This window comes from Cololabis saira, chromosome 2, assembly GCF_033807715.1.
Source record: "Cololabis saira isolate AMF1-May2022 chromosome 2, fColSai1.1, whole genome shotgun sequence".
Lineage (NCBI taxonomy): Eukaryota > Metazoa > Chordata > Actinopteri > Beloniformes > Belonidae > Cololabis > Cololabis saira.
This window is the reverse complement of record NC_084588.1, coordinates 52,779,052-52,910,066: the sequence shown is the minus strand read 5'-3', so window position 1 is coordinate 52,910,066 and position 131,015 is coordinate 52,779,052. Positions and strand designations below refer to the sequence as shown.

Here is a 131,015-nt window from a genome sequence, read left to right as displayed (position 1 = left end):
TTTCACTTGAAATAAGTAGAAAAATCTGCCAGTGAGACAAGATTGAAAAAATCTTGTTCCACATGCAGATTTTTCTACTTATTTTAAGTGAAAATCTACTTGAAACAGTTGAAAATTGTTGTTTTTTCCAGTGATGAGTCTTGTTTTAAGTGTAATGAGATTTTTTTTTACTAAAAATGAGACATTTTAACTAGAAATAAGACAAATATTCTTGTTAAGATTGTGAGTTTTTGCAGTGATCCATTTTACTTATCCTGTGAAGGACAGAGTCATATTGATAAGTTCAGAAAAGTGTTTTTTATTGTTGTGTTTTGATGTATTTGATGTAAGCCCAGTGGATATTTAAAGCTTACAGAAGGCTGCATTTAACTGCTGCTATGTCATTCCTGCAGTATTTCTGCAGCTGTTTTGGTCACTGCTATTATTTGTAATATATTATATTATTTGTAATCAGCACAAATTATCTGTCCCCATATGATAAAATCCACCATCCCCCCGGATTGTTTTTTACAACTCTTGTTCTGTGTATGATGCTGTGTGAGAGGAGCAGACGGTAAACACAACCATCCATATTGGAGCCCCTGACCATTTTGATTCTCCCTGTAATTACAGGGGTCTTTCATCACTTCCCAGAGCAGAGTACAGAGTTCATTATCTGAACGCCACACATTACCTCAGCTCTGGCAGACGGACTCGGCATCCATCGCAATCCAACAATTAGCAGTGAGATTAAGAAAGGAAACTGCACATTAGAAGTTGAAGTGAATATCAGTGGCCACCCAAGAGACAGAATACAGTGAATCACCCTGTAACAAGCGCTCACTGTACCAGCTTGACCCCACTGTGCCAGAGAATGTTGTGCCTGTCCACACGCATTTGTTAAGGCCCCGCTGAAGTCCTCATGAAAGCGGCCGGCGGGCCCACCTACCTCAACTGTCCCGGTGGAATCCATTCTGGCGCTGCACTCATGTGGAAATAAGCCTGTTTACCAGCACAGGGTCACACATGCTAATGAGCGTCTGTTTGTTTTCCACCGTGCTCAGGCAGGAGGAAGGGAATTCAGAGGGAAAATAATAGATGATATGTAGACATCAACCTAGGTGGCTTTGCAGCACTAATTATGAAAAACTTAGCTCACAGTATCAGCGGAAGTGGAATCAGAGGAGGAAATGTGCTCAGGCGTTAGCACGTTGGTGGAGATGATCACAGAGATAAATGTTTGTCTGATCAACACTCAGATAAGGTGTGATACGGCCAAAAAGTATGGTCACCATTCAGGTAATCAGATCCAATACACCCCCTACTTTTCTTCACTAGCACTAAAAAAAAGGGACAGATTTTAGGGGTGTGCAAACAAGGGTACCTCACGATTCGATTGGATTTCGATTATTGGAGCTTCGATTCTTCGATTCTTCGATTATAACGATTGTCGATTCGATTATTGGTGCCACGATTCTTCAATTATTGTGATTTTTAAGGCTTTTTTCCATACAAGATTGATTTTGTCTTCATCTGTGGCTACATTTGTAAATAAATAGCCAATCAATTAACTCAGTTCCTCTAACAACACTCATTAAGTAAATAACAAGGTTTTTTCAAAGACACAAAATAATGTATTTTATGACCATGTAAACATTTGCTCTTTGACTTCCTTAACTTTGACCAGGGAAAGCTGCACTTGCATGAGAGCGCCCTCTATTGGTGGAAAACACTGAAAACGATCAAGCCCTGGATTTAATGAGTTCATTAATTCAAGTAAACTAGATATGTACTTAGTGTAAACATATCACATATTTCAAGTGAACAATAAGAAATGTGCATTCTTGAAAATGAAATGATTCAGCAGCTTATTCAGTCTGGAATCTGGATAGGAGAACTTTTTTTAAATTAATCGATTCCAAATCGTCACGTGACGCATCGCGATGCATCGACACATCGATGAATTGCACCCACCTCTAACAGATTTTAGGGCACTTGAAATCTTCCCAGGTTTCTGTTCCAATACTCCCACTACTTCTACTTTCAGCACCACCCCTAAAATCAGGAAGCTGAGAGCCAAAAGCAGTTTTAATTTCAGCTGTAGCGCTGTTAATATGCCACTTTATTACGTTTTAATATTTTTTCAGGAGTAAAAGTAACCGTTAAGATCCCCAACCTGGGCTCAGTTTATCCAAATAACGCCTGTTAAGAAATTTGACCCGATGTTTTCGAAGATGAGAAGAGCTGCCGGCTCGGAGCAGCAGCAGCTGTTACCATGGTAACAGCAGCAGCAGCCGGAGAACAGACGTGATCGCCAGGTCGACCTGCACCGTCGTCCCGGGGGAGAAACCTGCAGCTCTGTGGAGAATTACCGCTGGCTGAAATAAATCATTTAGGAAGATAAATGTTGGTTTAATAGATGAAATCTAACAGTTGTAGCTACGCCTGTTAAGAAATTTGCTCCGAAAATTTCTGGATTTCTGTCTGCCGGCTCCGGAGCTGATTTATGGTTCCACGTTAAATCCGAGGCCGGTTTTAGGCGGGGCAGAGGTGGGCTGTGCCCACCCAAACGTGCATCCTGCCCACCCAATCAAAGTTATGGGGATCCTTTATTTTTTTATAATTAAATTTTTTTATAAATATAAAAAAATATCACAGAATATCTGTACCGTTTCTGATTGGGTGGGCACTGCGCATCATTTTTAGACACAACAATGAACGCATACCGCAAAAGTTGTGTCTCGGCGGAGGGACCCGGCGTCAGCAGACAGAGCACACACTGAAGGCTGATTTATGGTTCCGCGTTACACCAACGCAGAATGGTGTTTTTTTCTGTTTTACTCCCTAACCCACTTCCTTTCCCCCCAAGTGGTCCTTGTCTCTTGCCAGGCCGTTGTTGTAAATAAGATCTTGTTATTAATGACCTGCCTGGTTAAATAAAAGGCCAATAACTGAATGAATATCAAATAATGATAGAATTGTTTTTTTTTCTCTTTATCGTATAATGTTTACAATGTCTAATGCAATTCATGTCATGGGTAGTGTATTTTGATGGATCAAGTACTCAACATCCCATATTATCCATTTTACATTGTGCAAGAAATGATGCAAACTTTGAAAATCGACTGTGCGCATGCGCAGAACCACAAAGTAGCATTTCTCGGCAGGTAGTAAGGATTGGCAGAACACCCAAGCCCGGGTAAATGCAGAGGGAAGTGTCAGGAAGGGCAATTGGGTTAGCATACTGTGGAGAAGATAGATGACCTGATATGATGATAGTGTGGGAATTGCAGAAAAATGCAGAGACAATTTCCCATTCAAAAAACGTGTGTTGTTTATTAGTAAACTTCAGAACACTGAAACACAAAATGGAGCTGTCCAGCAGCTAGAACCGCATGGAGCTCAACGTCATGACCACATTTAAAGGGGCCTCATCCCTGAACCATACTAGTTGCATGAAGGACAATATACTGCATTTAATAATGAACGGTGTGTGGGACCACACTTGATGAATAAGGTGAATTATGTCCGTAACATTCACTACAATAGCATAGTTTACTATGCATTTCGGGGGTTTGACCCCCCCAAAAATTTTTCGCAGCATTGCCCACCCTACATTTCAGTTTGCCCACCTTAGTGGGCCTCGCTAAATCCGGCCCTGGTTAAATCGACGCAGAGCCTACGGCGTAGGGTACGTAGCCTACGGCGTAACCTAACAGCCTTTTTTCTGGAGTGATCTTCGTGAACAACGAGCAAAAAAGTGATTATATACATTCACTGAGTGAATATTATGAAAGTAAAATATATATTTCTCACTAACTCTATTTCTAACTACCCTATTTTCTGGACTATAAGCCGCACCTGTATATAAGCCGCATCCTCTCTATTTTAAAAAAAACAATAAAAAAAAGATATACAAGCCGCACCTGTATATAAGCCGCATCCGCTCTATTTAAAAAAAAAAAGATATTTAGCCGCAGATATTTCTGTTGTTAGATTAGATATTTACTACATGTACAGAAGGATTCTGAACTGTAAATGATGTACATGTTTGTACCTAAATAGATCTTTCCTAACAGTGTCTTTTAACACGGCAGCAACTTTGCTGATTAAAACGGGACAGAACCAAGAGAAAATAACCGGTATTTATTTATCTATTTATCTGTTTGAAATCTGCTTCTACTTCTATCTGCTAAAGAAGAAGTAGTGTATTCTTCTTTGCATTTATTTTGTCTTAGTTTTGATTCTAATTCCAGTTAGCACTCCCCCTAGCAGTGGAAGAAAAATCCACAGAATAGCTGCACCTTTGTATAAGCCGCATGGTTCAAAACCTATGAAAAAAGTAGGCTTATAGTCCAGAAAATACGGTAACTCAAAATATTGATTTTATTTCACTAAAAAATAAGAAATGTCTGCCATGTTTTCTTTTTTATTCAGTCCGCAAATGACGACGAAAAGCATTCTGGGAAATGTTTCTGTCCCTAGATCAGCTAGTGAGGATCGGAAATCCCTACATCCGTAGGGACAGATTCAGCCACTACACTAGTTTTCTCCACCACCACTAGGTGGAAAGAGGAATTGGGAACCACTACCCTCACGGGAACGCCCAACATTTAGGGGTAGTGAAAACGAGGGGTAGGGGGGGGATTGGGACGGGGCCTTACTCCTCACTTTTACAGATACATGCAATGGTTCCTAAGTGTTGACATTGACATCCTAGAAGTGCTTCAGCAAACTAAACACCTGGTAGTTCAACGTAAGGACCTGCAGGGATGATGTGAGCATTTGCTGTGTAGCACTAAAACAGAAGGACGCATTAGTGGAACAAAAGACTGTAATTTGTCATTTACTCGACTCCATGTAACACTGCACCTTACATTTGACGCAGCAATCAGGAATATTGGGATTAAAGTGGTAGTGATTTAACTTTTAAAGGAAAATGTGCTGCTGTTGAAGGAGAACGGAGCTTGTGACGTAAATAAAACCCCTCTCATCACCCGGAGAACAGCATCGTGTCAATGAAGCACGGTGGTGGCAGCATCATACTGTGGAGATGTTCAGAACTGAAAGAACGGTAAACAGTGTTAAATAAAGGTATATTATCAAAGAAATCCTTTTTTTCTGTCTCCCAGAGGACTAAAAATGGAAACATAGAGAGAGATCCAGCTGATCCAGTTCTACACGACAATAGTCCCGTCTGTTCTCTGCCCCTCCATCACCAGAGGTGTCAAGTAATGAAGTACAAATACTTTGTTACCTTACTTAAGAATACATCTAGGTTATCTATACTTCACTGGAGTAATTATTTTTCAGACGACTTTTTACTTTTACTCCTTACATTTTCACACAATTATCTGTACTTTTTACTCCTTACATTTTAAAAACAGCCTCGTTACTCTATTTCATTTGGGCCTTTAATAAAAACTATCCAGTTAAATTGCTCCATCCGGATAGAGTGAATTTGGTTGTGGTTGTTTCAGATGTTCTTGTCCAGTTTTGTTCTTACATCCGTTCCCTCAGATTCCTGCAACTAAACTTGGATGTACATTCCAATAAAGGTTAGGATAAATGATAACATGCCTCTGAAGTTTTACTTTTTGCACCATTACAATACTTATAGGCAACTAGTCATCATATCTGCTGCTCTCTGAAACACATGTTAATGCTCAATAGTACACATATATGCTTCTTTAATATATTTATATTAACACATGTTAATGCTCAATAGTACACATATATGCTTCTTTAATATATTTATATTAACACATGTTAATGCTCAATAGTACACATATATGCTTCTTTAATATATATACATTATACTAAGATACATTCATTTTCAATGGCTTTTGTTCTTAATGGCTTTTTTCCCCCTTACATTACTTTTACTTTTATACTTTAAGTAGTTTTAAAACCAGTACTTTTATACTTTTACTTGAGTAAAAAACTTGAGTTGATACTTCAACTTCTACAGGAGTATTTTTAAACTCTAGTATCTATACTTCTACCTGAGTAATGAATGTGAATACTGAAGACACCTCTGTCCATCACTGTCTGGTTTGGATCCGTCACCAAACAGGAGAAGAACAGACTGCAACGGACAATAAGGTCTGCAGAGAAAACCCTTGTTGTCAGCCTGCCCTCCGTCCAGGACCTGAACCTGTCCAGAGTCAGGAAACATCCAGGAAACATCTCTGCAGACGCATCACTCCCTGGTCACTACCTTTCTGAACTTCTCCCCTCTGGGCGGCGCTGCAGAACTCTGTACGGCAAAACAACCAGACACGAGAGCTGCTTCTTCCCTCAGGCTGTGTCTGTGTTAAACAGCTACAAACCTGACTCAAATTAAAACTCTTGAACACAGATATTCATGTGTACAGGACTGTCTCAGAAAATTAGAATATTGTGATAAAGTTCTTTATTTTCTGTAATGCAATTAAAAAAACAAAGATGTCATACATTCTGGATCATTACAAATCAACTGAAATATTGCAAGCCTTTTATTATTTTAATATTGCTGATCATGCCTATTTGAGTTATTTAATTCTTAGTTATTTCACAATAATTATTGTAAAATTAGTATTTCAATAGTTATTTTACAGTCATATAATCAAGGCAATACCCAAATCAATATTGAATCGAATCAAATGGTGATAATCGATTCTGAATCTTAAGAATCGGAATCAAATCAATTCTTGACATTTTAATCAATACCCAGCTCTAATCTTGATATATTAAATCATTAACATAGCAACGAATACCTAATATGGCAGGTTTAGATTAAAGAAGTCCTGGAAAGTTTTACGTATCACGTAAAATAGGTTAGTATCCGTCCTTTTTATTTTCTAAATACCTCCGCTATATATGGAGTTGTGATAAGCTGCCACATTGAGTAGTGGCGTATAACCTTTCACAGGACTAAAAAGGTGAAATTAGATTTTAAATGAGTTTGATTAAGATTTAGTTCTTTTGTCCCTTCCTCTAAAGTCTTGGGATGGATTATTTGTTAAGGAGGTCATAATCTGGTAAAGGCCGAAGTGTATGTTGAACAGATTAAAATAAAAGTTACAAAGTTTTTGTGGTTAGACTAATCCTACTAATTGACTAAAATTGGGTTGTATTATGAACGTGACTGGTGAAAATCACAATTTGTTATTGAATCAGGGTCAGTGGTTTTTGATAAAATGTTAAGTGCTGTGGTCAAAAATACTAACACATAAAGTGTCTTTTTTTGGCTCTCGTGTTTAGATTTGAGATCTTTTGTTACACAGCGCCCCCACTAAATAGAGGTTACAGTTACGTGAGATCAGTTACGTGACATCATAGCTGTGAGTTTTCAAGGCAGTGTGAAGCCGCCACAAAGGTACAAAGAGTTCAGTAATTGCGTGGAGCCTCAGTTGATGGTGCATTAGTCACAAAGACTGCAAAATTATATAATGTGGAAAAAACTCAACTTGCCACGACATGGGAACCAACAAGAGCGGTGAAGACCACCACTCATGACGGCTGGGGACTGAGATATATGCTGGAAAATCCAATCCAATCCAATATCAATCCAAAATTTGCAAATATTTACAATTATTATTTATATTTATTATATTTAATACATCCAGCTGACTTGTAATACCAGTTCTGACACACTGGGAGCATCATATGACCCAAGATTATGAAGGACAAAACAACAAATAAATATAAAAATAAATAAATACACAGAGACTCGAATGGATTTTTGATCATAAAGTATTTGCACTTGCTGACTATTTGGAGAAAGCGTGGGATAGGCGAAGAAAAATAACATATGTAAAAATATCCATTCTGGTTTTTGATTTATTTATTTTGTTTTTCTGGTGTACATTGTGCAGCTCTTAATTAAGTGCGTGTGATATTGTGTATTGATGATTTTCTGTTTCTGGTGTCTTATAATCCTGTAAGGCAGTGTCTGAGAGATCTCTGGGGGGGGGCGCGGAAGTTTGTCTGCTAATTATGCAGTTGTAAAAATTATATTTGCGAATGAGTCATTTATAAGACATTGTTAGGAATAATTTATGAATGTCTTGAATATTTTTTGTGTTTTTTATACACTGGTGACAAACACAGGAAATGATTTCATTCCTTATTATTATATCATTACTGAACATTTAACCTACTTCAACAGGTTGTTAAAGGAAAAATGTAAAAAAAATGTTTTTCAGAAAAATTTTGATGTCCTTTTACGTTCTTTTGTGCGTATTTTATACATTGGTGACATTGGAGAAAAAAAAAGTTATATATATAAAGAGTAAACCAAAGAGAAATGTATCAAAAAAACATAATTAATGTTCATTTTTTCAATTAAAAACTATTTTGGTGCTAGTACGTATGGGTCGGGGGCCTGGTTGGTCTTAGACACAAGTAGGGGGGACAAGGAAAAAAGTTTGGGAACCGCTTGTGTTCATTCATTCATTCATTCATTCATTCATTCATACACTTATAAATGTATGAATGCATAAAGAAATATATAAATAAATAAACATGTTTTTCTCATGAAAAAGGCTCATTATTATTTTTTTTATTGTATTTTAGTCCTTCATACAAAATGGCAACCCAGAATAAATAAATGACTGTACGAAATAAAAAAAGAAATTCACTTACCTGTTTTTACAATAATATTTTAAACGATTACGTGCAGGTAGTAGGTCCTTTATGTAGGTTTTAGAGAGATTTAGTTGTTTTTTTTAATAGGGAGATTGGCTGAACGCTGACCATTTTTATGTTGCAGATATTAATTAATCTGTATTTTTATTCTGTCACTTAAAATATTAAATTTTATACTTTTAAATGTTTTTATATGATCATTTTTATCTTGTACTCTTATTTGTTGATATTTTATCTTTTTATTTTTCATATGCCTACGACTCGTGCATTTTTACCTTTTTATATTCATATATTCAATTTTTATATTCCTTTTTATATTATCGTATCTTAGTAGATACTTAGTAGAGGAATTTGGAACTGAATTTTGTCAGGGTTATGTTTTATATCACCACACTTAAATATTTGTGTTTTTTGTTTTATTTGCTGTTATTGTTTCTTATTTGTACTGTTACTGTAAAGCACCTTGAGCTGCGACTTTCGTATGAAAGGTGCTATATAAATAAAGTGTATTATTATTATTATTATTATTATTATTATTATTATTATTATTATTATTATTATTATTATTACTATTGCTATAATAATAATAATAATAATAATAATAATAATAATAATAATAATAATAATAATAATAATAATAAAATAATAATAATCATTATTATTATTATTATTATTATTATTATTATTATTATTATTATTATTATTATTATTATTATTATTATTATTATTATTATTATTATTATTATTCAATTATAGGAACTTATAGGAAAAGAAACAAACTTACTTCAAAAACGTTACCCGGAACTAATATTTCTTAACGTTTGTTCGAGATCGACTCCTAACTGAGGAGACGCAACCGGAACCTCTTCCTATTTACACGCCATTTATCCCTGGAGCTAGCGACGTCAAAACAAACCGAGATTAAAGTTATTTCTCGGTGTAGTTTGATAGCTACAACCAAAACCAGACATGATTAAAGCGATATTGATCTTTAACAACCACGGGAAGCCGCGGCTGATCAGGTTCTATCAGTATTTTGTAAGTATTTGGGGGATTTGTCAGTTTGTTTTGGTTCAGTTTATGTCTAATTATAATTATTACCACCACAAAACCGTTAATGAAACTCTATTTATACTCTATTTTATAGAGATATTTATGTAGTTTATATAGTGTATATTTATATAGATGTATAAAATAGTTGTATTTTCTAGATATTGATATAACATTTATGTAATATTTATATTGTCTATATACTTATATATGGATAATTATATAATAATAGGCATGTTTACGGAGTACTTATATATATTATATTTATATAGATATTGTGTAGATATAATAATAGCAATAATGTAAATCCATAGTGTTATAAAGGGGTAGGAACTAGGAAAAAGTGTAAACTTCTTCCTACTCCTTTTTTTTCGAACATATGTTTATATGAAGATGTAAATGTTTATCTTTTTTTATTATTATTATTTTTACTTTCATTTTATATACATGTTCGAAATAAAAAAATTCAAATTAAAAAAAAATCAAACTCTATTAGTTTGCATTTACAAGAGGAATCACACCTTATTGATCAGGTCAGCTGTCATGGAGGAGAACAAACCCAGTTCATCTTTTGTATTGATTTTCTTTATAGTTTTACTTTTCTTCAACCAGGTGTGACTTACAAGAGTTTTAAAAGTGTAATTAACTCACGAAGAGCAGCTTAATCAAGGCTGGGAGGCGGTTTACTTAAAAAAACACGTCCCTTTAATTCTTTGTTATGATTCGTTTCAACAATCAATTTGTGGGTTAGTTGTCCTTTAATAATAATTATAATGATCTAACTTACTATACTGTATTACAATTATTTAAAATGTATATAATTATCGATTTTTGATCATCGTTGCTTCGTAACCCATGAAATGGACAGCCATTGATTGTTGAGTTGATTAGATTAGTTACATACAACACTAGACAACTGTTTTGTTGTTGCTGTTTGGTTGTTTTTCTTGTGTAAGGCCTCCATGAATGGAAACTTATAAAAAAAGTGTATTTTCTCTGTGATATGGTATAAAAGTGGAGCTGCTCTCTGTGACATAGGTGATGTTTTTAATGATCAGGAAAATGACAGTAGATTAGTCCAATGATCTGGATCGACAGACTGCTGATCATCAGCTGTTGCTAGATGAACATTTTCCAAAAAACTCTTTTTTCCAAGTCATTTAATTCAATTCAATTTTATTTATATAGCCGTCTAATGCAACAAAAGTTGTCTCTAGACGCTTTCCAGAGACCCAGAACATGAACATAAACATAAACATAAACCCCTGAGCAATTATTACATAAACAATGGCAGGTAAAAATCCTTAAGCCAAATAGTGGCAAGAAAAACTCCCCTTTAGGAGGAAAGAAATCTGGACCAGGACCAGGCTCATAAGGGGGGACCCTCCTGCCGAAGGCCATTTACTACATCAATCCATCCCCTTACTATAATGAATAAATGAATTCATGAATTAATTAACAATTAATTTTAATTTACAAACAAGAACAACCCGATTCCGAGACAGTTTTTATCCAACACCTGTAACAGAACTCAATCTACTATTGTGTGCATGTGTAGGCTATTTTTATATCTCTCACTCACAGTTGCTCTGTCAGTATGGAAGCACAGTTTGTATGTCGTGTAACCTGGAGATGAGTCTGAGCTGTCTGATGTTGAAACATTCGTGCTACATTTTGTCCTACCAGAGAAAAAAAACAAAAACAGGAGAGGTTGCAAGTCCCCCTTGTCACGTCGCCACAGTTTAAAGACACTGGTATAATGTCAGACACGGTGTGAGATATGATACGGGCTGCTGTCTCACCTCACTGCAGATGCTCTGGGCATCTTTGACACATGTCACGTGTCTCTGATGTGAGGTATTTTCAAACATTTTCAAGCATGCTCAACTTTGCCATCAACCCAAGCAAAAACAAAAGCATGCATGAATGTTTATCAGTGTTTTCTTGCAATCTACTTGAATTACAGGCTGCTTGTTCTGATATTTGTCTGTTTAGTCAGACTTTGGTGTCTGAGGTGGTTAACGGGGTTGTAATCTGTTCTTCCCTGCAGGCAGAGGACATGCAGCAGCAGATCATTCGGGAGACTTTCCATTTGGTATCTAAGAGAGACGACAATGTCTGCAACTTTTTGGAGGGTGGAAGGCAAGTAGTGTTTTCCCTTGTTCTGGTTGTATGTGGAAAACCAAGCAAATATTTAACCCTTCCTTCAGGCCATTCTTGGGCATTTTTGGCATTTTTCGTTTTTTCTTTTTTTATTGACTTATGTTTTTATTAAATTATTCTTAAATGTCTATTTTACACTTGTGACACTTTAAAAAAAAGTAATCTGACACCATGCTACTTTTTGACGTATCCAAGACACATCACCAGTAGGGATGGGCGGTATGGACTAAAAAATGTATCACGATAATTTCTGGCATTTATCCTGATAACGATAAAAAAAATACCAATACAAAAACGTCATCAACGGGAATTTTTCTTTCTTTCTTTCTTTCTTTCTTTCTTTCTTTCTTTCTTTCTTTCTTTCTTTCTTTCTTTCTTTCTTTCTTTCTTTCTTTCTTTCTTTCTTTCTTTCTTTCTTTCTTTCTTTCTTTCTTTCTTTCTTTCTTTCTTTCTTTCTTTCTTTCAGGCTCATTTCCTTCCTTCCTTCCTTCCTTCCTTCCTTCCTTCCTTCCTTCCTTCCTTTCTTCCTTCCTTCCTTCCTTCCTTCCTTCCTTCCTTCCTTCCTTCCTTCCTTCCTTCCTTCCTTCCTTCCTTCCTTCCTTCCTTCCTTCCTTCCTTCCTTCCTTCCTTCCTTCCTTCCTTCCTTCCTTCACGTACGTTGTGCGTGGATTTAACACAGAACCATAAATCAGTTTTATACAAAAACATCAACGGGAATTTATCGTTTTTACCGTGAGATACAAATTCTTACCGTGGGGAATTTTTCTTACGGTTTATCGTGAACAGTAAAATATCACCCATTCCTAATCACCAGCACTGCCACCCATTGCTCATATATATAAAAAAAAACTCTCTTTTTCCATCTATACTAGTATTCCAACTGACATTTTAAGACTTAAAGTTTAGAAAATGATTGAATATTTGGTAGATTTGATCAGAGCTGAAGTGGCTTGAGAGATTAATGCAGAAACATTATTGATCTACGTTTTAATATACAGCAGTTTTTTCATGCTGGTGTATTTTTCACTTGAGGGTCCCTGGAGGATAGTGAATTAGAAGAATGCATAAGAGTTAACATAGGAAGTGTCCGTTATTTAGGTTGTAGGTTGTATAATGCTGTAAATTCCTGAGATTTATTTTTTAATTTAACAAAATTTGACGTCACTAAAAAACAACTACAGGACTGTCTCAGAAAATTAGAATATTGTGATTTTCTGTAATGCAATTACAAAAACAAAAATGTCGTACATTCTGGATTCATTAAAAAATCAACTGAAATATTGCAAGCCTTTTATTATTTTAATATTGCTGATCATGGCTTACAGCTTAAGAAAACTCAAATATCCTATCTCAAAAAATTAGAATATTCTGGGAATCTTAATCTTAAACTGTTTTTAATTGCATTACAGAAAATAAAGAACTTTATCACAATATTCTAATTTTTTGAGACAGTCCTGTAAACCAGCAACTCTGTTCAGATGCAGTGATGTATTTACACCACCAGAGGGAGACAAACACAGACGGCTCACCCACTTCTCTTAACTATTTTACACTTGTTTGTTTATTTATTTATTTTTAATTTTATTTAGCCTTTATTTAACCAGGCTAGTCGGTTGAGAACAGTTCGACCAACTAGATATACCGTTTATTGTTCTGCAGCATTAATATATTCCTGAATTATCTTTTAACTATATTAAGCCGAGCTGACCACATTTGGTGCTTGAATTGCTGATGGTTCTGTACAACGTGCATAATCTAAACCTTGCCAAGGAGTCTTCTGTATATAATTAATAAGGCAACACATATCCAACTAATATGAATCCTTTATTTTTATTACAGAAAAGAGCACTTTTTAGTTATTTACAACACACCTACAGATTATTTTTTGAATCAAGATTACTGAACCTTGATGATTTGGTTAAAGTTACAGACACTCACAATCATGTAACAGCTAAATATAAATTATTACCAGAAAACTTACAATACATGTTTACTTTCAGTTCAAACAATGAAGATAGTCGTAGAAAATGTAATTTTAAACATCTATTTGCCTGATCAACTTTAAAGCAGATGAGCATTTCAATTGTTGGAATTAAGTTATGGAATTCATTACATTAGGATTTAAAGGGCTGTAGTAGGGCTGGGTGATATGGACCAAAAGTCATATCTCGATATTTTCTAGCTAAATGTTGATACTCGATATATATCTCGATATTTCTTCTGTGCCATAATTGGGGTTTCCCCCAAAGCATTATAGCATAGAATCTCTGTTAGCATCTCTGTTAGCATCTCTGTTAGCATCTCTGTTAGCTTCATTTTTTTCTGAGGCAAACCCTTAAAAAAACAGTCAGTTTTAATACAAAGCCTTGTGCCAAATGTCACACAGGTTCCTTTATTAACAGAGGTCTGCACAATATCAACATGTGCAGACCTCTGCACATGTTGATATTGTGCAGACCTCTTTCAACAAATGAAATAAAAATAAACTGCCTGCATATATAGAATAAAAATGCTTCTTGAATAAAATAAAACAAATATCCCTTTCCTGCATAACAATTAAATTAAAATACACTGTGCAATTAATACAATGTAGACAGTAACAGGCAGACTTTTCCACTGAGGTTGACAGTTGTGCAAATAACAAAACATTTGTGCAAATCTCAAATAAAACATTCAAGTCAATTTGTCACAAAATAAGCTATATCAAAATCATTAAAAAAAAAAAAAAAAAAAAAAAAAAAAATTAAATCGATATAAACGATATTGTCTCATACCATATCGTGTTTGAAAATATATCGATATATATTAAAATCTCGATATATCGCCCAGCCCTAGGCTGTATAAACATATTTCAGTTTAAAAATAAATTTAAAGAGAAAAAAATAGCAATGTATGGATGAAATAGTCTAAATTTATAATATATGCGTATGGAGACAGACAATCTATCTTTGATTTTCTTGTTTTTCTTTTCTTGTGATATTAACTAAGTAATTGTGCAGAAATCTGTTATTATTGTTCAACTTAGTTTTGAGGGAGGGGCAGGTTTAATAAGATAATAAATTAATAAGATTAATAAGATTTTCTTCTTCCTGCTCCTTTCTGGTTATGGAATAAGCTTTTGATTGTGTTGTCATTTTACTTGTTTGTTTCTTTTGTTTGCATATTTCCATGATTGGAATAAATAAAAATGAAATGAAATGAAATTAAAGAATAAAAATAACTATTGTTGGGGTCAGTAGATTCATATAAATACCTGATGTATGTATGATACACATGATAAACATTTAGTTACACTGCAAATTCAGGTAAACTAGAATGTTCTATTATTAAATATTTCATGCTTTGCAGAGATTCACTTATTTCTTTTTAAACTACTTTCAGTCTCATTGGTGGATCCGACTACAAGCTGATTTACCGGCACTACGCCACCCTGTACTTCGTCTTCTGTGTGGACTCGTCTGAGAGTGAGCTCGGCATCCTGGACCTGATCCAGGTCAGCTGCTGCTTCTCTCCCATGTATTTTAGTACCTAATGTGTTAATTTTTAAGCACAATCACATGTCATTTCCTCCTCTCCTCCTGGCTGCTTCTCAAAAATAGAAACTCAAGCTTCTCCAAAAGCTGATTGATCTGTTTTTGGAGACCGATATGTTTGACCTTTAACCTCACTGCTAGATGTTTTTAATGATGTTTGATCTGCTGGATAAATGATTTTAATTTAGTGATCTGTGACCAGAGGTGTCAAGTAACGAAGTACAAATACTTTGTTACCTTACTTAAGTAGAAATTTTGGTTATCTATACTTCACTGGAGTAATTATTTTTCAGACGACTTTTTACTTTTACTCCTTAGATTTTCACGCAATTATCTGTATTTTTTACTCCTTACATTTTAAAAACAGCCTTGTTACTCTATTTCATTTGGGCCTTTAAAAAAACTATCCAGTTAAATTAAGATAGAGTGAATTTGGTTGTGGTTGGATGAGAAATATAAACATAATACCATTCCGACACCCTATTGGTTTGTACGTGTCTGCTCTCTGAAACACATGTTAATGCTCAATAGTACACATATATGCTTCTTTAATATATTTACATTATACTAAGATACATTCATTTTCAATGGCTTTTGTCCTTAATGGCTTTTTCCCCCCTTACATTACTTTTACTTTTATACTTTAAGTAGTTTTGAAACCAGTACTTTTATACTTTTACTTGAGTAAAAAACTTGAGTTGATACTTCAACTTCTACAGGAGTATTTTTAAACTCTAGTATCTATACTTCTACCTGAGGAATGAATGTGAATACTGAAGACACCTGTCTGTGATGATGTTAGTCTGGGTAAAACGGGGAGTTTGAGTAGTAATTTTATCGTGTTTTCCAGCCTGACCAGACCGTGCTCTGTCTTGCAGGTGTTTGTGGAAACGCTGGACAAATGCTTTGAAAACGTCTGTGAACTTGACCTCATATTCCACATGGACAAGGTGAGTGGGGGTCGCTGTGAGGGCCGTCTCCACGTTGTTGCTTCATATAGCTCAGGGGTCGGCACCCCAAAATGTTTTAGAGACATATTGGACCAAAAACACAAAAAACTAATATGTCTGGAGCCGCAAAAAATGAAAAGTCTTGTATCAGCCTTAGAATGAAGACAACACACGCTGCATGTTTCTATATTAGTTAGAACTGGGGGAGATTTTTTTTTTCATTATGCACTTTGAGAAAAAAGTCGAAATTTCGAGAAAAAAGCCAAAATGTCAAGATTAATGTTAAAGTACAATCTTGAGAAAAAAGTCGAAATGTCGAGAAAAAAGTTGAAATCTCGAAAAAAAAGTGTCGATATTAAAAAGGGAAGGAAAAAAGAAAAAAGAAATAAAAGAGGAAAAAAGGAAAAAAAGAGAAAAAAAGGAAAAAAAAGGTCAAACATTTTTGAAAAAGCTCCAGGAGCCACTAGGGCGGCGCTAAAGAGCTGCATGCGGCTCTAGAGCCGCGGGTTGCTGATCCCTGGTCTAGCTACAAGGTTTTCTAAAATCAAGATTAAAAATGAATAATTTCTGTCGTTTTCAGAACAAAAATGACAAATGCTCTCTCTTTTGAGCCTTATGGATGAGATGAGTTGCTGCTTTTGTTTGTCAAATGTATAATTAAAGTGTTTTTTTCTTTTTCAATTGGTAAAAAAAAAAAACAAAGTTGAGGACACAGGTGTAATTTATGTTTTTACTGTGGCTGAACTACAATATAACAGTCACATAATGTGATGGACATGGAGGCCCGGACCTGAAGTAGGAACCCAAACGGACTGCCGTCTGCAAATGTTTAAACTTCTGTCAGGGAGTCCTGGTCAAGATGGCAGCAGAAAAATAAATTCAGTTTCACATAAAAGAAAATGCATACAAGGACAAGTAACTTTACAAAAAAATTAAAAAAATATCAAAACAAGAAACAAACCAACATAAAACATACCAGGATCAGAAAGCTAAAAAGAATTCATGACAAATAATGACACTTGATTAAAAACAATGACATTGTTCTGTGGAAAATGATTTTAACATATGTTTGAACATGTTAAGAGAGGGTAAATATTTCAAGTTGAGTGTGTGTTGTAGCTCATTCCAAGCTTGCGGTGCATAAAAGGAAAAGGCCGATTTACCAACTCTGTTCCAGTGCTTGGACCACGAGGAGAATTTTCTCTGATGATCTAGTGGAGGGATCGGCAACCCAAAATGTTGAAAGAGCCATATTGGACCAAAAACACAAAAAATAAATATGTCCGGAGCCGCAAAAAATGAAAGTCTTGTATCAGCCTTAGAATGAAGAAACACATGCTGCATTTTTCTATATTAGTTATAACTGGGGGAAGATTTTTTTTTAATATGCACTTCAAGAAAAAAGTTTAAATGTCGAGAAAAGTCAAAATTTTGAGAAAAAAGTCGAAATGTTGAGAAAAAAGTCGAAATGCCGAGATTAATGTTGAAGAACAATCTCTACAAAAAATCGAAATGTTGAGAAAAAAATCAAAATTTCGAGAAAAGTTGAAATGTCGAGATTAAAGAAAAAAGGGGAAAAAAGAATAAAAAGAGAAAAAAAAGAAGAAAAAAAAGGTCAAACATTTCTGAAAAAGCTACAGGAGCCACTAGGGCGGCGCTAAAGAGCCGCATGTGGCTCTGGAGCCGCGGGTTGCCGACCCCTGATCTAGTGTTATAGCTACTAGAGTAATATTTTAATAAATTGGATATGTACGGAGGTAGTTTACCCAGTAATGCTTTTGCAATAAATATTATGTGATTTTCTCCTTAGACTCAGTGAAGTCCATTCAACCATTTGATACAAATTACAATGATGTGTCCGTGCACTTGAACCAGTTACAAACCGCAAGGCAGCATGATAGACGACATCCAGTTTTCTCAAAAGAAATGAAGATGCATGAATGTAAATTACATCACCATAGTCTAATACTGACAAAAAGGTACTTTGTACCAATTTTTAATTTTACCAATTTTAATTCTCCTCCATTAACTCCGATACTTGGTCCTCAAATGAGCGTCCAGAAACCCGGTTCTTCCTGGGACTGAAAGGGAGTCAGACTGAGCCAGGTAGAGAAATATGTGGGCACTGACGCAGGTTTGGCTATTTTTGGTTATTTACAAAAACATTTTTTTAATGTTTATACGACGGTATATGCTTACGAAGCGGGAGTGTTTATGAATCACATTTCTTTGAAACATTCAGACCAAATGCAAGATATACGTTTCTGGTCTGAATTGATAAACGGGAAGTCTGACCTTTCTCTTTTGGTTTCAGTGGTGAGTGACTAGTCCTGTTTCCTGACACTCGGAAGGTTTTGGAAACTCCCCCCTCCAAGTTGACACAATTTCCTGAGGTCTAAATGAAGTTGGTTTACAGGTTTTTGCCTCCATGCAACTTTAAATCTGGACACAAATTCTGAAGAGCTTGAAGAGCTTTGTGACGTGTGAGAGATCATACTGCTGAGCTCACACCAAGCCGCCTGGAAAAATACTAGAATAAGAAATCCTAAGATAAGAAATCCTTTAATAGTCCCCCAGAGGGGAAATGGCAGTTTAATTGATCTCATCTGCAGTTCAGCCACAGGAAGGTGGTACCGATCCCTCTCTAGGAACAATCTGCTCATTCAATCTTCCTGTAGGCAAACGTATTTGACATTTTTAACTCTCCCCCCCAAAAAAATCCTCTGTGTCCTGCAGCAAGTCCTTATTAATTACCGTATTTTCTGGACTATAAGCCGCATCCGCTCTATTTTTAAAAAATAATTAAAAAAAGATATACAAGCCGGACCTGCATAAAAGCTGCATCCGCTCTATATATATTTTTTTTTTTTTCACTCCAAAGCCAGTAGGAATAGTGTTAAGTTAGAAATCACTTCCAATAAATCACAGTGGGAGGAGCGGGGTGTAAGGTGGGTGGTCCACGGTGTGATGTCATTATTAATCAGCTGTGTGCCGCCGGTTGCGCCATAAGCGGAAGCGATCCGTGCGGTGACGTAAAATTGTCGGGAGAGTGATGCGGTACTGGTAAGAGCTCCGTTTATTAATGTGACGGGTTTTGTTTATACTTGCTGTGCTGGATCCGCATCTCGCGGCTGCGATCACTTGTGTGTGACATGGTTGCTGTGCTGATGATGCGCCGCTGCGCTGTCGCGCTGTCGGCACCTGGAGATGTGTGTGCGTTTGTTTGTGGGTGTGGCGGAGCACGCCGTTTTAAGTTATGAATGAACATCGCGGCTCAAAACTTAAGACAAGATTAACTTTTTGTCTTTACTTGCAAAAGTGCAAAGCAGTTTATTTTGTATTTGTAAATCCCCATTTAATTGTATTTAATTATGACAAATGATGACAATGATGATGACGATGGTTATTGCTTTTTGTTGTTATTGATTATATGATTCCGTTTGAGGTAATTAACTATTGTACTTGGATTTCATTTCTTTTTCACAGGTTTATAACCTGCTGCTACAACCCAAATGTACGTTGTACTGCCAGAGAAGCAGTACATTAATTTCAAGAAAATAAAAACAAAGAAAAGCTGAGTTATTCCTCGTCCACTCTCCCTACACCCTGTCCGGGGGGATTTTCAAAAAACCGGAAAAGTTATAAACCAATTCCTGCTGCTGCACCGGATCTGTGCAGTGGATAAATAAAAAATAAATAAATAAATAAAAATAAAACAAAACAAAACACGTTCCAACTGCCATTAAAGCTGCACTGAACAAAAGAGTCTGCACTACACACAAAGAGTGGAACAAAGTCCCCTGTAGAGGAACCCACTGTTAGTGACAACCAGCTCCCAGTCAACGGCAAAGAAAAAAAATGGCAGACCTGGAGAAACTCAAGAGTGTGCGATCGAGGGCACAAGCTTCATTTACAAAAAGGAGTCACACCCTCACAAGATTTGAACTCTTGGAACCAAGTGAAATCCTGACTGAATGGAAACACTTTAAAGCAGACTTCTGCAAAGTATCAGACGCAGGATACGAATATGCAGAAGCCCTAAGGGAATCAAATGACGAAGAAGTCAGAGAATCAGCAACTCAAATTGATGAGAAAACCGCTGAGTGCGCCGACAGGTTCCTCGAGGTAAAGAAGGCCACCCAGGAAACCTTCTGGAATGGCTATGCTGAACCCACGTTCTTCATTCAAGCCAAGACGGCTGAGTCGGCCATTGTTCAGGCGGAGGAAGAAGAAATTAGTCCGCACCGATCATTAAAGGACCACCGACTTAGAATTAAAGGCTTGGACAGAGAAGTCACAGAGCTTGAAGAAATGCTGCTGGAATGGCAAGACCTCATTCCTGGTCTTAGAGCTGTGGATCTCCAAACCCGCTACAGGACATTAAAGAAAAGGGTCTTGGCTTTGTCTGACAAGCTTGCAATGGAGGGAGAGGATCCTGTGGACGTTGCAGGGAGGGACTCAAGACAGGACAGCGAGGCTGATGGCTTACTGACGTCAGGGGAAAACCCAGCACCCTCATCGCCCTCTAAAGGGCCCTCCAACCTCAAGCTGGAGGCCAGCGCAAGCACAAGAATCCAGCCCCTCCTCCAGCGAAGCAGCCCCAACATGTACCAGGGATCATTCGACTTAAGGCCCCAAATCAGCCTTGAGAGAGCACGGCTGCCCACATTCACTGGTGACATGAGGGACTACTACCGCTGGAAAGCAGAATGGGAGAACCTGCAACAACTTGGAAATCCACAAGGGGCAGACTGCGTGAGGAAGTTCCACCTGCTTGGGAGCCTCAGTGAGAACGTGAAAAAGGACCTTGTCTTGTCCAGTTGTGGATCCGCAGACGACGTCTTCAAATTGCTGGACAACAAATATGGAAACAAGTCCAAAATTGTGCTGATGATCTGCAACGAGGTTCAGTCTCTTCCTCCTGTCAAAGGAAATCATTCCAGGAGGACGATTGAATTAATTCAGGCTGTGGAGAGAGCACTTTGTAACCTCCAGATCCTTGGAGAAGAAGACGCAATGAAGAACCGCATTGTCGCCCAGTCCCTAGAGAGCAAACTTCCCAGTTCATTAAAGAGGGAGTGGATTATGCACAAGGCCGACCCTGCAAACCAGTTCTCCACGCTGAACCATTTCGACTGCCTGCTAAAATTTCTGAAGAAACAGGAGGAAATCCTTGAGGAGTTGGATCAGCTGGAGCCAAACCCCGCGGAGAAAAGCACTGTGGAAAAGGGCCCGTCAGACACTTCGGAGAAAAGGCTGAAAAAATCGTTCAGTAAATCTACTGCAGGCTTGATGGACTGTCCCAACTGTGCTGTCTGCGGCGATAGCTCACATACTGGCAAGCTCTTTGCATGCAAGACCTTCAGGGACCAAGACCTCTCCAGCAAGCGAGCTCACTTAAAAAGGCTGGGGTTGTGTTCAAAGTGCCTACGGTCACATGATAAGGATGGCAAAGGGTGCACTACAAGATTCCTCTGCCCAAAACAAGACTGCAGGAAAGGAGGAATGTCAGACCATAATTACCTTCTGTGTCCGAAGCCCTCTTTTCCGAAGAAAGACACCGACAGTCAGGATCACCGCACCGTAAAACCAGGAGGAAAGAAGCTTGGTCTCACTGAAAAGCAGGAGGGGTTCCTGGCTGAACTCACCCCAGAGCAAAGGGAAAAATATAAAGAGGCATTTTCTAACAAAATATCCTCAACGGTGTGCACCAAGTCTGGTGATACACTGAGGGAACATCCAGTCGTGATGATGCTGATGAAGGTGACAACAAATTCCGGCTCTCTGATTGGAACTTTAATAGACCTCGCCTCTGATACGAATTACATAACCAACAAAGCAGCCGATCGCCTTGGATTGCACGGCGAGACAATCAAGCTCATCGTTCACGGCATCGGTGGGATGAAAAAAACGGTTGTGACCAAACGGTACTTTCTGCGGCTAAAGGTCAAGACACCCAAAGGAAAGGTGGCCGAACACAAAATCCTCTGCTATGGGCTAGAAAACATTGCTGAGGTGACTCAACCCGTTTCCCCCAAACAATTGCAGAAATTCTTCCCCAATGTCACTAGAGACGAGCTGGCTCGGCCAACAACAATTGACCTCCTCATTAGTCACCGTGAAGGTCGTCTTGTTCCCCAGCCGACTAAGATCATAGGTGACCTCGTCCTCTGGGACGGACCGTTGGGAAAGACCGTTGGTGGAACTCATCCTAACCTCATTGAAACCGTCGACCTGGCTGTGCACCGATCTGAGACTCATCTTGCAAGAACCATGAGAGCAGCCTCTATGGCGTACAAGGAGACAATTATAGCCCCAGCAGAGGGAGACAAAATAGCGCGAACCACAACAACCACCAACAAGGAGGTGCTTGAATGGTTTAAATGGGACAGCATTGGCGCGGCCTGCACTCCCCTGTGTGGCAGCTGCAAGTGTGGAAAGTGTCCTCCTGGAGGGAAGGAAATGACCCTCAAGGATGAGAGAGACCTAGAGAAAATAAAGGAGTGTCTCACTTATGTGTTAGCAGACAAACACAGCAGTTCCCCCCATTGGGACGCAGCATATCCTTGGAGAGCAAACCCCTCAACATTGCCGGACAACCGATATGCTGTGGAGGCAACATTCATAAACATGGAGAGGCGTCTGGAGAGGGAACCTGCATGGAAAAATGCTTACACAGAGCAAATCCACGACATGGTCTCGAGAGGAGCTGCCGTCAAACTCACCAAGGAGGAACTGGAATGCTGGAAAGGGCCAAAGTGGTATATTAGTCACCTGGTTGCGCCAAACCCTCACTCTACTTCAACTCCTGTGAGGATCGTGTGGAACAGCAGCCAGGAGTTCCGTGGGGTAAGCCTGAATGACCTCCTTCACAAGGGTCCCGATGTCCTCAATCCAATCAGAGGAGTCCTCCTGAGATTTAGGAGTGGACTGCATGCCGCACTGGGCGACATTAAAAAAATGTACAATTCGGTGTGGTTGAAAGACAAGGAGGTCCACCTCCACCGATTTCTTTGGAGAGACCATCCTGAGGATAACATCGAGGTCTTCGCTGTTGTTAGAGTGAATATCGGGGACAAACCGGCAGGATGTATCGCTCAGGTTGCGATGAGGGAGACAGCCAACCTTCCCCAGTTCACCGAAATGGTAGAGGAACGTAGAGCTCTCACGGAGGACAGCTATGTGGATGACATCCTCACGTCACACAACGACCCTGAAACCCTGGAAAGAATAACCAAAGGGGTAGAGGAAATCTTGAATGCCGGAGGTTTCGCCCTCAAGCCATGGGTCCTATCATGCCAAAGTGGGAGGAGTGAGATCCCGGCTGACTCCAGTCCAAAATCCCAATCACGGAAGACGCTAGTGCTGCCTAATCAGTTGCATGAGGAAGACAACAAAGCACTGGGGGTCGGATATGAGCCTGAGACTGACAAACTGCGTTTGATGACCTCGATAAACTTCTCAAAGAAACGTGGAAAAATGAGAACGGGTCTCGACCTGCGGGTGGAGGAGGTCAGGAGAGGAACACCAGAACCACTCACGCGACGCATGTTGTTAAGCCAGATTGCTGCATTTTATGACCCAATTGGTCTCGCCTCACCAGCCAAACAGAAGGGTGCGATGCTAATCAGGGAAGCTTTCCAAGAAGCCAGCAGAGACAATCCACCCACAGACACGTGGGACATCCCCCTCTCACCAAGGCTCCGGGAGGCCGCAATCACACTCTTTGAGGAATATGTGAAACTTGGTCAAGTCAGGTTTGACAGAAGCCTCACCCCTCCTGAAACCATGGGTCCGCCAACTGGCATCACCTTCTCGGACGGGAGCGAATCTTCTTATGGAGCTGTGCTTTACCTCCGGTGGACGACGCTAAACAACGTTGTTGTAAAGCTGGTGGAGTCTAAGGCCAAACTGACCCCACTCGACCAAAAAGGAGATGCCATCAAAGCAGAACTCTGCGGGGCAGTCTTCGCCAGCCGGTTGAAAAAATACTTTGAAAGACACTGTCACATAAAGGTAGAGCGCTGGTTTCACTTTGTGGACAGTCAAACCATCCTGGCGGCCATTCAAAAGGACAGTTATGGCTACCAGACCTTTTTTGCCAACCGCATTGGTGAAATACAAAAGAACGGACAAGTGGAAGACTGGAGGTGGGTCGAAGGCAAATGCAACATAGCTGATATCGTCACCAGGGGAGCCACTTCTGAAGAACTCAATGAGGAGTCACGGTGGCAGAAAGGCCCAGAGTTCCTGAAATGGCCAGAAAGTGATTGGCCTACAAAAACGGCCAGTGAGATAACATCCTCTGCTGCTGAAGACGTCAAAAAACTTCAGCGGAAGGCGTTCTCGGCAGCCGTCACCAGAGCCCAGTCAAGACAGAAAAATGGCGCTGGAACATCTGACTCCAAGGCAGACGTCGAAGGTGACGAGGTCCAACGAGAGACTCAGACTGGCGAAAATCCAACATCTGTGCCGGCGAGGAGGAAAAGACGCTGGAGCATTGGGCTGGTCAGCCTTGTGGAGCCACAACGCTTCAGCGCACTGGGAAAGCTGTGTGGAGCTGTAGCCTGGGTTCGACGAGCAGCGGAGACATGGCTGAGAAGGCGGCCCCCCCTGGACTCGCCAAAGTGGGAGGCAAGTGGCTCAACACTCTCTGCAAAGGAACGAGCGGAAGCCTTCCGAGACCTTGCCCTTGCAGCACAAGATGGAGTAGAATTCCAAGACTCGACACTGAACCGCCTGGTTGTTCACACGGATGTAAACACAGGACTTCTTCTTTGTGGAGGCAGAGTCCAGTCCTGGAACGAGGATGGAACAGCTGTTCCCTTGATACCGTTCCACTCTTGGCTAGCCACCCTGCTAGCAAGAGAAGCCCATGAATCGAACCACGAAGGTGTCGCTGCCACATTGTTGCGCACAAGAAAAAGGGCGTGGATTCTACAAGGCCGGAGAACGGTAAAGAAGACCGTAAACAGCTGTGTCATGTGCCGTAAGCAAAAGGGAAAGATGTGCCAGCAGATGATGAGTGACCTCCCTCCGCAGCGTTCACAGCGTTCTTCCCCTTTCGAAAACACCACACTCGATCTCTTTGGTCCCTTCGAGGTGAAAGACGCTGTGAAGAAGAGGACTGGAAAGAAAGTGTGGGGCATAATTTTCTGTTGCATGGCGTCAAGGGCAGTTCACGCTGATTTGGTTGATGACCAGTCATCTGACAGTTTCCTCCAGGCCTACTCCCGCTTTGTAGCCTTGAGAGGCCACCCACGACGGCTTTGGTCGGACAGGGGGACTAACTTCATTGGAGCCAAACCTGCCTTACGTGAGTTGCACAAATATCTGGACACCTTGCGAGAAGCGTCCATCGAGAATAAAGCAGCCCGGAACGGAACTGATTGGGCATGGAATTTCCATCCAGCCGATGCACCCCATCGAAACGGAGCCGCAGAAGCCGCTGTAAAGCTCCTGAAGAGAGCTCTCATAAGCCTTGGAGGAACAACGGGATCACTCACCTGGGGGGAACTCCAGACCCTATTCTACCAGGCAGCTAACCTCACAAATGAAAGGCCAATCGACGCTAGGGCGCAGGTACAAGAAGACGCAGTTGAGTACCTGACCCCCAACACCCTGCTTCTTGGACGAACAGGACTTGGAGGAGACACAGGTGGGCTTACCATGGGCACCCACCCCTGGCGCCGACTTAGGACCATCCAGATTGGAGTGGACATGTTTTGGAAGAAGTGGAGTGAGCTCGCTGGACCAAACCTGTTCATTCGTCCAAAATGGCACCGGACTAACAGAAATATCAAGGTCGGCGATATCGTTTGGATAGCGGACCAAAATGCCCTACGGGGACAGTTCCGCCTCGGACGGATCCAGACTGTATACCCAGATAGAAGGGGACTCGTCAGGGATGCAGACGTGAAGACATGTGCAGGCCTCCCTGCCTCGCTGGCAGGTGGACAACCGAGAAAAAACTCTCAGTCTCTGGTAACCATTATCCTGCGAAGAGATGTGAGGAGATTGGTGCTCCTGATCCCGGCGGAAGACCAGTAACTCCAAGACATCATTGGCTGCCATCACCCAACCCCCCTGATCCTGCAGGCACTGCCTCAGGAGGCCCCCTCCTACTCTCTCTCTCTCAGGCTGGTTGGTATGTGTCTGTGCTGCCTCCGCCACCACTTGCACCATTACACGAAGAAAGAAGATGAATACACACCCCAACCAATCCCGACAGAACACAACACATCTGTCGGGGAGGTGCCTGAACAGTGACAGTTGCACCCCTTCTTCGCGATCAACACTAACCTGCATATGTACTTTGAAAAAAAAAAAAAAAAAAAAAAAAAGAATGTAACTTGTAACTTGCTATGTGTAAACGTGTGACCTCTTGAATCTCATGATCAGTCGGTCAAGTGGGAGGTGTTAAGTTAGAAATCACTTCCAATAAATCACAGTGGGAGGAGCGGGGTGTAAGGTGGGTGGTCCACGGTGTGATGTCATTATTAATCAGCTGTGTGCCGCCGGTTGCGCCATAAGCGGAAGCGATCCGTGCGGTGACGTAAAATTGTCGGGAGAGTGATGCGGTACTGGTAAGAGCTCCGTTTATTAATGTGACGGGTTTTGTTTATACTTGCTGTGCTGGATCCGCATCTCGCGGCTGCGATCACTTGTGTGTGACATGGTTGCTGTGCTGATGATGCGCCGCTGCGCTGTCGCGCTGTCGGCACCTGGAGATGTGTGTGCGTTTGTTTGTGGGTGTGGCGGAGCACGCCGTTTTAAGTTATGAATGAACATCGCGGCTCAAAACTTAAGACAAGATTAACTTTTTGTCTTTACTTGCAAAAGTGCAAAGCAGTTTATTTTGTATTTGTAAATCCCCATTTAATTGTATTTAATTATGACAAATGATGACAATGATGATGACGATGGTTATTGCTTTTTGTTGTTATTGATTATATGATTCCGTTTGAGGTAATTAACTATTGTACTTGGATTTCATTTCTTTTTCACAGGTTTATAACCTGCTGCTACAACCCAAATGTACGTTGTACTGCCAGAGAAGCAGTACATTAATTTCAAGAAAATAAAAACAAAGAAAAGCTGAGTTATTCCTCGTCCACTCTCCCTACACCCTGTCCGGGGGGATTTTCAAAAAACCGGAACAAATAGAGAGGGCTGCAACACTGGCGGTTTTTTATTCATTTGTGTTCTAATTGATTAAAATATCCCAAAAATAACACATGAATGTGTAAGTTAGGCTTAGGGTTAGTGACTTAAAGATCCTCCTGGATCTTTAAGTCACATCACTAGCTTTTTTTTTTTATATAACTTTATTTATAAGATTTTTCAAAAATTTTTAAGACAAACAACCCTCAAACATCCCACCCTCCCCAGTTCCCACATACAAAGAAGATAATAGCAGTAAAACATAATATGTAAACAAGGAAGAAAAAAATAATAATAATGAAATAAAATTAAAAATAAATAAATAAAATTAAATAAAGTACACAAATAAAATAACATTAGTAATAATGATGCTAAAATAAATAAATAGATGAATAACACATGGACGGTTAAGGGTTACACATTAGTCCAGTTGAGGGTTTCCACAAATCAGAGAAACACTGTAAACATGACCAAAATAATACTAATACTCGACATCCGCTCTATTTAAAAAAAAAAGATATTTAGCCGCAGATATTTCTGTTGTTAAATTAGATATTTACTACATGTACAGAAGGATTTTGAACTGTAAATGATGTACATGTTTGTACCTAAATAGATCTTTCCTAACAGTGTCTTTTAACACGGCAGCAACTTTGCTGATTAAAACGGGACAGAACCAAGAGAAAATAACCGCTATTTATTTATCTATTTATCTGTTTGAAATCTGCTTCTACTTCTATCTGCTAAAGAAGAAGTAGCGTATTCTTCTTTGCATTTATTTTGTCTTAGTTTTGATTCTAATTCCGGTTAGAGCGCCCCGAGTGGTGGAAGAAAAATCCACAGAATAGAAACCTTTGTATAAGCTGCACGGTTGAAAACCTATGGAAAAAGTAGCGGCTTATAGTCCAGAAAATACGGTACTAGTATCTGTGTGGACCAACTCCTTAACAATCAAGTTATTTGTTCAGGTCACAACGAACCCACCAGGCCCGTCCACGACCATCTTGATTGAATCTTCCCTGCAGGAGATCGTGGTGCGGTCGGGTTCGGCCTCCAGGAATGTTCTCAAGATAACACCAAATATTTTTACCTTTGCTCTCCACGAGCTCTCTGGACGGACAACACACCTTAGATAACATGGATTCATGGTCATTTATTCACGAGACTCTGAAACATACAGGACTGTCTCAGAAAATTAGAATATTGTGATAAAGTTCTTTATTTTCTGTAATGCAATTTAAAAGAAACAAAAATGTCATACATTCTGGATTCATTACAAATCAGCTGAAATATTGCAAGCCTTTTATTATTTGTTATTAACCATGTATGCGGGAACAAGGGCCAAGGTGGTGACCCCAGATGGCAGCAGCGAGGAGTTTGACATCCTTGCTGGGGTTATGCAAGGAGATACATTAGCCCCCTTTCTCTTCATCATAGTCCTTGATCATGCACTCAGGAAGGCAATCAGTGGGCGAGAGCAGGAACTTGGCTTCACGCTAACACCAAGGAGGTCAAGTCGAAAACCTGCAGTGGTCCTCACAGACCTTGACTATGCAGATGACATGAGTTTGCTCTCTGACAACGTGGAACAGGCACAAGAGCTACTAAACAGGGTAGAGCTAGAGTGTGCCACAGTTGGCCTCAGGTTAAACGGCAAGAAAACTGAGGTCATCACCTACAACATTCCACCAGAACATCAACCTCTGACTACAGCAGCAGGCACTGTGCTGAAAGAAGTTGATGACTTCAAATACCTGGGTTCGTGGGTCAACTCAACTGAGCAAGATCTCAAAGTGAGGAAGGCACTTGCATGGAGGGCCCTGAACGGGATGACCAGTGTTTGGAACTCCAACCTCCCCCGCCAAATCAGACTCAGCTTCTTCTTCGCGACAGTAGAGTCTGTTCTCCTCTATGGCAGTGAATGCTGGACCCTCAAACCAACCCTAGTGAAATCCCTGGACGGGTGCTACACCAGGATGTTGCGTGCAGTGCTTAACATCAGCAAGAATGCACATGTAACCAACCAAGTCCTATATGAAGGAATGTCAAGGGTGAGCGAAAAGGTTGCTGTAAGGAGAATGAGACTTGCAGGGCACTGCCAAAGACACAAAGAACTGTCAGCCAGCAAGCTGGTGCTGTGGGAGCCAACACGCGGGCGCCGGTCAAGAGGACGTCCTACACCAACATATGTGGACATACTCAAGAAGGATGCCGGGGCCCAGAGTACCAGCGAACTGGAAAGTTGTATGGAGAATCGGGATGACTGGAGACAACGATGGACGGCTCGTCTGAGGACGACCTAGTAGTATATTGCTGATTATGGTTTACAGTTTAAGATTAAGATTCCCAGAATATTCTAATTTTTTGAGATAGGATATTTTAGTTTTCTTAAGCTGTAAGTACGGTGGCCGAGACCCGCCATTGCTGAAAATAAAAGTAACGCTGCAAACAGAAACAAACGCTGCTGCAAATAAAATAAATACTTAGCAAATAAAAGAAATGCTGCAAACAAAAAGAAACGCCGCTGCAAATAAAAGAAACGCTGCAAATAAAATTAAAAAACGACACAAATAAAAAAGCCACAACGGAAGTGAATTACCGGGGACTATTTTTGCCGATGCACCGGTTGTTGCACATTATAAATTACACGTAGCGACGTTGAACACTAACCTTTTCACTTATTTTTCATTCGTTGTTCTTCTTATTCCTAACTCTTCTTATTTCTTCCTTTTCACTTACGTCCTCTTCGTCTTCTTCTTCTCCTCTCACGTAAAAAACACTGGTGCATCAGCAAAAATAGTCCCCGGTAATTCACTTCCGTTGTGGCTTTTTTATTTGCGTGTTTTTTTTAATTTGCAGCGGGGTTTCTTTATATTAGCAGCGTTTCTTTTATTTGCAGCTGCGTTTGTTTTTATTTTCAGCGTTTATTTTATTTGCAGCGTTTCTTTAATTTTCAGCAATGGCGGGTCTCGGCCACCGTATGTAAGCCATGATCAGCAATATTAAAATAATAAAAGGCTTGCAATATTTCAGTTGATTTGTAATGAATCCAGAATGTATGACATTTTTGTTTTTGTAGTTGCATTACAGAAAATCACAATATTCTAATTTTCTGAGACAGTCCTGTACTTCTCCCGTGGAAAACGTGTCGGCGTTCCCCAACGTAGTCTGGCCCGGCAGGACTTCACAGACGAGCTACATGAAGTGGAGCGACTCTCCGCTGGGAAGTGAGCGTGAAGTGAGCGTGAAGTGAGCGTGCAGCGCTGCTGTGCATCACCGGCTGTCCTGTGCTCTTCCTGCAGGTCCACTACATCCTGCAGGAGGTGGTGATGGGAGGAATGGTGCTGGAGACCAACATGAACGAGATCGTAGCCCAGGTGGAGCTGCAGAACCGCATGGAGAAGTCAGAGGTCAGACGCCTTCTGTCTGGGTTTTCTTATGAACTTCTCATTGGTGGGGGGGGGGTACTAAACGAGTCGCCTCTGAAACAATAGAAAATACATTAAAATTCAGCAACTGTCACAAGTTTTTGTCCTTTTTCTTTAAATTAGCTGCAGTTTTCTAGATTTGAGTGTTGAAGTCCAAGCGTGGACACGACTAAGACCGGATGAGATTCTTTTAACATCCATTCACAGGTTGTCAAAGCAAAAGAATTGGAGTTAGAATTGTCTTTATTGTCACTGGACCAGTACAATGAAATTGGCAGTACAAACCCTTAAAGAGTACGACGGAGTATTAAGGCCAAACTAAGACCAAAAATAAAAAATAAAGTCATAATAATATGAGAATAAAGTCATAATATTACGAGAATAAAGTCGTAATATTTTGAGAATAAAGTTGTAATATAACGAGAATAAAGTCGTAATATTACGAGAATAAAGTCGTAATATTTTGAGAATAAAGTCGTAATATTAAATATATTATAAATATATAAATAGAGCTTCACAAGATGCTCAATATTCCTCATTTTAACACAGGGAGAAGAAGCTCTTCCTGTTCCGATTTTATTCTCATAATTTCCGACTTTATTCTCGTAATATTACGACTTTATTCTTGTAATATGACGACTTTATTCTCATAATGTTACGACTTTATTCTCATAATGTTACGACTTTATTCTATTACGACTTTATTCTCGCAACATTATGACTTTATTCTCGTAATTTCCCTTTTCTTTTGTCTTAGTTTGGCCCTAATACTCCGTCGTAAAAGAGAGACATTTAAAACCGACACACACACACACACACACACACACACACACACACACACACACACACACACACACACACACACACACACACACACTCGGTAGCAGCTCAAGGAAACAAAGCAAAAAAACAGTAAATTGCAGAAGCCTTTCCAATCCAATTTTATTAGTTAAGCATGTTTAAAACAACCACAGCTGACCAAAGTGCCGTACAGAATAAATAACAAGACAAAACAGCTCAAGACATAACATAAAAAGCCTTTGCATGTCAGAACTTTAGGTTACTACCAGATTCACCTCGGTCTTCACTCGCGTATCTGGTTAAATCCAGTTTGATTTCCTTTATTTCCTGTCTTATTTCCTGCCTTATTTCCTGTTTCCATTGTCTAAAGGACACTTTTTTAAAATTTAAGAGTAGGATTCCTTGTTTTCACACTAAGGTAATGCGCTGCTCTCTCTCTCAAGCATCGTTTTTCTTTTCATCTTTCTGCTCTTTGATACAAACCGGATTCGGTTGAAGTCGGGAAAATTGTGTAAAATGTAATAAAAACAAAATACAATGATTCGACAATCCTTTTCAACCCATATTCAATTGAATACACTACAAAGACAACATATTCAATGCTCAAACTCATAAACTTTATTTTATTTTTCAAATAATAATTAACTTAGGATTTCATGGCTGCAACACGTGCAGTAGAAGTTGGGAAAGTTTGGCATGTTTACCACTTCGTTACATCACCTTTCCTTTTAATAACACTCAATAAACGTTTTGGAAGAGAGGAGACTAATCATCTTAGCTTCTCATGGGGAATTCTTTCCCATTCTTGCTTGATGAACCGCTTCAGTTGTTCAACAGTCCGGGGTCTTCTCTGTCGTATTTTACGCTTCATAATCAGAGTTATTATCGTTCACGAAAACGAACGAAATAACGAAAACTAAAATTGAAAAAACTATTTCGTTAACTGAACTAAATAAAAACGAAAATTAAAAGACAAAAACTATAACTAACTGAAAATATATTGCGTGTTTAGAACTAACTAAAACAAACTGAAATTATAGATATAATTTCCTCCGTTTTCGTCCCCGTCAATATAAGCCTCTTGGTATGATTAATTTATTCTGCTCTGGCCGTTTCTCTCCAACTGGCAGCTACGGCACCTGAACGCCTCACGGTCAGGGACGTCAAAACTAAAACTAAAACTAATAAAAACTAAACTAAAACTAATAAAAACAACAAAAAAACTAAAACTAAGCATTTTTGAAAATATAAAAACTAATAAATACTAGCAAACCCGCACTAAAAACGCCACACATTTTCAATGGGAGACAGGTCTGGACTGCAAGCGGGCCAGGGACTGGACTGGACTCTTTTAGTCCGAAGCCACGCTGTTGTAACACGTGCAGAATGTGGCTTGGCATTAGGGCTGAAATAAGCAGCGGCGTCCATGAAAAAGACGTGGCTTGGATGGCAGCACATGTTGCTCCAAAATCTGTATGTACTTTTCAGCATTTATGTTCCTTCACAGAAATTTAAGTCACCGTTGCCATGGGAACTAATGCACCCCCATGGGAACTAATGCCCCCCAAACCATCTGCGTTTCCATGCATCAATAACCCTTTTAAAACCCGAATATTGGCAATAACCAGAATTTGCACGGCCATGTAAACACCAATAACCCCTTTGAATAACCCGAATTTACTCATATTCAGGTTTTTAAAAACCCCAATATGAGGCCTGGGTTACTCCTTTTAAACCTGAATATTGGGTCATGTAAACGCCAAACAGAATATCCCCATCAAACGGAACAGGAATCTGTTTTCTGCACATGCTCTGTTCACAAGGAATCCTGGTCTTTTGAGTCCAGGAAGTTCTTATAAACACGGAGAAACCAAGACCAGGAGGAGACTAATCACTTCATAAATGTAATGAAGGATATGAACATTTCTGCATTTGTAGACGGTAGAAAGTACCGGGATAGAAGATTTACGAAAAGTTGCGCGAAGCAGCATTTGTTTTGAATTTGGAGACAGGAAGAAGAAGCAGAAATGAGGGGAATTGTGTCATGATGTTCTCCGTGCGTCGCTGGTTTGATCCAGATATCCTGAATGATTAATCACCATGTAAACGGAATATTCCCAATGTTTCAGTAACCGGAATATTAGCAATAACCTGAATTTTGACTGCAGTCCGGATGGTTCCGCTTCCTCTTTGTTTCCTCCAGTGTTTCCAAAAACTATTTGAAAATTGGACTCATCAGACCACAAAACACTTTTCCATTGTGCATCAGTCCATTTTACACGAGCTCGGGCCCAGATAACCCGGCGGCGTTTCTGGATGTTATTCATAAACGGCTTTTGCTTTTCATGGTAGAGTTTTAACCTGCACTTACTGACTTAGTGACGATCTGTATTTACTGACGGTGGTTTTCTGAAGTTTTCCTGAGCCCATTTGGTGAAATCCTTTACACACTCATGTCTGAGGGGTCGAAGGTCACGGTCATTCAGTCTTGGTTTCCGGCCGTGGCGCTTACGTGCAGTGATTTCACCAGATTCTCTGAACCTTTTGATGATTTTATGGACCGTAGATGTTGAAATCCCTAAATTCCTTGCAATTTTGCTTTGAGAAATGTTGTTCTTAAACTGTTCAACTATTTTCTCAGGCAGTTGTGGACAAAGTGGTGACCCTCGGCCCATCCTTGCTTGTAAATGACTGAGCATGTTTGGGGAGGCTCCTTTTATACCCGATCATTACCCACCTGTTCCCAATCAGCCTGATCACATGTGGGATGTTCCAAATAGGTGTTTGATGAGCTTTTCTCAGCTTTCTCAGGATTTTTTTTACCACCTTTCCCAACTTCTACTGGACGTGTTGCAGCCATGAAATTCTAAGTTAATTATTATTTGGCAAAAAACTATTATGTTTATCAGTTTGAACATTAAATATGTTGTCTTTGTAGTGTATTCAACTGAATATAGGTTGAGAAGGATTTTCAAATCGTTGTATTTAGTTTTTATTTACATTTTACGCAATTTCCCAACTTCAACCGAATCCGGTTTGTAGTTCAGTTCAGTTTTATTTATATTGGGTCTAAATTTACAACACAAGTCGGAATCAAATATGATGCCGACATAACTGCATCCTTGTTTTAGTTCTCAGCATCTTTAACATCTTAACTGTACGGAAGAGTATTAGGGTCATGCAGGAGAAAAAATATTTGAGAGTGGAAGATTTTTATTTTTTATTGTGCACTTCGAGAAAAAAGTCGAAATGTCGAGAAAAAAAAGTCGAAATGTCAAGATTAATGTTGAAATACAATTTCGAGAAAAAAGTCGAAATGTCGAGAATAATGTTGAAATACAATTTCTAGAAAAAGTCGAAATGTTGACATTAATGTTGAAATACAATTTCAAAAATAAAGTCGAAATTTTGTGTATGAAGTCGAAATTTCATGAATAAAGTTGGAATTTCGAGAATAGAGTTGAAACACATTTCAACTTTTTTTCTCGACATTTCGACTTTTTTCTCGACATTTCGACTTTTTTTCTCAACATTTCGACTTTTTTCTCGACATTTCGACTTTTTTCTCAAAGTGCATAATGAAAATAAAATCTTCCTCTAAAATATTAATTTTATTTTTCTCCTGCCTGGCCCTAATACTCTTCCGTATAACTGAGTTCATCACGTCACACCTCTTTATTTTAGTCACGGTTTTACTAACATCAATAATGAAAACTTGACGTTTGAACCACATGTGCAGCTCGTCACTAATCAGATTCTGGGAAATCTGATCAGTGACATTCCAATTAATTCCACTAATTAATAAAACTGGGAATTAGGCTGTGTATTTCTGACTTTGCTAATTGGAGCAAATAAATATGTCATAAACATCAGTTTTTGTCATATTCGGGGGTTTCGTGGCGCTCTCTACAGAGAAAAGGCTTTAAACCTTTGAACCTTCGGTTCCGACACCAAGTGGCAAAGTGGGCGTCGTAAAAAGGTGCGAACGTGGGATTCCTCAGAGAAGGGGAAGTGTCGAGCAGCTGCCACATCCTGCAGACACGGCGCTCCCGGCGCTGAAAGACAGATCGTAACGGTGAAGGGAGGAAACAGGAAGTGTGTATGAAGCCTCACCTTTGGCTGGTTTCACCTCCATGAATCAGATTCTGGGACAAAACTCCACTCGCTTCATGGAAACCCAAGTTTCCGTGGCAAATCCAAGTCATTTTATCCGTGGGATCGTTTCTTTTACAGGTAGAAGTTCACATAAACAGACATGATAATGTGATTGGATAATGATCCCATTGAAGACTCCGCAGAGGTGTCAATCACGTTAATCAATCATCAGGATCCCCTGCTATTGCACACAAACCCAAAACAGCTGAATTTAAAAGGAACGAATACATAACATAATAACATAAATACATAATATAAATGATCCCAGACGGCTGATAAGAAATGTTGTGATAGATTCAGTCAGACTGAGACATTTAAATATCTACACTGCATTTCTACACTTCCCATCCTGCATGTGTTACGTGCGATTCGTTTCCTTATCATTTTATTCAAATACATTTTTATATACACTCATTTTAAATTGGTTATTTTTGAAGTGGGATCTGAAAAATAGGCCTTGTGTGTGTGTGTGTGTGTGTGTGTGTATATATATATATATATATATATGTGTATATATACTTTGGAGTCTTATGTGTACTATATATATATATATATATATATATATATATATATATATATATATATATATATATATATATATATATATATACACACACACACATATATACATATATATACACTAGGGCTGTTCGATTTTGCCCAAAAATCTCAAAATCCGATTTTCGATTACGATTACGATTATTTTGTGAATTGACAAAAGGCAAAGAAATGATTTCAAATATGCTGTTTTTTTATTGAACATTTGCCCCATTGGGCTTTAAGTGCAAACTTTGCTCTTATTAAACCAAAAATGAATGAATAAAGTGCAAAGCTCTGTAAAATAAGTTGAAAAAAAGTTTTAAAAAATATAATAAAATATAAAGTTTTATCTCTGAAAAAAAAAATCATCAAATCAGCACTTGCAAACATACAGTAAGTTATATTTCCAATTAAATAAAACAAGACATTTTCTAATTAAACTAATCTGGGTCTTTGCATGCTAAATAATAATCAACCCATGAAGGAGGTAGAGGTGTGTAATGGGGCACTTGTCGCAGGTATTGAGAGGTATTTCCATCAATCATTAATATGGTATCAATCATTAATATGTGCAGACAAGGTAAAAAAAAAAAAAAGTGAAAAATCGATTTTACGGGTTTCACGTTTTAACATTGTTCTAATTACATAATCGCGATTACGATTTAAAATCGATTAATTGAACAGCCCTAATATACACACATACAGGACTGTCTCAGAAAATTAGAATATTGTGATTTTCTGTAATGAAATTACAAAAACAAAAATGTCATACATTCTGGATTCATTACAAATCAACTGAAATATTACAAGCCTTTTATTATTTTAATATTGCCGATCATGGCTTACAGCTTAAGAAAACTCAAATATCCTATCTCAAAAAATTACAGGCAGTGGTTTATAATTAAAAACAAAAAAACTATACCTTTTACCGCGTGTCGTATCTGGTTTGGTCCGGTTTCTGAGGCTGGTGATCGTTGCTCTGCTGACGTTCCTCCATCCGCCTCCACTCTCTGACTCTGACCGTCGTAGGTGATTTAGAGCTGGTTCCCGTCTGATTAGTTCAAATTATGAGGAATATCTGTCTCAAAAATGTAAAGAAGAACAACAAACAAACAAACAAACGCACGACTGTATTGTATTGGGTTCCGTTTGTAGCGACTTGTTGTCGGGCTGAATCAATAACCTGATTATCAGGTAATTCTCCTCAGTAATGGGATTAGCTCCAGCAGCCCCAAACATGGTGAGATTAGACGGGTGTCACGCAGGAGCTCTAACTCTCCATGAACACTCAGGTCTACGAAACAACTGTCTCTTTCAATATCACCGCTGTGTCACTTTAATTCACTTTAATATACTGTTCACTGTTTATGTCTTATAAAAATTGCCTTTTGCACTTATCTCAGTTCTAGTAAATGTCTGTGTTGTGTTGTATTTATTTATGTGAACTTTTTAGATCTTCTATCTGTTGTGCCTGCGCACTTTATATGTTTCCCCGAGGGAAGTGGGAAAACGTCCTCTCGATTCCTTGTATGTCTTACATGTGATGAATCGATAATTATGGAGCCTGTGAAGGATCATGCAATATATTTTTAATGTTGACAGAATCGAGCGCACGTTTTATTAATTAACTCGCGTGCACGTTTTATTAACTCGCGTGCACGTTTTATTAACTCGCGTGCACGTTTTATTAACTCGCGTGCACGTTTTAACTCGCGTGCACGTTTTAACTCGCGTGCACGTTTTAACTCGCGTGCACGTTTTAACTCGCGTGCACGTTTTATTAACTCGCGTGCACGTTTTATTAACTCGCGTGCACGTTTTATTAACTCGCGTGCACGTTTTATTAACTCGCGTGCACGTTTTATTAACTCGCGTGCACCTTTTGTTAACTCGCGTGCACCTTTTGTTAACTCGCGTGCACGTTTTAACTCGCGTGCACGTTTTAACTCGCGTGCACGTTTTATTAACTCGCGTGCACCTTTTGTTAACTCGCGTGCACGTTTTGTTAACTCGCGTGCACCTTTTGTTAACTCGCGTGCACGTTTTATTAACTCGCGTGCACGTTTTAACTCGCGTGCACGTTTTAACTCGCGTGCACCTTTTGTTAACTCGCGTGCACCTTTTGTTAACTCGCGTGCACGTTTTGTTAACTCGCGTGCACGTTTTAACTCGCGTGCACGTTTTAACTCGCGTGCACGTTCTATTAACTGGTGTGCACGTTCTATTAACTGGTGTGCACGTTCTATTAACTGGTGTGCACGTTCTATTAACTCGTGTGCTCGTTCTATTAACTCGTGTGCACGTTTTATTAACTCGTGTGCACGTTTTATTAACTCGTGTGCACGTTCTATTAACTCGTGTGCACGTTTTATTAACTCGTGTGCACGTTCTATTAACTCGTGTGCACGTTCTATTAACTCGTGTGCACGTTTAATTAAATTGTGCGCACGAGTTAATATAACGTGCTCACGAGTTATTAAATCATGAACACGATTTAATCAATCGTACACACGAGTTAATAAAACGTGTGCACATTATTCTTACTAAATTGTGCGCACGATTTGGTTAAACGAGCTATCGTTTTCCTTAATTGAGTGCTCGCTCCTCTGTCCTGACGCGCAAACCGTATGCATTTCTTGTGCATCCAACGATACCCATGGAGTCTTCCTGGGCCTTGGAGTTGGCCCAAAATTAAATCAATGATGAGACCTAGATCATCATAATTCCGGCGGCGGAGATTACTTGCTCTAAACATTCTTTTTAAAGTGGCTAGACTGATCACTATACCATGTTGGGAGGCTAGAGTTGCCAGCATTTCTTTTTGCGCCATGCCTAACCCATGGTAAATTCTTAGGAGATCCATGTTTAAAGGATCTCAATGCCCTTATGGCTGATAAGGGACGCATTACAGCACGATTGAATATAACGTGTGCACGTTATATTATATTATATTATATTATATATATATATATATATATATATATATATATATATATATATATATAATATAATATGCGCAAAATTTTCCAAAATGTGCGCGCGCTTTCTTAATTGTACCCCCGCTTTAATAAATTGTGCTCACGATGACACATAACGTGCTCTCGATTAACTTTAACGTGGCCACGTTAAAGTACTTTTTTCTTCACTTGAGCTCTTACAGGCTCCGTAGATAATAAAGCTACTTTTACTTTTTTTTTTTTTACTTTTAACGGCCTGTTCTGTGTTTCCTCCGGGCAGGGCGGCCTGTCGGCGGCACCGGCGCGCGCCGTCTCCGCCGTGAAGAACATGAACCTGCCCGAGATTCCCCGGAACATCAACATCGGAGACATCAACATCAAGGTGCCGAGCCTGTCCCCGTTCTGAGGGGCTCCGCCCTCCGCCCTCGGCCCTCCTCCTCCATCAGGACCTCCTCCATCATCAGGACCTCCTCCTCCATCAACCCTGCGGTCGCCAGGGCAACGCTGCTTCTCATTACCGTCCCATGACTCCCCCCATAGACATATAAACGTAGACGCCCCATCGAACGCTGAGCTGTACGTCAACGTCGCCGCCATATTGGATGTTCAAGACTGCGCTGTAAACTAATACAAGTAGATGGACTTATTTACATAAAGCGCCTTTCTACAAAGAAATGTATGTTTTACGTCTCATTTATTCATTCACACACGCACTAATATACTTGGGAACAGTTAGGCACCAAATATAATATATTTAATTTTCTCAGATGGCAAAAATAAGAACTTTATTGATCCCACATAGGAGTAATTCGTGTTATATCAGCTCACAAAAAATAAAGAAAAATCACAAAAATAAGAGAATAAGAAATAGATAAGAGAATAAGAAATTACATAAACATATTTTAAAATTTTCAAGTAACAAAATAACATATTTGAACCATTTTTCAGATTTTTTCAATTCTTTTATTGTCTGAAAAATGGTTGAAATGTTATTTTATTGTTTGAAAAATTGTTCAAATATGTTATTTTGTTATTTGAAAATGTTTAAATTTGTTTTGTTGATGAGAAAATATGTTTCTCTATTTTTCTTATTTTTGTGAGGGGGGATATTGTTTTTCGGCACTACCTTGTTGTTCTTTTTTCCTCTTTTTTATTACTCCTATGTGGGATCAATAAAGTTCTTATTTTTGCCGTCTGAGAAAATTAAATATTATATTTGGTGCCTAACTGTTTCCCAAGTATCTTAGTGCGTGTGTGAATGAATAAATGAGACGTAAAACCTACATTTCTTTGTAGAAAGGCGCTTTATGAAAATAAGTCCATTTACTTGTATTAGTTTCCAGTGCAGTCTTGAACATCCAATATGGCGGCGACGTTGACGTATCACAGCAGCGGGAAAAACCACTCGATGCGGCGTCTACGTATAGATGTCTATGCCCCCCCCTCCTCATTCCAGCCCTGGACGACCTTTGACCTCTGCGTCGCGCCCATCGCAGAGTTCTCCCGCTGACTGATTTGCACAATAATGTGAAGTTTGATGGAGTGAAACCACGACTACCGGCGTGATTCCAGCTTCTCTACCGAGTCCTTTCAATCCTGAATCCTGCCGGCGATTCTTCCCAAAATAAACACGGACATAAACATCTCTGCCCAGTTTGCATTTTCCCGTTTCAAATCTGACGTTAATTTCTCTCTGGAGTGATTCTTTTTTGTTGTTGATGTTTTTTTTTCAGTGTAATATTTCTTTTGCTTCTGTGTTTGAGTAATCGTAGCCAAACACCGTGTCTGTTTTTGTCATGATTTACCCCCCCCGCGTTCTGGCATCCTTGTTATCCGTGATGAATGTTGCTCTCCGGGGTGCGATTGTGCAGATAAAGTTTTAATGTGCAGTCACAGCATCCTCACAACTGTTTTCTCTCTTTTCTTTTGTAAAATCTTTAATATGATCCTTGAATTTTTTTTGTCTCATGTGCTGTATTTAATGGTGAGAAATGTCAAACTCTGGTGGTAGAGTTTTATTTTTCTTTTTCTTTGATGAAATCTTGTCAAGACTTTCAAGGGAAGTAGACTTGTCTCCATGTCAAAGGTGAATGAAATAAAGTAAAGAAACCAACCCAGAACTCCCTCTTTTGGGGACTTTTCTTGGCGCCTGCAGCCTCTCCGTGGTTAACTGGTCCCGCGTGAAACTTGCAGAACACTCTGTACCTTTTGATGACTTACTTGCTCAATTACAATGAGTTTGCATTCCTGTTGACACGACCGCATTCTTGCAGTCCCCCTTCCCGCTCCTTTAGGGATTTTCAGAGGCTGCTCCCTCCCCTACGTTCTCAGGAAAACCTGCTGGCTCTCCTCACCTCCCACTTCCAGCCGCACCGATGATGACTGAGAGCGTCTCACATCAGCCATGGATCATTTCGCTCTAACGTCTAAGTCCTGTGCAGACTCGGAGCGAGCCGTTCAGCAGGAGACGTCCAGCGACTGGTGAGTGCTTTTCTTCTTATTTGCTGTAAATCTCTAAGTCCCGCTGCATACCAAGCTTTCTTTTTTTTTGTGGTATGCTGAAACTGTGTCTTTCTCCCCGGGAAGGTGCCGGTCTGTTTGCATGTTCAGATGCTTTTGCTGCAGTTTTCTCTTGAGTTGAACTGAAACAAATGTTTTTCTTTTCCATGACTATTCACAAACTTTAATGCTTCATAGAAAGGCATCTTAATGCCACCGTTTTAATAAAAGCAGTGAACGGTCACGGTTCTTCTGAATCCCCTCTTTCACAACTTCCATATGTCAGTAACTGAAACTGACCCCCCTCTCTGTGGTTTGCATGAGTATAATGCTTCTTGCGTAAACCGCGTAAGTTGCTGTAGTTTCGCTCTGGCGTTCACATTAGTTTTTCTGGAGGTAATTCCTGCAGAAATAACTGGCTGTAGCACATCTGTAAAGAGTGAGGAGAGGATGTGGAGCGCTCAGCGCTCGGATGGAAAGAGACTGAGCCTCTTTTCCTGATTCTGAATATAACACTATTATTAGGGTGAATGGGTAGATCTGTGTATATTTATGTACAGAAATGGGCAGCAAATTATATATATGTATGTATATTTATATATATACAGTACATAGTGTAAATTAGTATATTTATTAGGACTGAGACTTTATCGCATTAATTACGATTAATTAATTACAGAAAAATAACCCAACAAAAAAAAATAATGCATTTAATCGCAATTTACTTTTGCACTCCAAACAGTGCGGAACGTTTCTCTTTGCACGAGTATTCCTGTATAAGTTCCCCGTAATACTTATGCACAGAACTCAACAAGAGAAACAACACTAGAAACTGAAACTGATGGGAAGTGGTTGCTGGTTCGGTGGGCGGAAATTTTAGTTTTAAAAAACTACAGAGTGGAAACCTGGATAAAAGGACAGTTGTGTGCAAATTGTGCAAGAAAGAATTTGCCTATTACCGGAGCAATGTTGTTGTTTAAACTCATTTATGTGTCAATTCAATGATTCAGTCATATACCAAAATGTTGAAAAATGTTGCTTCTTGTGTCAAATATTGATATGCGATTAATTGCGATTAATTAATTACAAAGCCTCTAATTAATTAGATTAATTATTTTAATCGAGTCCCACCACTAATTAATATCTATATGGGCATATGTGTACAAATATATAGAAATATTCAAATATGGTATGTATGCATGTATGTGTGTGAGTATAATTACAGTATATAATAGTAATAATAACAATACTGTTACTTAGCAGTGTGTGAATATTTATAAATACAGGTTAAATGATCAGTGAATGGGGGTAGGACTGAAAAAGTTTACACTTCTTCCTACTCCTTTTTTGGCACATGTAAATCAAGATAGCAAGTTTTAAAGGATGAAATTCCTTGTTTTGTTTTGTTATTTTCTTAAACTTCTCATGAAGTGTTTCTTTTTTTTTTTTTACATGTACAAAAAAATAAATAAAAAAATCAAATCAATTCTTGAAGATGTTTCACCTCTCGTCCAAAAGGTTCCGTTGCAAGTGTCAGACTGATTATAGCTCAGATATCGACCACAGCCCTGCTAGGCTTCACTCTCCTCCCAGGAGGGTTCGTAACCTCCCGTTATCAACGACCACAAGATTTACATGTGACTTCAGCTGCTTCAGCTGCAGAACAACCGTCTGCCTGGAGCTCCAACGAGAGGTGAAATGTCTCCAGGAGAGGAGTAACGAAGTACAAATACTTTGTTACCTTACTTAAGTAGAAATTTTGGTTATCTATACTTCACTGGAGTAATTATTTTTCAGACGACTTTTTACTTTTACTCCTTACATTTTCACACAATTATCTGCACTTTTTACTCCTTACATTTTAAAAACAGCCTCGTTACTCTATTTCATTTGGGCCTTTAATAAAACTATCCAGTTAAATTGCTCCATCCGGATAGAGTGAATTTGGTTGTGGTTGTTTCAGATGTTCTTGTCCAGTTTTGTTCTTACATCCGTTCCCTCAGATTCCTGCAACTAAACTTGGATGTACATTCCAATAAAGGTTAGGATAAATGATAACATGAACATGAAGTTTGACTTTTTGCACCATTACAATACTTATAGACAACTAGTCATCATATCTGCTGCTCTCTGAAACACATGTTAATGCTCAATAGTACACATATATGCTTCTTTAATATATTTATATTAACACATGTTAATGCTCAATAGTACACATATATGCTTCTTTAATATATTTATATTAACACATGTTAATGCTCAATAGTACACATATATGCTTCTTTAATATATTTACATTATACTAAGATTCATTCATTTTCAATGGCTTCTGTCCTTAATGGCTTTTTTCCCCCTTACATTACTTTTACTTTTATACTTTAAGTAGTTTTGAAACCAGTACTTTTATACTTTTACTTGAGTAAAAAACTTGAGTTGATACTTCAACTTGTACAGGAGTATTTTTAAACTCTAGTATCTATACTTCTACCTGAGTAATGAATGTGAATACTAATCTTACATGTGCTTTTGAGTTTGTCAGAAAACGTTCTGGGTGTCTCAGAACCTGCCAGTCCCGTTTGACAAACATTACTGTAATAGTTTTGTTTGTGAGGATTTCCCACTGACGTGTCTGTCTGTCTGGACAGAACACGTACAGAACATATAATCATATCCAGCGCGTTTGATCCGCGGGCGATGAATGTTTTTCTTGCTAACCTTACTCAGCACTTCCAGAGTATCTGTTAAAATCACCACATAGATCTTTAGTTGTTTTACTGCTCCATGAAAGTACTTGACAGCAGAAACACTCCCACGTGAAGGATTATCCTGCTCTGCCTCGGGCCAAGGGAAAGTTATTTTTTTCCCCTCATTCAATTCAATAAAGCTTAATTTGTAGGTCACCGGTTTACAACAAGAGTCATCTCAAGACACTTAACAATACGAGTCATGTGCAGTCGAATTAAACTCAATCCAGGTCAGTTCTGTCATAATCCAGTTAATTGCAATAAAGTCTAGATTCAAAATTCATTTACCGTATTTCCATACTATAAGCACTTAAAATCTTTTTTTTTCTCAAAAATGGGCAGTGAACCTTATGTTTGTATTTTGTTGTCCTTACTGACCTAAAACCAGTTTTATGTTTTACACTGCGCTCAGAAAAACATGTCAACTTGTTTTAGTGACTTGACGTTTCCATGCATCAATAACCCTTTTAAAACCCGAATATTATTTATTTATTTATTTCGTGCATGGTGGTCAATCTACACACCCATGACTGAAAAGGAGCAGGATGAAGACAAGTCTTATTTTACCTGCCCCTTATTCAATACTGAAACAAAAAGAACAGTCAATGTAACCAATATTTACAATAAAATATACTCTTAAATAGAACCAACCACATATATCAATTATACTGCTTAAGTCCCAGCCTATTCATGATCATATAACTTAAATATTTTATCTTTATACATTTTTTTGAACCTAAGTAAATTTGTACATTCCTTAAATCATTCTGTAGAGAGTTCCACCGTTTTACTCCCACAACCGATATACACATCTGCTTGAGAGTGGTCCTTGCATACTGATGTTTGAAATGATATTTCCTTCTATGATTTATATCTTCTGGATTCGAAAAAACAAACAACTGCTGCAGATTACTTGGTAATACTTTTCTTTTTGCCCTATGCATAACTAATAATGTCTGTAACTCAACTATTTCTTTAAATTTAATAAGTCCTGAATTAATAAATAATCTGTTGGTGTGTTCTCTGTAATTTGTTTTATGAATGATCCTCAATATCGGCAATAACCCGGTTACACGGCCATGTAAACACCAATAACCCCTTTGAATAACCCGAATTTTCTCATATTCGGGTTTTTAAAAACCCCAATATGAGCCCTGGGTTACTCCTTTTAAAACCTGAATATTGGAAATATTGAAAAAAAAAGGGAGAGAGAGACTCGTGGACTTGTGAAACAGTTAATATAGATAAATCTATGGATGCCTCACGGTGCTAAGTGAGTTAAGTCAGATACACAACAAAAACCACGAGGATCAGAGTAAGCGCTTCAGTGCTTCAGCTGTGGTGAGCCACATATTCACATTTATACGGGCTGTCGATAACTCCATGTAAGTAACATCAAGAAAAGTCAAGATCCATTGTTTTATGGACAAAGTATAAGGGGGCTTCCAACGTACTGCTATCATTTTCTTAGCAGCTGTTAGACCTGCTAATATGACCCGTTTCTGACGTTCAGGGACTGGAAGTGCGTAGAGATCATTCAGTAATAACACTGGTATGGTCACAGGTAACGTCTCTGATATGAGTGTCGTCAGCTCAGCGGCCACGCCCTGCCAAAATCGAGGGACGGGGGGGCACTCCCACACCATGTGGAGAAAAGTGCTGAGTTTGAAGGTCTTTAGGGTCAGGAGGAGCTGAGCTTCCATGTGCAAAAACTAGATGATGAAACTGAGACTTGACAGGAAGCCAAGAGATTGTAGAAATGTGATCTCTCGTGCTCATCCCTGTCAGAAGTCTTGCTGCAGCGTTTTGGATTTAGAGTCATTTAGGATGTCCCGCTCACAGCAGTCCAATCTTGACGTAACAATTACACAGACTTGTTTTTTTCTGCATCATTGCAAAACATCTCCGTACGTGGGCGACGTCAGAGCAACACCGTGCACCATGCTCTTGCTTCAACTCATTCCCTTCATTTCCGTCATCTGGACCGATCAATGCACAGCTCCCGTACGCTGCCTCGATCACTCAGGTTAAACAGATGGGTTCCTCTCTAGCCATGTTTACACCTTCGCGTCGGCGGTCGGTCAAACAGCTCACTCTGTGATTGGCTGTTCCCAGAATTTCCCAGAATGCTTCGTCGTCATTTGCGGAGTGAATAAAAAAAAAAACATGGCGGACATTTCTTATTTTTTAGTGAATAAAATCAATATTTTGAGTTAGTTTCTACATAAAAATGCGTTTTGATTACATTTCTAGTGAGAAATATATATTTTACTTTCATAATATTCACTCAGTGAATGTACATAATCACCCGCTTGCTCGTTGTTGCAAAGTCTTTTTCAAACCTCGCCAGAATAAAGGCTGATTTATGGTTCTGCGTTACACCAACGCAGAGCCTACGGCGTAGGTCACGCGGCGACGCACACCGTACGCCGTACCCTACGCCGTAGACTCTGCGTCGATTTAACGCGGAACCATAAATCAGCTCCGGAGCCGGCAGGCAGAAATCCCCAAATTTTCGGAGCAAATTTCTAAACAGGCGTAGCTACAACTGTTAGATTTCATCTGTTAAACCAACATTTATCTTCCTAAATGATTTATTTCAGCCAGCGGTAATTCTCCACAGAGCTGCAGGTTTCTCCCCGGGACGACGGCGCAGGTTGACCCGGCGATCACGTCTGTTCTCGGGCTGTGAGCTGCTGCTGCTCCGGGGCCGACGGCTCTTCTCATCTCCGAAAACGTAGAGTCAAATTTCTTAACAGGTGTTATTTGGATAATTGGATAAATAATTCTCCACAGAGCTGCAGGTTTCTCCCCGGGACGACGGCAGGTTGACCTGGCGATCCGAGCTGCTGCTGCGCCCCTGCGGCTCTTCTCCGAAAAAATCGCAGCAAATTGAAACACAGACTGCGCAGAACGTGGGTGTCGTCTTTGCGGTGTGTCTCAATCCGAGTTATTCCAGCATGTTTACCAACCCACGTTTAGCCGAGCTACTGACGGCCCCGGGAATTTCTGGACGTGACGACACCACGAACGCCAGAATATCAACACAGCAGGAGAAGAAGACGAACAACAAAGAAGGAACCGGAAGAACGCCACCTAGTGTCATGGAGTGGAACCTCCTCACTCAGTAATCGATGGTCTTCTCGCTCACGTTTACTTGGATTTCTGGGAAACTCCAGTTTAATCTTAGCTGGATTGTTGCCAGTAACTTGATTTAGACGTGCAGGGAAACACACTGAGTGGGAAAACTGCTGTTCTCAGGTAAAGCTCCGACATCTCCCTCCAGATAAACCCAGATTAAATATGCCTTAGTACTAGTTTTTAATAAAAAAAACTTCTATTTCACGATAAAGCATCCTGCATAGAGGATTGAAGTTTCCCTAAAAGAGTCTTTAGTGGTGCAGTACAAGGAATAAACTGTTTCTTTAGGGAGTTCTTCGCATCACCACAAACTTTGTTACTTTTGTTACCGCAGCGTGACTAAAACCTTTTAAATTGACATTAAAGCCACTTCACTGATGGTTTATTGGAGCCGTGGAGCCACGACTCTCTTGCTAGTGATTCACTAGCATTTATGAACAACAGAAGAAGAGTTTAGAACCATGCTTTACTTTGTTTCATATTTTTTTATTGATGCAAAAGTAACAAAGGCACTTACATACACCAGGGCACATTGGTGACAGCAATGAACGTGGTTGTATGCATCCGAGAATTTAGATTTACATATTTTTTAAGAACAAATAACGATAATACAAAACAAGACGAGATAAACAATATAATAAAATATACATAGTCTGTATGAAATAATTAACTGGGCATATAAACATAAGGATAGACAAAAAGTAAAGATCTTAAAAAAAGAAAACCCAAGTAAAAAATAAAAATAATAAAAACAATAATAATAAATAAATAAAAAGGGTGTGGGGGGGGTTACGTTGTCGCAAAAAAGTCCATAAAAGTTTTCCATTTATTATAGAATTTGTTCAAGTTTCCCCTTCTTGAGTATCTAATTTTCTCTACTTTTAAAAAGGACATAACCTCGTTAATCCACTGTGTACTCACAATGCTTTACTTTATTGGAAAGTAAGAAAACCGCTCAGCTGGAATCATGCAACAAGTCAGAGGGTTAAATTATTATCTGAGTCAAACTGTTGTTTTTAAGTGTAGAATTCATACAAAGAACTTTAAAACTAATCTTCTAAACCTTTAATAAAACCTGTTTTCTGTAGCTGGCCCGTCCTCTCAAGGGTTTATGGGTCAAGAGACACTTCATGCTCAAACGTGTGTTTTTATTACTTTGTCCTATTGAAAGTGCAACTTTGCAGGTTACGCCAGTGACTCGAGGTTCATTCGGATCAATAATACTTCTTAACCTCAGGTTTTGTGGTGTATCGATTACAGACATACAACTACCCCTTTTTCACCAAACTGGTTCCAGGGCTGGTTCTGGTTCACAACTCGTTCAACTTGAGAACCAGCTGAGAACTGGTTTGTTTTTCCACAGCTCGGGTGCTAAGAGGAGCCACGTCATTACGTCTCTGCAAACGTCAGTTACGTCGCTGCGTTTGCGTGAAAGTTGCAGCAACAACCAGGTATCTGCTCTAACAGGACTTGGTCCACGTAGCTCCTCCATGGACCAACGTCTCTAAGACTACGTTCACACTGCAGGCCTTAATGCTCAATTCCCATTTTTTCCCATATCAGATTCTTTTGTGTGTCTGTTCACATTATCTTTTAAAATGTGTCCTATATCAGACTGGAGTGTGAACGCATCGCGGCCTGAACTGACCCGCATGTGCAGAGGAACAATAACGACGCCGTCATACGGCGTAAACATGGAGGAACAGAAGTGAGATACATGGGGATATTCTGAAGTTGTTGTGTGGTGGAAGCCGACGAAACTGTGAGCAAGTGTTGATGAAGAGGAGAAGGAGGAGAAAGAAAGACGCATTCTTAATAATGGCTTTTTGTGGAGCGATGGCTGCCTCGTCTGTAGAGAGGTGTGTGTGGATGCATCGTCTGTAGAGAGCTGTGTGTGGATGCGACTCGGAGTCACGAGTGGTGGGATCATGATGTGATGAACATCTTTACAGAGACAGATTTCATCCAGAATTTCAGGATGTCGAGGGCTACCGCTCTCAAGTGACGTCAAAGTAGTCTAAGACTACGTTCACACTGCAGTTCCCAGTGACCCAAATCCGATGTTTTGCTCATATGTGAATCAGATCTGATTAGTTTATGACAGTGTGAACAGCACAAGTCACATGGAATCTGATCTTTTCAAATCAGATTCAGGTTCTTCCATATGTGGTTCTAAATCGGATACAGGTCTGAGGTTTTGCAATGACCTCAGTGTGAACAGCCAGGTCGGAATTAATGCGACTTTGACGTCACACGCAGAGCCCCGAGCCGCGGGGGAGACCCGGGAGACGGCGGGGGTCCCTCCGCTTCTCCTCCTCCCTCCCCCGCGCTCACCTCTTTTTCGCCTACGACCTCAGATCAGACGAGACAACCCGCTGAATTTAAGCATATTACTAAATAAAGAAGCTAAGGATTCAAATCAGCGAAGCGGTCGTGGTCGCATAACCTGCCCGTTTTACAACGAGCTGGGTTAGGTGATAAACCCAGCTGTCAGCCGCTAGAGCTGCTGGATAGCTCTGTCGACACCGGCGAAGAGGAGCCTGACACTCCGGAGAGCAGAGCTACCTTTAGCCCAACATACGGCGTGCTGCGTGTGACGTCTTTATTATTGTTCCTCTGCACATGCGGGTCAGTTCAGGCCGCGATGCGTTCACACTCCAGTCTGATATAGGACACATTTTAAAAGATAATGTGAACAGACACACACAAAAAAATCAGATATGGGAAAAAAATCTGAATTGAGCATTAAGGCCTGCAGTGTGAACGTAGTCTAAAAGACACGTTGTCTCCTCCTCCCATGATGCTTTGCTGCATCCAGAATCATTCTTATTGAAAATGTCTCCGTCTCTCAGTCTTGCTGTTGCTGTTGGTCTTAATAACTTAATAACTTGGTGCTACCTTGGAACCGGAGCCAGTTCTTTGTCAGTGGAAACAGAAAACTTGGTTCCAAACTCAGCACTGGCCCAGAACCAGAACCAGAACCAGAACCAGAACCAGAACCAGCTCTGGAACCGGTTTGGTGGAAAAGGGTTATACACGGTCTAATCTCGGGGTAAATTACCTGCGGAAATATATGTGGAAATATCGACAAGCGCCTTAGAAACTGTACTTTTCACACAGATGTGCAGCAACAACCTCTGTATTGTATTAATACACTTTGGGCCTGATTTACTAAGATCCTAAATAAAGAGTACTGAATTGCGTGTGCACTGAAAAAGTTTGCCCGTGCTGTTGTTGTGTGATTTGCAGGTGATCAACTAAGATTGCGTGCGCAATTGATAACAGGTGCAAACCTCAGTATTTAAATGAGGTGTTGCGCGTCTTACGGTTTGCGAGCGCAAACTTTGCGCCATGGAGAGTTTGGATGGAAAGCAGGATAGTTGCAAGCGCAAAATGAAATGCGACGAGTTGGAGTTAGAGACAGGGTCGGCGCCAGAGCAAATATTCAGAGGGGGCACGAGGCTTATTAAGGCGGGCACAAAATCAGTCCTGTAGGACAGCATTTTAAGGAAAAAAGTGCATTCTTACTGCTTTCCTATTAATAATCTGTCTAAAACATGTGGAGAAATCAAATCACTTAGATGTAAATAATGCAAGGAAGCGCACATTTTACTTTGACTGAAAACGTTTTACTCGTAACACACAACGAGGTCATATACATGTTTTCAATATATCAAGTTGATCCGTTCATGCCCCGACAGAGCGGGGAAACGGCAGGCAGCAGAGCCGGCTGTCAGAGCTGACAGCCGGCTCTGCTGCGCCGGGCGGGGCGCCGGGCGCAGCGCAAAGTGGGGCGCAGGTTTTTGTGCAGAGCGAAGCGACCGGTTTACAGAGCTAGATGGCAGAGTCTGGAAGTCAGGCTCTGTTGAAGGGGCTGACTGGACAGACTGCCACCGGGATGGCTGAGTCTGTGTTGGATGGAGAGGAGGATAGTGTAATGGAGGAGGATTTGTTTAAACTTGCTGCAAAGAAGAAAACACCAGAATCCGCAGTTGACAGTGAAAATGTGAACAAAATGTCTAAAAAAAGACTCAGTGTTCCCCCTCTGAGTTAAGCCTTTTTCACATAGAACGGGGTGGCGCAGACTCGGCGCAGAGTCCGCGCAGGTGGAGCAGAGTCGGCGGCGAGTGGGCGCAGACTCGGAGCAAAGCAGGGCGCGCAAATATAACTAAAAAAATCGTTTTTTTTGTAAATGTATTTTTTAAATGTAATTTACGAAGGATGATTTCACGTTCAATAAGATAAATAATCAATAAAATACAAAGTTTTGCAGAAAGGCTTGGCCTGCTTGTGGGCGAGTGGAGGGGGGCACATTAAGAGAAGGTATTAAGATATAAGGCGGAGAACTAAAGAAAAAGTGGCCTTTAATAAAACTTGTGCAACCATTTTTAAAATAGCATGCAGCAGAATAAAGACTCTCTCTCTGCGTAGGCTATTCTTTGATTTTGGATGTCGCCTCCTTGCCACAATAACAGCAGCAGCAGATTAGCACCTTCCTTTCAAACGTATTAAATACAGACGCAATCACAATACGCGCAATAACTTTCAGGCTTGGTAAATCTCATTGCGTGTGGTAAATGGACATATTTGCATCTTCCCCTCCCAGTATTTAGCGCTTTCTGCCGGGTACGCCCCATATTGATTATTCATCAGGGCAAAAGTACTAAATGAATTGCGTGTGCTATTTCGCTCATTTGAGAGACGCAGTCGTCTTTGCACGCTGTTAGTAGATCAGCTGGCACTTTGGTTTGCGGGTGATGTCAAGTTTGCACACGTTTTTACGCACGCAAACCTTTAGTAAATCCGGCCCTTAGTCTTGAATCCAGTTAACTCCCATAACATCTGTTTTTATTGAGGTCGGCACATTTGCTGCTGATCAGGTTCTTCATCCGAGGGCTGATGATGATGATGATGATGATGATGATGATGATGATGATGATGATGAGCAGCACCTGGCTGCGTCTTCCTCTCCTAAACCCTGAGGGAGGAGGAAACGGGGCACTGTAGTGGTTTCCAGAGGTTATTCTGTCGCTCTGCAGGATTCAAGTGGGTGTTAACTTGCGTAAGGAGGAAAGATGAGAGCGATGAACTCGGGGCAGTTGTTGCACATCAATCTGAGGGTTACGCAGCCGTTACGGGGTCAGTTATTCTATAGAGTGATGGCGGCTTGGCCGTGTCCCACCAGGTTCATCCCGAGGTCTCAGAGGCGTTTTCAGCGCCGGGAGACGGACTGATGCTGCACGAGAGCCAGCCGGCTGCAGATGCATCGGGATGAGTCTTGTTCAGCTGGGACTTCTGCCAGGGCTCGCGGCTCCTTTTCAGCGGTTGATTTTTCCACAGCGGAAATATCAGGAAAGCAGTTCAATGATTCCCCGAGACGTGGTTGCAGGAACGCAGCACAGACTCCAGCTCTTCTCTTCTGGTCTCAGGCCCCGTTTACACGGAGCAAAAACGGAGGCGTTTTCATGCGTTTTGTTCGTTCGTTTACACGAAAACGAAGCTCAAAGTCTCCAAAAACCATCATTTCTGAAAACTCCGGCCAAAGTGGAGATTTTCAAAAACTCCGTCTTCACGTTTGCTTGTATACGGAGGGAAAAGGACATTTAGGCTTCAGAACGTCACATTATGAGACAGAAACGTCACCAGCGTCATGAGTGACACCTGTGTGCAATTAGTTTGTAACCGTCAATATTTTCTTGTATTTTACCTGTTTTATATTCTAATGTCACACTTAAAAGTAACTCCACTTCTCTGTCACTCCAAACCAAAGACTCTCGTTCCGTCTTGGAAGTAAAGCCTGAATTATGGTCCTGCGTTAAATCGACGCAGAGCTACGGCGTAGGGTACGCGGCGATGCGCGCCGTACGGTGTGCGTCGCCGCGTACCCTACGCCGTAGCTCTGCGTTGGTGTAACGCGGGACCATAAATCAGCCTTAACTGGAAGTTACACGTGTCATTTGTTGATGTTTTTCCAGGATTCTGATTGGCTCATAGCACCTTAACAGCGTATTTATGCGGATTCGTGTAAACGAAGAGATTTTGAAAACGATCTCGTGTAAACGATGGAATTTTTCAAAACCTAGAGGGGGAAATATCCGTTTTTGTAAATACTATGTGGAAACGGGGCCTCAGACTCCAGCTCTTTCTTCTGGTTTCAGACTCCAGCACTCGTGTCCTGTGAGTTTTCAGTCACTCAGGAGGTTCTCCTGTATCTGCCAGCCCTGCACACGATGTTTGGTTGTTGCTAGGCTGCAAACACAAGACCCAACACGTACGTTGGGACCGCTGGACTTTTCAACTGCATTTCCCGCTCGCTTCGCTTCAACAGTAAACTTACCCTGAGTTCAAATGAATTCATAAAACATCCCGGGCTCCACCCGTCTCCAACTTAAATCTTCGAGTTCATGGCTGTAAAATAATAATAAAAAGAGACTTCATAAGTCTGTAAATGGGACAAAAGGGTCAGAAGTGGAGACGTCTGCAGCTCCAACACCTTCTCCCAGCTGTGGAGCTCCGCCGGGGCCTCGTATTTATTTATGTCCCAAAACAACATAAGCATCATGTCAGATGTTGAAATGGAAAATATGAGCTCAGAATGAACTTGAACTTGAAGGCAGAAGCACGTCTGAACATCTTCTGATCAGAGTGATGTTTACCGTCGTCCATCGTCTCTTATTCCATCAACAAGTGTCTGTAAACATCTGGGACGTGAGGTGACGATGATGATGATGATGATGATGATGATGATGATGATGATGATGACGCTCCAGATGTTTGAATCCCCCCCATGCATACAGAGATTCCTCCTGAATCCTCAGAAACTATCTCTATTATCATTTTCTCCATAACCACCTCGGAGGGGCAGTCAAGAAGACGGAGCACTTCTCCCTGGAATCCTTAATTATTTAAAGTGGACCTATTATGAAAAACAGGTTTTCTCTTGCTTTAACATATATAAATTGTTCTCCCCTCAGCTCCGCCAGTCGAAATGTTGAGAAAATAAGTCAAAATGTCGAGAAAAAAAAGTTGAAATGTCGAGAAAAAAAGTGGAAATGTCGAGAAAAAAAGTGGAAATGTCGAGAAAAAAAAGTCGAGAAAAAAGTGGAAATGCGAAATTAATGTTGAAGTACAATTTCAAGAAAAAAGTTGAAATGTCGAAAAAAAAGTTGAAATGTCGAGAAAAAAGTCAAAATTTCGAGAAAAAAAGTTGAAATATCTAGATTAAAGGGGACCGATTCTGAAAACCAGGTTTTCTCTTGCTTTAACATATATAAAGTGGTCTCCCCTCAGCAACTCAGAGAAGGAGGAAACAACCAGATTCTGCAGTGTCTGTACAGCCGCCCGGATGATCGTCCAGTGTGATGTGGATCTACGAGCCAATAGGATTCTGCTTTACGTAACGAAGGGAGCGATTTACATAGTTTGTCCTCCGATGCGTGAAACCACTAACAACTAACTCCTCCGGCCGGAGCCGGAGCTATTTTTCCGTAGCGGTGTATCGCGTCATTCAGGCAGCCAATCAGCACAGAGCCTCATTATCATAGCCCCGCCCACTCAGAATCCTGCATAGATAATGAGGTTAGAGACTGGGAAGATAAAGACATGGTTTAGAGGCTGAATTTCTAATTTATTTAGCAAAAACAATCAAAAGCTTGTTTTTAAGACATTCAAGGCCTGTTTAAAATAGGTCTCCTTTAAGTCGCGCAGTAAATAAACGTGTAGAAAACCACAACAACAACTTGGGGTCCAGTTTTCCGCATCCCTGACATTCCTCTGGCCTTGCTCACTGGTCTCCCGGCAGCCTGAGAGATGAGAGACTCGTGCGTGAACGTCTATCTGCTATCAGTCTCCCACGGTGACGCCCCCCCCCCCCCCCCCCTCACCTCAGCAAGAGGAACCACGTTAGACGACGTTAGACTCCTGACCTCTCACCGCTCAGGCTCCGCTCCCGCTCTCGTGCAGAGACATTCCCCCAAATCCCATAATATGACATGTTTGTTTCTTCTAAATAAAATGCTTCTATAAGCGGTATTCAGAGCGTCTCCCTTTGTCTTGTGAATTATGCGTTCATGTCGTATATTCACTCCCTGGCCAAGGAGAGAGTCGCCATCTGGATCCAACTAAGCAAAAAGGTTCCCACTGGAAAAGTACTGTAGTCGCTAACACGCTGCAGCTGGCAGCGCTGTTCGCGTTTAACCCTGAAGGTGCAGGAGCATGTTCCTGGTCTGGAAACCGCCTCGTGGGAAGAAAACATCCTGACTGGAGATGCTCCTCTGGTTCAGAACCCGCCGGGCCGGGACTCAACATCTGCCTGCAGAAATCACGGCACAATCAGGCTAATCAGACTCAAAGAAAAGGTTTCAATTTACTCAGAAGCCTTAAAGTTTGAGGCATGCGGTCTGATGACTCCAGATTTAATCTGTTCCAGACGGCGGGTGATCGGGGCTCAGAAGAGCCCGGGATGGAGTTCGTATCCAGCGAGATTCGCGCCAGCGGCGCCGGTTTGTGAGGACAGTTTTGTTATGTGGGGCGGCGGTCGCTTCATAATGATAATAACAATAACAATAATAATTTCAATTTATATAGCGCTTTTCACCTGAAGCAACAGATCTCAGAGTACAAAGAAGACTAAAAACAAAAAAAAAGACTAAGACCCTAAGACAAAGCCTAGTTACTAAATAAGATAAAAAGTTGTGGGCAGCAAAAAAAACATTTTTGAATAAAAGGGGTTCAATTAAATTCAATTCAATTTTATTTATATAGCGTCTAATACAACAAAAGTTGTCTCTAAACGCTTTCCAGAGACCCAGAACATAAACCCCGGAGCAGTTATTACATAAACAATGGCAGGTAAAAACTCCCCTAGTGGGAGAAAAGCCTTAAGCCAAACAGTGGCAAGAAAAACTCCTCTTTAGGAGGAAGAAACCTGGACCAGGACCTGGATCATAAGGGGGGACCCTCCTGCCGAGGGCCAGACTGGTGGGTCAGGGACGTCAACAGCACAGCAGGCAGGTGGAAGCAGCAACGGGATGACCGGGGGTGGGGACCGCAGGCAGGCGGAAGCAGCAACAGGATGACCAGGGGTGGGGACCGCAGGCCAGCACGCAGCTCCCGAAGCTCCGGCCCAATCATCAAGTCCCAGGTTGGGGTGCAGGGTCAGGGAAAGGTTGAAAAGGGGCAGGGCCAGGGAGAGGAGTCTTGAGGGACAAACCTCTCCCCCGCTTGCCCGGGCCGTTACCCTGCCCCTCTCACTCCCACGCTGCAGGATCCGGTGTTGTGCATTCAGAGATGCTCTTCACCACCGGCAGAGGATGCTGCACCATGTACAAAAGAGAAGAATAGGGAGGGCCAGAACAAGAAACTACAGGAGCGACTCTGACACACTAAAGTTTACACTACCTAGAGATTTACCAACACCAGCTAGAGGTTTACTAAACACTAACTATAGGCTTTACTAAACAGAAAGGTTTTAAGTTTAGTTTTAAAGGTGGAGGTGGTGTCAGCCTCCTTAACCCAGATTGGAAGTTGGTTCCATGGTAATGGTGCCTGATAGCAGAACGCCCGCCCTCCAAATCTACATTTAGATACTCTAGGAACTACGAGTAAACCTGCACTCTGAGAACGGAGAGCTCTGCCAGGAACATAAGGCACTATCAGGTCTTGCAAATAATGCGGAGCTAAGCCGTTTTGGGCTTTATATGCAAGTAATAAAATTTTAAATTGGATTCTGAATTTTACGGGTAACCAATGGAGCGACGCTAACACTGGAGAGACGTGGTCAAGGGAAGAGTTGAGGGGAAAGCCTGCTTGTAGAAGAGTGTTTTAAGGCCCGTTTTAAAGGACTCCACGGAAGGTGCATTCCTGAGGTCGTCAGGTAGAGAGTTCCACAGGCAGAGAAGGAACGGTGTCCCATCGTCACGAGCCCTGGAGAGGGGACATGAAGGAGAGGGAACATGAAGGAGAGTGGCGTGGCTGGAGCGAGGGTGTGTGCCGGTTTATGGACAGTGATTAGATCACTTAGGTAGCTGGGGCTTTTTTGGTGGATGTCCTCAAGGTCAGGAGGACGACCTTGAACTGGATCCTGTAGTGGACCGGGAGCCAGTGGAGTTCGGCCAGAACAGGGACCCCGTCCACACGTAGCCGGGTATCTGCTAAACCGAAGATATTTTCCTACGTTTGGACCTGTCATCCACATGAAAACGCAAATAAACGAATGTTTAAAAAAACTCTGGGCAAAGTGAAGATTTTTGAAAACTCCGTTTATGTAGATGCGTGTAGACAGAGACAACCGGAGTTTTGCGTTTTCGAACGTCACATTATGCTCCAAAACAACAACAAATCTGCTCTGACGTGCGCCTTTTGTTTACTACAGAACTACAGATGATCCAGCATCTGTTCTCCAAGCTATTTATTAAATAAATGGTCTCTGTTCTAGACCACCGTTTACTGCGTTACACCGACGCAGAGGGATTGTGACGTAGGGATTGTGGCGACGCGCACCCTACGCCGTACCCTACGCCGTACCCTACGGCGTAGGGCTGCGTCGATTAACGCACCAGCTCCGTGGTGGGACACGGGGGGACTTGGGCTCGTTACCGAGAGACGCGCCTGCCGGGGAAGCTGCGCCGCGGAGGCGCAGATGATCTACAGGTTTGGAATGCTTATGAATGTGGTCGAAAACGCAGATCTTCGGTTAAGTGTGGAAGGGTTTTTTTTTTTTAAAAGATGTAATGTGGATACAAATAATTTTATAAACGGAGGGGGGGAAATATTCGGTTTTAAAAATACCCAGCTACGTGTGGAAGGGGTCAGGGGTTATGTGTGCTGACTTTTTGGAACCGGTGAGCAATCTTGCAGCTGTTCTGAACCAGTTGGAGGCAGTGGATGGATTTTGCAGGTAGACCGGAGAGAAGTGCATGGCCATAGTCAATACGTGAAAAGATGAAGGCGTTTACCAGCTTCGCTTGGTTTGGTCGGCGTTTCTTCTTCTTCTTCTTGATATTTCCCAGAGGAGAGGCTTCACTTTTACAAATACACGAATGGCATCAAGAATCTTTCTGATCTGAGCAGAGACTTTACTCGGCGGCCCGAAAAGGTCACGCTGCTCGGGGCTGAAATGAATAAACGATGCAATATGCAACAACCCAAAGGTGGTTCGGTCAACTATGAGCATGTGCCTGAACTCTTTAAGCGTTACATTTCCAGAAGCTATGCATGCACTCTGGTGCACTTGTTGCACGGCAGAGCCTTGACCCGCCGGTTCTCACCTGCCGACAGATTAACGGGTCCACAGATGTTCCTGCGGTCGCAGCTGCAGGTGCAAACGTTGGTGCAGATGAGGCCAAAGTAGTTACACAGGATGTTGACGAGGAAACCAAAACCGCAGTGTCTGCGTTTCCCGCGGCAGATGGGACGAGACGCGAGCGACGCCGTTCGCTGCAGGTTCGCTTCATTTCGCTTCATTTCAGCAGCATCTGTCAAAGTCAAAGTCAAAGTAGCTTTATTGTCAATTCTTCACATGTTAAGACATACAAAGAATCGAGAGGACGTTTCCCACTTCCCTCGGTGAAACACAACAGATAGACAAGACATTCCTAAAAATTCCTAAACATTCCTAAAAAAGTTCACATAAATAAATACAACATTTACTAGTACTAAGATGGTAGTGCAAAAGGCAATTTTTGTAAAAAAGAAACATTCCTTAGGGTGTATTTGGACATTGTGTGAAGTATTTAGCCATAAACAGTAAAGTTAAGTGACACACATCTGTTACTAGAACCGATCATCTGAAATGATTCTGATTATTGAGCAGGAAGACAAATATAATCTCCCACTAAAGCCGAGAAGAAAACCTCTGCAAAGTGTACAGTTTCTACTTTTTTTTTTATAACTTTATAAGATTTTTCAAAATTTTTTAAGACAAACAACCCTACATACATCCCACCCTCCCCAGTTCCCACATACAAAGAAGATAATAGCAGTAAAACATAATATGTAAACAAGGAAGAATAAATAAAAAATAATGAAATAAAATTAAAAAAATAAAAAAAAAAAAATAAAAAAAAAAAATAAATAAAGTTCACAAATAAAATAACATTAGTAATAATGATGCTAAAATAAATAAATAGATGAATAACACATGGACGGTTAAGGGTTACACATTAGTCCAGTTGAGGGTTTCCACAAATCCGAGTAACACTGTAAACATGACCAAAATAATACTAAGCTACATCATGGAAAGACAGCGTAAGGACGAATTCTAAAAAAGGCGACCAGGGGCCTCATCTATAAAGCTTGCTTGCGCACAAAAAGGGCTTGAAAGATGCGGAAGCCGCCATCTACGCAAAGGCTAGGATCTAAAAAGAAAAAACTAACCGAAAAATCTGCTTATCTTTACGGCAACCCTGACCCTCCCGTAAGAATTTACTTAAGCCACGGGGAACTGGCGACGCAAGCGGTGAGGTGGTGAAATGAAGCCAGATTCATGTCATACTCTTAATAATGTCATCACATATCAGACTTATAATATGATAGCGCTGATCGTGTCCCTCTGTGTGTGAAGCTCAGCGTCAGTCAGGACTCTGGTGCTGCTGCTGCCGCGGTAAAACGCCGGGAACCTCCTTCACCCACCGCTTTAGGACAGAACAAATGCGGGGGTCCGTAGAGCGTCCTCATTTCTGCCCTAAAGGGACACAGATTTTTTTTTATATATATAATGAGTTTTACGCGCGCGTGAAACCTTTACGTGCGGGTGTAAGCCTAAATTATGGTTCTGCGTTAAAAGCCTACGGTGTAGGGTACGCGGTGACGCGCACCTACGCCGTAGGCTCTGCGTTGGTGACGCGGAACCATAAACCCGCCCTGAGCAGCTCTGAGGGGAGACGGGAGGGAGGAGGGGGAGCGGGGGGTGAAGCGGGGCTGCCGGGCCCTTCGCACAAGGTGTGATTTGCAGTTAATGGCTAATCCTACCGTTAGTTTTTAAACTATAAAAAGTGGGGGCGTGCTGCCACTCACTCGCTTTATTTTATACTCTTTATTTTTCTGCTTTTACTGTGACCACAAAATAATGTGGTTTTCCTGTCCGCCACCTCATCCACAACATCTCGATCTCAGTGAAATTCAGTACGGTGGCTGGACACCCTCTCATTCATCCTGAAGCCAAACAGGCTGCAGGCAGCCACTGCACATGCTCAGCAGGCTCATTCATATGCAAAAACATACCATTTTTGGTATGAAGTGGGCGTGTAGAGGGCGGGATATGAGGCGGATTCAGCTGCGCAACCTTCCAGCTGGACTGTGATTTATAAAGCGAACATTGCGCGCAAGATTGCGTGCACAGGGTTTTTTTGATCCAGATTTTTTTTTGCGCCCAGCATTTTCGGCTTTTGGGTGTACGTGCACTTTTAGTATGAATCCTACGCAGTCCATTTTAAATGAGGCCCCAGGCCTTTGTAAATTTTTGTCGAGATTTGAATCTGTTGTATCTGAGCTTTTCTAAAGGTATAAAAGATATCACATCTTTGACCCATTCTATGAATGTTGGGGTTTTGTCCGATTTCCAATTGCGGAGGATAATAAAGTCTCCGGACTATGAGAGAAGAAAATGCAATAAAATTGGCTTGAGGAGGAAACGGGTGCATCATCCATAGGAACTCCAAATATAGCAGTCATAGGGTTGGGTTCAATAATTATATGACAAATGGTCGAGAAAGCATCGAAAATATTCTTCCAAAATGACGTCAGAGACGTGCAACCCCAGAACATACGTCCAACAGAGGCTCCAGGTGACATCTTATACGAGTAGGGTCAACATCAGGATACATTTTAGATAGTTTTTCTCTCGAAAAATGCAAACGATGAATTACTTTAAATTGAATCAAACAATGTCTAAGACATAAAGAGGTGGTATGAATGCGCCCCAGCAGTTTCTACTTTTTAAAGGGATTGTGACATGAAAAACAAATTTTTCTTGATTTTTTGTGTTTTGTTGGGTGTCTTGACATCAATTACACCCAAAAAACAACGAACTTTTAACATTCAGTGTATTGTGTGCTTTCTGGGATTTTCCGCATAACTATGAAAAAACGGCGCATCTGGTTTGGTGGCGGATCGTTACGTAACGATCCGCTAAATCACCGCCCCCTCCACCCAGCTCCCTGCCTCCTCTCCTCTCCAGCGCACCATAAAGGCTGATTTATGGTTCCGCGTTACACCGACGCAGAACCTACGGCGTAGGGTTACGCTGCGACGCGCACCATACGCTGAACCCTACGGCGTAGGCTCTGCGTCGATTTAACGCGGAACCATAAATGAGGCTTAACACGGAGCTGTTTAGAGCGTCTTTTGTTCTAATCACCGGAGGAAAACTGCTAAGAAGACCCGCGGCCACTGACTGGACTTAAGATAAGGGGACAGTGCTGCTTGCATGCCTTTATTTTTATGATTGTTTGCTGTGGTTCTCCCTGCTGCTCTTCCGTGCATGCTTCGCCTGTCGCTCCGACGCCGCTGTGAGCGTATGGTTGGGCTGGAGGAGGAGCGGAGGAGGAGCGGAGCAATGATTGACAGGAAAGGGGGGAAAGGAAGCATTTTTCACGGCGCAAAAAAACACTGTAATAAAAAGCCAGGAAAAGAGTACTAAGAGTGAAGTTTTTCTTGTTACACTCTTTTAGACACATTTGAGGGATGTTGGCCAAGACTTTTAATAGTGTTAAAAGCATGTTAAAAATGATGTCACAATACCTTTAATGTTTGTTTCTTATTGACTTACTAAACTAAACCTCCTTACAAAACACTTGCCTAATATTATAAAGCTGAGTGGAAAAAATACAGTTGTTTTAGTAATAAACTCCTGCGTGAAGGAAAAAAAAGTAATAACTTGGGGCCTGGAGCTCCTGACTTCATCTTCCTGATCCGTCGTGGAGCTCTCGGGATTCTGCAGCTACGTCTCCTGATCAGAGCTAAAACTGTCCTGTTGTCTGCTCACAAATGAGTTTTCAACATGAAGCGAGGCTGAGAAGCTTTAAAAAAATCTCAGAGTGAGTTTCTGATGACTTTTAAGGAAGTGTTATTCATCGTCCCCGGCTCCTGTTACAGGCCCGACCGTCCAAGTCCCAGATGTGTTCGGCCTCCAAACATCCGCAGAGATAAAACCGTCCCGCAGACCTGGGCCGGGGAAACGGAGGGAAGCGTTTGTGGAAGAGAAAACAAGAGAGAGGAAATCTCTCGCTCTGGTTTTCTAACATCCACTCCGTGACTTTGCTCGGCCAAGGACGGCCAAAGTTCCTCCGTTTTGCACAATTTGTTTTCCTCCCGGTTACGAGATGTGACACACGGAGACGTTGGGAGAGATTTAGAAAAGCAGAGCCAGCAGAGTTGAGTAATCTGCACTACTGATTCACTGACTGGTCAATGTATAACCGTCCCCCATCATTTATTATCAGGACCATTAAACCTTTCTTCCTGAGTAATATCAGTTTTCAGGACTGTAGTCAGATGTTTGTGGTGCCGAACGGTGTTAAACGCTGGATGAGGACTTCAGTGGCGTCAATTCAGTCTTACTAAGGTACGGCAAGGTTACGGGTCACAGAACTTAACTAGAGTATCAATCAACACGTCCAGCAAATACTCATCACAGATGTTTATGTAGCTGATCTGTGTGGTCAAGAAAATTGGAAATTTTTCAAAAACTCAAAATCTTACCAGGAATATTTGTCTTATTTCTAGTTAAAATGTTTCATTTTTAGTCAAAAAATCTCATTACACTTAAAACAAGAGTCATCACCAGAAAAAAAAACTTGTTATTTGACCATTTTCACCTGTTTCAAGTAAATTTTCACTTGAAATAAGTAGAAAAATCTGCCAGTGGAACAAGATTTATCTTCTCATTACAAGCAAAACAATCTTGTTCCACTGGCAGATTTTTCTACTTATTTTAAGTGAAAATCTACTTGAAACAGGTGAAAATGGTTGTTTTTGAGTCTTGTCTTAAATGTAATGAGATTTTTTTTTACTAAAAATTAGACATTTTAACTAGACAAAGACAAAGACAAAGATTTTGAGTTTTTGCAGTGTAAAATAACTATTGAAATCGATCATGTTGTGATTTGCATTTGTAGTTATTCTATGCTTCTATTCATGCTTAGGGGTGTGCCTGGATGCATCATACGTATCCTGGTTTACTGGTATGGCAAGCAAAGTATGCAGGTTAAATGGGGAAACAGTCTATCCTTACCCTTCAGTGTAGGCAATGGTGTACGGCAGGGGGGGCTTCTGTCTCCAGCCCTGTTCAACCTATACATGGACAACCTGTCCAAGCAGTTGGGGAAGTGTAAGACAGGTTGTCTGATAGGGAACACTCTGTTAAACCATCTGATGTACGCAGACGATTTGGCCATTATGTCCCCCAGCACTGTCGGGTTCCAGCAGCTGTTGGATTTATGCTCCGAGTACGGGGTTGAGTTTGATATACAGTACAATGCAAAAAAGAGTGTTGTATTGATATGTAGGACCAAGGAGGATCAGATGCTGCACTTTCCAATGTTTTACCTGTCAGGGCAATCCCTTTGTGTGTAACTGTACAAAATATCTTGGGCACATAATCACTGACAAGATGGAAGATGATGCTGACGTGTACAGGCAGAGACGAATGTTGTATGTCCAAGCAAACATGCTCGTCAGGAAATTCCATTACTGTTCCGATGATGTGAAAGTGAGCTTGTTTGGTGCTGCACCCCGATGTATGCAGCCCCATTATGGGTCATCTACAAAAAGGAGACCCTGCGCAAACTTCAGGTAGCATAACGACTGTCTGAGGATCCTGCTGAAAAAGCCCAGGAGTAGCAGAGCTAGTAAACTCTTCTGTGACTCAGGGCTAAGCACTACAGGCTCTCTTGAGGAACCTGATGTTTAGGTTTATGTCTAGACTTGATGAGTCACAAAACTGTATCATAATGAAGCTCACAAGCCCCAGGTGCAGTTCTGTCAGATATCAATCATATCTATGGAAACACTGGTATGGGTGCCTTTTAAAACTCTCATGAATAAGAGTATGTTTTTATGTGTTTATGTAGTTGTTGTTTATTTTTTATGTTGTATGTCTTGATATTGGCCCGTAATAAAGTTTATATATATGTATTAAAGGAGCCGTCTGTAAGAAATGTCCAAAACTGGTACTGCAGTCACTTTCCAAATATTGTTGAGCGGCGTGTACCCTCCCCCTCCTCCCCCCGACCAGAGGTTGCCAGGTAGGCTGCAGAATGCAGCAGGAACGTAGGCTGCCATGGCTGCGATAATTAGAGCCGAGCTGGCAACCCGGATGCCGAAACAATACTGACTTGGTGATTGGGAGATAGGTGGAGGGTGGAGCTTCAGAAACAATACTGACTTGGTGATTGGGAGATAGGTGGAGGGTGGAGCTTCAGAAACAATACTGACTTGGTGATTGGGAGATAGGTGGAGGGTGGAGCTTCAGAAACAATACTGACTTGGTGATTGGGAGATAGGTGGAGGGTGGAGCTTCAGAAACAATACTGACTTGGTGATTGGGAGATAGGTGGAGGGTGGAGCTTCAGAAACAATACTGACTTGGTGATTGGGAGATAGGTGGAGGGTGGAGCTTCAGAAACAATACTGACTTGGTGATTGGGAGATAGGTGGAGGGTGGAGCTTCAGAAACAATACTGACTTGGTGATTGGGAGATAGGTGGAGGGTGGAGCTTCAGAAACAATACTGACTTGGTGATTGGGAGATAGGTGGAGGGTGGAGCTTCAGAAACAATACTGACTTGGTGATTGAGAGATAGGTGGAGGGTGGAGCTTCAGAAACAATACTGACTTGGTGATTGGGAGATAGGTGGAGGATGGAGCTTCAGAAACAATACTGACTTGGTGATTGGGAGATAGGTGGAGGGTGGAGCTTCAGAAACAATACTGACTTGGTGATTGGGAGATAGGTGGAGGGTGGAGCTTCAGAAACAATACTGACTTGGTGATTGGGAGATAGGTGGAGGGTGGAGCTTCAGAAACAATACTGACTTGGTGATTGGGAGATAGGTGGAGGGTGGAGCTTCAGAAACAATACTGACTTGGTGATTGAGAGATAGGTGGAGGGTGGAGCTTCAGAAACAATACTGACTTGGTGATTGGGAGATAGGTGGAGGATGGAGCTTCAGAAACAATACTGACTTGGTGATTGGGAGATAGGTGGAGGGTGGAGCTTCAGAAACAATACTGACTTGGTGATTGGGAGATAGGTGGAGGGTGGAGCTTCAGAAACAATACTGACTTGGTGATTGGGAGATAGGTGGAGGGTGGAGCTTCAGAAACAATACTGACTTGGTGATTGGGAGATAGGTGGAGGGTGGAGCTTCAGAAACAATACTGACTTGGTGATTGGGAGATAGGTGGAGGGTGGAGCTTCAGAAACAATACTGACTTGGTGATTGGGAGATAGGTGGAGGGTGGAGCTTCAGAAACAATACTGACTTGGTGATTGGGAGATAGGTGGAGGGTGGAGCTTCAGAAACAATACTGACTTGGTGATTGGGAGATAGGTGGAGGGTGGAGCTTCAGAAACAATACTGACTTGGTGATTGGGAGATAGGTGGAGGGTGGAGCTTCAGAAACAATACTGACTTGGTGATTGGGAGATAGGTGGAGGGTGGAGCTTCAGAAACAATACTGACTTGGTGATTGGGAGATAGGTGGAGGGTGGAGCTTCAGAAACAATACTGACTTGGTGATTGGGAGATAGGTGGAGGGTGGAGCTTCAGGCCAAAACAAAAAATGACAACATAAACATCAGTTGAGGGCTGCAACTCCTCTTTTTAAACTGGAATATCCTGGCTTGAGTGCTGTTGTCAGTGACATAAGTATTTGAAATGAACATGATTTTTAAATGTCTGTTGACATATCGGGGTCATTTTATGATTCGTTTTATTATTGCTCTTACATACAGCTCCTTTAAGTAATAGAATAATCAATAGAAATAGACAGAGTAATTCCATAAATGTATTTAAAAACAAACATTTACATTTTCCCCTGAAGCCGAGGTGTGGCGGCTGCCGTACCTTCATACCCAATTGACGCCCCTGGAGGACTTGATGGATCATTGGTGAACATTTATCAACAAGTTAAACGACTCGTTAATAAATAAGAGATGACTGAGATGTTCCAGTTATGAATGAATGAATGGTTTATTTTGGACAGAATACATTGAGACATTTACATGTTCATTTCACAAATAAAATAAAAGGTAATTAGAAATGTCAGAAAAAGGAGTAGGCTGAAGCCGAGGGCTTATTATAACCTATCCTTTATATCATTCACACAATATGGAATCCGGTGGATGATAATACACAAATAAGAAAAGAAATATATAAAAAGAAAACAAAGAGAAACTGTCATTGCATTATATTATATAAAAATAGTAATACCAATAATGCAAAAAGGGATATATAGTGGTGCTATTTTCATGTTAATCTATAATAGGCTATACCAACATAATTAACAGATTTCTTTATAACTGTTTATCGTTTTATATTTAAATTTTTTTTGAAAACATAAATTGAGGTACACATTCTTAAATCCTTATCACAGCAATCCTACAATTTGACACCTTTCACGGAAACACCGTTTTCTTTACTTTTGGTTCTTCCCCATCAAGGCCGGTTTTAGGGGGGGGCAGGGGTGGGGGGTGGGTGGCCCACCCCCACCCAAATGTGCGTCCTGCCCACCCAATCAAAGTTATTGGGATCCTTTATTTTTTTTATCATTTTATTTATAAATAAATTAGATTTTCTGATTGGGTGGCCACTGTGCACAGTGAAAGCTGATTTATGGTTCCGCGTTACACCAACGCAGAATGGTGCGTGTCGCCGCGTACCCTACGCCGTACCCTATGGCCGTGGCTCCAGAGCCGGAGAGCGCCGTGCGGGTGGCGGTGCTGCGGTGCCGCGGTGCCGTGCATGCTCTGGAGCCACCAGGCTGCCGCGGGACCTTTTAAATCAACGCAGAGCCTACGACGTAGGCTACGATTGATTGATAAAAAAATTTGTGGTCCTTGTCTCTTGCCAGGCCGTCATTGTAAATACAAATTTTCTTAATGACCGGCCTGGTTAAATAAAGGCCAATGACTGAATGATATCAAATAAAGCGATAGAATGTTTTTTTTTCTCTTTATCATATAATGTTCACAATGTGTAATGCAATTCATGTCATGGGTAGTGTATTTTGAAGGATCAAATACTCAACATCTCATATTATCAATTTTACATCGTGCAAGAAATGATTGGCGGGGCAATCAAACTTTAAAATATCGACTGTGCGCATGCGCAGAACCACAACGTAGCATTTCTCGGCAGGTAGTAAGGATTGGCAGAACACCCAAGCCCGGGTAAATGCAGAGGGAAGTGTCAGGAAGGGCAATTGGGTTAGCATACTGTGATGATAGCATAGTTTTCTATGCATTTCGGGGGTTTGACCCCCCCAAATTTATTTTTTTTTAGCATTGCCCACCCTACATTTCAGTCTGCCCACCTTAGTGGGCCTAAATCCGGCCCTGTTCCCCATGCCTTCTTAAACATACCTGTGTTCCTTAGTTCATATTTACTCTTGTGGATTTGGAACAGCTCTGAGAACATCTATGATGGGCTTTATATATAATCAATAAGGTTTGAATGTTAACTAGATCCCAGAATTTTAATGTATTTAAATTAATAAATAAAGCAGTTATTGTTCTCTCCCCTCGTCTGATAGGTCAGCGGTTAACTGAGGAGGGAAAAGCCCGTCCGGGAGACCAGACATGGGGAAAGTTTACTACGTGAGTAAGAACGTGGGCATCGGGATCCTGGTCCTGGCGGCCACGGCCCTCGCCACCATCATCGGCCTGTCCGTCGCCTACAACAAGGAGCGGGCCCGAGGTCGGGGCGGGCCGGGGGACGAGGGCGGCTCCGCGGCCCCCCCCACCACCCCGTCCACCCCCAAGGACCCCTGGGACCGGTACCGGCTCCCGGGGGCCCTGGTCCCCATCTCCTACAACGTGACCCTGTGGCCCCGCCTGGAGCCCGACGCCCGCGGCGTCTACGTGTTCACCGGCCGCTCGGCCGTCGTGTTCCGGTGCGTGGAGGAGACGGACCTGGTGATCATCCACTGTAACAAGCTGAACCTGACCCGCCAGGGGGGCCAGCTGGCCGCGCTGCGGGGCCTGGGGGCCACCGCCGCGCCCGCCACGCGCAGGTCCTGGCTGGTGGAGAAGACCGACTACCTGGTGCTGCAGCTGCGCAGCCGGCTGGCGGCCGGGGCCTCTTACCTGCTGCAGACGGAGTTCACGGGCGAGCTGGCCGACGACCTGGAGGGATTCTACCGGAGCGAATACGTGGAGGACGGCGTGAGGAAGTAAGCGCCGCCGTTGCATACGACACATACCACACACATGACCAGTGTTGGGACTAAAGCTTGAGTTACGGTTCCGCGTCAAAACGAAGCCGTGCCTACGGCGTGTGGTACGCGTCGACGCAGACCACACGCCATCACTGACGACGTCACCTCCCGAAAATTGTAACTACTCTGTAGCACGGTGAGTGCCACGGGGCCCGACCGACAGGATAGAGAGGACACGGAGTTTAGTGCAGAACCCTTTTATTCACTCACACACGTGCACCAGCTTCAGCAGCCTCTTCAACATCAGCTTCAGTCTGAACACCAGTCTCAGCAGCAGCTTCTCCTCTTATAAGGCTGGCAGGGTGGAGAGGCTGACGGGCCACACCTGTGTCCCGTCAGCCTGAGTGGCTGCAGCTCCTCCACCCTGCCACACACCCCAAACTCGCGCCGGGGTCTGTCCGGCCGAGCCTACTCCTCCCCCGCTCCAAGGGAAGCCGTCTGCGCCCCCGGGCCTTCCTGGTTCAGACGGCCGCCGAGCCCCGTCGGGCGGCCGTCCTCGGCGACGGGCCGACCACCGAGAAAGCTGCTCTCGGTACCGGGCCCATGGTGCGTCCAGGACCACCCCCTCCTCCGTGACGCGGACCCGCGCCGGCCGCTGGTCCGCCTCCAGGACCGCCTCCTCCACGGCGCAGCCCTGGTCTGGAGCTGGTGTGTCCAGGACCGCCTCCTCCGTCACGCAGCCCTGCTCTGGCCGCGGGTCCGCCTCCGTCTCCGCGGGTCCCGTCGTCGCTAGCGCCGCTGCCTCCTCCGCAGCCGCCACCGTCTCAGGAGCCGTCGCCTGGCGAACAGCAGCCTCTGCCTCCCGGCCTGTGGGCTGCTGCGCCGCCAGCGCTGCCGCCGGCGAACCTCAGGCGTGGAGCCGGGGTGGGCCGCTCCGGGGGTCCCGCCGTCTCGGGAGCCGTCGCTTGGCGGCCCACAGCTTCTGCCTCACAGCCTCTCAGCTGCGGCGCCGCCAGCTCCTCCCGCGCTGCTGCAGCGAACCTCGAGCGTGGCGCAGGGGTGGGTCGCTCCGCAGCCACCAGCGCTTCTAGCGCCGCGAGCTGCTGCTCCCCCTGGCTCTGAAGCACGGCTGCCAGGTCTGCCATTGCATGGGCGAGCGCCTCCAGGGCCCGCTCCATGCCTCCCTTCTCCATCCCGTCGGGCCCCGGCGAGTGCCACGGGGCCCGACCGACAGGATGGAGAGGACACGGAGTTTAGTGCAGAACCCGTTTTATTTGCTCAGATCACCCAGATCACCGCCACACACGTGCAGAAGCACCTTCTCCCACAGCATCAGCCACCAGCCGCTCCTCAGCCCCCTCGCTGCTGTCCAGCTCTGCCTTATAAGGCAGGCAGGGTGGAGGCGCGGCAGCCACTCAGGCGGATGGGACACAGGTGCGTGTGTCCCATCAACCTCTCCACCCTGCCACATACGCGTCGACGCGACGCAGACCACACGCAAACGGAGAGAGCTGTGATTGGTTCACTTGGAAGCAACGCATTTCCGGTTTCCGGTTTGAAGCAGTCGTGAACTTTCAGCGCTCTTTTCTATTGTTTGTTTTTAAGTCACTAAATGGTTTGGCACCAAAATATATCTCAGACCTCCTACACATGTCCACTTCCTCCAGGTCTTTGAGGTTTCTACTCAGTCACGTCTTGTCGTTCCCAAAACTAGGCAAAAAACCAGGGGGGACCGAGCCTTTTCAGCAATAGCCCCTAAACTCTGGAACGAGCTTCCTCCCCACATAAAAATGGAGCACACTCTAAATTTCTAACACTCTAAATTTTTAAATCTCGTCTTAAGACGTATTTTTATTCTTTGGCTTTTAATCCAGCATGAGAGTTGTGTGGTCTGTCTTGTCTTTTATGTTTCTGAATCACTGGTTGTTTCTGTCTGGTGTGTTTTTATTTCGTGCTTCTATGTGCTCTTATCTATTTTACTCTGTTTTTAGTTTTTACTATTTTATTATGTTTTGTTTTACTCATTGTGCAGCACTTTGGTAACCTTGTTGTTTTTTGCTATACAAATAAAGTGGATTGGAAAATAAAGTGGATTGGACAGTAGTAGTAGTAGTTGCTCAGCTTGGCCCCGGTCGTGTGTTTAAGCTTCACGTCTGCAGTGATTCTGCTCGTCCCCAGGGTCGTGGCCACCTCCCAGATGCAGGCCACCTACGCCAGGAAGACCTTCCCCTGCTTCGACGAGCCGGCCATGAAGGCCGTCTTCAACGTGACCATCGTCCACAGCCGGGACACGGTGGCGCTGTCCAACGGCAGGGAGACGGGTTCGTGGCTAACCTTTAGCTTCTTGCTCGGTGGTAAAACGCTGAGACACACGGCCTGACACGACTGACCTGTAAATGATTTATAACGTCAGCACTTTCCTTTCTTTTTAAAGAAAATCAGCAGTTTTCCCCGTGAATGTCATCAGAACGTAGACCTGTAGTCAAGACTAAACTGAGACCAGAGAGTTTCAAGACCAAGACCAGTTCAGCTCCAGACCAAAACAAACCCAGTTCTGTCCTGATCCTGCGTGATTGTAGAATCATCCTGGTTCTAGTTTCCATATGAGCTTGTTTTCAACTGCAGCTCAATAACACAGAGAAGTGGATGATGATGTTGAACTCACTATAAATGTTTCCATCAGCTGAGATCAGATCTGTGTGGCGACTGCACGACCGCTATTTCTACACTATTGGAGGATTGACTCCAGTGCTTTTAAGGATTGACACGACTACTAACTAGTCCCAAAGTCCTCTAGCAGAATAACCAGCTCCAACACCCCCCTCCACCTCAGAAACTACTAACTAGTCCCAAAGTCCTCTAGTACAGGGGTGTCAAACTCATTTTACTTGGCGGGCCGGATTTGACCAATTTTTTTCTCGCGGGCCGCACGCTCAAAATAACAAAAACGGTGCAAAAAATGTTTTCTCTAATTCTTTTTTTTTTTTTACTATTGTTATCTAATCCAATATCAGTTTAGTTAATTTTAAAGGAAATATGCACTTTGTTTACACTCTAATTATGTAAAATATATTTGTTCAGGATCTTTTCTTGAAATTTCTCCTTTTTTTTTCAAATTATGTAAGATACTTTTAATATCATTTTACAAAGATAAACAGAAACAAGTATGTTTTTTTTATATTTCGCTTTTTTATAGGAAATTTAATTAAAAGCAAAATCTTTCTTATTACATCAGAGAGTGTTTCTTTGTGATTTAGAGATTTTTCCAGTACAATTAAGTGTATTTATTTTTAAAAATTGGCGCGGATATTTACACCAGTGTGCCGAAAAAGTCAGCACTTCTTTTTTAACGGTTTTACTTTGTCACTATCCTCGTATTCAAAACTGAAATTCTCCCAATAAATATCTTCTATCATCTTTTTTAGCAGTGATATTTTTCCTGCGAAAATATATAATAGTAGTCAGTTAATAAAAATAAACGACCGTCTACAAAGAAATAAAATCGGAAGATGCATTCTAGAAAACTAAAAAAATGTCAAACTGCTCTATTTGTGGAATAACGATGGATTTGTAGAAGAAATATATTATCGGATATGCTGCGATTCATGGCAATTATTTATGCCTTCCTTTTTAGTAAATTAACATTTCGTTTTTTTTGCACTGGAAACTTCTCGCAGGCCGCACATTTGACACCCCTGGTTTAGCAGAATAACCAGCTCCAACACCCCCCTCCACCTCAGAAAAGAAAGGAAGAGGAAATGTTACTGCTTTAAATTGGACTGAATTTGGAGATGAAGGTACAATTATCAACTTGAAATTACATTATTTACCATTATAGTAATCAGATTACACCGTATATCAGCATCACTGAAATGGACCTGATCTTTAATCAATCACAACAACAATCTGCAAATATTATTATTCATATACAGGACTGTCTCAGAAAATTAGAATTTCTTTTTAGAATTTTCTGTAATGCAATTACAAAAACAAAAATGTCATACATTCTGGATTCATTACAAATCAACTGAAATATTGCAAGCCTTTTATTATTTTAATATTGCTGATCATGGCTTACAGCTTAAGAAAACTCAAATATCCTATCTCAAAAAATTAGAATATTCTGGGAATTTTAATCTTAAACTGTAAACCATAATCAGCAATATTCAAATAATAAAAGGCTTGAAATATTTCAGTTGATTTGTAATGAATCCAGAATGTATGACATTTTAGTTTTTTTAATTGCATTACAGAAAATAAAGAACTTTATCACAATATTCTAATTTTCTGAGACAGTCCTGTATTTGTTCAGACAAGGCCGTTATAAACACAAAACTGTAATTAAATACAGACACACATGCAGATGCACCAAAACATTAAATCAATTGCAAAATACAAATAGTTTACAAAACGGTACATGAACAAGAGGAAGAACTGGTGATCACCAGATTCTGCAACGGCATCTCAATTATATGAGACCGAGACAAGACCACAAAAAAGTGAGAACTACAAGTCTATCATAACGTCCATCTTTAACTCTGGCTCTCCTTCTGCAGACTCTTCTCTCTCCGTCATCGACGGCTCGGCGGTCAAGGTCACGACCTTTGAGCCGACAGAGAGGATGTCCACGTATCTGCTGGCGTTCATCGTCAGCGACTTCGCGTACATTCAGTCAAACCAAAGCAAACCGCTGGTAAGGTTTGGGGGTTTTGCTGACTGTGTATTTGATGCAGAAAATACAGTAAAAACAACAAAACAGCCCAAAGACATCCCAACATGTTCCCATGTGTAGCAGCTAAAATTAACGTATTTTAGCTTTGCTTAATTATAATGGTACTTTAAGTTTAAGTTATGGATAAGTTTAAATTGTAGAAATGATACTTATGTTACGTCATCACGTTGGGACTTATAGGTTTGGCTTTAATTTGTTGGTTGGTTTGATTGTTGGTGGCGGCTGGAAGACAAACTAAAGCGTTCATGTAGTAGGCTGATATATTTTTTGTTGACCGTCGCCGTTTTACTTCAGCCACGCAAATATTCATCGTTGTTATTTTATTTTTGCATTATAATAATTGATTGCTGCCTTTTGATCTTTTTGTTACCATAAACCTGGATCCTATGGTGGCCGAGACCTGCCATTGCGGAAAATGAAAGAAACGCTGCAAATAAAAAGAAACGCTTTGCAAATAAAATAAACGCTGCAAATATAAAGAAATGCCGCTGCAAATTAAAAAAAAAACTAAAAGATGGAACGGAGGAAGGGAGAAAAGATGGAAGGAAGGAAAGAAGGAAGAAAGGAGAAAAGAAGGAAGGAAGTAGGAAAGGGAGTAAGGAAGGGAGAAAATATGGAAGGGAGAAAAGATGGAAGGGAGGGAGGAAGGAATGGAGAAAAGGAAAGAAAGAAGGGAGGGAAGATGGAAGGAATGGATAAAATAAGGAAAGGAGGAAGGAAAAGCAAAGAAGGTAATAAAGGAACGAATGACGGAAGTGAAGTAGGAAGAAAAAGGAGTAAAGGAGGGTAAAAAAGGAGGATAAGAGGAAAGGAAGAAGGAAGGAGAGAGCATGGCAGGAGGAAAGAAGGATAGAAGAATTGGGTCATTTTGGTCACCTAAAAAACGACGCAAATAAAAAAGCCACAACGGAAGTGAATTACCGGGGACTATTTTTGCTGATGCACCGGTGTTTTTTACGTGAGAGGAGAAGAAGAAGACGAAGAGGACGTAAGTGAAAAGGAAGAAATAAGAAGAGCGAGGAATAAGAAGAACAACGAACGAGAAAATAAGTGAAAAGGTTAGTGTTCAACGTCGATACGTGACATTTTTAATGCGCAACGCCGGTGCATCAGCAAAAATAGTCCCCGGTAATTCACTTCCGTTGTGGCTTTTTTATTTGAGTCGTTTTTTTATTTTATTTGCAGCGTTACTTTTATTTGCAGCGTTTATTTTATTTGCAGCTGCGTTTGTTTCTGTTTGCAGCGTTACTTTTATTTTCAGCAATGGCGGGTCTCGGCCACCGTATGGATCACTTTAAGAATCAATTCAACTGACTTTTATTTTCCCCTTATTGAGTGAAGCGTCAGCAAGCGGCCTCAGCGGCCTCAGCTGCCTTTTTTTTGTTCCTACACATGTTTAGTTTCCTCTTTAAACGTTTGGCAGATCCGCATCTGGGCCCAGAAGAAGGCCATCAGCGGGCGGCAGGGCGACTACGCCCTCAGGGTCACGGGCCCCATCCTGCAGTTTTACGAGCGGTACTACAACACCAGCTACCCCCTCTCCAAGTCAGGTACGTCAGGTCGGCGCCGCCGCGTCACGGCAAACGCAGCGGGTTGAAATCCGTCTTTCATGACACCGCGCGGAAAGAAAAACACCTCGCTCTTTTCTGTGCGAGCATTTAACGCTCCTCCCGGGACGCCCCGACCTCTAACCGACCTCTAAGTCTGATTTACACCGACGCTGACAGGAGCCGCCAGAGATCACATCTGCTGCCTGAAAGAGAGCGACCCAGACGGAGCAGTTCTGATGTTTAGCGGTGACGACGGCGCGGAGCTGCAGATGTTCTGATGATCGCATCTCTACGGTGGCCCACGAGGGCCAAACGCACTGCAACGGCCTAATGCAGGGGTCGGAAACCCAAAATGTTTTGGAGCCATATTGGACCAAAAACACAACAAACAAATATGTCTGGAGCTGCAAAAAATCAAAAGTATTGTATAAGTCTTAGAATGAAGAAACACATGCTGCATGTTTCTATATTAGCTATAAATGTGGGAAGATTTTTTCATTATGCACTTTGAGAAAAAAGTCAAAATGTTGAGATTAATGTTGAAGTACAATCCTGAGAAAAAAGTCAAAATGTTGAGAAAAAAGTCGACATTTCGAGAAAAAAGTCGAAATGTTGAGAAAAAAGTCAAAATTTCGAAAAAAAAGTCGAAATGTTGCGAAAAAAGTCAAAATGTAGAGAAAAAAGTTGAAATGTCGAGATTAAAAGGGAAAGGCAAAATGAAGAAAAAGAGAGAGAAAAAGGAAAAAAAAGAAAAAAAGGAGGAAAAAAAGGAGGAAAAAAGAAGAAAAAAGAAGCAAATAAGGAAAAAAAAAAAGAAAAAAAGGAAAAAAAAAAGGTCAAACATTTTTGAAAAAGCTCCAGGAGCCACTAGGGCGGCTCTAGAGCCACGGGTTGCCGATCCCTGGCCTAATGCGTCTCAGTTAAGGAAAACGGCTTCAAGTACAGAAACGATTCAAATTCACAAACTCAAAACGAGGTACAAAAAGAGGAACGTGGTGCAAATGAAAAAACTTGCTGCAAAAAACAAAGACAAATGCAGCATCATCAAACGCTGCAAATAGAGAAACGATGCAAAGCACAAAACGATATAAAACAAGAAACCATCTTCAAAAGAAAAATGCAGTGCAGGCCGTTGCAGTGTGTTTGGCCCTCGTCGACCACCGTACATGGCGATGGCAGACGTTCCCTGGCCCAGAGTTCCCCCCACCGCCAGACCTGAAGTTCTGTCTCCTCTCTCGCCCCCACAGATCAGGTGGCACTGCCCGACTTCAACGCCGGGGCGATGGAGAACTGGGGGCTGGTCACCTACAGGGAGACGGCGCTGCTCTACGACCCCGTCCTCTCCTCCACCGGGAACAAGGAGCGGATCGCCACCGTCATCTCCCACGAGCTGGCACACATGGTGGGCAGCAATTCCCCCCACAACCGTCCGGGTTCAGTCTCAGGAAAACTGGACTCATGTTTGGGATGTGAGAGCTAAACTTGTAGTCAAGACCAAGACCAGTTCAGCTCCAGACCAAAAACAAACCCAGTTCTGTCCTGATCCTGCGTGATTGTAGAATCATCCTGGTTCTAGTTTCCATATGAGCTTGTTTTCAACTGCAGCTCAATAACACAGAGAAGTGGATGATGATGATGTTGAACTCACTAGAAATGTTTCCATCAAAAGTATTACTATTAGCACAACTCTGACAGCCTGGTTGGAATTTCTTAAAGTAGCTAAAATCTCACTTTTTCCATGTAACCGTACATCCATATGGAACAACCCAGACATCCTGAAGAATGATAAAAAGATGGTAAACTTTGTTCAATGCAGGGATCAAGGAATGCGGTATCTACAACATGTAATTATAGGAGGACAGTTTGTACCTTTCAATACACTTATTGTTCAATATGGAATTAGCAGTAATACGTATTTAGAGTACCAACAACTTAAGGCCATAATAAATAATACGTATAAAATTCACCAATTAGACTTAGGACTTCCTACCAGAATAATAGATTTATTGAACCTAAGTACTTTAAAGTTGTTATCAAAACTTTATAGGTTAGTGTCTAAATTAGATAATTCAGTCTCTCTCCCGATCTCAAAGTGGGAGGCAGATCTCTCTCTTAACACTGACCAAATTTCTTGGTCACAAATATGTTTAAATATTTTTTACTATGACTAAAAACCCAAATTTACAACTTATACAGTACAAAGTTTTTCATAGAATACATTATACTGGACAAAGGATGTTCCAGATGGGCTTTGTCACCTCTAATATCTGTTCACAGTGCACAGAGAACACCCCAGATAATTATATGCATGCTTTATGGTTTTGTACACCGGTACGGAGGTTCTGGAAGGAGATTTGTGAGGATTTATCCACATGGATCAACTACAGAATTCCAGTGTGCCCCACGATATGTATATTAGGTCACCTGGGAGACACTCAAATAGAACCTAATTGGACACACCGGGTTCTCACTGCCTTATGTATCGCAAAGAAAACCAATCTAGCGGAAAACTGTAATTAAATACAGACACACATGCAGATGCACCAAAACATTAAATCAAATGCAAAATACAAATAGTTTACAAAACTGTACATTAAATAGAGGAAGAACTGCTGATCACCAGATTCTGTCACCCTGGTGTGCAACGGCATCTCAATTATCTGAGACCGAGACAAGACCAAGACAAAGTGGTCTCGAGAAGTTTACTGAGAGGTGCCACCACATGTGTTTACTTGTGTGTGTGGGTGTGTGTGTTTCAGTGGTTTGGAAACTTGGTGACTCTGCGCTGGTGGAACGACCTGTGGCTGAACGAGGGCTTTGCCTCCTACGTGGAATACCTGGGGGCCGACTACGCCGAGCCCTCCTGGAGTATCGTAAGATCCAGTCTGAAAGCTGCAAAGCCGCGGCCCTAAACCCCCTGACCCCTCCCTGACCCCTGACCCCCCCCTGACCCCTGAAATGGTTCAAATGTTAATTTATTGTCTGAAAAATGGTTCAAATATGTTATTTTGTTATTTGAAAATTTTTAATTATGTTTTGTTGATGATAAAAAATATGTTTCTCTATTTTGCTTATTTTTGTGAGGGGGATATACATTTCTTTGTAGAAAGGCGCTTTATGAAAATAAGTAAATTTACTTGTATTAGTTTACAGCGCAGCCTTGCCCCATCCAATATGGCGGAGACGTTGACGTATCGCAGCAGCGGGCAAGAACACTCGATGCGGCGTCTAAGTATATACCGTATTGGCCCAAATATAAGACGGTGTTTTTTGCATTGAAATAAGACTGAAAAAGTGAGGGTCGTCTTACATTCGGGGTCTAGACGTTTTACCCATTCACAACGCTAGATGGCGCCAGATATCTTTAAAGCGAATGCTGAACTAAACTCCCCAGGACAAAGCCAACCCCTGTCACGAAGAAGAAAAATAAAAAATAGTATAAGAAAGAACAGAGAAGAAAATAAGAGAACAGAAGATGGAGAAACGAGAAAAGTGGGTGGAAGATCGGCAGGTGAACCGGCAGCTGAGGAGAAGTTATGATGCAAACTTCAACATGATGATTTGAATGAGGCAAAATAACAGGCTTTTTCTCTCGAATATATTGTTATAATCATTTATTTCAGATGTACTGTCATTATTTTCTGTATAAAAATGTAATTTGGTGTTCAAAAAGTCTTTCTTCAAACTTGAGTCTTGAAAAAGAGGATCGTCTTATATTCAGGGTCGTCTTATATTCGGGACAATACGGTATGTCTATGCCTGACCCCCCTGACCCCCCCCTGACCTCCCTGACCCCCCACTCTGTCCTCATCCACCTCTCCTCCTGCAGAAGGACCACATCGTCCTGTACGACATGCAGAAGGTGTTCGCCGTGGACGCCCTGGCCTCCTCCCACCCGCTCACCCGCCGGGAGGACGAGGTCAACAGCCCGGCGGAGATCAGCGAGATGTTCAACACCATCTCCTACAGCAAGGTCGGCCCTCTCTGACCCTTCACCTCATTCACCGCAGTATTAAACACCAGGCAGATAAATCTGAGGCGAATATGAGGGAAATTCTTGGCGGTGAGGCGACGCCTTTCCGTCTCAGCGGCTCCCCAGAATCCTACGGTAGGAATATCCACCGCAAACGTGTCGGCGTCAGGGGGAAATGTGGAGAAATCACTCCCGGATCTTGTTTCTCTTATCTGGGCCGCCAGCAGGAACACAATAGTTTTAATATTTGCTCTGGGACGGTGTGATGTGTTATGAGAAGTTCAGGCCGGCCAGATTCCCGTGGTTTATGTGTTTGGTGCTTTCAGGGCGCGGCGGTGCTGCGAATGCTGTCGGAGTTCCTCAGCGAGCCCGTGTTCGCCAGAGGCCTCAGCGTGAGTATCAGCTGATCCACTACCGTCTCAGGACAGTTGGGGGGGGTTTAGTTTAGTTTTGTCTGTTTATTAACTGGTGGTGAGTCAGTATAATGTTGCTCAAGTTTTTTCTTTTTATCTTTCTTTCTTTTTTGGTCCTTTCAATTCCCACAAACCCAAAGTACAAGTGTAATTTGTCAGTGTTATACAAAAAAGAATATATCATTTTTGCTTTATATATGTATATATATGTGTGTGTGTCTGTGTATGTATATATATATAATTTTAGCTAAAGACCAAGGACCAAAAGCTGTAGACTGAAGCCTAAGGTTATGACGCCTACCCTTGTCATGTCATGTCATCTTCTCCCGCTTTATCCGTTACCGGGTCGCGGGGGCAGCAGCCTCAGCAGAGATGCCCAGACTTCCTTCACCCCAGACACTTCCTCCATCTCTTCCTCCATCTTTTCCTCCATCTCTTCCTCCATCTCTTCCTCCAGCTCTTCCTCCATCTCTTCCTCCAGCTCTTCCTCCATCTCTTCCTCCATCTCTTCCTCCATCTCTTCCTCCATCTCTTCCTCCAGCCCTTCCTCCATCTCTTCCTCCATCTCTTCCTCCAGCTCTTCCTCCATCTCTTCCTCCATCTCTTCCTCCAGCTCTTCCTCCACCTCCTCCATCTCTTCCTCCAGCTCTTCCTCCATCTCTTCCTCCAGCTCTTCCTCCATCTCTTCCTCCATCTCTTCCTCCATCTCTTCCTCCAGCTCTTCCTCCAGCTCTTCCTCCATCTCTTCCTCCAGCTCTTCCTCCATCTCTTCCTCCATCTCTTCCTCCATCTCTTCCTCCAGCTCTTCCTCCAGCTCTTCCTCCAGCTCTTCCTCCAGCTCTTCCTCCAGCTCTTCCTCCATCTCTTCCTGGGGGAGTCCGAGACGTTCCCAGGCCAGCCGAGAGACATAGTCTCTCCAGCGTGTCCTGGGTCTTCCCCGGGGTCTCCTCCCGGTGGGACATGCCTGGAACACCTCCCTAGGGAGGAGGGACATGCCTGGAACACCTCCCTAGGGAGGAGGGACATGCCTGGAACACCTCCCTAGGGAGGAGGGACATGCCTGGAACACCTCCCTAGGGAGGAGGGACATGCCTGGAACACCTCCTTAGGGAGGAGGGACATGCCTGGAACACCTCCCTAGGGAGGAGGGACATGCCTGGAACACCTCCTTAGGGAGGAGGGACATGCCTGGAACACCTCCCTAGGGAGGAGGGACATGCCTGGAACACCTCCCTAGGGAGGAGGGACATGCCTGGAACACCTCCTTAGGGAGGAGGGACATGCCTGGAACACCTCCCTAGGGAGGAGGGACATGCCTGGAACACCTCCCTAGGGAGGAGGGACATGCCTGGAACACCTCCCTAGGGAGGAGGGACATGCCTGGAACACCTCCCTAGGGACGCGTCCAGGAGGATCCGGTACAGATGCCCAAGCCACCTCAGCTGACTCCTCTCAACGTGAAGGAGCAGCGGCTCGACTCCGAGCTCCTCCCGGGTGACCGAACTCCTCACCCTATCTCTAAGGGAGGAAACTCATCTCTAAGGGAGCGTCCAGCCACCCTGCGGAGGAAACTCATCTCTAAGGGAGCGTCCAGCTACCCTGCGGAGGAAACTCATCTCGGCCGCTTGTATCCGCGATCTTGTCCTTTCGGTCACTACCCAAAGTTCATGACCATAGGTGAGGGTAGGTGCGTAGATTGACCGGTAAATCGAGAGCTTCGCCTTTCGACTCAGCTCCCTCTTCACCACGACGGTCCGGTACACCGACCGCATTACTGCGGACGCTGCACCGATCTGTCTGTCAATCTCACGCTCCATTGTTCCCACCTACCCTTTTCACAAAAAAATGTTAGCTTTTATAAACTGGTGCAATGTCATTAATAAATATCATTCCATACAGTATTTGTATAAGTAATAATAATAGCAATAGTACAATAGTACATACACACCTACATATATACATACATACATACATACACACACACACACACACACACACACACACACACACACACACACACACACACACACGCATACTGTGTACACACATATATACATATATATATATATATATATATATATGTGTGTGTGTGTGTGTGTATATGTATGCATACACTAACACACACATACAAACGCATATATACATATGTCCATAGGTACATGCCTATGTGTATTATCCCTTTGTTTTATATTTATTAATCATTTTGTATTTATAGGTGCTTTTGAATTGTAATAACGTGCTACACATTTTGTAATCTAATTCTTTCTAATTCTTATTGATTAATACATATAAAACAAAGGTATAATACACATAGGCATGTACCTATATGTATATATGCATATGTGTGTGTGTGTGTGTATGTATGTGTATATATATATATATATATATATATATATATATATGTATATACATACAGTATGCGTGTGTGTGTATGTAAGTATGTACATGTGTATGTGTACGTATGTGCTTATATACATACTGTATGGAATGATATTTAGTAATGACATGTGGAATATGCTGTATGTTTGTGTACAGTTATTTTGTTTATACTCGGGCAACTTCTCATATCAGATTTATTTATGTATTTTGTTTCATTCTCTAAATCCTAAATGCACTAGTTTATAAAAGCTAACATTTTTTGTGAAAAGGGTAGGCGTCATAAGCTTAGGCTTCAGTCTACAGCGTTTGGTCCTTGGTTTTATATATATATATATATATATATATATATATATATATATATATATATATATATTTTTTTTTTTTTTTTTTTTTTTGGTGTATATATATATATATATATATATATATATATATATATATATATATATATACACCAAAAAAATTACATATTTTTTGTATTACACTGATGAGTTGCACCTGTACTTTGGGTTATTTGTGTTGTGGAAATTGAAAGGACCAATAAACTAAACTAAAACTAAACTTTATTTATTTATCTTTTTATCTTCATAAGGGTGTCTGGTTTTTGGGTTGTTGGATTTGTAAATGACAGTGCTGTGTGAGATGGAGATGTCAATGTCCCCGAGGAAACCTCCCAGAGGGATCAATAAAGTCGCCTGAATCTGAATCTGAACCTGCTCCGGCGCCGAGGCCTCACTCATGTTTCTGTTTGGTTTCAGTCGTACCTGAACACATTCGCCTTTGGAAACACGGAGTACACAGACCTGTGGAACCATCTCCAACGGGTGGGTCGGCTGTGAAGAGAGATTCCCCCGTCAGACGGATCTGATCACGGGGGAAAACCTCGCTGACTTCTGTTTTTCTTCAGGCTGCTGAAAGCACGCCGGGTTTGCAGCTACCGCACTCGGTCCACGACATCATGAACCGCTGGACGCTCCAGATGGGATTCCCCGTGGTGACGATCAACACCACGACGGGCAGAGTCACGCAGAAACACTTCCTGCTGGACCCCGAGTCCGTGGTGGAGAGGCCGTCCCAGTTCAAGTAAGAACCAGAGGTCGGATTCACCAATATGTTCTTAACAACCATCTTAAGAAATGTCTTAAGATCTAAAATTAAGAAGTTCATAAAGTTCTTAAGTGCAATTCCTCAATATTTTCTTAAGAACCATCTTCAGAACTGTCATTTCTTACGAATTTCTTATTTTTATTCTTATTTTTCCTACTTAAGAACTTCTTAAAATGTCATTGCATTGCACGCACCAACAAACAACATTTATAGGTAGTTTGGTCTTAACCGTCAGTCACTCACTAAACATGGAGAAGGAGAAAAAGAGATGCAGGAACTTTTCAAGGTTATGGTGGACGAGATTAATGTGTGAAAAAAAATACTATTGTGGGAAAATTAATAATAATTAACTACCACGCTAACTAACATGCTAACAAACAGTTAACAGGCTCTTTGTGTAATTAATTACAAAGTATATCCTCAAACTATGACCTACTAGTCTAAACTTGTCTAAAATGTGTTGAAAAAGGTGAAATTAGAGTCTTATTATTATTATTATTATTATTATTATTATTATTATTATTATTATTATTATTATTATTATTATTATCATTAGTATTATTATTATTAGTATAATAATAATAATAATAATAATAATAATAATTATTATTATTATTATTATTATTATTATTATTATTATTATTATTATTATTATTATTATTATTATTACCTTTTCACAGAAGACATTTTAAGACAGGTCAAGGTTGCTTTAAGGTTAAGAAAAAAGTCAAGAACAAATTTGAGAATTTGTATTTCAAGAATACCATTTATTCTTAAGTTTTTTCTTAAGAAGAAACTTAAGGAGAAAGTTGAGAAAATACTTAAGAACTTTTTGGAGAATATGACTTCTTCTCTTTTTTCTTCTTAAGACTGAATTTAAGAAAAAAATGACACGACAAGATTTTTTTGTGAATCCGGCCCCTGGTCGACGGAGATGAATTTAAACAGTCATAAAAACAAAGGAAAAGACCTTTTCATAAAGACACTCCCCCAGATTTCTTGAGAAGATTAACAATAATCTGAGCTGCAGAAGCAGAAACATGCAAACATGTTCTGACTTTTGAGGAACTTCTTAACTAAAAGTGATGTCGTGCACATTCGTGGACAAACTTGATCTCTTTTATCCGTCTTCACATCTCGTGTGGAGATCAGGGATATTCCCGGTTTATCTGGTTCAAGTTTCTTCCATAAGTCCCTTATGCTCTCGGCACCGCTGCGTCTGAGCTCAGGACCTGCAGTTAAACCATGAGATGCAGCACCTCTGACATATCGGATGTCTGCGTTGGGAGAAGGTTCCTGGTTTCCATCGGCCTCAAACGCTGAAGCTGCATTCCCGTTAACCCCAGATTTGACCTGGGAGGGAAAACCTGTGATGGAAACGCTTTAATTCGACAAATCTCCCAAATATGGAAACAACCTTTTTACGCTTTCATGAGGTGGTTTTTCAGCTGTGTTGATAATCCAGTTTATCATAAAAGTGGAATGGAAAACACTTTTTCTGCAGCGAGTCAATTTGAATGTTATTTTCCAGCTTATTCTGGACTCATTAATGCCATTTAGTGGTGTTATAAAGCGTATTAATCACTGTGCGTTACTGCGTTACACATAAACGAGGGCTCCGCCTTTGAATAATCATTTGATCGTTTGTAATTGTAATTTATTTATTTATTTCAAAACAGGGACAGTGCACAATAAGACATTAATCTTTTGCAAGAGAATATGCGTTGAGCCAGGTTGTAGCAACTTGCTATTTTCCACCTGTAGTCCCAGGGCAGGTTGATGGAATAGTTCATAAAACGTTGTCTGCTGCCTTCATTTTCCGTTAACTGTTTTCAGCAACAGCGGCAGCTACAATCGTTTGTCCTTCTTCTTTGGAGACGAGATATTGTTTTAAACGTCACATATTATTGAGATTAAAAACGACTCATCACATTTGTGTGTGCGTCTTATCTGATTTGTGCGTAACTTGCTCAAAGTTACGGACAAAATGATAATTATGAATTCAAAAAGCTATACACACGAATCGTGAAATACGCACGAATCACCTGATACACACACACAAAGTTGTAGATACGTGCAAATGGTTTTGACTCTTTTCTCGAAGAAAACTCCCAGATTCGTCCGTACATGGGGCTTTTAAGGACGGGTGGAAAGCTGGGGGATCTGAACTTTCACCTGAGTCGAGCATTATTTCCCTCGATACAAGAAGTAGCACAAATCAAGTAACACGCGCACACAAATGTTTTGAATGTCGATTTTCTCTCCATAACATAGTGACCCATATCCAGTATCTGCATTTACTCTGATTCCCAGCAGCAGAAACCTTGTTTAGGGTAGATGGGCCTTTAACCGCCCGCCCGCACAATATCAACATGTATAAAACAAATGAAATAAAAATAAACTGTCTGTGTTGGGGATTCGACCCCTGAGAAACTGGTGTAATATGAATATTGACCACTACAGGGTTCCGGTCAGAGAACACGCAGACATCTGATTTTCCACACGTTACTGTATTGAATATTCACATACAGATGACGGATGGTGACAGAAATGAACTGATTGAATGATGAACAGATGACAGATGAAAGAGTTTCTGCAATAAACAAAGGGAATGAATCACAAACACGAAGTATTAACATTAATAAGCATTAACTAATGCAGCAATACACACATATTCTCAGGGATGCAGCTCGCTAGCTGAATTAGCCACTTAGCTCGACTTTAGGCTATTATTTGAATGGCTAATTACAAAACAAACACTTATTAATATTAAATATACTCAAGAGGATCAGAACAATTAGAAACGGAACAGTTTTACCACATAAATCAACATTACATGACCTACATCGTCAATGACTCAATCTAACTGTCCTGTCGGCGCTACGTAACGGCTAAATTGCGCAACCGGAAGTGGTTCGCGCCGTTAGATTCCGTTTCAAAATAAGAGCGTCTTAAACAAATAAGAGCGTCTTAAACTGATCGTCTCTGTCCCTGAAGAATTCACAACAGCCGCCCCCACATTTGAGCAGCAAATGTGTAATAACCGGAATTCTTCAGGCGTCGTTAGCATCGTCTTTGAGCTCAGGGAGCTGGATCAGCCGAGCAACTGGCCTTGTGTAGACTTTACCATTCACCAAGACCTCTGCAGTCCTGATACATCCGTCCTGACTAGGGACTGTCTTACAAACTTTCCCAATGGGCCACTGAGCCCTGGGAAGCGATGGGTCAACGATCAGAACGACTGAGTCTACAGCGATGTTATCAGCGGCCTTCTGCCACTTCTGCCGTGTCTGAAGAGTGGGCAAATAGTTCCGTGTGAACTGGACCCAAAACTGGTCCACAAGCGTCTGACAATGGCGCCATCTTCGTCTTCCCATGCCTGCTGGGGCGTAGGCCACTTGGGGCAGTGATGCATCCCGCCGCCCCATGAGGAGGATGTTAGGAGTGATGGGGTCAGGGTCAGCAACATCAGCTGACACATATCCTAGTGGTTTTGAGTTGAGAATCCCTTCAACTTCCACCAAGGTTGTGTAGAGGACGTCCTCAGAGACTGACTGGCTCCCAACTACCATTTGAAGGCTGGCCTTTATGGAGCGAACCTCCCTCTCCCATACTCCACCAAAGTGCGGAGCGCTCGGCGGGTTGAACTTGAAGTCATCCATTAAGATCTTGTAAGTTGTAGGGGTTGAGACTTGTGGTATTAAGTTTTCCCTTAACTTGTAAATACTCAATAAACCCATCTCTGTGGTACTTGGGTAGTTTACTGAGTAAGCGGTCGACATGAGAGCAGCAGTTTAGCTCTATGCCCGTAGGCCCCTCGAGGGAGAGCAGCATGCTCACTAGTAGGTGGACTTGTAGGGCGAAACTCTGGAAGGTGTGGGCATCACCAGGCTTCACATCTGCAGTGTTTAGAATGGCTGCTATCTCGCTTTGGGCCAGCTGGTGTGGCTGACCATACTGCAACTGTAAAGCTTGCATAGTTGCCGAGTATGGGTGTGGATGGTGGCGGCAAGACTGACCAATCATCTGCGCTTCGGGCAGCTTAAGATGTTCGAGTAGTACGTGATATTTGTACTTCTCAGACAGTTCTGTATGAGGCTCAAGCAGGTTATCTACAGCCAGCTTCAGATTAGCGAATTCCTTTTCACTGTCAGTGGAGAAGTCCGGGATTTTGGGTGTTGGCACACCGTATGCAGAGCGGTATGGCGGAGCATGGCTGTATGGGATCGCAGTCTGACCTGATGGCAACTGCATCTGATGAGTTGTAGATGAGTTACCTCTGGATACAGGTAGAGTCTGCTGGAATGTTGGTATTGATGGTGGCACAGTAGCATAGTGAGGCGGGCCGTAGCTGGAAGGGGCGTGAGGCTTCACTTGTGGTGAGTGGTAATGCTGTGCGGCTGTATAGCTATAGGGAGCTGCTGTAGAATGATGAACCGAGGCAGCAGCAAACAACCCTCCACATCCTTGTCCTGTATCAACACAGTGGCGAGGCAGTCCTGAGACATGAGAATGCAGTGGGTCTGGCCTGGTAGGGTACTGCTGCACCAGAGTAGGTGTCATCCTGTCTGATGAAATTACAGGACACGAGGAGCCCAAACGCTCCGATGAGGCTGGAAGCACTGGGGTGAATGCAGAATTTAATTTCTGTTCTCCTGCTATAGGAGTGTAGGCTCCAACTCCGGTGTCGACCTCAGGTCTCCAAGAAATGTGTCCCGTTATGGTTTCAGCAGCCTGGGGCTCCGTGTCTTTAGCCAGCTCCTCTGGCGATGAAAGGAAGTAGCTTGGAGAGTAAAGTGACGTCTGAGGTTGAGGTATGGGAGGTGAAGATACTGATGGGAGTGTGGCGCTCCTCCTGGTGTCATTACCCTCATCTCGCTGTTCTTCCCTCAGGAAGGAATTAATGTGTTCCAACAGCTCCTGACGACGACAACGTCTGGTTTCATACTGCTGAAGTTTATGTGATAATTGTACCATTTCAGCATCCTCTTCCTTCTGATTGCTAGAGATGGACTCGATGAGTCGTTTCAGTGAAGTACAGCTCAGCAGGTCCTCGGAGCTGGTGCTGTGTGAGGCTGTGCGTCTGTCCAGATGAGTGGCTGCGCCTGCTCGGCTACTCTCTGCTGCGGCCGCTGCTCCTCTCTGCTCCTCTGTAGTGTGGGAGGAAAGGGCAGGTCGCTGTGGATTGTAGGCGAGGACGTAGTCCTCAAGATGTTTGGGAACGCGATGATGTCTCACATGACGCTGCTGATCTTCGATATGAGGCTGATGGGCAGCTCTATCTTCAGATGTCATCTTCTGTAGTTGTCAATTTATCCGGCTCGAAGGACCATTTGTTGGGGATTCGACCCCTGAGAAACTGGTGTAATATGAATATTGACCACTACAGGGTTCCGGTCAGAGAACACGCAGACATCTGATTTTCCACACGTTACTGTATTGAATATTCACATACAGATGACGGATGGTGACAGAAATGAACTGATTGAATGATGAACAGATGACAGATGAAAGAGTTTCTGCAATAAACAAAGGGAATGAATCACAAACACGAAGTATTAACATTAATAAGCATTAACTAATGCAGCAATACACACATATTCTCAGGGATGCAGCTCGCTAGCTGAATTAGCCACTTAGCTCGACTTTAGGCTATTATTTGAATGGCTAATTACAAAACAAACACTTATTAATATTAAATATACTCAAGAGGATCAGAACAATTAGAAACGGAACAGTTTTACCACATAAATCAACATTACATGACCTACATCGTCAATGACTCAATCTAACTGTCCTGTCGGCGCTACGTAACGGCTAAATTGCGCAACCGGAAGTGGTTCGCGCCGTTAGATTCCGTTTCAAAATAAGAGCGTCTTAAACAAATAAGAGCGTCTTAAACTGATCGTCTCTGTCCCTGAAGAATTCACAACAGTCTGCATGTATAGAATAAAAATGCTTCTTGAATAAAATAAAACAAATATCCCTTTCCTGCATAACAATTAAATTAAAATACACTGTACAATTAATACAATGTAGACAGTAACAGGCAGACTTTTCCACTGAGGTTGACAGTTGTGCAAATAACAAAACATTTGTGCAAATCTCAAATAAAACATTCAAGTCAATTTGTCACAAAATAAGCTATATCAAAATCATAAAAAAAAAACACCATCAGGGAGAGATTGATGGTTTCAGAGAGCAGAACTCCCTCACACAGCTGCTCGCCTGATCCAAATAAAACTATAAACTATAAAGCTGCACGCCTGAGTCACATATTATTACACACACACACACACACACACACACACACACACACACACACACACACACACACACACACACTGGCTGGGGAACCTGAGGAGCTTTAACTTCACACCGAAAGCCCGATGAGTTCACGTCCATGGTTGATGCCGCGGCGTCGTCTCTCCTCACCGCGGCTGCTGATAAGACACTAACGACACCTTTAACCTTCCAACGACGCCACATTCACGTGTGGCCCCCGGTTTCTGAACACATCACTAGTTCCCCTGAAGAAGGACGTCAATCCTGCTAATATTCCGGTTACTGAAACATTCAGAATATTCCGTTTCCATGGTAATTAATCATTCAGGATATCTGGATCAAACCAGCGACGCACGGAGAACGTGATGACACAATTCCCGTCATTTCTGCTTCTACTTCCTGTATCCAAATTCAAAACAAATGCTGCTTCAACTTTTCTCTCTCCTTCTTGTAAATCTTCTATCCCGGTACTTTCTACCGTCTACAAATGCAGAAATGTTCATATCCTTCATTACATTTATGAAGTGATTAGTCTCCTCCTGGTCTTGGTTTCTCCGTGTTTATAAGAACTTCCTGGACTCAAAAGACCAGGATTCCTTGTGAACAGAGCATGTGCAGAAAACACATTCCTGTTCCGTTTGATGGGGATATTCCGTTTGGTGTTTACATGACTGAATATTCAGTTAGAAAAGGAGGAACCCAGGGCTCATATTGGGGTTTTTAAAAGCAAATTCGGGTTATTCAAAGGGGTTATTGGTGTTTACATGGCCGTGCAAATTCGGGTTATTGCCAATATTCGGGTTTTAAAAGGGTTATTGATGCTGGAAACACAGTCTGTGTCTGGACCGTGAAGATCCTCCTGCAGGATCAGGTCTGGACCCTGAAGATCCTCCTGCAGGATCAGGTCTGGACCCTGAAGATCCTCCTGCAGGATCAGGTCTGGACCATAAAGATCCTCCTGCAGGATCAGGTCTGGACCATAAAGATCCTCCTGCAGGATCAGGTCTGGACCAGGAAGATCCTCCTGCAGGATCAGGTCTGGTCTGGACCAGGAAGATCCTCCTGCAGGATCAGGTCTGGTCTGGACCAGGAAGATCCTCCTGCAGGATCAGGTCTGGACCAGGAAGATCCTCCTGCAGGATCACAGCCAGGTCCTGGTGTGACGTTGAGACGGGAACAAGATCTCAGCAGTTAATTCATCCCATTTCTCCTGACCAAGTAAGCCTGGATGCTTGAAGAAAGCGTTTTCATGCTCTGGTCGGCACCCCAGACACCCAGCCTTTACTGTTTAAAGCAAAAAATCATTCGCTACCGGATAACATTCAGAAATTATTTATTGAGAGGGAAGGGGGTTAGAATTTAAGGGGAAACCTAAACTTCAAATCTTTATTTGTGCGTACAACAAAAAGAAGTTTTTATGTATCAGTTTGTGGAATTAAACTGTGGAATAATTTGAATTTGGAGTTAAAAGAATGTACAAACATAAAACAATTTAAGAAGAAATATAAATACGTAGTTTATTTGAGGTATAAAAGTGAAGACTGTGTTTAAAGATCAGCAGCTGTGTGTGTTCTGGTATTTATCATGCTGTCTTTTTATGTTTGTATAGATATACGTATTATATTTATATCATAGTGATAGTATATTTATATCATAGTTATATTATATTTCTGATAGAGCTTACATTTGGTATTAAACAGGTTATTTTTGTAAAAATGATATATATTTATTTATTTATTTATTTATACAAATTAGTGTATAGTATAAAACGTAAATAGAGGCATATAATGTATGTTTAGTTGTGGAAAGGGGGTGGGATTAAATAAGTTTATATTTCCTCCCATTCCTTTTTGAACATGTAACTGAAATAGGTTTTTTGATGTGTTTTTTTTTCTTTATGTGGTGGAATGTAACCTGTATTTGTTTCTCTTATCTTTTTTTCTTGTTTTTTTTATATACATAAACGAAACGAAATGAACTGTATACTCAAGCTTTAAAAAAGAAAATTGGAGTGCATGATTTACAGGCTGTGATGAAATTCAATGCAGATTTATCAGGAGAAAAAAATGCATCATGTCCCTTTAATGAACCTGATCACCTGTGACTCTGCTCAGGTGCATCATCGTCTCCATCCCTGCAACATTCAGCTTTGCTCTGTTCCCTGCTGGGGATTTATAGTCTGTGATCAAATTCACTGCCGGTTTATCAGCGGAGATGTTTCATGTCCCTCACACGCCACACTGACTCCAGCTCCGTCTTGATGAGCTTTAATCCGTCTCCACGGAGCTGTAACTGGATCCCCGGTCCTGCAGCTGCTTCACCTGCTGACGCCCCCTGTTGGCAGCACGGTGAACTGAAGTCGGTGCAGGAGCTGCAGCTGGAACTGTTGAATCACGGCCAGGGCTCTCCAGCTCCTGCACATCCTGTTGAGGTTGTTAATGACGGAAACTTAAACTGGGTCAGGTGATGAACCATTCTGTTGGTAACCTGATAGATAGATATATAGATAGATTTATTTATTGTATCACAGTGAGTGATTCATACAATCTAAAACCAAACACTCAACAACACAGGATAAGATAAAGTGACAACAGCTTTGGCTAAAAGAACAAAGAACAAGAAGGACGGCCCCAAGATAAGAAGCAAGATAAGTTAATAACATCAGTAGATAAAAACACTAAAATATTCAAACCAAGCCAAATGATAATGTTGATCGTCTGCAACTCCCCGGAGCTCCACAGTCTTCATAGCTGTTACTTTCTATCCAGGTGAACCAGTGTTTCTCACCACAATGTGACGTGTTCCGCTCGTTTTGCACCAAAGTCGCAGTCTTGGGCAGTTCCCAGACCAGTTCCCAGACCAGTTCCCAGACCAGTTCCCAGAACATTTACCAGACCAGTTCCCAGACCAGTTCCCAGAGCCGTGTTTCCTGTTCCTCTGGCCTGGTCCTACATGTGTTTCCCTGCTCAGACGCACCTGATTGGATCCCCATCAGAGTCTGATGATGAGCCTCATGTTTTCGGTGCATCTAAAACACCTAAAACATGCAGGACATGTTCCCTGAGGAACAGGTTCAAGGTTCAAGGTTACTTTATTTGTCTCACCAAACATCTGTCAGAAATGAAATTTCGTTTCCCTCTCATCCACGGTGCAATAAAAGCAAACAATAAAAACATTACATAAAAACAGACAACAATAGTGCAACAATTTGTGGCAATAAGGGGGTTGGGAACCGTCATATGAAAGTGCACAAATGGATGTTGCATCCCAAACTTCCTGCGCTCTCCGGCTGAAACATCTGCATCCATGAACAACATTGTGTCTGTGAATGAAAAAGCCACCGAGCTCCGGTCTCCAGCTTCACCTGCTCCACAGGTAGAGGAGCTTCACCTGCTCCACAGGTAAAGGAGCTCACGAGCTTCACCTGCTCCACAGGTAGAGGAGCTCAGGAGCTTCACCAGGTCTCCAGCTTCACCTGCTCCACAGGTAAAGAAGCTTCACCTGCTCCACAGGTAAAGAAGCTTCACCTGCTCCACAGGTAGAGAAGCTTCACCAGCATCTGCACCAGCATCTGCACCGTCCTGCTCACTTCAACCCGGTCGTCCTCTCCATCTGTTTTCTCAAAACCAAACCTTTCCAGTGAGTTAAAGCGAGTTTAGCTGCGTCTCTCAGCACGGCGCTCGTGTTTCCTCGGTTGTACTCGCCCTTCAACGCCGTAAAACACCTCCCGTTCATAAAGAAGAACATGAACTGACCCCAGACTCACGCTGCCTCCCTGCTGTCGTTGTTTCTGCAGATACACCTGGTTCGTCCCGGTCAAGTGGATGAAGACGGGCGTGGAGCAGCAGCAGTACTGGCTCCTGCAGAACACAGGTACGGCCACAAGTTACACCTACAGGTGTTAGATCGACCTCTAGAAGAGGAAGTACAGCGGGGCAAAAAAGTATTTAGTCAGACACCAGTTGTGCAAGTTCTCCCACTTAAAAAGATGATGATCACAGGTTTATCTCAACTATGAGAGAAAAAATTAAAATAATAATCCAGAAAATCACATTGTCTGATTTTTAAAGAATGTATTTACAAATTATAGTGTAAAATAAGTATTTGGTCAATAAGAAAAGTTCATCTCAATACTTTGTTATACAGGACTGTCTCAGAAAATTAGAATATTGTGATAAAGTCCTTTATTTTCTGTAATGCAAAAATGTCATACATTCTGGATTCATTACAAATCAACTGAAATATTGCAAGCCTTTTATTATTTTAATATTGCTGATCATGGTTTACAGTTTAAGAAAACTCAAATATCCTATCTCAAAAAATTAGAATATTCTGGGAATCTTAATCTTAAACTGTTTTTTTAATTGCATTACAGAAAATAAAGAACTTCATCACAATATTCTAATTTTCTGAGACAGTCCTGTATAACCCTTTGTTGGCAATGACAGAGGTTTTTTCTGTAAGTCTTCACGAGGTTTTCACTCACTGTTGCTGGTATTTTCCTCCATGCAGATCTCAGGCCTCTCATCTTTTTAAGTGCAATTTGCACAATTGGTGTCTGATTAAATACTTTTTTGCCCCACTGTATAGGAGATAAAAGTCTACACGGCTGACAAGGTTGCAGGTTTTTAAATGATAAAGACAGAAATAACAACAACATAAACCAGACTGGTTATATTGTTTGAATCAAAACTCCAACCAGCAGGATTCTGGATCCGCTGGGGATCGAGGTCCGACTTAAAGAGCATATTGCAGGTTAGGGTTTTTTCAAAAATTATACCTGACCTTTGTATCTCGCGATAAAAACGATAAATTCCTGTTGATGATGTTTTTGTGTAAAGTCGGATTTATGATTCTGTCTTAAATCCACGCACAACGTACGTGAAGGAAGGAAGGAAGGAAGGAAGGAAGGAAGGAAGGAAGGAAGGAAGGAAGGAAGGAAGGAAGGAAGGAAGGAAGGAAGGAAGGAAGGAAGGAAGGAAGGAAGGAAGGAAGGAAGGAAGGAAGGAAGGAAGGAAGGAAGGAAGGAAGGAAGGAAGGAAGGAAGGAAGGAAGGAAGGAAGGAAGGAAGGAAGGAAGAAATGAGCCAGAAAGAAAGAAAGAAAGAAAGAAAGAAAGAAAGAAAGAAAGAAAGAAAGAAAGAAAGAAAGAAAGAAAGAAAGAAAGAAAGAAAGAAAGAAAGAAAGAAAGAAAGAAAGAAAGAAAGAAAGAAAGAAAGAAAGAAAGAGAGAAAGAGAATGAATCTGAGTCATTCCAGTTTTGCAGTACAGGTGTAACTCATTTAATTAGTTTTTATTAAATCAATGTAATTGGTGTAGTTTAGTATTTAGTATCTTTTAGAGCAGTGTTTTGGTTCCAAAGACTGAATGTGGTGATAGATTTATAGTTACAAAGATGGAATTGAATTGGTATTTTTTTTATCGTCATTTTTATCGTTATCAGGATAAATGCCAGAAATTATCGTGATAAATTTTTTAGTCCATACCTCCCATCCCTAGTTCCCAGACAAGTCTGTTCCTTCTCCCTCTGATCAGCGTCGTCGACCCCCCACCACTCCCACCACCCCCACCCGGCCTCCGCTCTCTCTCCCCGGTGTCACATCTTCCCCACATGTTGTCGTTGGCGCCGGCTGTGTTTTGTAGTACGATCAGTGCCTTTAATAATATTTCACATCCCTCTCCGGACCTGAATGATAAAGTCTTGCATTTTCCTTGGCAGCTCTTTGTAGTTTACGGCTCTCAGCGGGAAAGCAACCTCAAACATCCCAGCAGATCCACGGTAGCAGCTTCTATCTGGTTTTAATCACAAACACTTGTGTGTGTCATTTACCCACAGCTCTAGTTGCAAGTCTCCCTGATTATTCAGTATTTCCTCATTTCCCTGAATTTCTGTCGAGGATGTTGGTGTTATTTCTATTTTTGTATTTCAAGAAAACTGCAGTTTCGTAAGAGGCGTGTAGACTTTTTCCTAGAAGCAGATTAGGGAACTAGTGGGTGAAAGGTCTCTGTGTTGAGCAGTGAAACAACTAAGCACCGGGCCCGATGCAAGATCATTAAACCGGGCCCTGCCCATCACAGTGCAAAACAGACACGCTGTGATTGACGCAATCTCACAGCAGATGCATCACCATTCTAATGATAACGGGCAATACTGACAGCTTTAACTCTTAACACAACCACAGCGCAGATAGATATGTTTAAAAAAAATCCACATCAATAACACAAGCACATTGCAATTTGGTGACGCGGCAGAACACCACATAAAAACAATCATAGCGCATAAACACAACAAAAAGCACATATAACAACAGCATAACGCACACAGTGCGCCGGTGTGCGACAGAACACCGGCAGTGCCAACAGCTGAGAATAAACCCACACAGCACAGATTGACATGGGGTGGCACGGCGGCACACCACAAATAAAAACATCATAAACACGCATAAACACAAACAAACTAGTGATAGACTATCACTATAACAAATATTAATAATAAAGGTCATTACTTACAATTACAGTTTGACTTTCCGGGCCTTCCGCTGGGCAAAGTCATTAGTCATTAGTCATTTCCTGACAACAGTTCAACTCTCAAGCCTGATTTATGGTTCCGCGTTAAATCGACGGCGTAGGGTACGGCGTAGAGTACGCGGCGACGCGCGCGTACGGTGCGTGTCGCCGCGTACCCTACGCCGTAATCTGCGTTGGTGTAACGCGGAACCATAAATCAGCCTTCACTCCTTTCCTCTCCTCAATCGCCAACTCTTCCTCTACGCAAATATGGGTTACACATGCGCACTACACCGGTATCATCCGAGATCATCTATAAATTAAAATTTTTATTTAAAGTAGATATATCTTTATAACCAGCCCATAACATTGATGTAAACACAAAAAAAAAAAGAAAAGTCCAGGGCCCGCACGTCCCCAGGCCCTGCGCGTGCGGGCCCTGGACACGTGCGGGCCCCGGATGGCTGGCGTATTTATTGTGATAAAGTTCTTTATTTTCTTTAATGCAATTAAAAAAACAAAAATGTCATACATTCTGGATTCATTACAAATCAACTGAAATATTGCAAGCCTTTTATTATTTTAATATTGCTGATTATGACTTACAGTTTAAGATTAAGATTCCCAGAATATTCTAATTTTTTGAGATAGGATATTTGAGTTTTCTTAAACTGTAAGCCATGAACAAAACTAACCCCGGCGTGTCCGGGGCGCGCGGGCCCCGGACGCGCGCGGGCCCCGGACACGTGCGGGCCCCTATGCAGTCGCATTGTCTGCATATATGGTATTTTGGCCACTGGTGTTGAGTAAAAGCATGGCGTGTCCTCGCAGACACCCACGGGCCCATGAGGGCGTCAGGAGAGGACTGGGTGCTGGCGAACACCAACATGTCCGGATACTTCAGGGTGAACTACGACCAGGGGAACTGGGACCGGCTCCTCGCCCTGCTGCACGCCAGCCATCAGGTCAGCGCCCGCACGGCGGTTCCTGTGTTGAGTTAAAGGGGACCTATTATGGATCTAATACCTATTTTAAACAGGCCTCGAATGTCTTAAAAACAAGCTTTTGATTGTTTTTGCTAAATAAATTAGAAATTCAGCCTCTGATCCATGTCTTTATCTTCCCATTCTCTAACCTCATTATCTATGCGGGAGTTGTGGGCGTGGTTTCACGTATTGGAGGCCAACTGATGTAAATCACTCCCGTCGTTCCGTAACTTTGGGGAGCAGAATGTTATTGGCTCGTAGATCCACATCACACTGGACGATCATCCGGGCGGCTGTACAGACACTGCAGAATTTAGTTGCTTTCCTCCTTCTCTGAGTTGGCAGGCTGAGGAGAGACCACTTTATATATGTTAAAGCAAGAAAAAACCACTTTATATACCATATTGTCCCGAATATAAGACGACCCCGATTATAAGACGATCCTCTTTTTCAAGACTCAAGTTTGAAAAAAGACTTTTTGAACACCAAATTCAATTTTTATACAGAAAATAATTACAGTACATCTGAAACAAATGATTATAACAATATATTCGAGAGAAAAAGCATGTTATTTTGACTATTTGAAATCATTATCTTGAAGTTTGCATCATAACTTCTCCTCAGCTGCCGGTTTACCTGCCGAACTTCCACCCACTTTTCTCCAGATTGTCGCTACGTTTCTCCACTTTCTGTTATCTCTTCTCTTATTTTCTTCTCTTTTCTTTCTTATACTATTTTTTATTTCTCTTCTTCATGACAGCGGTTCGCTTTGGCCTGGGGAGTTTAGTTCAGCATTCGCTTTAAAGATATTTGGCGCCATCTAGCGTTGTGAATGGGTATAACGTCTAGACCCCGAATGTAAGACGACCCCCACTTTCAGTCTTATTTCAACGCAAAAAACACCGTCTTATATTCAGGCCAATACGGTATGTTAAAGCAAGAGAAAACCTGGTTTTCATAATAGGTCCCCTTTAACGAAGGTTTGATTTGTACCCCATGTTTATTTCCTCTTCCCAAAGTTTGATTCCTACTTTTGTTCTTCTTTATCTCCTTCAGACTTTATCGGTCATCAACCGAGCACAGATCATAGATGACGCATTTAATTTGGCAAGGTAAAATAAACAGAAACGGATAAAAACAATCAAATACGGGGTTTGAAAAGCAGTTTCTGTGTCCTCCGCTGTGTGCAGAGCTAAGATAATCTCCACCAGCCTGGCTCTGAGGACGACCACGTACCTGTCCCAGGAGCGGGACTACATCCCCTGGGAGTCGGCGCTGAGGAGTCTGGACTATTACATCCTCATGTTGGACCGCACCGAGGTGTACGGGGCCCTGCAGGTGGGGCCACGCCCACCGGACTACATTATTATTTATTTTATTTATTTTATTTTTTTACTTATTTACTTATTTATTTTTTAATGTTGCTTCTACTGCCCTAATGTCCATAAGTTATCTTTTTATATTATTTATATTACCGTATTTTCCGCACTATAAGGCGCACCGCATTATAAGGCTAAGCACTAAAATATCTGGTAAAATACCGTACTATAGTGGCTGGGGTTGAGTTACGTATCTACCTGATGGAGCTGCTACAGGAAATGCTACAAAATCCTACAGCAAATGCAAAAAAAACAAGAAGAAAAGTACCGTATGTCAAACTTTGTTAACAAAATAAAACCAGCTTTGCTCCGTCTCGTCAAAGTCTCCATGATGAGAGTCAGCGTCGCTGCTGTTGTCTTGAACGTCTGTGACGATTCCTGACGTTTTTAGCGCCAACTACATTACCCACAATCCCCCTGACTACATTACCCACAATCCCCCTGACTACATTATGATCGTATATAAGGTGCACTGATGGTTTTTGAGAAAATTAAAGGCTTTTAGGTTTAGCCTTATAGTGCGGAAAATACGGTATATCTTTTATATTCCTGTTGTCCTGGTCTGGATAGTTGGGGGTCCTGGGGGGATTGTTTATTTTTCTCTTTTTAATGTAAAGCACTTTGTGCTGCACTTTACCTGCATGAAAGGTTCTATATTAAGGTGGCCGAGACCCGCCATTGATGAAAATAAAAGTAACGCTGCAAACAGAAACAAACGCAGCTGCAAATAAAATAAACACTGAAAATATAAAGAAACCCCGCTGCAAATAAAATAAACCCCGCTGCAAATAAAATAAAAAGCCACAACGGAAGTGAATTACCTGGGACTATTTTTGCTGATGCACCGGTGTTGCACATTAAAAACTACACGTAGCGACGTTGAACACTAACCTTTTCACTTATTTTCTCGTTCGTTGTTCTTCTTATTCCTCGCTCTTCTTATTTCTTCCTTTACACTTACGTCCTATTCGTCTTCTTCTCCTCTCACGTAAAAAACACCGGTGCATCAGCAAAAATAGTCCCCGGTAATTCACTTCCGTTGTGGCTTTTTTATTTGCGTGTTTCTTTATATTTGCAGCGGCGTTTGTTTTTATTTGCAGCGTTTATTTTATTTGCAAAGCGTTTATTTTATTTGCAGCGGCGTTTATTTTTATTTGCAGCGTTTATTTTATTTGCAAAGCGTTTATTTTATTTGCAGCGGCGTTTATTTTTATTTGCAGCGTTTCTTTAATTTTCAGCAATGGCGGGTCTCGGCCACCATACTATATAAATAAATAAAGTTAAAGTTAGAGGGGAGGTGTCGATGCCAAACCGGAGAATGACTGGTGCGTTTCTGTTTCAGGCGTATCTCAAGAAGCAGATCGTACCTCTGTTTGAATACTTCAGGAGCATCACAGCCGACTGGACCAAAGTACCGGCGGGACACAACGACCAGTGAGATTTACTTACGTCTACGACCAAAGCAGCTGAACGTGTGTTTCCTCTGCCGTCTCAAACCTTTGCTCCTCCTCAGGTATAACCAGATAAATGCCATCGGCATGGCCTGCAGGATGGGAGTGGAGGACTGCAGGGACCTGACCAGGACCTGGTTCAGACTCTGGATGCAGAGTCCGGCTCACAACCCGTGAGTTCAGACCCAGACCCGTCGACGTTAGTTTCTTAGTTTAGTTTATTTATTTATTTTCGGTCATGACATAACTCAAAAAAAAAGAATAAAAATGACAACAAGAAAACTAATACACTGTTCAAAGAAAACATTACAAACATTTCCAATATACAAATACCATCTAGACCAGGGGTCGGCAACCCAAAATGTTTTAGATCCATATTGTACCAAAAACACAAAAAACTAATATGTTTGGAGCCGCAAAAAATGAAAAGTCTTGTATCAGCCTTAGAATGAAGACAACACATGCTGCATGTTTCTATATTAGTTAGAACTGGGGGAAGATTTTTTTTTCATTATGCACTTCAAGAAAAGGGCGAAATGTTGAGAAAAAAGTCTAAATTTAGAGCAAAAAGGCGAAATGTCGAGGAAATAGTCAAACTTTTGTGAGAAAAAGTCGAAATGTTGAGAAAAAAGTCAGAATTTTGAGAAAAAAGGCAAAATGTTGAAAAAACTTGAAATTTAGAGAAAAAAGGCGAAATGTCGAGAAAAAAGTCAGAATTTTGAGAAAAGTCAAAATTTCGAGAAAAAAGTCAAAATGTTAAGATTAAAAAGGAAGAAAAAGAGGAAAAAAAGAAGAAAATAAAGAGAAATAAAGAGAAAAGAGAAAAAAAAAGAAGAAAAAAAGGAAAAAAAAGGTCAAACATTTTTTTTAAAGCTCCAGGAACCACTAGGGCGGCGCTAAAGAGCCGCATGCGGCTTTAGAGCCGCGGGTTGCCGACCCCTGGTATATATACCGAAAAAGGTGTAGCTGAAGCAAAGCTTACTATTTGCCTACCCTCAAAAAGATTAATTAAAGTAATGAAATGAAAGCAAGAAGTAAGAGAAAAGACTGACAGTAAAACAAATTGCCTCCATGGGAATAACAAAAATTCCTCAAGAAATGAAAAACAATTTAAAATAAAGGTGCAGTCTACATGTTTCCTTCATCCTTAAAAAATCTAATCAAATCACTAATTAAATAAATACCCAACTCAACATAGCAAGCATCACCACTCATACATTTGATATAAAGAAATTATCCTTCTTTTCAATGTTTTTTTAAATAAGGTTAAGGTTCTACATAATTTCAAATCCCTCTCTAATTTATTCTAATTTATTCCAAACATCCACCGCTGCCGCTGTAGCATCTCAGTTTGGTGTTGGTTCTGATTGTGGATTTCCTGTATCTCTCTCCCCTCTGAGGTTGGAATGGCTTTGTCTTAAATTGAACCTATTTTGGATACAGTCTGGCAGCATGTTCTTGTGTTTAGCTCCAGTCCAGTTTCCAGTTTAGCTGCAGCTTGGTGGAAACATCTGCAGACTGTGGTCTGGTGTCGGGGCTCTGCCTCCGTTTCTGTCGTCCAGTAATCGCTGCACTCTTCACGCCCACCAGGATCCATCCCAACCTGAAAAGCACCGTTTACTGCAGCGCCATCGCCTTCGGCGGCGTGGCGGAGTGGGACTTCGCCTGGGAGATGTACAGGAACGCCACGCTGGCGTCAGAGGCGTCACGGCTCCGGGCGGCCATGGCCTGCACCAAAGCCCCCTGGCTCTTAAACCGGTGCGTGCAACACTTCACCACACGGCACGTAAATGTGAAGAGATTCCTGATGTTTTCAGGATTTAAATGTCTTTCTAAACCAGGGGTGTCAAATGTGCAGCCCGAGAGATTTTTGGGGTTTTTTCGGGTTTTTTCGGGTTTATTTTCGGGTGTGTTTCAGGTTTTTTCGGGTTTATTTTCGGGGGTGTTTCAGGGTTTTTTCGGGTTTTTTCGGGTTTATTTTCAGGTGTGTTTCGGGTTTTTTCAGATTTATTTTCGGGTGTGTTTCGGGTTTTTTTCAGGTTTTTTCTGGTTTATTTTCGGGTGTGTTTCGGGTTTTTTCAGATTTATTTTCGGGTGTGTTTCAGGGTTTTTTCTGGTTTATTTTCGGGTGCGTTTCCAACGCAAAAAACCAAAATGTTAATTTACTAAAAAGGAAGGCATAAATAATTGCCATGAATCGCAGCATATCCCATAATATATTTCTTCTACAAATCCATCGTTATTCCACAAATAGAGCAGTTTTCAACATTTTTTTAGTTTTCTAGAATGCATTTGCCGATTTTATTTCTTTGTAGACGGTCGTTTATTAATACTATTATATATTTTCGCAGGAAAAATATCACTGCTGAAAAAGATGATAGAAGATATTTATTCTGAGAATTTCAGTTTTGAATACGAGGATAGTGACAAAGTAAAACAGTTAAAAAAGAAGTGCTGACTTTTTCGGCACACTGGCGTAAATATCCGCGCCAATTTTTAAAAATAAATACACTTAATTGTACTGGAAAAATCTCTAAATCACAAAGAAACACTCTCGGATGTGATAAGAAAGATTTAGCTTTTAATTAAATTTCCTATAAAAAAGCGATATATAAAAACATACTTGTTTCTGTTTATCTTTGTAAAATGATAGTAAAAGTATCTTACATAATTTGAAAAAAAACGAGAAATTTCATGAAAAGATCCTGAAGAAATATATTTTACATAATTAGAGTGTAAACAAAGTGCATATTTCCTTTAAAATTAACTGAACTGATATTGGATTAGATAACAATAGTAAAAAAAAAAAGAATTAGAGAAAACATTTTCCGCACCGTTTCTGTTATTTTGAGCGTGCGGCCCGCAAGAAAAAAACTGGTCAAATCCGGCCCGCCAAGTAAAATGAGTTTGACACCCCTGATCTAAACTATCTTGAGTTGGGGATCATACCTGTCAAATCTCCCATTTTGGCTGGAAAACTACCGTATTTTACCATCTTTCCCGCCGTCCTCCCATATTAGTATTTTCCCATAAATTTCCTGTTTTATAATATAATAATTTTTAAAAAGCATTCCTATGCTTCCACCTGCTGTAACTTGGGTGGCAGGTTAGTGACGACAACGGAACAAACTCGGAACAACAAATCAGAGATGGATGGAACCAGAGAGAAGACATTTCTGCCAAAAAACAAAGACTTCGTGTAAATATCTTTAAAAATGGAAAACCGAAGTTACTTTCCTAAAGAAGAGCAGGACGGGGCTCAGTTACGAGTTCTGAAAGATTTGTAACTGGGATTTTAGTGTCTCACGCGGGAATAACGATGTCCGTCAGCAGCACCAGGGCACATGAGTGAAAATGACAAATTAAAAGAAAATATAAATGTTTCACTTGAAGACAATCAATGTGTTTATAAACTGAAAATATTTAAAATAAATGCATGTACTTTAAGTCCCTTTTGTGTTTTCATTTAGGCTCTATTATAGGAATTACACACATAGGAATGTCCACAGCATTTCAGTGTTAACAACGGTCGGCCTGTCAGATTCTGAGCACATAATTGTATAATTGGAGCCGCAAAAAATGAAGTCTTAGAATGAAGACAACACATGCTACATATATCTATATTAGTTATAACTGGGGAAATTTTTTTTTTTTCATTATGCAGTTCGAGAAAAAAGTAAAAATGTCGAGAAAAAAGTCAAAATTTCGAGAAAAAAGTCAAAATATCAAGAAAAAGGTAGTGTCGAGAAAAAAGTCAGAATGTTGAGAAAAGGAAAAAAAGAAGAACAAAGGAAATAAAGAAGATAAAAAAGAAGAAGAAAAAAAGGAAAAAAGAAAGAAAAAAAAGGTCAAACATTTTTGAAAAAGCTCCAGGAGCCACGAGGGCGGTGCTAAAGAGCCGCATGCGGCTCTAGAGCCACGGGTTGCCGACCCCTGGGCTGGTGGGACAGCGGGCGGCGGAAAATCTCCCTTATTTTAAAATCCAAAACGTGACAGGTTTGGTTGGGGATGAATCTCAACTTTGCTGGTGTTTGTTGTGAGAAGGTGGGACGAACAAAATCCAGGAGCTGCAGGCAAAAGTCCTTTATTTCCAATGAAAAAGCACTGCCTAACATTTTTAACTACAAGGGGTGAGGCGGAGGAACTCTGGGAAAACCACCGGAGGAAAAACAAGACAGACTAGCAGGGAAAAGGGGAGAGACAAGACAATAAATACTAACATGGGCTTACGAAACACAGATGTGGCTGATCAGGGGAGATTCAAGATTCAAGATTCAAGACAACTTTATTAATCCCTTGAAGGGCAATTTGATTTGGCAGCTCGCGCCCAAACACACGCATAACAAACACATAACACATTCAATAGAACACAGAGAGAAAGTTGGATGCTGTGTGCAAAAATCTGCAATTTGTTGCATTAAAAAAGTGCTGATACCAATAAATTAATTAAAAAACAGTCTATACCAGGGGTCGTCAACCCATGGCTCTAGAGCCGCATGCGGCTCTTTAGCGCCGCCCTAGTGGCTCCTGGAGCTTTTTCAAAAATGTTTGACCTTTTTTCTTCTTTTTTCTTTTTTTTCTTCTTATTTTTCTTTTTTTTCCTTTTTTTCTCTTTTTTCTGTTTTCCTTTCCTTTTTAATCTTGACATTTCGACTTTTTTCTCGACATTTCGACTTTTTTCTTGAGATTGTACTTCAACATTAATCTCGACATTTCAACTTTTTTCTTGACATTTCAACTTTTTTCTCAACATTTCGACTTTTTTCTCGACATTTCGACTTTTGCCATTTGCCTTCATTCTAAGGCTTAAACAAGACTTTTCTTCTTTTGCGGCTCCAGACATATTTGTTTTTTGTGTTTTTGGTCCAATATCTTTCAACATTTTGGGTTGCCGACCCCTGGTTTATACAAACACTGGATGATATCATTCCTAGAAGGTATACAGTACCTAAATACACATTCCTAACAAATTCATAAGGATACATTTAAATGTAATAGCCGAACAGCAGAGGGGAGAAAAGGCTTGGAAAAGCGATTACCCTTAAACAGGTTGGACAGAACGACGTCCTGAAGGAGCAGGGAAAATTATTTTCCTAAGACGTGACAGAAGTTCCAGAATACTCTGATCTTTCTCAAAACCTGTTATTCCCAGAGGGAGCCCAGGTCTCTCTGGACCAGGACCAGGTCCAGGACCAGGTCTCTCTGCTTGAGTTCAATAATCTTGGAACAGATTTTCCCCACACTGTTAAGATGTTTCTGTCCCTGAGTGACAGGTTGTTGAACCAACAAATAAAAGAATAAGTTAAAAGACTTTCAATGAAGGACTGATAAAAACGACAGAGAATCACTGGACTCACAGAAAAAGAATTCAACATACGGAGGAGATGAATCCTCTGCTGTCCACGTTTGACCAGTTGCTTCAGTGTTAAAATCAAATTTAAGCCGGTTGTCAAACACAGTGCCCAGATATTTGTATCTTCTCTCCATCGATGACTCTCTCAGTGAAGCTGCGTCTAAAATCTACCAACATTTCTTTAGTTTTGGATGCATTCAATTCTAAGTTGTCCTTACACCAGTCTACAAATGCAGGGAACGTCATCAACAGGAATTTATCATTTTTACCGTGAGATACAAATTCTTACTGTGGGGAATTTTTTTGTTGGTTTATCGTGAACGGTAAAATATCTCCCATTCCTATTGGGCACTCTGAAGGAGAGACAACAGCACAGTGTCATCCCAAAACTTGACAAGGAACCTGCCCTCACAAGATGATCTGCAGCTGTCGGTATATGAACTGTAAAGGAGAGGTGACAGTACGCACCATTGGATAACTCAAACAGAACAAACCAGGGAGTCAAAGACCAAAATAAACCCCATTCCTTACCAGGGGAATAAAGGAACTTGAGAAAAATACAAGTCATCACCTCCGAAACAGAAGCAAAATAACCAAAACACTCAGAAGTGATGGAGGAAAATAATAAAAGGGAAACCAAGATCTAACGAAGCGTTTCTGCTCCAGCTCTGATGTCACAGCTTATGCATCCATCGTCTCCCTGGAGATATCACATTCCTCTCATGTGTTTTTCTTTCCCCCCCCTCCAGGTATCTGGAGTACAGCCTCGACCCGACTAAGATCCGCAAGCAAGACGCCACGTCGACCATCCAGTACATCGCCAGGAATGTTGTGGGGATGCCGCTGGCCTGGAACTTCGTCAGGGCCCGATGGAGCTACATCTTCCAACAGTAAGAACAAAAAAAATGTCAAGGTGTATCAGTGTCGAAGGTGAAACTATGGAACCGCCTGGATGAGGTACTAAAAAAAAGTAGCTCAATTTACAAATAAAAAAAAAAATATAAATCTAAAATAATAGATAAATATAGAACACTAATATAAATTATCTTCATATTAAACTGTCCAAATTATGCAACTTTCCTCCTGCTCCTACTTTTTTTTCTTCACTTGAGCTCTTACAGGCTCCGTACAAAAGGAGGGACATATCAGCAGACAGTTATCAACGGTGAACCAATTGAAGTTGTAAATAAATACAGACTCTAATACAGATTCATCTATAATCATCTATAAAAAAGGTTTGCAACGACTAAACTTCCTGCAGAAGCTCCAACGGTTCAGAGTGAAACGATTCTTTTTTACCTTTCATTTATAGAGAGTATTTTCACTTTATGTTTTATTGCTTGGTTCTTTTCACTGTCAATAGGTAATAAGAACAAGATCAGTAAGATTGTCAATATGTCTAGTAAGATTGTAGGTCAACAACACGTCAGTTTGTCACGGCTCTGTGAATCCGTGTGACAGGAAAGGGAGGATAATCTGCAGTGATGTATCTCATCCCCTCAATGCAGAATATCTGCTGTTATTCAATTAAATGTTTCAATTCAATTTTATTTATATAGCGTCTAATCTCGCCTCCTTAACCCAGATTGGAAGTTGGTTCCATAGTAATGGTGCCTGATAGCAGAACGCCCGCCCTCCAAATCTACATTTAGATACTCTAGGAACTACGAGTAAACCTGCACTCCGAGAACGGAGAGCTCTGACAGGAACATAAGGCTCTATCAGGTCTTGTAAATACTGTGGAGCTAAGCCGTTTTGGGCTTTATACGCAAGTAATACAATTTTAAATTGGATTCTGATATCAGGACGGAGGTTCAGGTTCCGCCTCTGCAGACCTTTTATACCCTCTAGTATAGCTCTGCTAAATTAAATTATAGATGCATTATTCATTTCATAATCCACTAGGTTTGGTGTGAAGCACTTTAGGATCAAAGATTCTATTCATTGTGTTAAGTTAACAATAGCGGGCTACTGAGCCGCTATGCGAAAAGCTATACGAAAAGTATCAAATAGCGACAGAATCGGATAATCCAAGGAAAATGCCACCAAAAAAGGGGAACCAGTTCAATCCACAGGACCTGACCCAAATGGGTGAGACCCTGGAGGGAGTAAAGCTTCAGCTGGAAGGCTTGGAGGTTCAGTTGGAATGCTTGAAGGAGATAAAGAGCCAACTACAAGGGATGCAAGGCCTGATGAAAGAGATTCAACACCTCAAAAAGGAAAATGAGAAAAAAGATGGGCTGATAATAGCTCTAAACAACAAAATGGAGGAGCTTGATCAACAAAACAAGCTAAATGATGTGATCATTACGGGTATTGAGATCAAGCCCAGGAGCTATGCAGCAGCGACGAGAGGACAGGAGGAGATGAAGGAGGAAGACATCCAATCTGTGGAAAAGCAGGTACAGGATTTCCTAACCTCCAAAAACATTAAGATCGATCTTGAACATGTGGATACATGTCAACTGCTGCCCAAGAAAAAAAAGGTGGGAGAACGTGAAGATGTAAACAGGGCTGTTCTGCTGAAATTCACTAACAGAAAACACAAAATAGCGCTGCTAAAACAAGGCAGTAAGCTGAAAAATACCAGTGTGTTTATAAACGAGAATCTCAGCAAGAAAAACGCCACCATCGCCTGGAAAGCTCGTCAACTGAAGAAGGCTGGAAAAATACAAAATACCTGGACGGCAAACTGCAGAGTCTACATCAAACAAAATGGGCCAGAAAATACCAGACCGGTGCTGATCAGGGAGGTAGAGGAGTTGGAGAAACTTACCGGCTAATATGTCAAAGCTCACCATGAAACCTCTACAAAAAGAATGGATTACCTACTCACAAAAAACAAAGATGAATAAACTTAAAGGCAGGATTGCCAATTATGAAAAAAGGAACCTATCTTTAAAACAACACCTTGGATCAGAAGACTCGAATGAAGAAATTGACCCGGTTATACACTACTACTACAGCAGAGCACTAAATTGTGGATATTATACAAGGGAGCAGTTCAATAAGGACATTGTGATGGATCAGAGGCTGTCAATCATTCATTTCAACAGCAGGAGTTTATATGCAAATTTTGATCACATATTGGAATACTTGGAAGGATTTTCTACATCCTTTGATATCATTGCGGTGTCAGAAACCTGGATTAATGAAGAAAAGGGAATGAACTTCATCTTAAGTGGGTATGAATTTGTGTGTAAAAATAGAAAAAAAAGACTGGTGGAGGAGTTTCTCTTTTTATTAAAGAGAGCATTAATTTTGTCATATTGGAAAATGTGTCAAAAGCTATTGACAATGTAATGGAATGCATAACTGTAGAATTATCTATGTGTAAAGGGAGAAATACTGTAATATCCTGTCTGTATAGAGCCCCGGATTCAAAGTTAGAATTATTCAGTGATAGTGTGACAGAACTACTCTCTCTGACAAAGCATAAAAATGTTTTCATTTGTGGAGACTTTAATATCGATATCCTCAACCCAAACAACAACGCTGGGACAGATGACTTTCTAAATAGTATGTATGCGGCAGGTATGCATCCCTTAATTACAATGGCCAGCAGAATTACCAAACATAGTGCCACACTAATTGACAATATATTTACAAATGTCTTAGAAGCAGATCCAGTGAGTGGACTATTGATATGCGATATCTCTGATCATCTACCAGTCTTTGCAATGTGTGAGTGGAATCATATTGTAAAGAGCGAGACGAAAAAAAGAAAGTTAGTTAGGATAAGAAATGAAAAGAATATGAACGCATTGGAGAGTCAGCTGTTGACACAGACATGGAGACATGTGCTCTCTGAAACAGAAACAAACAAAGCGTATGATGAATTCCTGAAGACTCTCACAGGACTGTACCATAAACATTGCTCTGCAAGGGAGATAACAGACAAAACAAAAAAGAAAGCCACACCGTGGCTTACGAAATCACTTGTAAATGCATGTAGGAAAAAAAACCTTTTATATAAACAATTTCTCAGAGACAGAACAGAAATAGCTGAATCCAAATATAAAAAATATAGAAATAAGATAAATAGTGCACTAAGAAAGCAAAAAAAGGATTACTATGAAAAACTACTATCAGATAACAAGAATCATAACAAGAAACTCTGGAGTATAGTGAATTCAATATCAGGTCGGAAACCAAAGGTCACACTCCCAGACCACCTTATTATAGATAATGAGACGGTGTCTGACGGGAACTTGATTGTGGATCAATTCAATAAATTCTTTGTAAATGTTGGCCCACAGCTGGCCAAGGACATCCCTGAATCACCATTGCGCTGGGACCATTTTGACTCTGATAAGAATACAATCACTAAAAATTCATGTCTGTTACTTGAACCAGTCACTGAAGCAGAAGTTGTAAATGCCCTCACACAGTGCAAATCTAAAACTTCAGTAGATGTAGACGAAATTGACATGAGACTGTTGAAGGCGGTACAAAAAGGAATTATAACACCACTCACGCACATATGTAACTTATCCTTCAAAACCGGTGTATTTCCAGACAAGATGAAAATAGCAAAGGTATTACCATTGTATAAAAGTGGTGATATAAATATGACTACAAACTATCGCCCGGTCTCCTTATTGCCGCAGTGTTCAAAGATTTTAGAAAAACTCTATAATAGCAGATTGGAAAAGTTCATGACTGAACACAACATCCTGTGTGATAGCCAATACGGGTTCAGAAAGCAACATTCGACAGCACTTGCCCTCACAGAGTCCTTAGAACTGATTAAAGATGCGCTTGACCACAAATTATATATAGTAGGCATCTTTATTGACCTCAAAAAAGCTTTTGACACTATAAATCACGATATTTTGATTGAAAAATTATATGATTACGGTATCAGAGATACAGCTTTAAGATGGATCAAAAGCTATCTATCTGGTAGAGTCCAATATGTCCAGATGGGAACAAATAGGTCTACATGCCTGGATGTCGTCTGTGGGGTCCCACAGGGGTCAGTCTTAGGCCCTAAGCTATTTACTCTATATATCAATGACATAATCAAAACATCTGATGTATTAAAACTTATTTTATTTGCTGATGATACAAATATTTTCTGCTCAGGAAACGACTTGAATATACTGGAAAAAGCGATTAACAGAGAAATGACAAAACTAAATACATGGTTTAATATAAATAAATTATCACTAAATCTGGCAAAGACCAAATTCATGTTATTTGGGAGAAATAATGTAAAGAAAAGCATACACTTGCAAGTTAATGGATACAATATAGAAAGAGTGAGGGAACATAAGGTTCTGGGTATATTAGTGGATGACCTCTTGACATGGCGACCACATGTAAAAATAATTCAAAATAAGATGGCAAGGAGTGTGTCTATTCTGTGGAAATTGCAGAAATCTCTCAATTTAAACTCGCTTAAGACCATATATTCGGCACTAATAGTCCCACATATGAGGTACTGTGTAGAAAATTGGGGTTTCACTTACAAGGGCATCACAGAACCAATATTTAAATTGCAAAAAAAAAGCGCTTCGCATCATTCATTCTGTCCCAGCCAGGGCACATACGAACGAACTGTTCATAAAGACGAAATATCTAAAACTGAGAGAGATACTTCATTTTCAGATGCTACAAACAATTTACAAAGCAACACAGGCGGCATTACCAGTAAATGTTCAGAAATTGTTCACTCTTAGTCAAGGTCCTCACAGCATGCGCAGCGTGCTGCAGTTTCAACAGAAAAAGATAAGGACAACGATGGGAAGCCATAGTTTGTCAGGAGCTGGTGTGAAAATGTGGAATAGCCTAAACAATGAATTAAAGTTAGCAAGAAATGTAACTGTTTTCAAACATGGGTTAAAGAAACTGTTATTGAAGGATTATCAAACCTAGATAAACATAGATAAATCAAAACATGGAAACAAAACAAAGTCACTATAAAATGTGTGTGTGTGACATTGAGCTCTATGTATGGTCGGAGGTGTCCAAAGCTCGGGAAGAGATGAAGTCAGTACGAGCGGAGGGGGCAAAGGCGGCTAGAGAGCCAGAGGACGGCGACTAATCAAAATCTGCATTGACACACGCACCTCCATTGCAAAGTGGATTGCATGCAAAAGGAGGCTTGGACATAAAAATAACTGAACAGTGGACACAGTAGTAAATCACAGGAACGGTGATCAGGATGAGTGGACTGGACACGTGTACAAACATACATGCTATCTGGACTGTGAAGGATGAAATTAGACAAATTGCTATGTGGTAAACTATGTATCTTACTGAATTCTGTTGTTGATGTGATCATGAATCTTACATAGAACGGGGCGGGACTTTGATAAGCGTCAGCTTCTCCCGTACCCTTTTCGTCATGTGCTGAGTATGCAATGTATAATGTTCTGGAGATGAAATGTGTCTATATAAACATGCCGAAATAAACGAAAATAATAAAAAAAAAAAAAAAAAAATAAGTTATGTTATTGTATAGTGTTGTACTATAGAGAGTCTGCATTGACGTCACTTTCCCACTGGACCAGCCCCCTTACTCTCACTGAGTGGTTAAAAACAGCTGCAACTAGTGGAGAAGACGGAATAATAGACGATTATCGGCTTAAATTAAAGGCAGTTGGACTTGACAGTGACCCGTAAAGTTACCCCAAGAACCAGTGGTCCATGGACATTAATATTTGGTACAGTTACCAAGAACCAGTGGTCCATGGACATTAATATTTGGTACAGTTATCAAGAACCAGTGGTCCATGGACATTACTATTTGGTACAGTTATCAAGAACCAGTGGTCCATGGACATTAATATTTGGTACAGTTACCAAGAACCAGTGGTCCATGGACATTAATATTTGGTACAGTTACCAAGAACCAGTGGTCCATGGACATTAATATTTGGTACAGTTACCAAGAACCAGTGGTCCATGGACATTAATATTTGGTACAGTTACCAAGAACCAGTGGTCCATGGACATTAATATTTGGACACCAATCCAGTTTCCTGATATTTATTTGTACTTAATTTCTACGCCGGGGAAATACACGAAGCAAAGCTTGAAGGAATACAAAAGTCTTGATGCTTGGTCCGACTTCAAGGCAGGATTTGTTGTAGAAATTAAAGTGATGAGGACACCGAACTTTATGATTTGACCGTTTAACGTTAGCTACCCAAAAATCCAACATTACCTGATACAAAATGGGAACCGCAAATCCACGTTTCGGTGTCTGGAATCCAGTTGTTTCTGTGAATTGCAGCGATCCATTTGTCTCTCTTAAGATTATTTTTCTGCAGTCTGTAAAACGATAACTCAGATTTCTTACTCAATCTTTGAGTACAGTCGATCCCACAACAGCTCTTTCCCATTTTAGATGTTTTCCAGTTGCTCAAACTGAAAGTCTAAACTGCCACTCAGTCTTTCTGACACTCAGTCTTTCTGACACTCAGTCTTTCTGACACTCAGTGGGCGTAAACCGCTGTGAAGTCGCATCTGTGACGTCATGTGCATTCCCTCTATACTGCACTTAATCGTTCTATTCGAATTGTCTTTTATATTGTTCTGTTTGTTTGTTTTGGGCTATGTATTCTGACTGCCACAGATGCAAAAAGAATTTCTGAAAGGACAATAAAGTGAAACTAACTAACTAACTAACATAAACCATGCATAAAGTCCTTGTGCTTATCTGCATCCTTTATCTCAGGTATGGAAGGGGATCGTTTTCCTTCTCTAATCTCATCCCGGGGATCACCAGGCGATTTTCCACAGAGTTTGAGCTGCAGGAGGTATGCAGCCATGCAGGCATGCACGCTGAACTATGCACGCTGAACTATGCACTCTATTTGCCTGGGAGGGAGAGAGGGATGAGGGAGGGATGAGGGAGGGATGAGGGATGAGGGAGAGATGTGGGGGGGGGGGGGGTTAACCAGAGGTGTCCAGTAACAAAGTACAAATACTTTGTTACCTTACTTAAGTAGACATTTTGGTTATCTATACTTCCCTGGAGTAATTATTTTTCAGACGACTTTTTACTTTTTACTCCTTACATTTTAAAAACAGCCTCGTTACTCTATTTCATTTGGGCCTTTAATAAAAACTATCCAGTTAAATTGTTCCATCCGGATAGAGTGAATTTGGTTGTGGTTGGATGAGAAATATAAACATAATACCATTCCAACACCCTATTGGTTTGTCTCTGAAACACATGTTAATGCTCAATAGTCACATATATGGTTCTTTAATATATTTGCATTAGGGATGGGCGGTATGGACTACAAAATGTATCACGATAATTTCTGGCATTTATCCTGATAATGATAAAAATGACGATAAAAAAATACCAATTCAACTCCACCTTTGTAACTATAAATCTATCTCTCTCTCAGATCCACCATGTTTGTTACACAAAAACCTCATCAACGGGAATTTATCTTTCTTTCTTTCTTTCTTTCTTTCTTTCTTTCTTTCTTTCTTTCTTTCTTTCTTTCTTTCTTTCTTTCTTTCTTTCTTTCTTTCTTTCTTTCTTTCTTTCTTTCTTTCTTTCTTCCTTTCTTAAATTTCTTTCAGGCTCATTTCTTCCTTCCTTCTTCCTTTCCTCTTTTCTCCCTTCCTTCCTTCCTAGTGGACATGTACATATGTGGGTGTGTATGAGTATGATTTTTTCCTAGAATGATGGTTATTTTAAGAGAGAGACAGCAGCAAAAAAAAAATGTATACATTCCAATAAAGGTTAGGATAAATGATAACATGCCTCTGAAGTTTGACTTTTTGCACCATTACAATACTTATAGACAACTAGTCATCATATCTGCTGCTCTCTGAAACACATGTTACTGCTCAATAGTACACATATATGCTTCTTTCATATATTTATATTAACACATGTTAATGCTCAATAGTACACATATATGCTTCTTTAATATATTTATATTAACACATGTTAATGCTCAATAGTACACATATATGCTTCTTTAATATATTTATATTAACACATGTTAATGCTCAATAGTACACATATATGCTTCTTTAATATATTTACATTATACTAAGATACATTCATTTTCAATGGCTTTTGTCCTTAATGGCTTTTCCCCCTTACATTACTTTTACTTTTATACTTTAAGTAGTTTTGAAACCAGTACTTTTATACTTTTACTTGAGTAAAAAACTTGAGTTGATACTTCAACTTCTACAGGAGTATTTTTAAACTCTAGTATCTATACTTCTACCTGAGGAATGAATGTGAATACGTTTTAACTCACAGGGAAAGAAATGCAACAGTCTTTTTTCCTCTTCTTTTCCCAGCTGAAGAAGTTCCGAGAAGACAACCTCCACGTGGGCTTCGGCTCCGGCACGCTGGCCCTGGAGCAGGCCATCGAGAAGACCACGGTCAACATGAAGTGGGTGACGGAGAACAAGGCCGAGGTGCTGCGCTGGCTGGCCGAGGAGGCCACATGAGGCCACACGAGGCCGGGGAAAGAAGTGGCTCTTTTTGTTTTCGTGTGTTAATAATGACTGACGATCACCATCATGTTCAGGAGCAACGGAGGCATCACGAGAACGTTTCACCATCGGGACGCCGAGAGTCGCCGGAGAGTAGCGTCAGCGCAAGGAGGACTATCTTTCTTTTGTTTATATGTCAACTTCTAGGATGATTTGATCGCTATGGTGTATGCAAGGCATAAAATCCACAAACATAAGGCATTGATCTGGTTGCTAAGCAACTGCTTCACATGTAATTAACACTGATGCGATGACCTTTCATGCAAATCTCATGAATTTAAAATGATCCAGGAATGACATTTGATGCTGGCCTACAAGAGTGTTTATTTGCAGATGTGCAACATGTTCTGATGTTTCAAACCAGATTATTGGTCGGCAATAGCTTTTATTATCTGAAAAGTACTGTGGCCGAGACCCGCCATTGCTGAAAATAAAAGTAACGCTGCAAACAGAAACAAACGCAGCTGCAAATTAAAAAAACGCTTTGCAAATAAAATAAACCCTGCATCAAAAAGAAACGCTGCTGCAAATAAAATAAATGCTGCAAACAAAAAGAAACGCTGCTGCAAATAAAAGAAACGCTGCAAACAAAATAAAAAAACAACGCAAATAAAAAAGCCTCAACGGAAGTGAATTACCGGGGACTATTTTTGCCGATGCACCGGTGTTGCACATTAAAAATTACACGTAGTGACGTTGAACACTAACCTTTTCAGTTATTTTCTCGTTCGTTGTTCTTCTTATTCCTCGCTCTTCTTATTTCTTCCTTTTCACTTACGTCCTCTTCGTCGTCTTCTTCTCCTCTCACGTAAAAAACACTGGTGCATCTGCAAAAATAGTCCCCGGTAATTCACTTCCGTTGTGGCTTTTTTATTTGCATGTTTTTTTTTATTTGCAGCGGCGTTTCTTTTTATTTACAGCGTTTCTTTAATTTAAAAAATGGCCTTAATCCCGCGCTTGGAGTAAACAAAAGGGACACACATCAGACAATTTAAGTAAAACATGGGCTCATTATTCAACCTCATCTTTCAATAATTCTGAGTCACATCAGGGTTTGCTTGACTTCACGAGCTTGAACGGTGGCTTTTAGTTAACGAGTCCTGCTCATTTTGTGGGTTCTGGACCGTCCTGTAAAGTTTCCTGCACGTGTTCTACTTAGGAAAAGTTTGCAGGGATTTTTCCTTTTGACACCAATGAAAAGTTTGCTTTAGTTTGCATCCGTGGTTGAAAGATGTCTCGTGTTCACTCCCTTAACACGATGATATTCACTTCACTCCTCAAACACACTGCTCCTAAATCAATACCGGTGACAAATAGTGAATAAAGTCACAGCATTCTCTTAAAGGGGGTTTTATAGACAAAACTGCTGGAGCCATCTTTGTAGTAATCCAGTGAAATGGCATCATAAAGTGTGGACTTTGTTGTCAGTCCCGTGAAGACTCTTTACCAAAACGCTTTTTGAAAATAAATACATACAAAAACTGTGCTGTTTCATTCTTATCAAAGGAGGGCTGGAGTTAAATGGTCTGTCGGAGGAACCTGACCCTCGAGCGTACGTTTTAATCAGATATCTGCATGTGAATGTGGTCCTGTGGTCGCCTGGTTGAGCAGGTTCTCCGTCTACAGCTAAATGTGCAGCCACCGACGGTCTGAGTCCCGACCTGTAGCTCCTTTCCTGCAGGTTTCTTTCTCTCCGTCTCCAGTTCCTGTCTCAATATTCACTTCTAGTGCCACAAATCTTAAAAGGAAAAAAAGACAAAGGTATATGAATGTGCAGCATCTTTTTGTTCCTGGTTTCTGCAGTGTGAGGAACCACAACTGAACAAGTGAGGCCTGCATGCATGAAACCGTTCTGGGGAGTAAAAACACTGCAACACACAGCATTATGCATACTGTACATGCACATTCTTTTTTTTTTTTGAATAGCTACCAAATAAACAGTAATCATCATAAATACCTGTAGTTGGTCGCACATGTTGTTGGTGTTGCAATGGCTTCCAGTGCAACTGTGAGAAACCTTGGTGTTATTTTCGATCAGGATTTGTCGTTTAAACCATATGTCAATCAGGTTTGTAAAATAGCATTTTTCCATCTCTGTAATATTGCAAAGATTAGAAAAATCCTCTCGCAGAGTGATGCAGAAAAACTAGTTCATGCGTTTGTATCTTCTAGACTGGATTACTGTAATGTGTTAGCAGGATGTCCAAGTAATTTGCTGAATAGGCTCCCGCTGATCCAAAATGCAGCAGCACGAGTACTGACAGGAATCAGCAGGAGAGACCACGTCTCTCCAGTGTTAGCGTCGCTCCATTGGCTACCTGTAAAATTCAGAATTCAATTTAAAATTGTATTACTTGCATATAAAGCCCAAAACAGTTTAGCTCCGCATTATTTGCAAGACCTGATAGTGCCTTATGTTCCTGGCAGAGCTCTCCGCTCTCGGAGTGCAGGTTTACTCGTAGTTCCTAGAGTATCTAAATGTAGATTTGGAGGGCGGGCGTTCTGCTATCAGGCACCATTACTATGGAACCAACTTCCAATCTGGGTTAAGGAGGCTGACACCACCTCCACCTTTAAAACTAAACTTAAAACATTTCTGTTTAGTAAAGCCTATAGTTAGTGTTTAGTAAACCTCTAGCTGGTGTTGGTAAATCTCTAGTTAGTGTAAACTCTAGTGTGTTAGAGTCGCTCCTGTAGTTTCTTGTGCTGGCCCCCCTTTTTCTTCTCTTTTGTACATGGTGCAGCATCCTCTGCCGGTGGTGAAGAGAATCTCTGAATGCACAACACCGGATCCGGCAGCGTGGGAGTGAGGGGGGCAGGGTAACGGCCCGGTCAGGCGGGGGAGAGGTTTGTCCGTCAAGACTCCTCTCCCTGGCCCTGCCCCTTCTCAACCTTTCCCCGACCCTGCACCCCAACCTGGGACTTGCTGATTGGGCCGGAGCTTCGGGAGCTGCTGCTGGCCTGCGGTCCCACCCCTGGTCATCCCGTTGCTGCTTCCACCTGCCTGCGGTCCCCACCCCCTCTGGTCATCCCGCTGCTGCTTCCACCTGCCTGCTGTGCTGCTGACGTCCCCGACCCCCCAGTCTGGCCCTCGGTAGGAGGGTCCCACCTTATGATCCTGGTCCTGGTCCAGGTTTCTTCCCCCCTAAAGGGGAGTTTTTACCTGCCATTGTTTATGTAATAATTGCTCAGGGGTTTATGTTCATGTTCTGGATCTCTGGAAAGCGTCTAGAGACAACTTTTGTTGTATTAGACGCTATATAAATAAAATTGAATTGAATTGAATTGAACATGTTATTAATCTCCTTCAACTCCACGCTTAGGCAATAAATACTTTAACCGGGTATTTCTGTCCACTCTAACCAAAAGATCCCTTCAGAAGCGTTTGCACAAAGGCCAGTCATCGGATTAATGTCAGAGATTTTGGAAACCTGTTTTGAGAGCTAAGTTTTGCCTGAGAGTCCCGGGGCTTCGGCGGTCGGCCAAACAGCTCACTCTTTGATTGGCTGTTTCCAGAATTTCCCAGAATGCTTTTCGTCGTCATTTGCGGACTGAATAAAAAAAAAAAAAAACATGGCGGACATTTCTTATTTTTTAGTGAATAAAATCTAAATTTTGAGTTAGTTTCTGCATAAAAATGCATTTTGATTACATTTCTAGCAAGATATATATATATATAAATATTCACTCAGTGAATGTATATAATCACTTGTTTGCCCGTTGTTGCGAAGTCTTTTTCAAACTTCGCCAGAATAAAGGCTGATTTATGGTTCTGCGTTACACCAACGCAGAGCCTACTACTACTCCCGAGCCGGCAGGCAGAAATCTTGAAATTTTCTGAGCAAATTTCTTAACAGGCGTAGCTACAACTGTTAGATTTCATCTATTAAACCAACATTTATCTTCCTAAATGATTTATTTCAGCCAGCGGTAATTCTCCACAGAGCTGCAGGTTTCTCCCCGGGACGACGGCAGGTTGACCTGGCGATTTGAGCTGCTGCTGCGCCTTCTCCGAAAACATTGCAGCAAATGGAAACGCAGACTGCGCAGAATGTACGTGCTAGTCGGCCATTGGGTGTTGTCTTTGCGGTGTGTCTAGTGCTTCTTTTTTAGCCCGACCCAGCCCGACGCGAGGAGACACAGCAGTCGGCCGACAGCGGGCGACGTCGGGTTGGTGTGTCCTCAGCTTAAAAGAAGTTTGTAGCAGTTCGGTCCGCGTCATCTTCCTCAGCCGAGACTCGTCTCTCCTGCTGACCCTCGGCATGTGTGAAGCTCCGCAGTGAAGAGCCTTTTCTTGTTTCTACTCGTTTAAAACAAACAATGGCAGACAGACAATTCAAGGAGATAACAGCAGGTGATAAAAGATGTTGCAGAGTTCACAGTAATGAGGATAATGAGGGTGGAGGACGGGCCTCTTGTCGGGGGTTGACGGTGATCTGAGAGCTCTGCAGGCCGGCGGTTCCTGCAGGATATGAGAAGGTTTTGCATGAGTGTAACTGCAGAAATGTGTGCGTCTCTGTAAATAAGTGGAAGCACTTGAACGTGACCAAGAGACAACCCAGGGAGGAAAAGCTGAAAAACAGATTTCTTTACATTTTTTTTTCTCTGAGCTCATGCATAATTCTTTTTTTCTACAGACAAAGCAGTACAAAACCAACAAAATCAGTGCTTTTTCTCAGATTTCTTCTTATATGTGTACATATATATGTACATATGTGGGTGTGTATGATGGTTTTCCTTTTGTACAGACTCACCCGGCACTTTAAAACCTCATTTTGTACATTCCGGTCTACATTTTATTTTACTGTTTATACTTTTTATTGTTTATACATTTAATTTTATTTTATCTCTTATATATTTGTTTTTATATTTGTATTGTGTTGCACCAATCCCCAAAACAAATTCCTCGTGTGAAAACTTTTCTGATTCTGATTCTGATTCTGATAGAATGATGGTTATTTTAAGAGAGAGACAGCAGCAAAATATAAAAAAATAAAAGGATAAATAAAATAAATAAGGAAAATTTAGAAATTATACATTTTAAATAAATAATAAAAAAAAAAGGTTAAATGGGGGAGTCAGTGTTAATGCAGGAAGTAATGAGAGAGAAAGCGATGAGGAAGGAAAGAAGAGAAGAGAGAAGAAAGGAGAGACAGAGAGAGAAACAATAAAGCATAAAGTGCCCCTGGTCTCCGGTCGGCCCCCAGGGGCCAGATTTCTTTACATTTGATTGGAAGCCATTGTTTCTGCGCTTAAAGGCTCCAAATGTACAGAAATGTTAACCAGGAACACAAGGCGAGCATTTAAGTCCCTCAATTATGCCTATACAGACCAATAAAGAAAATGATTTGGAGGGAAAACACAACACACGAGTGACTCGATAGCAGTCCCTTCCTCAGAAAATAAACACCCATCTATCAAGTCCCATTACACTTGAGGTCCTGCAGTTTAGTGCTAACATACATTTTGAAGCTGAATTAATTCCCAAGACATGACATAACAAGTTTCCACTTATCTCCAGCAGATGACAAATGTATTTTCCACGTTAAAGGATTGCACAACTTCCTGCTGCACCAGGCTGAAGGAGAGGACGTTAGCAGCCGACCCGGCTGTAAGATAACAGTCCAGGGTTACAGGTGGAGCAGCCGGTCGGCTCTGCAGAGGCAAAGCTCTGAGCAAGGTAAGAGTCTGTTTCTGTGTGCATGTGGTTCAGGTGTGCAGGCTGGCGGGACACTGCGTGTGCATGCTCTTTCTTTTGTTTTTAAAACCCACTTAACCAGGTGACGGAGCCCGGAGTTTGAGGGATTATCAAAAATCTGAACAATGCTCTGAGGTTTGGCCAGAGGTGTCTTCAGTATTCACAGTCATTACTCAGGTAGAAGTATAGATACTAGACTTTAAAAATACTCCTGTAGAAGTTGAAGTATCAACTCAAGTTTTTTACTCAAGTAAAAGTATAAAAGTACTGGTTTCAAAACTACTTAAAGTATAATAAAAGTAAAAGTAATGTAAGGGGGAAAAAAAGCCATTAAGGACAAAAGTCATTGAAAATGAATGTATCTTAGTATAATGCAAATATATTAAAGAACCATATATGTGTACTATTGAGCAACATGTGTTTCAGAGAGCAGCAGATATGATGACTAGTTGCCTATAAGTATTGTAATGGTGCAAAAAGTCAAACTTTCATGTTCATGTTATCATTTATCCTAACCTTTATTGGAATGTACATCCAAGTTTAGTTGCAGGAATCTGAGGGAACGGATGTAAGAACAAAACTGGACAAGAACATCTGAAACAACCACAACCAAATTCACTCTATCCGGATGGAGCAATTTAACTGGATAGTTTTTATTAAAGGCCCAAATGAAATAGAGTAACGAGGCTGTTTTTAAAATGTAAGGAGTAAAAAGTACAGATGATTGTGTGAAAATGTAAGGAGTAAAAGTAAAAAGTCGTGTAAAAAATAATGACTCCAGTGAAGTATAGATAACCAAAATTTCTACTTAAGTAAGGTAATGAAGTATTTGTTCTTCGTTACTTGACACCTCTGGGTTTGGGTGATTTTTTAAGACGAGACTGATTCCTTCTCTGGGGCAGTCTGCAGGGAACAGGTCTTTGCTTGTGTTTATTGCTCTGTGACTTGCAAAAAAAGAGAATAACAACTGCTTGGATCTGTTCAAATGATCTAGAGCAGGGTCTCCCAACCTGGGGTCCGGGCCCCCCCTAGGGTCCGGGCAGAGATCTCTGGGGGGGCGCAAAACTTTGTCTGCTTTGAAATTATGCAGTTGAAAGTATTAGGGCCAAACTAAGACAAAAAAAAAAGGAAATTACGTGAATAAAGTCGTAAAATTGTGAGAATAAAGTCATAGCCTAATGTTACGAGAATAAAGTCGTAATATTACGACTTTATTATCGCAACAATATGACTTTATTCTTGTCATTTTACGACTTTATTCTCGTAATATTACAACTTTATTCTCATAATATTACGACTATATTCTCGCAACATTAGGCTATGACTTTATTCTCGTAATTTTATGACTTTATTCTCGTAATATTACAACTTTATTCTCATAATATTACGACTATATTCTCGCAACATTAGGCCATGACTTTATTCTCGTAATTTTACGACTTTATTCTCGTAATTTCCAATTTTTTTTTTGTCTTAGTTTGGCCCTAATACTCCATCGTACATTCATAAGACATTGTTAGGAATAATTTATGAATGTCTTGAATATTTTTTTATACACTGGTGACAAACACAGGAAATGATTTCATTCCTTATTATTATATCATTACTCAACATTTAATCTACTCCGACAGGTTGTTAAAAGAAAAATGTTTAAAAAAATTTGGTCTCATATTAAAAGAGACATTTTTCAGAAATATTTTCATGTCCCTTTGTGCGTATTTTATACATTGGGGACATTGGAGAAAGACAAAGTCATATGTATAGAGACTAAACCGAAGAGAAATGTAGAAAAAAAAACATAATTCATGTTAATTTTTTCAATTAAAGACTATTTTGGTGCTAGTACGTTCGGGTCGGGGGCCCGGCTGGTCTTAGACACAAGTAGGGGGACAAGAAAAAAAGGTTGGGAACCAGTGATCTAGAGAAACATGACGAGGTTTAGGAAAGATGTAAATACCATCCAGTGCTAATCTTAAATATCAAAGTTGGTAATTCAAGAAAGTATATTTAAAAAACACACACAGAAAAGTGAAGGTCTTTGTTGTTACAGGTCTCGTACATTTACGCCCCTTTGACCTCGTATTCATCTGCATGACTCACATGACTCCGTTTCTGCTAATGGATAAAAACAGGCGAGCATCTTTGGAGGGAACTGGAAGGAACTGTGGGATGGAGTTCTCCTTTCCGGTTGTACAGGATGGGGTGTACTGTGGTGGGGGAGATAATACGGGACGTCCAAACGTCTTTCCTTAACATTTTCAAGTGGGCCAGCTCTTATCGAGGCTGGGACTCTGATAGTTCTGTTATTTCACTGATAAGAAAAAGTATTTTTCAACACATTTGCAGCTCCGTCAACCACAGTAGACGCCGACCTCATCTCTGATTAATCAGCCAAACCTCACTGATGAGGGCGTAACTTTCCCAAAGCAGAGCATGAATCTCATCCTCCTGTCCTCTTCTTCCTCTCCGGTGGAGTCATGGGGAAAGGTTTCTACGTCAGCAGGCCGGCGGCGGTGCTCTGCGTGGCCGCCGGCGTCGGCGCCGCCGTGGTCATCGTGGCCCTCTCCGTGATCTACGCTCAAGAGAAGTCCAGGAATGTGGAGATGCCTCCGTCCGGGGCAGAGACGCCCGTCTCCACCACGCCTGCCCCCGCCACGGAGCCCTGGCAGCGCTACAGACTCCCCGACTCCGTGGTTCCCGTCTCCTACCACGTGACTCTGCGGCCGCGGCTGCAGCCCGACGAGGACGGCGTGTACGTCTTCACCGGAAACTCCACGGTGGTGATCCGGTGCACGAGGGAGACGGACCTCGTCCTCCTGCACTCCCACAAGCTGAGGCTCAGCGTGCAGGAGGGACTCCACGCCCGGTTGAGAGGCCTGGGGGGGGCCTCGGCACCCGCCCTGAGGAACTCCTGGCTGGAGATTCCCACCCAGTACCTGGTGCTGCAGCTGGACCGGCCGCTGCAGGCCGGCCGGAGATACGAGATCTACACCCAGTTTGAGGGGGAGCTGTCCGACGACCTGGGAGGTTTCTACCGCAGCGAATACCAGGAAGACGGGGTAAAAAAGTATGATCTTGTTGTTTTCTAATTACAGATGAATCAAAGATTTGATTTTATTGTCAGTAGATTCTGTTGTAGGAGAGACGGGTATCACTGAATGGTGGTTTATTCCTTTTCACACTTAGGCCCCGTTTACACGTAGCAAAAACGGTGGTGTTTTCATGCGTTTTGGCCGTTCGTTTACACGAAAACGGAGCTCAGGGTACGCGGCGATGCGCGCCGTACGGTGTGCGTCGCCGCGTACCCTACGCCGTAGGCTCTGCGTTGGTGTAACGCGGAACCATAAATCAGCCTTAACTGGACACGTGTCATTTGTTGATGTTCTTTCCAGGATTCTGATTGGCTGGCATGACGTTAACAGCGTATTTAATGCGGATTCATGTAAACGAAGAGATTTTGAAAACGATCTTGTGTAAACGATGGAATTTTTAAAAACGTAGAGGGGGAAATATCCGTTTTTGTAAATACCCGGCTATGTGGAAACGGGGCCTGATACTGGAAATGGAGACCAGAGGAAAGATCTAGCCCGGTCCTGTCCAGCTCTGACCTTAAAAAGTGAACATGCAGCCTAAAATGCAACCTGATCTCACAAAAATCTGTGAAATGCCCACGACCTCTCACCACTATTTTCCGTGGTATATACACGGAAAATGGTATAATTCCGCGTGAGCACTGTCTTGGCGCCAAATTAAGCCAGCCCAAACCCAGCTCTCAATATAAGCAGGGTGTATCTTGGTCCAGGTGTGCAGACAGATGTTTTTGACAGTGTTTCCAAGTCTGATTCAACCCGTAGCTGGCCTGCCGGCTGATGTAGGATTTCAAGTGGAGGTTGGTGTCGTTCAAGATGTGACAGAGCAACAGTTTGTCTCTAACACCTAACTGCACGCGAGCGTCCGACTATCGCGTCGCGCTGCGTGACATCGAACACTCTCTGTCCTGAAACACTGAAAGCGTTATGGGCCCCCACGTTATTTTGATTGACAGCTGAAACGCGTTTTTTCCTCGCCGCACTACCCGCCCCTGCGCTCCTAAAGTGGCAGCACCTCGCGACGCGCTGATTGACTGGAATCCGCGCAGCTCAGCGAGGTCGACGGACGTGACAAAGCGAGCGCGACTCCCATTGGTCAGTCTCTCGCTAAGCAGAGACTGGTATCACATTAAGGTAAATGAAAAAGACACAAGTTTTAGATAATAAGTTGTGAAACGTCCAGCTCTCTGTCCATCTCCCTCCAGCAGCTGCCACTTTATTGAGGTTTTTGTAGTGAAATGAGGAGGAATCATACAGATAACTTCTCATTTCAACTAACTGGATCAGCCGTTCCTCATCCGTGACCGTTTCCTACAGCGCTTTCAACCGGCTTTCAACGCGACCGACAGGAAGAAAATAGAAGCAGGACGTCCGACAAATGTTCAGCTCAAAACGCTGCGTCGCTGCGTCCAGTTAGGACAGTCCAATAGAAAATAAAGCAATGGAATTGATTTTGTCGCATGCAGTTAGGACACGGTGTAAGAGTGACAGCAGTCCTGCAGGATTCCTGCCTTGGCCTTACCTGGCTGACCGACCAGTTTACCTGAATGGTCCGGGCTGTGATGACGCTCCGCCGACGGCTGCAGCTTCCATGGCGACCACATGGACCTTCTGCAAGAACACACAGATCTGAACTGATTACTTGTTTTCTTGTATTTGTTCTGATGTGTTAAATATCAGATTGGGGCCGGTAGTCTGAATGCAGATATTAAGTGTAATGAGATTTTTTTTTACTAAAAAAGAGACATTTTAACTAGAAATAAGAGAAATATTCCTGGTAAGATTTTGAGTTTTTGCAGTGTAGCCCAAACACAAGCAGCAGCAAGAAGCAACAAATGAGCAGTTGGCACTAATTACTTCCCACCAAAATCTGTGTGAAAATGCTCGAGGCCACTAACAAGCAAAACTCTCGTTTATATCACGTCTCAGGCCTGAAGAGAAGGTTTATTTCATATTGTGAAGAACGGCTCTTAAATCTAGTCGTCAATCATATTATGTTTTCAGATTGATCTTTTTTTTTTCTCCTCATTCATACCATCCCGTAGAAACGGTTCCACATCAGCTGCCCCAGTGGTACCAGTGCAGGGTGACCCATCAACAATAATTCAGTTCATTAGGGCCCGAGCACTGACAGTGCGAAGGCCCTATTGTATCTGTAGGATTTTTTTTTTTTTCTGGTTTTTTCTTTTCTTGTTATGGGCATGCCAAGTAGTGGCATGACCATATTGCAATCGTCCAGAATGGCCAAAATGGCAATGTTGCTAGCATTTTGCTAACAAGCTAAAGTCGCAAAAGTCCCACGTCACACCAGCGGGTGTACAGCATGACCCCGCTCGGATGTGGAAAAAAAAAATCCCCAAAAAATAAAACACGCCCGAAAAACCTGAAAAATTAAGGCGATATATTAGTATACAGAAAAGGTTTCCCTTTTCTTCCTTATTATTCCGCACTCTTTTTTCGTCCGTTAATACGGCCGGAACGTGCACCCATGCATATGGCATACACCGTTAGATGCGTCGCCATCGTGCCTCGATGGGCATTAATTTTCTCAGTCAAAAGTGTTACCGTGGCAACAATAGATGCCAAAAAGCAAAAAAAAAAGGCAAAAATTTGGACGCTTATTGCTCGGCCGAGTTTTTGCGATATTGACTTTTAATTTTTTTTTTTTCCGTTTGACTTTGGACGCTTGTTGCTAGGCAACAGGTTATCGTAGAGACATCGTACAAATGTTCCCCGACTCGGCACGCTGTGGACTTAAAGATATTAAAATTTCATGAAGCTGTGATTTAGGGAAATTTTATGTCAAAATCCATGCCAAATGGCCCCATTCATTCGGATGGGTTTTTTTACGATGGGGGAAAAAAAAACCTATCCGTTAACGTAGCCTGAACCGGAACTTGCACCCATGTATGGCATACATCATTAGATGCGACTCCATCGTGCCCAAAGTCCCCAAAGGTTTATTAACAATCTAAACTACACCCCCTGCAGCAAGCACTGGAATTAATGCAATACAACCGTAAACACCTCAAACTGACATAGAACCGCCCCGAACACAACCACTACAGCCCCAAACCAAAGCAGCGAGAGGGGACGAATGGGCGGTAGGGCATGCCCATATCAAAATTTCCTGAAATTTTCTAGTTATTTTTATTTTTCCGACGAAAGGAGGGCCTTTTTTCCCCCTAAACGTGCCCCAAAAGTCACCAAGTTTTGCACCAAGCCAGGCCTGGCGAAAAATGTGATATTTAATGGTTTGCATTAATGGGCGTGGCCTAATGGCTCAACAGCGCCCCCCGGAAAACTTTGTTCCTCAAGCCCCTCAATACGGTTTGACGTACATGCACGAAAATCGGTACACACCTGTATCATGTCACAACTTAAAGAAAAGTCTCTTGGCGCCGAAACCCAACAGGAAGTCGGCCATTTTGAATTAATTGTGTAATTTTGGCGCAATTTATGCCATTTCTTCGGCCGTTTCTTCGCCCGAACCGTAACGTGCACCCAGGTGTGTTATACATCAAAATGTGCGTCTCCATCCTGCGACGATGGGCATTACTTTTCTCTTTCAAAAGCGTTACCGTGACGACGCTAGACGCCAAAAAGCGCACCCCCCCTTCATCTGATTGGTCCATATTTGATAGTTCCTACTTTTTGCCAGAACTTTTGAATGGTTTGACATAAAGAGTCGTGGTGGTGTCATCGGACTTAGTTTTCAGTCCTTGACCTTTATTGGTGAAAATTGCACGTGCGAGGGCCCGTTCATCGCTGCTTGCAGCTTTAATGTTCTATTTTATTCTGTAATTCCCCACATGAAATCATAAACTTAACTTCAGAATTACCTTGTTGGTCCAGAAGAAAAGTAAATAGGTGTCATATTGATGCAGAACTAATGACAGCTAAATACTCTGGTAATCCCTGGTAAGCAACGGCGTGTCAGGCTTTGACATTCCCCCCAGTCTTTGAGTTTCTGTTCTGCCCCGCCTGTGTCCCATCTGCCCTGATTGTCTGCACCTGTGTCTCGTTGTGTCTCGTTATCCCCTGTGTATATCTGGTCTTGTCATTCCCTTACCATTCTTGCTCCTTGTGTTTCCGTACTGTGCTTCACTCCATGTTTCCTGTTTTTGCTCCAGGTTTTGATCCCTGTTTCTATTTTTTGGTCCTGCCAAGCAGCGCTTTTGTTTTTTTTGTTTTTTGGTCCTTGCCTTTTGTTAATAAATCCTTGTTTTTTGAGAACTCCTGCCTCCGGCCACTCTCTCTCCTGCATCTGGGTCCTCACCACACCAGCCTGACACGGCGAGGGTTTCTCTCGTTGGACTAATATCTGACTCTCCTGCTCCGTCAGAGTGGTGGCCACGACTCAAATGCAGCCCACAGACGCCAGGAAGGCCTTCCCGTGCTTCGACGAGCCCGCCATGAAAGCTGTGTTCCACATCACCCTGATCCACCCCCCGGAGACCGTGGCTTTGTCCAACGCCATGAACTACGGCAAGTCCCCGCTCGCCCCCCGACCCCGAGGCGACCCGCCTCCTCTTTAGCTTAAAAAACGTTTGAATGATGAGAAATCTACAGAGCCCCTCTGGTGACATTTGAAAAAAATAAAATAATGCGTGGCCACGCATCAATAACTTGTGGCCACGCATTAATAACTCGTGGCCACGAGTTATTAATGCGTGGCCATAGTTATTAATGCGTGGCCACAGTTATTAATGCGTGGCCACCAGTGGCGGCCTTTGGCATCAGGGGGCCCGTTTCAATATTTAACATGGGGCCCTATTTATTACTATATTTGCCAGCTATGTGTCCTGCGTCCGTGACGCATTATAAGCTGAAAGAACGCAGTAAACGCATCCATGCGTGACGCATGGATGCGTTTACTGCGTTGGTGTTATTAGAGTGGGCGGCAGCCGCTGCTGTAGTCGGTGCAGATGCTGGACCAAAGAAAGAGGTCACTTTCGGAAGACTACTGTTACCTTTCTTAATTTCCAGTCCTATCTCCGAACCGTAGTTGGGAGAGCTGGTATTTAAATACGGTTTCTGGCTCGTTGCTGGTAACCAGCGGTTGTCTAGGAGTCCGGGGAAAGTGAAGGAAAAAAGGACTGAGGAAAAATACTGTCCGTGCAACGTTGCACATTTAATTACAAACTTGTAAAGAGCAAACAAAACACGTGAGGGCCGACGACTGAAAGCTAACGGAGGACACACTGAAAAGTAACTGAACACGTGTACCGGTCTTCCACACGCGCACACCTGCATCTCCCTCTCTCTCCTCCGCTGCACCCACACGTCTCACACACACACACCCGAACACAGACACACACACACACACACACACACACACACACACACACACACCCGAACACAGACACACACACACACACACACACACACACACACACACACACACACACCCGAACACAGACACACACACACACACACACACACACCCGAACACAGACACACACACACACACACACACACACACACACACACACCCGAACACAGACACTGCCTTAAAGGGGACCGGGCTGGCCGGTAACACTACTCACAGCTTTCTTTTTTATATCTGCTAATTTTTGCTTTTCAGCACCACTCTGGTATGTTCGTTTCATTTTTCTTGGATGTTAGCTGGTTAGTTTAATGGCGGGTAGTGATTTATTATTGTGTCTTCCTTGCGCATTTATTTTTTTGTCAGTCAGTTGGGGGCCCCCTGGTGGCCGGGGCCCGTTTCAACTGAAACGGTTGAAACATAGGTAAGGCCGCATATGCTGGCCACGAGTTATTAATGCGTGGCCACGAGTTAGTAATGCGTGGCCACGAGTTATTAATGCGTGGCCACGAGTTATTAATGCGTGGCCACGAGTAATTAATGCGTGGCCACGAGTTATTCATGCGTGGCCACGAGTTATTCATGCGTGGCCACGAGTTATTCATGCGTGGCCACGAGTTATTAATGCGTGGCCACGAGTTATTCATGCGTGGCCACGAGTTATTCATGCGTGGCCACAGTTATTAATGCGTGGCCACAGTTATTAATGCGTGGCCACGAGTTATTCATGCGTGGCCACGAGTTATTAATGCGTGGCCACGAGTTATTCATGCGTGGCCACGAGTTATTCATGCGTGGCCACGAGTTATTCATGCGTGGCCACGAGTTATTAATGCGTGGCTACGAGTTATTAATGCGTGGCCACGAGTTATTAATGCGTGGCCACGAGTTATTAATGCGTGGCCACGAGTTATTAATGCGTGGCCACGCATTATTTAATTTTTTTCAAATGTCACATGTTATTAACACTCGCCATGACAATACTCTTGCTCTTTAATATAAATAGACTATAATTACCGTTATTAATGATGAATAACATCCCACCAAGGAAGTTGCATCCACGAAGTCCAGACAGTAGGTTATAATGACATCCACGAGTAAAATAATGCGTGGGCACGAGATACATAATGCGTGGCCACGCATTAATACCTCGTGGCCACGAGTTATTAATGCGTGGCCACGCATTATTTAATTTTTTTCAAATGTCACCAGAGGCGCTCCGTAGAAATGTGCCCTTGATGACCTTTTATTATTGCAGCTGCGAACATAACGGGCCGCCCCGTATCTCTGCTCTGCTTCATCTCCACCCAGACCCCGTCAACATCACCGTGGACGGCCAGACCTTAATCCAGACCAGATTTAAACCCACCGAGATCATGTCCACCTACTTGCTGGCGTTCATTGTGTGTGATTTTGCGTATGTCTCCACGAACCCGGAGGAGGATGTTTTGGTAAGTATCTCCTGAAGCACCAGGTCATAAACACTTGTTTCAAAGGAGGAAAAACATGCAGATGCTTTGAATCAGCTATTCAATATTCCCATTTCTATTATAACTCTTTTGCATATTATATCTTACTTTGTTTCCCCTTAATCTGATGGTTAGTTTAAACTGTGACCCTGTGAGTTCACGAGCTGAAACAGAATGACCTCTGAGCCGCGACGCAGAAGCAATAAACTTTAATGTGCTACTGTCTCTGAACTCAGACAGAATTAATTATGAAAACGTGTGCAGCGGTAGTATCTGCTCTGAATTGTGAAGTTTATTTCCTGATGGGGGGGAAATCACCGCTGGAGGAGGGAGGTGAACCTGCCGGGCCTATCAGGAGACCCCGAGGGAATCCCTGCTGTCGTACTTTTGGAGGAAATGAGTCAGATTGGAACATATTCTGCACATTTCAGCTCTTTTTTAACACTTTTGATTTGAAGGATGAAACCACATTTAATAATTTAAATAAGCTGCTGTTAATGCTGCTGCTGCTGCTGCTGCTGCTGCTGCTGCTGCTGCTGCTGCTGCTGTTAATGCTGCTGCTGCTGCACTGCCGCCCTCTGCAGGACTCAGAGCTCAGAGCTCGGCTCAGCGGGTCACAGCAGTGTCCGTGTCCCCCCTCTCCTAGATCCGGGTCTGGGCTCGCAGGAAGGCCGTGGAGGACGGCCAGGGGGACTACGCCCTGGAGAAGGCCGGACCCATA

At 41.7% G+C, this 131,015-nt stretch overlaps 3 protein-coding genes across 4 annotated transcripts in view; all 3 read left to right on the top strand.

Annotated features, from left to right (window-relative positions):
• Positions 1–9,479: 9,479 nt before the first annotated feature.
• Positions 9,480–39,969, top strand: LOC133421823 (AP-3 complex subunit sigma-2). Its single transcript, XM_061711604.1, has 6 exons — positions 9,480–9,648; positions 11,711–11,802; positions 15,205–15,316; positions 16,235–16,306; positions 30,772–30,879; positions 39,631–39,969. The coding sequence occupies exons 1-6, from the start codon at positions 9,580–9,582 to the stop codon at positions 39,754–39,756; spliced, it is 579 nt and encodes a 192-aa protein (XP_061567588.1). The 5' UTR covers positions 9,480–9,579; the 3' UTR covers positions 39,757–39,969.
• Positions 39,970–41,630: 1,661 nt separating this feature from the next.
• LOC133464897 (aminopeptidase Ey-like) lies at positions 41,631–115,187 on the top strand. The gene is made up of 21 exons (XM_061747099.1): positions 41,631–41,831; positions 68,489–69,127; positions 71,291–71,433; positions 73,669–73,805; positions 75,268–75,394; positions 76,642–76,796; positions 78,154–78,267; positions 79,224–79,367; positions 79,694–79,759; positions 82,915–82,980; positions 83,064–83,239; positions 93,345–93,421; positions 96,886–97,019; positions 98,097–98,152; positions 98,231–98,378; positions 99,762–99,853; positions 99,933–100,043; positions 101,461–101,628; positions 105,973–106,113; positions 112,911–112,992; positions 114,512–115,187. The coding sequence occupies exons 2-21, from the start codon at positions 68,535–68,537 to the stop codon at positions 114,662–114,664; spliced, it is 2,883 nt and encodes a 960-aa protein (XP_061603083.1). The 5' UTR covers positions 41,631–41,831; positions 68,489–68,534; the 3' UTR covers positions 114,665–115,187.
• Positions 115,188–122,858: 7,671 nt separating this feature from the next.
• The window catches only part of LOC133464883 (aminopeptidase Ey-like), a 26,599-nt gene continuing 18,442 nt past the window's right edge, over positions 122,859–131,015 (top strand). Inside the window, exons 1-4 of one of the 2 annotated variants that reach the window (XM_061747077.1) lie at positions 122,859–123,474; positions 127,842–127,984; positions 130,137–130,276; positions 130,941–131,015. The exon at positions 130,941–131,015 is cut by the window's right edge and continues 52 nt beyond it. In XM_061747077.1, the coding sequence (XP_061603061.1) occupies positions 122,885–123,474; positions 127,842–127,984; positions 130,137–130,276; positions 130,941–131,015 (948 nt within the window). In that variant the 5' untranslated portion in view covers positions 122,859–122,884. The remainder of the gene's footprint in view (positions 123,475–127,841; positions 127,985–130,136; positions 130,277–130,940) is intronic. The other variant, XM_061747086.1, reaches the window with a different exon arrangement.

Coding starts and splice junctions, on each gene's coding strand:
- LOC133421823 (XM_061711604.1), top strand. CDS start 9,580: ATGATTAAAGCGATATTGATCTTTAACAACCACGGGAAGCCGCGGCTG. Junction 11,803..15,204: donor AACTTTTTGGAGGGTGGAAG/GCAAGTAGTGTT, acceptor AACTACTTTCAG/TCTCATTGGTGGATCCGACT. Junction 30,880..39,630: donor ACCGCATGGAGAAGTCAGAG/GTCAGACGCCTT, acceptor TCCTCCGGGCAG/GGCGGCCTGTCGGCGGCACC.
- LOC133464897 (XM_061747099.1), top strand. CDS start 68,535: ATGGGGAAAGTTTACTACGTGAGTAAGAACGTGGGCATCGGGATCCTG. Junction 69,128..71,290: donor GTGGAGGACGGCGTGAGGAA/GTAAGCGCCGCC, acceptor GCTCGTCCCCAG/GGTCGTGGCCACCTCCCAGA. Junction 79,368..79,693: donor ACACCATCTCCTACAGCAAG/GTCGGCCCTCTC, acceptor TGGTGCTTTCAG/GGCGCGGCGGTGCTGCGAAT.